Source organism: Tinamus guttatus, unplaced genomic scaffold (assembly GCF_059628265.1).
Source record: "Tinamus guttatus ecotype Peru unplaced genomic scaffold, ASM5962826v1 Tinamus_guttatus_pri_ptg000384l, whole genome shotgun sequence".
Classification (NCBI taxonomy): Eukaryota; Metazoa; Chordata; class Aves; order Tinamiformes; family Tinamidae; genus Tinamus; species Tinamus guttatus.
The window spans coordinates 3,088,522-3,232,700 of NW_028288918.1; the positions used below are offsets into that span (position 1 = coordinate 3,088,522).

The 144,179-nt window shown below is 40.1% G+C and overlaps 2 protein-coding genes across 3 annotated transcripts; one reads left to right on the forward strand and one right to left on the reverse strand.

Annotated features, from left to right (window-relative positions):
• Positions 1 to 3,921: 3,921 nt before the first annotated feature.
• Positions 3,922 to 50,300, forward strand: LOC104569722 (amine oxidase [flavin-containing] B). Its single transcript, XM_088530698.1, has 15 exons — positions 3,922 to 3,987; positions 21,687 to 21,781; positions 22,670 to 22,807; positions 34,025 to 34,129; positions 35,146 to 35,237; positions 37,821 to 37,962; positions 39,261 to 39,410; positions 40,048 to 40,207; positions 41,412 to 41,508; positions 42,142 to 42,195; positions 45,949 to 46,006; positions 46,942 to 47,039; positions 48,033 to 48,144; positions 49,611 to 49,673; positions 50,085 to 50,300. Exons 1-15 carry the CDS (start codon positions 3,942 to 3,944, stop codon positions 50,238 to 50,240), a joined length of 1,566 nt encoding a protein of 521 aa, XP_088386824.1. The 5' UTR covers positions 3,922 to 3,941; the 3' UTR covers positions 50,241 to 50,300.
• A 16,234-nt stretch (positions 50,301 to 66,534) lies between these two features.
• On the reverse strand, positions 66,535 to 103,736 carry LOC104569720 (amine oxidase [flavin-containing] A). Of its 2 annotated transcripts, XM_088530696.1 has the most exons (15): positions 103,612 to 103,736; positions 92,571 to 92,665; positions 91,069 to 91,206; positions 83,516 to 83,620; positions 82,307 to 82,398; positions 78,097 to 78,238; positions 76,159 to 76,308; positions 74,706 to 74,865; positions 73,303 to 73,399; positions 71,424 to 71,477; positions 70,777 to 70,834; positions 70,265 to 70,362; positions 68,744 to 68,855; positions 67,267 to 67,329; positions 66,535 to 66,775 (listed from the first exon to the last, which is right to left on the reverse strand). In XM_088530696.1, exons 1-15 carry the CDS (start codon positions 103,655 to 103,657, stop codon positions 66,620 to 66,622), a joined length of 1,566 nt encoding a protein of 521 aa, XP_088386822.1. In that variant the 5' UTR covers positions 103,658 to 103,736; the 3' UTR covers positions 66,535 to 66,619. The 2 variants fall into 2 exon arrangements, with proteins under 2 accessions (XP_088386822.1, XP_088386823.1); XM_088530697.1 differs by lacking the exon at positions 92,571 to 92,665 and having other exon boundaries at positions 103,612 to 103,632.
• Between the last annotated feature and the right edge of the window lie 40,443 nt (positions 103,737 to 144,179).

Below are 144,179 nucleotides of genomic sequence, written 5' to 3' on the forward strand. Positions count from 1 at the left end.
AAGTGGTGGATGGAAACGCTATGCTGGGACTTTGATAGTTGCTAAGCAGCAGGATCAACATGATATAAAAATGAAAGGTCATCTGTCACTATTCGCTAAAGAAACATTTGACGTGAGAGGCATGAACTGTATCTTCAGGAACTCTTCAGGCTAGGTTATCAGAAAAGGACAGGGGATTTATTTTTGTTAAAAGGATAAAAGTGTTTTAACTCCACATGTTCTCAGAGCAATGCCAGCACATATTACAGAAAGCAGAGTTTCTGTAGAGGTATGAGAGGGACTTTCACTCCTGCCATCTGTTTTCCATCTTTAGTCTTTGCTTATCAAGTTAAAGAAAACGAGCTCAGCCGTGGTAAATGAGGGTTGGAAGAAACAGATAGGCCTTACATAGCAAAGACTGTTGGTTTTCAGGACATAAGTCTTCTGGTCACTGCTTACAAAACTTTGTTTTGGAACAACGAAGTATAAAACTAATCCTGTCTCTGTCTCCGTCTCCAGAGGGAGATAATGATTTGGACTGCTCTCTACCACTCCAGTGCCTGCACTGCATAGTAGTCTCTTCGGTGGCTCTTTTTTGGCTACAGATAAATTAGAGAACCAGGAAACAGTTCATTCAGATTCGTTCCCCAGGCCAAGCAGTGAGGAAACCAGCAGTCCATCTTGCCAGGTAAGCTGCTGCTGTTGATGCATTTTTTTTTCATTTTTGTTGCTTTCTACCAGACTTTCACTTGTATATCTCCTTTATGTCTACTTCATGCACTGCTTTCCCTTCTTCTGCCGTTACCCTTTTCTAGGTGGATCACATGTGGACATGCCTGGTAGGACGCATCCACACATGACAGGAATGGGCACTGCCTGAGAACGAATGCAGAATTTCTTTCAGAAGTGGTAGGAACTCATGTCACAGACCGCACGTTAGCACCAGGCACTTTTGCCCAATGTGCACGCTGGCACCGACAGCAGACATCACCACAGACCTTACTGTGTATTTCTTTTAGAGGACAGTCTTGCAAAGATAAAAACAAATTGAGTATAAAGCATTAAATTCACTAAAGGTCTGAAAGCAGCCAGCCACAGTGCGTGCTCGTGGCTGATGGAAGGTGCAACCTTAGTGCTTACCTGCAGCATGTTTATTAGTTTCTCTTCACAGAGTTTTCCTCTATGCGACAGGGGTGCCCTAAGGCTATGTTCAGACTTGCCTGTGCTCCTGAGCGTGATTCTCTGACCTCCAAAAGCCTAAAACCAAAGAGGCTAAAAGCTGACTTTTAGAAAACACTGCTATATAAGCAGTAGGGCTAACAGTATGTGCAGTTTAAAATATTGCACTGTTTTTATCACCCATTGACTAGATAGCCATGAAATATCTCTTGGTCTTCAAAAATTTGGAGAATTTGGCCTTGACCAGCAACTTTCTACTAACTTCTCAGTATTTCCTCCAGTGATATCTACGCACTTTCTGTCCGAAAATAGTTATTTATGCCATCTCATTACTACAGTGTCTAGATGCCCAACAAAATTTGTGCAAACAATTTACTTTAAGTCTGAGATGAATTAAAATGAGGCACAGAATTGCTCTGTTTTCTCAGAAAGTTTGCTTTCCAATAAAATTGTGCATTCAAAGGTTAATGCACCAAAATCCAGGCAAGAGGCTCCTTTGTTTGTTTAATTAGTTAGAACCACAGGGGATGAGAGAAGCAATGGGAGCATAAAAAACAGGAGTAAAATCATAATATGATTGTTCTGAAAATCTTTATACCATCAAAGAGGCTTTACCAGGATTATGCATACCATTCTGCTCATACTTGTTAAATATAAATACATTTGGACTAAGACAGGTGAAGGAAAGAGCTATTAGCATCAGTGAATGGGACTCCTGGAATGTGAGGAAACTGCAGTGCCTGATTATTGTCAGCCTAGCAGTAGGAAAGCAAAAGGGAGAATGGGATGTCTAAGTCATCATAGTAAAAATGTATCGGAAGCAGAAGAAACTGAAGCAGAAAAGAAAAAAAATGAAGTTTTGAAATGGACTTACAGTGGGGTAGAGGGAAAAAACATTGAAAGCAGAGAAAAACCCTCTGAAGTCGCCTGCCTCTTTGGTATGCCTGCTCCCATTAAAAAAAAAAAAAGCCCTACACATGATCATGGAAGAATTATTATTCTGACAGTTAAGACATAATAATATATAAAACAAACTTAAATTTCACACTTCAGACCATGAGAACTCTGCTGAGCTAGATATTGCTCTTCCTCTAGTTTTTGAAAATTTAACCTTTCCTTCATGCCATACTTCACCCTATCCTGGAAACATGGGTTTAATTGTCTAGTTTTTCATTTTTTTTCTGAGGTTTTCATACTTAAGGCTGGAATTCATTTGTCAATTAAACACGTAGGATACAAGCAGAGCATCCAGCTAGGTGTAAAGGCTTGGAGAATCAATAAAAAATAAGACAGGGAATGTGTAGAGAGAACATCTCTGGGGAAAGAGAGAAAAAACAAAGATGCAGAAGGAAGTAAGGTGGGAGCATATGAAAAAATATATAAGGGAACATGGAACACTCGTTAGACAGTATTCTTGTAAGAGGAGGGATAGTTCATTCTGGGGTGTCAAAAAGCTACTGGAGCTTTGATCAATATGTCTTTGGTGGCGGGGAAGGGCTGAGCCATATGATCACATCTGTATTCCCTCAGTGAGTTTCCTCTACTCCTTCACGCCAGGCATTGATCGAAAGCTTTTAATGTGGAGACCTCTATTCCAGCTCACTGTTGAGTAAATTTAATGCCTTCCAATTTCACATGCAAAATCTCACAGACAACTAATTAAAGAGAATGCAACTTAAAACTCTCAACGTACCTCACAGGTTACGCCTAGGTAATCCAGCTCTGCAGAGCTGGATATCAAGGGGAATCATCTCACACAAACCTTTCTGAATTACGTACAAGTCTGTCTTCCCACTGCCTGCAACACTTGCCAGTTACTTCCTTCTTCTTCCCAGGTATGGCTCCAGGGGAATAATCTGGACCGAAAAAAAAAATGCCTTTGGCTTAAAGGAGTTTTGCCGATGGATCATTTCTGCTTCCAGCCAGACGAGGGTGGAAGATCAGGGTGCGACCGACTTGGCTGCTGGCGGTTTGCCATAGAGACACGTGTGTGAATAATGCGGTGGGCATATGGGGACCATCTCCAAAACCTCTTCTCCCAGGGTGTCACTCCCAGAACAAACCTGAGGAATAGGAAACCCCGCTCAGTCTGCAAGGGACCAGGAGCACAGTGGATGTGTATGGCTTCCACAAGGACCTAAGTTACATAGGAAAAACTGAGCTTGGCACAAGGCATATTTTATTCTGAGAAACTTCCAAGGAGGGCCCTAACTGGAAAGATAGCTTTTAATACTGCAGATCTTTGGGAGTCTGTAGCTCCAGGCTAAACAGTTGTAGCTTCCGCCTTGCACCATGGGTGAAGTCCTTGGCAGGTGAGAAGGCGGCCTCCAACATTCCCACAGCTTTTGGAGGATGACATGTTCAAACCTCCAAGTGCCCTGCTTTGGGCCCTATGCTCCTCTAAGCCAGGGGCTTGCACTTTACCCAAACCCTGTGACAGGTAGGAGAGAAGAAGCGTGTTTTTTCCCCTGTAGTAACAACATGTGTGGGTAGAGGGGTATGACATGGGTGCCATGTCTCCCGAGGAAAGCGACAGCTCCGCCACCCACCACGGGCAGCCGCTGCCGCCAACCCCCACCGCACCCCCACCTCCAAAATGGCGGCGCCAGCCCCCAGGGTGCCACCACCTGCGGCCGCAGGCCACGCCCCTAGGCGGGCCCCGCGCCCCCCTCCGCCAATGGGCGCCGCCGGGGGCGGGGCCTCCCGGCGCGGCGCTGTCCGCCCGTCGGGGCCGGAGCCGCCGCGGGAGGGAAGGAGGGAGGGCAGGAGGCAGCGGGAGCGCCATGGCCGAGAGATGCGACGTGGTCGTGGTCGGCGGCGGCATCTCAGGTGGGTCTGGCGAGGAGCGGCCGCCGGGAAGGTGCCGCGGGCGCGGAGCGGTGCCGGTGGCTCCCGCAGGTGCCTCGGGCGGGCGTGCGCCGAGCCCCGGTGGGGCAGCAGGGGTGCCGGAGACGCGTTTGCGTGGCTCGGGCTGAGTGTCACCGAGAGCACCGTGTTTTGCTTTATTTTATTTTTCCCCTTTTGGTTCTTCCACTCTGCAGTCCTGCATCCTTTGAGCAGGCAGCATCCCTGAGTACTTCCCGCGGGAAGCTTCAGGCTGACAAGGGCCGTAGGGTCTTATTTCTGCACCAGGTGCAGTAGCCTTGTGCCAAGGCCACAGGTTGCCAATGGCTGTAAACCCCTGGATGTGTCCTGTCTAGGGTGAGTTAGAGTACAAGGAAGTATAAAATGCAGGAAGTGAGACAGATAATTAATAAGTTTGTAGTTCCTCAGCCAGCACCATGGCTGGTTTCGCTGAAATCAGCTGCTGGCCTCGAAGCTTTGCACTGCATGGCAAACTACTGCTTTTGACTTAATCCTAGCTAAAACACTACAGTGCATGTCTAGAAAGTCCCTTATCTGTCTCTCATATATGTTGTTTTGATGCAGATGTCCCCATATATTTTATATATATATATATGGATATATATATTGTGTGTGTGACTTTGACACGCCAAATAGTTGGGTTTTGGCCTCTGGTACTTGGGAGTTATGCAGCATGAAAGCTCTTGTGATAAATGTTGTTCTAAGGAGTGCGTAATGAGTACGCACATGTCCTCAGAGACAGACCGTGCCTCTTGCCAAACTGCGTGCAAATAACTCAAAATGCATTACAAAACATGAGGTTGTGTTCATTTTTAATGTGCTTTTAGTTTCTGCTGCTTATTTATACATAACCCTAGATTTCTGTTTGAGCAGTGTGTTCAAGTGTGCGCAAGCAAGTTGGATGATATGCAGTGAACAGGATAATATGTTGGTTTTAGTGGCCTTTTCCAGTTCTTCTTAGGTGATTTAGAGAGGATGGTTTCCATAGACAGCTCCTTGGCAACATTTCCTAAGGATGGTTCCCTGATAGCAAACTGCTGAGTACATGCTATTAATTATGGAGTGTTTCAAGTATGTTAAGCTGCTAGTGAAAATTAACCGTTGCTGTTTTGTAAAACAGTTTATGCTGAACACAGTCTTATGGCTAATTTTTAACTTGCCCCTTGTTTCACAGTGAAAATCGATTACAGAAAATCAGTCAACAGTAATTTTCTAGTCCTGCTTCCTAAGTGAAGAAGCTCTCGGTATCATGTTTTTGTACAACAGCAGTGCTACAAGTTCCATCCGTTTGATTAGTTGGGAGTCAAAGGGTTGAGCGCAACGTCTTTTAATAAACTCTTGTTTTTCACTGTTGCTGTGGGAGTGTTTTCATGTCATGCCTGCACAGCCTCCATATGTTTTCCTCTGAAAGAGGGCTTACAACAGAGGCAGAAAAGCAGCACTACAGAGTATTCGGCAGGAGGCTTTCTTTGCTCTTTATTACCTGCAGACAGAAGTAAGTGGCAAGGGTAACCAGTTTTAAAGAACCAATTTTCTGTTTATTTTCTTTTACATCAGTTCATCTCCAAAGCACTCTGTTTTCATGGCTTGGTAACTTTACTCCTACCCTCACATAGAGGTTAGAAAAATAAGACATCAGTATTTTTTTTGGTGCATAAACTCCTCTCTTCAGGCATTTCTCTTTAGCTAATGTACATCACCTCTGATTCACCTTTGTCTTCTATCCTTACACTTATTTGTAAACCACTCGCCTTGAAGTCAGGTGATAAAACTGTGTTTCTGTGTCTTCTTGTTCTTATTGAGTGCTCTGTCAGCCACACCAGTCTGTTCTTCTGTGAGATCTGTTCACTGGAAAAATGAACATGAGTTTTAGTGTGGTCCTTGAAGACCAGCATTGTATTGCCCCAGCTTTGATGTTCCTTCCTTCAGAAAGTCACTGTTTCTGAGCTGCCCCAACAGTGGCTGAGTAGGATTTTAATGTTACTGCCTTCAGATGAGGAAGGCGTCAGTAGGCACACTGATGTAAAACAGCAGAATGCTCTCATGGTCTTCAAAGTTTACTTGAGTGAGTTCTTACAGGCATTGGCAAAGAAGCTGAACATGGCAGAAACAAGGAGTTGCTGTGCTGAAATGGAGATGGGAATAGGCATCTTGCAGAGATTAAATTTAGTTCTGTCTGCTGCTTGTCTAGGAGAATACAGCCATATGTTTGCAGTGCTCTAAACCCCTTTGTCAGTTCTTCTGTCCATCTTGTATCCTTTTTATTTAATTAATAGGATCTAAATTTTAGAGAGTAAAAAGTATGATAAAAGAGCAGTATGAAAGGGTTCTGAACCTGTATTAGTTACTGTTCTTCTTTGAAGGTGAAGACTATTCTACGCTAAGACATCTTTCATTGATTCATTTTAAGAGTCCCATGTTGCAGATTTGTTAAAAAGCAAAGAATAAAACTACAGAACTGGATAGTTCATGTGTTGGGTAATGAAAAGCTGCTCAAAGTTAATCTTCAGTGATTTCTTCCAAGTCTAAAAAACAGTCTGTGGCTCCTCATATGAGGATTTTGGGTCATCTTTTAATGTAGATAATAAAACAGTGAAAATATTTGCGAAAGAAGAGGATTTATTAAAAGGTAGATTCTCTGCTGTCTGGAGAGCTTCTGCGAAAGTCCTTAAAATTATTGTGAATTGTATAGATTAAAAAAAAAATCTTTTAGAAGAAAATTTCCCAAATTAAAAAGGCATATTTGAAAGCACTTAGCAACAGGCTGTATGTATAGTATGTCTGGTACTAAAGAACTTTTAGATCAGAATGCAAAATTGTTTTTCATAGAGTGAAAACTGCACAGAGATGGAAAAATAAAATATGAGAATGGTATGGAGTAAGTCACCAGACTTGCTTCTCTTCATTTATGAGATACCGGTGACAAGAATTTTCTGAAAATGCAATCATGGAATCTGTTCAGATCTTTCTTTTAAAAACTTCCTCTGCGTGTTCTCAAAACTGTTTTCCTGTCCCTGCTGTTGCCATGGAGACCTCTTTCCTTTATTTGTTTTAAAAGAGGCTATCAGATTTTAAGCTGATATATTGTCGGTGTCCTATTTAAGAAATTTTGCTTAAATTACTGGTGCACAGATTTTGTCATTAAATTCAGATTAGCTGATTTTTTTTCCTGAAAGAATTTTTTTTTGAGGAGTTAAATATTGTCTCAAGTACGCTTAGTGTTTTTCAGTGAACAAGTAACCTGACATGTTCCTGTAAGTTTAGAACCAAAAACAATTTTAAGGCAAAATTTTCCTACTGAAATGCTAGGTTTGTAAAATATTCACATATCTGTCCTAGTCTTATTGAGATACCAGTGTGCTTTACTTTTTTTGATTTTTTTTAATAAAGTTCTAATATGATGTATAATTACATTAGCTTGCTGTGAACCAATTACAATTTACTTTGTAGTTTTGGTTATTACTATCTGGAGATGTTCAATCTGTTTTAAAAGCCTGAAGCAGATGGCAGATTTTTTTTTTCCAAAGAGCGCTAGCTCATGTTGCAAGAGAAGTAAACATGAGTTGAATAATCCTCCCTGTTTACTTATCGGTCTCTTCTGTTTGCTACTTGGTAATTAGTGTTGTAATATTCCTCTTTTAAAAAGACACACTTTGCCAAATGGGACATTATTTTTGCAGAAAGGTTCCAATCTAGGAGTCCTATACACAGTACCCATTTGATAGAAGCACCAGCAAAAATGAAGTAACTATGGATGGATTGAACCCATTTGCAGGAGGACTGTGACCCCCTTGCAGCGTGATCGATGGTCACTTACTCTGGTATCTACCAAAGAGAATCCAGGACATTTCCAACATCATTTAATATAACAAAGCTCTGTGTTCACGTTTGCTTTTTTCTCTCTGTCTCAATCATCAGAGGGCTCTTCCTTTTGTATTCAGTTACTTTCATAGCAATTGCAAAGGCACCTTAAGTAATTAGATGAAACCTGCCATTTGACTTTTTTTTTTCTTTTTTAAATTGTTGTGAAGGCTTGTTTATTCATTAGGAAGTAGTAGTGTAGGGGGAAATCCTTTGTGTCAGTTCAGAAAAAATGTGAAAGCACCTTGAAAGGGGAAAAGAAGGCAAGCAGGCTTAGCAAATCTTTCTGCAGGGGATTCTTAGATAGCTATTGTGGCAATAACCTCTGGGGGGCTCGGATCTGTGTGTAGTTAATGTTAATGTCATGCACTGCAAAGTGCACAAGTGTTTCTTATCTGCCCTGTTGAATGACATGCTCAGGACAAATAAGCTTAGACACAAAAGAAGATGAAAGTTCTTTGTAAGGAAGTTCAGTGCATTGCTTACATGAGCCACCGTCTGCAACAATACTGTTAATTCAGTAGTTTGTCAGAGTCTGTCTTAGCACTAGACTAGGATGTAGTTGCACCAGAAATGGCAAGATGTCCTCATTTGCGTTAGTTTCTTAGTTCAAATCGAGTGTGGACCTTGGAGCGAATCTGCAGACTGAGCCTACTTACTGCTCTGTGTTCCCGGCTACTGATGGGATGCTCAGCTTAAAGGGCAAGGCAAGGCTGAGTCTGAAGAAAAGCCCCTTTTATGCACGTAGTATGGATGCTGGGTATTCTGCTCTGCAGATCTTCCCCTCTTGTTCTGTACTAACTGCTAGCAGAGACACTGCAGACTTGCTTGGGATACTTTTAGTTTTGTAGAGCACAGGTGGTAATGTGGAAGAGTAGCATTTGAATTTTGTGCTTGTCTACCACTACGTGCAGTACATTGCTTTACCATGCTGACCACACAGGTTTTTCCATCTCTAGCCTCTATGTTCTTTTCCCTCTTCTTGACTAGTTTCATTTTTTTTTTGGCAATCCATCATGTCGATGGATTGCCAAAAGGTCAAGTTCTTATGAATTCTGATTCACCTGTTTTTACTTCTTGGTTTCATTGAGGACAAAAAGTAATTTTATAGACACGCAATCCAGCATGTTTTCCTTCAAGTGAGTCTCAATCATTGCAGGGATAGAACTGCAGGTCAAGTTGTGGTCCCCACCATTCTAGAGGCTGTGAGGAGCCGCCCTAGGCTCCATGCAGGGTTTGTTCAGGCTGTCTAATGTGATCTCAGAACTTGGCAAGGCCCGAAAGGCAGCTGGTGAGTGGAGATGGTCTTACCAAAAGCTGGAGACCTGTGGCAGAAAGCCAAGCAGGCCTGTTTGCAAGGCCTGCTTAGATGTAGAGCCTGAGCAATGCAGGTTTGCCTCGCCCTGGTAGTTCAGAGGTAAACTTGCAGTGCTGCAGTATCATCAGCCAGCAGAGCTTATTCTGTGTTTACGTATCTTTCCCAGAATAATGACAACAAGTTAGGTCTTATGCATAGTTTCATCAAATGACAAGTTTTGTCTACTTCATAAGTTTTATATACACTTCATACCATTTTGTATCAACTTCATACTGCTTTGTATATAAACAACCTGGCTGATTTTTGGCGTGCACTTCCCACTAGCGCAGTTTGCTTCTGTGGAGTGAACCTGGCAGCAGCAGTTAGATAGTTCTGTTACATGAAGATAAAAAGCAATATAATTTCATTGCCCATTCACACAGCAAGAATAGTTTGCCTTTGTGCTGTGTCTCCTTTCTGTAGCAGCTGTTTCATAGAGTGCATTGATACAGTGGTGAAGTTTATTTTGGCTATAAAAGTTTACTAAGTGATGGCGTGTTGAGCTACAAACTCTTAGTCTTTAGTTTTACTTTACAAAGTATGCACTTGCAAAGCACTCAGTTATACTGGTTCTGAAATCATTCGTAATTTGGTTGGACTTCAATTCCTAAAAGAGATTTCATTCATCTCCTTATATGTTCAGTCATTTAATTTTTATTTAGCCATTTCTGAAGGTAACATGATTTTTCTTCTGAACTGATTCATGCTAGGTCAGATATTAAGGTTATTGCTACTGTATGAGGTGGTTTGCTAGAATGTAATCATTCATCTATTTAACTAGACTGATTAACATACACAGTTGTGTTTAGGGGTTATAGTTGTATAATCTGACATAATCCTTGTTAAGGGACATTTTTCACCAATTTCAATGATCAGCAGGAATGTAGCATTGTACCTTGGGATTTAAACCATAAGTGTCTATTTATTATTTTAAATGCCATTGTATTCTTTTTGGTCACAGAAATTATTATGTCAAAATTTAAAGCACTTTGTAGGGAATTTGCTCAGCAAATTGGAGCAGATTTAGTCAAGTCACGTATAAAGACATTTCATCAGTTCAACACTTGCAAAGATGGCCAAAGACTGAAACCTCATTCCTTCAGCAACATTTGGCAAATGTTTGTGGTGGGTCCACAAAGGCAGGACAGCCCTTTCTGCCCTGTCAGTTCAAACACCTTGCTTGATAGTCACGTCACCATGCAACCCCTTAAAAACTGTTTGCTCTGCAAGCCGTTATTGTGATCTGTGTATGGGGTCAGTGCTGTAAGGAAAGAGGAAATGAACAGCAGGCATCAGATCTCAGTTTTTCATATCTCGAGTTCTGAATAAGTTATCTCCAAAAGGGAAGCTGAAACCTGCCCATAGTTAAGTCACGATTGCTGAAGGAGCAGGAATAACATTGCTTATGTGTTTGCATAGCATAGGGAAAGGCCAAGGACAGAGTTGGGGAACAGAGTGCTGATCATCCCAGGAAGACAAGGTAGCCCAATCTAGAAAGTGTGGAATCTCCTGAGTTATTTTTATTAATTGAGGGATTTGGCAAAAGGCATCATGGAAGTGCTGACCTTTAACACTGGTGTTTCTAATTGTGTTATGCTAGAGAGAATACAAAAGGGAAATGATTTTAGGATTTTTATTATTTGTGGGTATTGTTGTAGGCAAGAACCAGGAATGCACAATGTAACACCTAGCCTAAATGTGAGATAAAAGCATTGCCATAGGAAATTTATCACTTAAATATTAGTTAGGTAATGAAACATATATGTATCAGGAACATATATAGGGTGTTGGCTAATAGGCACTGGGTTTGCTGAAGTCAAGAGTCCCTGGGTAAAAGGCTAGCAGTATGACTAATTTGCTTCTCTATTTGCCGAAGTTGCCCTTATTTTATATATACCTTATATGTACTATACTTTGAGGCCAATAATATGCTGTCTTTGATCTTGCTTGCCCTTCCCATCGAATCTCTGCTTTGTCCAGAACATGTGCGTGGCAGTAAACTGAAAAGTCTGTCTGGGGCTCATTAGAGTCTCTTGTCACCTTGGTGTTAAAATGAGTGCTTATAATGGTGACTACTGCTTCTTGTTTCAAGTGGTTAAACAATTCCGTGAAATTTTAATTAATTTGAAACCTGTCTGTCTTGTTTCTTTCTGACTATGCTACTCAACTTCATCCATCATGTTGTTTGGTTATTAATATGTAATTTAACTGGAAGCGAGACAAAAGAGATGCCTTTTTAACCTGCTGCCTCCCAGCCAACCAGTCTTTGTATATGAATTAGACCATCAAGATACAACCCTGAATGTAGTCTATTTGGCTGACAGCTCACAGCAACAGCTGATCAAACAGCCAGTTCACACTGTACGTCCTAATTACTGTGGAAGCTTCCATATAGACTTGTAGCTTGAGATCTGTGTTTGGAGTGCATTAAATATTAAAGGTACCTCTTTTGTTCCAATACAGATTCATTTTTATAAAGCTAACTTACTGAAAGGCTAAGTCAATGCCGTGTATCAATGCTAAATACTGAGCACAAATGAGGAAAGGAAAAGGCATATGTTTGCTTATTTTATACTTTAGATGATTCTTTTCTCTATGCTTTCTCCACCTTGTTTTTTACACATTGTACTGTAGATGTAAAACAGATGTAAAATAGGCTGTTTGGCTCATATACCATTTCATGTCTGCACTAGGAGATGAAAAGAATACAGTTATTTGAAAATCTTTTTATTCAGTGTTTATCTTCTGTGCTTTTCTGAATGGCTTCTATCCAGAGTCTAGATAGCTTTGGTATCCCAGCTCACTTGATTACTTATCTCGGCCAGGGAATAGTTCATCCTGAGTTGGCCTTTAAAAAAAGGAAGTGCCCTCTTGGAATATAAGCAAAGAGCTGCCTAGCATGTACAGTACGTATGCAGAGAATTAGCAGGGTTCATCCTCATTATTCTAGTTGTTCTAATAGTTAAAACACAAATATAGGTTTATAAAGCTTGCAAGGATCTGTGTTGTGTGTGTGTGTGTTTATAGTTATCTACACGTGTACATGTGTTGTTTAATAACACGATATTAGATTTACACAATTAGTAGATGGTATCACATAGTCACTGTTCACTGCTTGCTGGATATTTGGAAGTGACACCAAGACATGCTTTGTCATCATGCATAGCTCTCTGGTTAGATGACAACTGGGTGGAGAAAAAAAAAAAAACTTAGATGCAAATGGAAAAACATTAATTGAATAGCAGAAGAATGGGGGCATGGTTGTTCAGCTGGGAATTTTGCTAGCTTCCCTGAGAAGTGAGTCTCAGGTATATGCCTGTGAGTCACCAGTTACTGAGAAATCTGACATCAGGTGCTGTTCTTTGATGTCAAGACACAAGAGTGACAGTTTGTGTTTTGTAATTTCAAATCTTTTCTCTGATCATCTGTTTTGAGCATTTACCTTTGTCCTTAGGGGAGAGAAAACAAACCATCAAAAAGGCATTCTGTGCTTGAAAACATGCAAGAGTTAGCGAAGCAGACTAGCATTTCTCTTTTGAGACAACTCCTGCAGAGTTGTGTGAAATTCTCCCAGTTTAGCTTAGTCTTTTTTTCCACATGGCTCTGTTCAAAAGCAAAATTTCTCTTTCACAGGTGGTTTGTCTGACACTTTGTATGCTTTTGATCTCTTCAAAACAGTGGTGCCTAAAAGGATGCTTTTAGTGAACGACTCTCCTAGCACCTCAGCCTGACAGGGGCTGAGTTGGGCCTGTCTACGTAGTGCTAAGATATGTGCTGTAGGATATAGAATCATAGAATCATTATGGCTGGGAAAGACCTTCGAGATCATTGAGTGCAACCGTAAACCCTTCAACACTGGACCTGCTAAACCACGTCCCTCAGTGCCTCATCTGCACATTTCTTGAACACTGCCGGGGACGGTGACTCCACCACTTCCCTGGGCAGCCCGTTCCAGTGCTTCCCCACTCTTTCTGCGTACAAATCTTTCCTGATATCTAAACCTGAACTTCCTCTGGTGCAACTTGAAGCCATTTCCTCTTGTCCTATCCATAATTATTCTGGAGAAGAGACTGACTCCTGCCTCACTACAACCTCCTTTCAGGTAGTTGTAGAGAGCAATAAGATCTTCCCTGAGTCCTCTCTTCTCCAAACTAAATAACCCCAGCTCCTCATAAGGTCTGTAAATATGTTTATTTTAGGGATACCTCATCCTGCAGTTCTCTCTATCTGCTTATTTTGTCTGCTTGTTATGTTTGGAGGCAGCCTGGGCTGTTAACTAGCAGAGTGAGGCCAAAGGAGAGTTGAGACTGAGAGAGAAAACTACAGTATAGGTAGCCATAGCAGTAGGTTTCCTAGTAAATACGAAGAAAACAAACAAACAAACAAAACACCCAAGCAAACAAGCAACCCCCCCCCCACACACACACACACACACGAAACACAACTGTCTGTGCAGCATTTGGGCTTAAGAACTACTGCTTTTCTTGCTCAGAATTGTCTGGCTGTGGGTCACTTAGCGGGTGCTATGCTTGGAACACATTTAGAATGAAAGATTTTATGCTAGTTTTGGGAACTCTGTTTAGTAAGTGCTGCTCTTCTGTCAGAGAGAAAAGACCACAGTAAGTTGATGACCAGAACTAGAACTTATGCTTATGTAAAACCATATTAACTCACAGAGGCCTTCTTACTGACCTCTGTGGCCAGGTTACACAACTAGCTTAGGTAGAAAACCTCATTGCTTCAGGTAGACAATGAAATTTTAACAGCAATAAATGATAGTTGCTTGTGGAGTTTTTTGTCCTATCCTAGGCAGAAATGTTATGTCCTCTGTACAAATATTTTAAGTAAATGCACGTTTTAAACAGGAGGACTAATAATGTCTTTCTCTGTGCCTTGGGATTTATGAAACTGTTACTTTTTTCTTTCACATATTCTCAGGTTGTAGATGACAACTACAACTGCTGATGACTACTACAAATGCTGTTCATTTAAAATAGCGCTCATCACTGTACAGCGATGCAGCTTTGGAGAAGGCATTTACCCCCTTCTCTTGCAGCAGAAAAAAAGTTGATGTGGCCTGGCCCAATTGGAGCATGAGGAAGTTACATTTGCCTTAAAAAATATGGATTTAAGTGGAAGGGTAAGTTAATAAAAAGCATAGTGCAGATATTGCAGGGTCTGGTTATCCTTTTAGCCATCGCTCTTTGGAAGTGTTATTCTCTAGAAGTCCCAGAGTAGCCTGGATAGTGCAGATTTTTTTTTTTTTTTTTTTTTTGGAAGAAGACCAGGAAAGCACTGAAGCAGGATAAGTCATTCTTAGTTCTCTTTTGCGGCTTCACCAATTTTGCCATCCTATGCCACTGTCCTCTTTTGCAGTGCTCCCATTATAATTCTGAGCATGTCCCTTGAAGATAGTATTCTTTGCAAGAGCAAAGTCCCTTGACATTTCTACAATGCAAGGAAAAATCTCTGTTTTTTTTTTTTTTTTATAAAGTCTATATCACCTGACCTTGGTGAGATGCTGGGTCAGTATTGCTTTTGTTTTGTTTATAGTCTTTACCTGTAATGCCTGCAGACATTATTGTGTCAAACCATTCTTTCAATTAAATTTTAGCTGACTAATGGTGAGTGACAGACGTAAAGGTGACCAGAGCTGGGCTCAATCTCTCAAAGACAGAGCAGTAATCAGATTGTGTTCATTAAAGCAGCCAGCACAAACAAAAACAATGCTATTAAATACCAGTTTCTAGCACAGTAATGCAATAAAGCAACTATGGAAGATTTCAAAGAGAAAACCCAGTGGTTCAAAATAGGTGCTTAGGCTGCAGACAAGAACATATCTTTTCTGTCTGCCCTGCATCTCTTGTTTTACATCAGAATCACAGTGTTATGCAAACTATCTTACAGTAATAGCACTCAGCTTACAGGGTGTTTTTGTTACAAGTCTTAAAAGGAGATCAGAAAAGCATAAGGCAAAGGGCTTTTTATATGACTTTTTGTGTATCTAGGTCTAAGCAAGAGCAAACAGATTTTTTTTTTCCATTAACTGATTAATTTTTATAGATTGGGAACTTCACATGAAAGTGTTTTTCTTCCCCCCTTGCTTATCTGCCTCAACCCCTTTTTATTTCTTACAGTTACCTTCAATCAAATATTCAATTCTCCTGAACTGGTTATTCTTGAAAGTTCTTCTGTAGTGTTAAGAGCTGTGTTTTCTTTTACTGCATGCAGTAAATACGGAAATTTGGTCAAACTCATTCATTTGCCTTGCACATTTTGTATGTATTTTTGAGGACTGCGATGTCGGATATGACAGGTAATGATTACTGTATGATGACATCTAGTAGTGAGAGAAGTTGTGGTCCCATAGTGGTGGTGCCAACTTCTGTAACTTTGTGTATGTTTCGAGTTTTGTTGTTTTTCTTTCTTAACGTTTCACCTGCTTCAATTTTGTGATTTTTGTGAGGCTCTTATTGAGAAAAAAAAAAATCTGGCCCCTCTGGTCAAAGGAGACTTAGTCTCAAAACCAAGACGACCAATAAAAATCTTGAAGTTTCTAAAGTAACAGGTGGTCTGACTAATAGTTTTTTACTGATATTTGGAAATACTTGAGGTCCTTTACTTTAGTGCCCTTGAACTCAACCAATACCTAGGAGACATCATCAACTGTAACATTTTCCTGGTTTTGACCATTAATCTTGTAAAACATTCTGTTCTATCCCACAGTTTCCCCATTAGTCCTAGCACAGAGAACTATGCTTGTTCAGTAGACTGAGTTACTATGTCATTTCCAAAGTGCATTTTAAGACAAAGCCTCATTTTGAGCCCTATAGTAATTTTTTTTTGCTGCCATGAACCTCGTCTAAAATTCTCAGGCTCAAACTACCCATCTTTCTCTTTATTGCTTCTGGCTACTTTGCCAGCAGATCCCGTTAAAGGAGAAGCTGTTATCTGACATGTTTGCAGATAGCGTACATGTTTGCAGATAGTGTCTTAGACTTGGCTGAGGAGGTTGAGAGCAAGGAAGGAATCCTTAAGAAACGTAGCACAATGATGCTTTTTTAACATGCATTTTAGAGCAGCCTCTGCTTTCTCGGACATGTTTGATCTTTAAACAAGCTACCTGGAGGACTGATTGCAAAGCAGCTGATGCCCCTATGAAAAGGGTGGAAAAAGTTAGTGCTAAAATGTGTTTTGCCATGGGATATACTGGTAGCAGTGACCAAGCTAGCACAAAGCTGGTTCGAATATGACTGACTGTCCGTGTTGCAGAGACTCGAAAATGGAAATCAGCTGTATGTTCTTTGGAAGTTGGTAAGATTCATGGCGTTGATTTTTGATAGTAGAATTAGGTGGCTGAGTAAAGGAAATTGAGGTGAAACTGGTGTGGTTTGGCCCAGTAAGAAAATATTTGGGGCAGTGCTAAAGGCAGGAAAGGTTGACCGTTGGCCGAAAGAAAAGAGTCCAAGCAGTACCAATCTAGTTTATTTGACTGTCGTGGAAGAATATTTAAGCAGTAATTCTCTTAAAGAGTGGTTGGTTGTTTCTATTCTATGTGTACAGTCAATGCTTACATGCAGGGCCTGTGTCTGACACCCATTATGAATATTAAAATTCCCTCTGGCCAGTACCTTGTAAACATAGCTGTATTGCTAAAGAAAGAAAAGGAAAGTTAAGTGGAGAGGAAGAGAGAAAACAACAAAGGGCAGGAAAAAAAAGAAAGAAAGAGAAGGGAAATATCATTTAATTTCAGGGATCTGAGGAAATCCAGATGAGAGTCCTGTAGATGAGCATGCAAAATCAGCTTTTCAAATTTTCCAGGACAAATAAAGCACAAATATGATTTCAGCCTTTCTTCCCGCTCCACATACGATTTTACTTTTGACAGAGGAACTATTAAATTTATAAAATAAAATAAAAATATTACGGCAATTTTGGAAACTGGTGAATGTACTGCAGAGGCTTACAGGCCTTCCTGTTCTCTCTCCCCTCCCCACATACCTCATCATTTGGAGATGATTTTTTATAATTGCATATATGAACAAAAATAGATTTTCTGTCTGAGAAGTGAGGCAATCATCATGGGAGACATGGTAAAATAGTGAATGAAACAGAGAAAGTAGATTAGGAACTGCAGGAATGCATTAAAAATTGTTAGAATTGTACCTTCATCATCTGTTCCCTCCATGTTATCACCTTGTCTTTTGTATACTGCAAGGGGATCAGCTTTAGCTTGAGGAAGAAATAAAGTCCTGATAGACTTGCAGACTGCTGTAGCATATTGATTGTCTAGTCATCCAGAGTATGACAGAGATATGCCGTGAGTAATAATAGCTAGACAGAAGGAGAATTGACTATCATTTAGAAAATTATCAGATACACAGCTTTTCCAGTGACAATTTTGTGGAAATATTGTAGTTAAAAGGGCATTTCAAAACATTTTGTGACTCTGAATACAACCAGACTGGTGTTACAAAACTTGGATCTGTTTCTAAAAATGTTCTTAAAAACGTGTTTTTAAAAAGTCTGATGTGTTTGAGCCTAGGGCTTCCCATAAAACACTGGGGCCAAATGGAAATAAAAGTGGCTCTAATTCAAGGTTTGGATTCTGCCCTAAAGTGGAAGTTCAAGATCACCTCAGTTAAAAAAAAATAAGATAAAAAAATCTTAACTGTTCTCTTAACATAAGCAAGCTGAGGAGGTTGGAAGCATAATATAATGGTTTTATGTATATGCACAGACACACACACATGTACATATATAGCTGTACAATGGTTATAATGATTATGATGAAGAAATATCAAACAGGAAAAAATAGGTTTGAATTAAAGATAAAGGAAATAATAATTGTGATTATTACGTATGAGTAAGAGCTGTGTGAATGCAAGATGATGCTGTGTGAATGCAAGAGCTGTGTGAGCTGCATGATGGAGGAGCAATTCCCGTGTTCTGAGCCTGCACCGTAGGGTTCTCGGGGCGGCAATCTCCTCCCGGATCTCCAAGTGGTGGCGTTTGGACACCGGGTTGCTATAGCAACCCGGGAAGGCCTGCCTGGTTTGACGTCGCCGAAGCACCGCGGCGTTCCCAGGATGAGACTGCAAACAGGACCTGTCGTGCTTTCCTCTTTGTGGTTTTCATTAAGTGTCTACATACTGATCGTCTAAGAGAAAGCACAGGCAACCCTGCTGCCCCTTGAAGCGAACTGTCCCGCAGAGAAAACGAGACCAAATCGTTGTCCTCTCAGTGGTGGCAAAAACAGTCGAGCCTTATCTTTTAGTTCAAATTTGATTCTGTTTACATGTTTCAGAGTGTGGGGGGGAAGGTGTCCCTTTGACATATCTGTGAAAATGGAAGGAACAACAGCGCTAGTCACGTTTTTGGATGAGCTTGATGTTTGAGTGTGGCTGTTTGCCTTGTCTTTCTGCAGTGGAGACAAGTTAAAGGTTGGCCTTTTGTTAGTGATTTGTGAGAGAATCACAGGTAAGCTGGGGGCAGTGCTGAAACATATAAACTTTTGAAGAGTCCTTGGCTCCTCTGGATGAGATTACATATCAAGCATGATGGATTTTTCTCGATGCTGCTTTACAGGTTTTGTGTGCACTTAATTTTTAGGAATAAGAATGATCTGCATTCATACAGAGAAGCTGCTCTGGCTCTTGCTCAGAAATAAAATACAGTTTGGATGAGTTTCCTGAAGTAATCTTTCTTAACTTCTTAAGAGCAAACCTAAATCACACGCCCCAAAGTGTTCTGGTATTCATCTCCTTTTTAATATGTTTTTGTCACTGTTTGTGGCAGCCTATCTGTCTTTGTATCGCTTTGGCTCAATGCTTCCCTCCACGGTGTGCAGTCTTCTCAGTGTTATGATAGGAGCACTCCATGCACCCAGAGGTGGCTCAGGGGACAGTGTTCCCCACCTTTGTCTGCAGAATTTCTCCGGCAAAACTTTGGGGCAGAGCAAAGTTATAGCCTATAGGTGCACTATGAGCCTTTGAAAAGGAGTTGTGAGATGGTACTTGGTTTGGTAGCCCTGAGGACTTGTGCCACAGAGACAGATCCCTACCTTTGCAGAGATATAATCTGGTGGGAGATGAGCACAGGACAGGAAAATATCAGTAAATAGGAGAGGAGAGGGGCTCTGTCCCCATCCCCAGTACTGATCTTTCTGTATATACGTCAGAAAGACCAGAATGTTATCCATCTCTAACAGGCACATCTAAACATATAGAAGATGGCGCTTGTCCAGCAAATATTAATTTTAAGGAAATAATAGGGAGTTAAGGGGTAGATGGAATAGAAGGATGAAAGATGTATAAAGAAACAACAAGACAGTGTCTGGGCTTATCACTGTGCAAATTAGCTGTTTCCCCTGAATCTAAAAATCTATCCTTTTACAAGCTCCTCTGTTGAGCTTGTAGAAATACCCCTCATTTATTCCTAGCTGTACTGTAGCTGAAATGTTTATTCATCAGGTTTATATAAAGCAAGTCAAATCTCATATTCCTTAATCTATGGTGTTAACTGAATATTAACTGAGCAGTCAATATCTGTTAGCGTGATAAGCTAAAAGAAACCTGCCCTTAGATATTAGTCTCAAGCAACACTACATTTTTACTGAGTGAGGAGGGAAGGTTGGCTATATTCGCTTCTGGAACCAATCTCTTACTAGAAGTTGTTGGAAGTTCTGGCCCGTGTTTGCAAACCACTACTGTTTTCTGTGGTCTTTTCTTCCTCGGCATCATAAACTATTTGTGAGGGTAGTCAAGGCAACTGATCCAACCAGATCTTCTTGCAAAATAATTTCCTTTATAAGGAAGTATGGAAAGACCATATCAGCGTTGTTACTGTTTTTCTGTACTCAGAGATATTTATGTAGAAAAAAATAAACCCATGAAGCCAGAAGGAAAAGCATGATACTACAATATTTTAATAGAAATACCTAGTGCTTTTCTTCAGAAAAATCTCAGTGTCCTTTAGAAAGATAGGTCTGTACCATTGTGTCTTTTTACAGATGGGGAAACATGGAGCTCAAGTGGTAAAACTAGCACAATCAAGCAGGTTCACTGCAGTGCTGAGAACAGGACCTGGTTCTCCTTCCCAAGCCACTAGTTAATCCACTAAGATGTTCTGCGATGCCTTTAATAGTTATGAATAGTTATGAGCATTTTCTACCTATCTATAGTTGTCCTCTAGGGTTTCTATACAAAGGCTATGTTTTCCTATTTAATATTTTATTCAATCTTGCTGTGATAGCTTTGGCCATCTGTTTTCCTGCCAGCACATTTGCTGTGTCTTCTGTGGCTGCCTTCTCCTTGGAACAATCTTTGACTTTTACTTTCCCTCCTTGTCCTCAAAATCTACATATGCTAGGGTATTGAGAGGATTCTGACTGCCTTCTGATGGTTACAAGGCAGAGAGCCAGAAAGGATAGCTAAATATGATATGTGAGTGTGCGTGGTTTGTAGCTAGACATATGTTCAGTCTTACTCAACACTTCCAATCAATGCAAGCAGATGATCATCTATTCACAATATATCTTTTGTCATTCCACTGTAAACTTGTCCACATGTGGCTGAAAACAAGAACCTCAGATTATACAAGTCTCGGTTTACATATGCCTAAGGAAAAGGCAGAGGTGATCGAAAAATATTGAAAGTTTGTAGGCTATATTCTCTGAATGTTCTCATAGTTCCCTCCATTAGCAGACATGTGGCAGCTCAGCAGACTTACTACAGGGCCTAATTCTGGTATTTTCTCTGCAATTGTGAGGATTTATGATACCAGAACTAAAATGAGATGTGTATGAAGAAAATGGATGGGGAATTAAGCTTCTGAGGGAGTATATTTACCCGTGTTTTTACTTCTTGTTACCACTCAGGTGCACACAACCCGTGTTGTCTGAGTTGGATCATTTTTCCTTCAGGAAAGAAAACCTGCTGCCTGAGTTTGTAAGAGCTTTGCCAATGCACTCTAAAAGACCAAAAGTTGGAAAACAGATACCTGGAGCAAGTTTCAGGACAACTTGCAAAATTTAGAACTTTAATTTTGGCCCAATAAAACTTTACTGCCTCCTTTTTCTCTTGGGACTATAAAAGATGACATACTGAATTTAGAGAATGAAGAGCTGCCCTCCCCAGACTCTCTGTGTGGCTGGATAATGATCAACAGATGCCAGCTTATGCATCAGAAGAGTTGAGCATGAAATGCAAAAGGTTCTCGGCACATATAAAACTTGCCAACTAACTGTTTTAATATATGGCTTTATTTACATTTTGGAAGTTTTGGGGGCTTTTTATTTTTTTTTCTCATGTCTCCTCCGCAGATATTTTGTATGAAAAATTCAGGGTCTGGGCAGATATCTGGCTGAGCTTACATGCCAACTCACAAAGTCAATGGAGTGCCTGTACAGAAATATTATTCAATTAATTTTCTTTTTATCATTTAGGTCTTTCAGCAGCGAAACTGCTGACTGAGTCAGGTTTGAATGTGGTGCTACTGGAAGCCAGTGACAGAGTCGGAGGAAGAACTTTCACACTAAGGGTAATCACTACCAAATGTGTACATTTTATTTATATTTATATATATGTGTGTATGTACGTATGTATATACCCAGCCTTCTTGCAGGAATACCTACTTGAAAAAATTTCTAGAGCACTAGCACATGAGAAGTTTTCTTCACAGTACAAGTAGGGAAGTTTGGCATGATGATGGGGGAAGAAAATTTCCATGTCATCTACAGGTTCTGTAGTCGTTGGTCTTTTCCTCTGGGAAGAACATGATTAGTTTTAAAACTGTGTCCCAGGGAAGAGACACTGGAAAAGCCTCTATTTAAAAAATGCCCATAAGGTGAGTGGGCTGTCAAGCCCTCAAGCTGATTTATTACAAGCCTCGTAAGGCATGACATAGGATAAAGGTAGGGGGAAAGGTGGTTGGGGACTTCAATCGACTTGTCTGCCCTGACTCTTCTTCCTTTTGCTTTACTGTGACCCAGGAGGCCCTCTTCTATTTAGAAAGAGCATTAGAAAATCTCACTTGTACCACTTCCTTTAATATTCTGTTTTGAACCAGCCATTGGAAAGATCCCTCACTGAGGGAGCAAGAGCAAGATCTCTCTGGTTCTGTGTTTCTTTCTGTGCCTCTCAGGCTGTCCTCCAGTGTTTGTTAGTTGGGCTGCTGCTAAGTCACAGCCTCCAAGTGGCAGTGAGCTCTGTCAGAGATTGTTGGCAGTGGCTGCTTCAAAGCTCCAACAGAACAATGTGGGGTGGGAAGGGGGAGAGAAATCAGGACCAATATGCTCTGAGAGCATTTCACTTGAAGGATGCCTCTGGATTGCTCGTTTGATTCATGTGCTATTTGCAAAGGTCTAAATATTTTTTTTATCTTTTTTTTTCCTTTTTTCTTTTGTGTATGTTGTGTGTGATAAACTAGAATAAGCAAGTTAAATATGTGGACCTAGGCGGAGCCTATGTGGGACCAACACAAAATCGTCTTCTGCGGTTATCTAAGGAACTAGGAATAGAAACATATAAAGTGAATGAAGTTGAGCACCTGATACACCATGTCAAGGTAAGATACTGTCTCTTAAGCATGCTGCTGTAGACAGGATATACTGATCTCCTTCCTCATTGTTTTGCAGCAGTGTTACAGTGCAGTATGCCAATTTAATTAAGTATGTATCATCTGAATTTCTCAGAGAAGAATAAATGTGTTGGCAATGAAGAGCTCATCCAAATTAATCTATGCGCATGCATGCACATCTATGTGTATTTCTTGCAAATACATCCTGGTAATTGATGCTTTCGTTCAGCTTAAAGCTCGTACTTAAACTCTCAGAAAGCTTCAACACGTCTCAACCATACAGCCATTACTGTTCTATATGGCTCTCACATAACCTGCCTGAGATATCTGAAACCTTATTTCCTAGTCCTAGTAGCTGGCATATCTGGAATCAAGGTCAAGGTTTCTCAGGCTGGTCTTCCTGAACTGATAACAATTATTAGCCTGGCTGAAATAAACATGACAAGTTAAATTCATTTTGCATATGGACAATCTAACCTGTGTAGCAAAAAGCACTGCTACAGGAACTGCAGAGGACCCTGAGAATCAGTGTTCTTGTGCTTGTCCAGGTCTAGTCCTGGCTGTTCAGGACCTCAAACAGGAAAGCTGTGGCAGAGCTAATTTTCTCAGTCTGCATACTGTGCTTTACTCAAAAGAGCACACTTCCTCTCTTCCAACTGTAGAGCAACGCTGAACTCCTGTAGAAGACAAACCATCCATGTTAGCTCTGTGGAATTGAACGTGGGTATTCATTATATGTTTAGGAAAAGTTATTGTATGATTACTGGCAAAATGTATGTCAGATAGCAGTTGGTGTTTAATCAAAGTTTAAAGGAAATATTGGCAGATTTAAATAGTAACAGAGAAGTGGCATCCTGTCATATGTTTTCCAACATTTTTTTTCCCTATTAAACTATTATGGAAAAGTATGTTTCAAACAAGGTTGTTAGGAAGACTGTCAACAATTATTCCTACTTAATAGGACTGATAGGTATATCCCATCTGTTAAGTATGCCACTGGTGTTACCCATGAAGCCAAATTTTCTGCCTTTTCACACTGAGTCTTCTGAATCTCCTTGTTGAAAGTAAGAAGGTCATGCCATGATGGTGAGTTTTAGGGATGGACAGAATATTGACATGGCCAATCTTGATGACCAACTTTCAGGACAACCTTACTGACCTAGCATAAGAGATTGCAAAAAGCTGCATGGAAAGAAGCTTGGTATTGCCAAATGTACATCTGTCATCAGCAGCCATAACCAGCTGGCTGTTGTAAGAACTGCATTGTGGAGGAATACTGCTCATACTATGCTGACTGAAATGGTCTATTGTTTTCCAAACAGCTTTTAGACTGAGAACAGTGTGTGGCACAAAGTAGTTCAGATTCTTACCAAACATAATCTGCGTTTCCCTGGCCACAAATACTCTCTCTCATGAGTTTCCTGAGATAGGTCAGGTTGCTTAGAGCCTTAGCATCATCTATGGATTTCTTTTAGTCCTGGGCTGCGAATACTGAAGTGCGTCAAGACTCTCAGCCTTCCTCATGGCCCAGCACTGGCAGGACTTGCTGACATTCAGGGACATGCCCCTCTTCTCACCCCTTGCACACCTCTGCTGGCGCAGGAGGGCATACCATGGGTTTGTTTGTGTGTTGGTGGTGAAAAGGGTCTTGAATTGGGGAGCTAAGACTTTTCTTCCAGCTTGTGACCGGGGCAGCAGACTCTACAGGCAGACCCTACACCTGTCAAGGGAACCTATATAATTGAACGGTCCAGAATTGCACCCAAAAATTTGGATATGGAGGAAGCCACCCTTCTCCAGCGAAGCATTCAGGCAATCCAAGCTTTCGGGTGGGTGGGGGGAGAGTTGCCACTTTGACTAGTGCCTGCACCTCATGGGTTAAAAAGACCCAGAAGCAGCAGTGAGGAAGGCAGAGGACCTAGGCTCACTCCAGCACCCACATGCCTGGGTTAAGACCTACTGACAGAGCCTGGTAGTAGGCAGGTGGTGTCCTCACATATGCCAAGGGCATGGGTATATCTGGCAATTTGAAGCGGACAAGTTGGCTTTGTGTAAGTGTTGTCAAGAGTATGTGAGACTGGCACTCTGCCTTACACAGAATTATGGAAAAATCGAGTTTGGTGTCACTTGGTGGGGGCTAATCCAAACCAGGCTCAGAGCAGGGTGGACCTTGCAGTTAGGTCAAGTTGCTCAGGGCCATGTGCAGCCAAATGTTAAAACTCTCCAGAAACACTGATGATCTCTGTGGAGAGCCAAGGCAGGCTGAAGTGCCCCCAGGACATCTGTAAGTTAAATGCAGGCAGAGAGTTGCAGGATCAGGCTCCTGGTGTGGCTGCCTGTGAGCAGGCACCTGAAGAGAGGTATCCAGGGTTCTCTGGCAGAGTATTATCACAGTGTTACTTAAGAATAGCTAAGGAATTAGAAGATGAGCATTATACATCATATAGTAAACACACGTGCTGTTCTGTGGCCAAATCAGTGTAGTAATTGTTGGCCTTTTGCATGCCCTGTAGCTGTAAAACATTCCTAATGGGTCTTTCTCTCTCAGCCATATGGCTTGCCCGTGCTTTCCCTACCATATTTCACAAACACTGTAAGTGCCTTAGGCCTGACTAGACAACAGAAATGCTTGTCTGCTCCCTGAAATCTAAGCAGTACTCTCAAAACGTGAGTCACAGTTTGTAAGCCAGATTCCAAAATATACCAAGGTCTGTCTGCTCTGAGTGAATTTGAATTCACATGCTGACCTAACCTTTGTGACTCCAGCCAAATCTAATTAAATTCTGGGCTGCAAATTCTCTGTGAACCCGGAGAGGCAAGGGAACCTAAAGGTTTTAATTCTTCTCTCACTACGCTACCCGGCATCACAGTGTGTCTTGTAAAATCAACTGCTGTTTTTGCGTATACCCAAAGGCAAAATCAAGCCTTTCATAGTTAATTAAATTCATTTTAGAGGCTTTTTAATAGAAGTAATGTATGCAGGTTCTTTGTACTACAAAATGAAAAGAACACATTTTGTTGCTCTATGTGTGGGTTTCTGCTAATTAGGCTTTGCTGATTTGATTGGGTTCTGTGTTTTTTCCTCTTTAATCTTCTTTAATGCCAGGTTCTGTTGTGAGATTATTTTTGGTTTTGCTTATGTGGGGAGTGATATCTTCAGAGAAACTTGAAATTTTATTTCTTGCATTACAGTTTTGCTTTCCTTCCGCTTGCTAAACAGCCTTTTTCATGGTCTTTGAAAAGAGATTAGTATGTTCCTTTCATTTGTGTAAATGCTCATTCATCAACCTCAGTGAGGAAATTAGTATAGCTCTGCAAATAGTATTTGGTAGGCTAATTTCTGCCTGAACACCATCACTTTTGAATAGTGTAACTAAAAGTAGGTTCATAAATCCAGATTTAAGAAACAAAACCAGAAGCATCTGAGTTTTTAAAGTCTCCTTGCAGTGCTCCCATTGAACCAATGAACAGATGTTAAACACATACTAAAATCAGTTAACATTTTTAGCTACCTGAGAGGATTCAGGATCCTGATTTAGATAGATTTGCAAATTTTGACCTTTGGCTTTCGTTTCACTCACCAAAATGACATCTGTTGTCTTAGTAAATAAAAATATGTGTAGTATTTTTTGCAATTTTTGCAAAACTTGATTTCTTCATATGCAGTAGCCAGTGTCTACCTTTTTCCTAACTATGAGGCCAACTGAACTCTCTCTGATCCCATTTTCACTGATGGAGAGCTTGCAAAGAAAACCTGTCAGCACCACAGGACTCCACTGAAAGGCTGCATTAGGCCAGTGGAACTTGTTTCTCAAAACCCAGTGGCTAGTCTTTGTAGGTTCCCCACTGACATTGATGGTATGTTCTTTGTCACTAATATCCTTTTTTTTTTTTTTTTTTTCCACCAAATCTTTCTATGCACTAGTATCATGATCCTTCCTGGAGTTTCCCCAGATTATAGCATCACTGCCGTGAAGTTGTTATAACATTTATTCCTCTTAAGTCCTGTGTCATTTCACTGCAGATTGCCAGCAGTGCTAACAGCTAGCCAGGTAATTAGCAGTTTTGACAAAAAGTGAACTGCATCTGAAATTGCTTATGTGGTGATAATCAGCAAAAGTCCTGCTAGCTTCTTCCTTAGCACTGAAAGGCAGGCTGTGAAAAAAATCCATATGTACTTGGGGTCTTTCAAGTCAAAATGCCGAGTGAAACATGAAGCATCCTCTCCCTAGTCCCTAGATGTTTCCTTTTTGATAGCAATTTGCTGAATCCCCATTCCCACCGTTAGGCTCTTCATAAGAGGATGGAGTTTCCTTATACCCATATATCTGTCTGCAGCATTAACCAGGTGCGTCTGAATGAGTATGTCGTCTCTCCTTAACTTTGGTAAGGGGGCACAACCTGGCTGCTCTTGACAGTTCTAACATGAACCCAGTCTGCAGCACATCCCTAAAGATATTCTGCTGATAGATGGTGCAAATTTAGTCTTATATGCAAAATACTTTCAACTAAAACCACAAATCTGTACAAATATTGTAAGGCCACCTACTGATCTACAATAGATCTGTGGTAGTAATCCTCCTGGATGTCATTTGTTTTCAAGACTATTGTGTTTATTAAAATGCAGTTTGCCGTGGTCTTTTTCATATATAAGAATTGTGACTGCCTATTATAGTGCGATTTAATTAGAAGCAGGATAAGTGATTACTGCATCTAAAAGTATAGGATGTAGTCATGAATATTCTGTGGTTTCAGTGCTCTCAGGCTAAGCAATATGATTTAGTTAGGTCTTTGACCTGCTTTGCAATTCTAAGTCTATTATCTCTTGGCATAGTGTATAGCATAACAGCTTAAATGGATTTTGAATGACTAGATGGAATTGCTTTCATTTTTCTTTGTATATCTTAATTAGAGTGCATTCAGAGAAGAAAAGTATATGAGACTTAGTTGCCGTCAATGTTAAGTGAGGTGAAATGCCATCATGTCCCTTGTCTTTTCCCTTGTTAACAATCTCTAAGAAAGAACTTAGAGAACCAAACACAGCCCATCTGAATCTTTAAAAAACTGGTTGTTATCCAGTGTCATGCAAAGGAAGCCAAATAAATTTAAAGGCACTTAGTTTATAACAGGGACTTGATAGTTTCGTGTGTTATTACTATAATCCAGATCTATGTTGCTTCAACTCTTCCCTGGAGAGAAGGTGCAGGCATTCCTGTCATGAAACACGATGTCATTAGTCACCCTCACTGATGCCCTCAGAAGAGATCCTGAGGATTTGAATAGGCAGAGACAGAGGAAAAGCTCTTCCAGACTCCTACAAGAGATATTCTCCATGCTGTGAATGAACAGCAGTCACTGGCAGGAACACAGGGAAGGCTGGTCTGGTTCTCTCTCGTCTGACCTGCCCCGTAAATAAAGGGGCATCTTTCCTTCTCCATGCCAGCCAACTGGCAGTAGTTAAAACGGAGATTTGTAATTAGGTCTTTTTAATGGGGGAAAAAAAAAACCCATAATACTTGCATAACGACAGTCTAAAAGGGTAAAGATTATGTACACCCAATCTGCAAAGTGACAGCTGTCAAAAAAAGTCTCCCAAGATGTGTTATTGTTTCAGTAAAATTCGCAGGAAGTCTGGCAGCTGAGACCTGATGGCAGCATGAAGATGAAAGAAATAAGAAAAAGGAGCTGAAAAAAAGTATAAATTTCTTAATTAAAACTGAACAGAAAGAAGCTTCGCAGTCTTAGTCCATCCAGATCACAGGATCTGTTTCCTAGGAGATCAGGAAGAGGAGCTACGTAGCTACCTTTCCACATAGCTTATTTAATTCAGTCTGTTGGGAGAGAGGCTTCAATTGCATTTGATCGTAGGAAGTTGATTGAGGTTTACAGAAAAACAAAATGAGATAAATGTGCATTTCAAATGGGAACAGATGACTACAGGGTTTCATAGATGGCTGTAAAATCATCTATCAGGTATCATTTTTAGGCAGCAAATCTAGGAACATTAAATATCCAAGAAACAAAACTGGTGATCCCAAAAGTGTCTTCTACTTTAAATATATTTTTCTGGCTTATGCACCTGGTTGTGATCTGTGGACAGGGAGCTTATTTTGAAAGTTTCCTTCTCCTTCCCCATCCCATTTAGTTGCATCTTTATTTATATTAAGGTGGACTCCATAAATACTATATATATATATATATATTTAATACACTTTATGGGCAATGTATTCAGATGTTACCAACCACATATAGACCCAGAGTCAAACAGTATTTAGGACTGTGATCCCTTGAAATCTGTGTTGCTTAGAAATCTGAATACTTTTTGCAGAGCTATCTCTTAATGTCAGAAAACAATGCAAAAATCAGTTCTGGTAGAGAGGAGATTCTAAGCGCTAATTAACTCTTTTCCCACCTGATTGGTGCTATTAATTATGTTATTTTTAAATAAAAATCTCATGTACTGAAATTCCTTCAGTTTTACTTTCTCTCATAGGATATCCATCAGTATAGGAACTAACTAAACATAGGAGCTCCTGAACAATTTCTAATATAGGAGAAATTCTAGCTCAAGATGCCCTATCTTTTTTCTTCCCCCAGAGGAAATAAAATAATAATGCAACATACCCTTGCAACACTGTTAAAATTTTCTAAGTAGAACCACTGCTCTCTCTCAGCTGCTGTAGGTATTATTTGGGAAGGCTAATTGCCATGTCTTGCTGAGAATTATGATTACTTAAGAGGCTGACTCCCAAAGACACACATTTTTAGATGTTATTGGTAAGAAAACCAAAAGCAGCTCAGTTTTCTACAGTGTGCAGGTGAGAAACTGAATATTTGAGATAGGTACTGAATTACAGCCTGATGTGACTCTTTGCTATTTCTCTTTTTCCTCTTAGCTCACTTTGTGTCTTACTGCTTTTGTACTTTCAAGAGCAGCATTGTTAGGATTTTAAGTTTGAGAACAAGGGATGTGATATTCCTGTGCTCTGATTCAGCAGAGGGCACTACGTACCTGTAAACCTACATAATTATGCATTAACACGTAGCGTCTTGGTGAAATTAGAATCTGTTACTCAAAGGTTTAGACAATTCAGCTAAGGGAATATCTGTGCTCATTCAATGATGCAGAAAATTCATTACACTGCCCAGTTTCTTAGAATGAAAGCTGATTATATGCATAAGAGGCTTATACTATGCCCTAAAAAATATAGGGATCATTGGCACAGGCGGCTTCAATTCGCATGTTTAGGTGAGTATGAAGCTGTCTTATGCCTTTAAAATCTGATTTTCTTCTGAGGTCCTCATGTGAAGTGAGGTACTAATTACTTTTCCTGAAGGAACCAAACTGTCTTCCCAAGCTCTGGGGCTGGTACTCAGTTGACTGTTGTTTTATTGCCATGCTGTATATTTTTCTCCCCTCTTTCTTATGTCATCAACTTGACCTGAGACAGAGCTGATGTATGTATGAGATCTATTTCTATACCGCTTGTTGTACAGGTCTAGTGTAGCTAAACCAAACATAGTTTGGCATGACATCTTCAAAACGTGTGAATGATTAAACAAATATTGAGGATTGAAATATTCCTGACATTTTACACTGCATTCCTCTTTTCCCTGTTTGTTTATTTCTCTTTCAGGTTACATGAATTTGCTTCCTGTAGTTTCAGCTACTTCAGTATGGTTTGTCCCCTACTGCAAGCAGCCAGAGCCTTGTACAGTAGCAGGTTGAACTCTAGCTGTTGACGCTGGTGTTATGTTTCATGAATCGGTTTCCAAGATCTGCATATGCCCAGTATGAAATACCACTGAGCCTCGAAAAAACCCCAGCAAAGGCAAAAAGTACTTCTAAATGTTCTAGTACTGGTATTAAAAATACTAGGTCAAATGATCAGAGGGGTCATTATTATTGCAGTTTATATAATGCTGATTTAGATGTAAATTTTTGGAAAAGTAAACACTTTGTGTATCTTGGTGCGTATTTTTTCATCCGCAACTTTTATTTTTCTTTAGAAATTATACAGGGCCAACAAGTATGCAGAATACTATTTCTAGCAGTATGATAGAAAGAAGCAACTTTTATCTAAATATCAAAAAAGTTGTATTTGCAAAAGTATAAATTCTTCAAATGTAGGTAGAGCTGAGATGTTTCAGTGTTTTGGAAGCCACCTGGTGCTATGCGTGGTCTTTCTTTGGTGATGCTGTTTTTGTTTCTGGGTAGATCCTAGTCTTGCAGTCTTTCTTTCAGACAGAATTCTGATGTTGTCTCGTGGAGTGTTGTCTGTGTTGGAAATAAGGCTCAGGCCTTGGGTAATATCTCAGAAGCTCTTGAATGTAGCTCACACAAGAGACTGTCTCCCACTTTTATGATTGCATTTGTTTATCCAGTTTGGGATTTGTTCTTGTGCTTTATGAGACTTATTGCCCTAGATTTCACCAGAAGAGACATACACAGGTTTCCTATTTCAGCAGTTCAAAAGCAGTGAAACAGAAGAATACTAAAATAAAAATATGATTTATGTGTCTCTTAGCTGTGCACTCATAAAAAAACACCACAGGGAATTCATAAGACTTGAATTAACTCTGAGGGAATAACTCAGATAGGATTGCCTCTGGCAGAGTAGGACGCTTGAAACAAAATCAATAGTTGAAATAAACCATTTTGATGTTGGCCTGGTTTTCCTGAGCACAGCGGTATACGTGCATCTAAACCTGGAAAGTTAGATATCTAAAAACAAACTGTTTTGCTTTTTTTGTCATGTCTACACAGCTTTTGCACTAGTGAAGGGTAGCTCCAGTATTCAAAACAAGTCTGCCTTGCTGCCATAGAAGTTACTTTTGGAGTGCTAATATGGTCCAGAAGGCTACGAAGTAATTTCTGAAGTGGTTAAGATGTTAATTGTTGGGGCAGGGCATTATTCAGTCTGTGAATATTAGGCTCATTTTTCATAGCCCTTTGGCAGTAGAGCATCAAGGACTGTCCCGGTTCAAATGACTTTCATATGAAGGGGTTCCCTAATAATATAAAAATATCCATCTTAGGATTTTGTGTGTGGTATTAGGTGATAACAAGAAATCCAAAACACTGCGTTCTGTATCTAAAGGGATGTGTTTCTCCCATCTTAATGTCTTTTTAAATAGTCAAGCACAAGGGCATCAAAAATGCATCTTCATGTTGAATGAAAAACAACTTTTTCCTGACATATTCTGAAGTATTTCATGTTTTCATGTGCTGTAATGTCCAGTTCTTAGACTGGAACTGTAAGCTGTTCAGCTTAGGTGCCTCTGGTTCATGAAGTCACTGGAGACCTACTCTGACTATCATTCACAAAAAAAAAAAAAAAAAAAAAAAATTGAAGACGTTCTAAAATTGACATATTGGCGTGTTACTACTAATAAGCTATCCTCAAAAGCGCTGCAGAGTGAAGCTGTTGTTTTGCAGGTGCTTCACGAGTTCACGTACCAAACAACGAATTCCTTTCCTTCTGCACTTAGTTTTCTTCCTAACTTCAACTACAAATATATTGCTTACAAGAATTTCATTAGGCTCCCATGCCCTTACAGAGATCAGGGAGAACATGTTTCTTCTTCACTTGCCTGTTGTTTTGTTTTGTAAACTGATTTCTGATTTGCTGTTGCTCTTGCTATTAGGCTTGTTTTTTTGCCATTACTGCTTTCTAAGCAACCTTTTCTCTTTGAATTAGATTTCCTCAAATGTTATTAGCTGATATTTTCCAAGGTTGTATCTCATTTTGTTATTTCCTGGCCATGTTTCTAATCTCTGAAGATCCCTTTGTACTGTTTTACTGTCTCTTCTGGTGCTTGCAATGCCTGCAGATTTGACTGATGTGTGCTCTGTCCCTTCTTTCACATTATTAATAAAGAAGCTAAATCAAACTAAGACAGACACTTCTTCATGTAAGTGGTTTTAAGATACTTCTCAACAAGACACAGTGTTGTCTTTTGTTACCCAGTTCTTAATATTTAATCACATTATTGTGCTTCCATTGGAGCCAGTGGGAGTAAATATTTTTTTAGTGACTGGTCTGTGGGGCACTGTATCAAATATCTGTTCAAACTTAGTGCTTCTACCAGCTGACATTGATGCTGATGCAGTGCCCACTTAAATGCATGATTCAATATAAGTTTGGAAACAAATCAACTTTGGCACACAACATGCCTTTATTGTTCTTCTATTTTTTGGAGTCCAGAATGCACTGTGGGGTATATAGTGCTAATGATCATTTGCTTGTTGTTTTTTAAAGCTCTTAGGCTGACTGACATCCATATATCAGTCAGGGAAGTGCTCTGTATACAAAATACCATTTACACATCACCAGTTGTCTTCCATCCCTAAGCTTGGCTTTCTTGAACTCATAGTAATGACTGTGCCAGTGCATGTGTGTGTATGTATTATTATATTTTATATATGTGTACATATATATGTATACACACACATATATATAAAATCTATTAAATACATGATTATGTAATTCAGGCATTCATTCTGGCCTTACTATCACTTTCTGTAATACATGACCAAAAGGTATGATTGCTGAATGGGAGGAAAGAGTAATTGTTTGTAAATGCTGCATTTTCTACAGGGCTGTGGGTTTTTAGGTTAACTAAAAGCACTCTCTCTGTTTCAGATTTGTGAACTATGATTTTGTGTGTAAGAAGGTCCGTTGCAGCTGCTTTGCTCTGATTTTGAGAGGAGAAACAGTATCATGGAATGCAGTAACAGTTTAACCTTTTCATGAACATTTAGGGGAAAAAATAAGTAACATGTTAAAGTAACATGTTTCTCTTTTCAGTAACAAATATCCAGTTTTTCATCTCCGTTGAACATACCCTGTTCACTCTTATTTCTTGGTCTGGTGTTAGTGACTCAACTGTCGGATAGTAGTTTTCTTGCCTGAAAGAGTCCAGTCTAAGCTTTTTGGTGTTTTGCTTTAAAAGTACAAATCAATATCACCTTTTTTTTTTTTTCATGCAATTGACGCAATTCAACAGTCTATTACACTTATACCTTAAATTGTGCACAATGCCACATAGTCTGTTAGAACCCATCAGGTATATTGATAAAATTTTGTATTCTTTCTCTACTGAGTATTTAACCATTTGGTTCAGCTTTATGCATATAGAAGCCATGATTGTGATTGTATTCTAATTTTTATGAGTCTTTTTGTTTGTTTTTCCATCTGGTAGGGTAAATCTTACCCTTTTAAAGGTCCGTTCCCACCTATGTGGAATCCTTTGGCCTATCTGGACTACAACAACCTGTGGAGGACCATGGACGAAATGGGAAAGGAGGTATGGCATGAGGACTTGCAGCTGAGCATCTCTGCTCAGCACTGTCTGCAGGAGGGATTGGTGGGTGTGGCAGAGTGCTAAGGAGATGGGAATGCAGGTAAGGAAGCCTGCTCCACCTTGGATGTGGCTGCAGTGGGAGAGAGCAAGGTTGTGGGTAGGTTCTGGTATTCACTAATGATTAGAGCAAATTCAGAAGAGGTCTCCTCGCCGGCTTGCTCTAGAGGCTGCATCACTGGGTCTGCTGTTGTGCCTTCATTTTTCCAGACAGATGAACTTTAGGATTAACGTGTGTGATTTTAGCACTTTCTTTGGCAAGTGCTAAGTAACAATTCGGGGTTCCTGGGTAGAAGGTCATTTCAGGGGTTTTGTAGATTTGCAGCATATGCCTAGCTCCGCTCTCAAATTTAACTCAGTCATTTTAGTTCACGTATTACATTGATTGAGCCACAAGATTTTGAAAAGAGGTCTCTGGTGCTCATGCAGACAAACAGGAGAAGTACAGAATAACCCTTAGCTACTCCACGGCACTGCACAATGCCTTCCTAGGCAAATTTCTTGACTCTAAAAGCGTTCTCCATTAAGTTCACTGTATTTCTTGTCAGGAATGTACAAGCCGAATTACTTCATAAAGATGAAATTGAGTCTGTGATGGAACAACTATTGTGGATAGAACAGAAGATTTTTGGAACAAAAACTTTGGCAATTTTATTGGAAATTGACCAAAAGTCAGTTTGCATTTGCATTATTATATTTCTTTTATTCAGCTTCAAATGTTGTCTGTCTCCTTTATTTGGCTATGCTTTTGCTCTCAACCCAAAGGGATAAGTGTATTTTTTTTAAAAAAATATATGTGTATATGGAAGAATGAATATTGGAAGCCTCCACATGTGTTATTCAGAGAAATAACCAATGTAACAATCCCAGTTTCCTCATTTTAAGCTGAAATCCACCAGTTGACTGTTATTTGTTTTTATACCGCTCATACATTTCCTGAACGTTATATTTTGTCTCCTTAGATTCCCAGTGAAGCTCCATGGAAGGCTCCACATGCAGAAGAATGGGACAAAATGACTATGCAAGATTTCATAGATAAAACTTGCTGGACAAAGTATGAAGTTCTTTGATAAGATATAACAGATTATATTTGTATACCTTGGAGCTCAGCTTCAAGTGCTCGGAAACAGATATAAACTACCACTGGAGTAGAGGTTTTTTTTTTTTTTTTTTTTTTTTTAAAGGAAGAGAAAATCATTTAATAATGAACCACAAGATTTATCAGCATAAATGAGGATATTAGTGCATAGCAGGTTCCACTCTATTTCTGTTGCTTTTTAGAATAAAGTGAAGATAAAGGAAAGTGTACAGTTAGGATGGGAGAGTGTAGATTCTGAAGTCACAGGTTCCACCATCTGTTAGGTATCCTTTCCTTTGCTTGTTAACCATTAAAAGAAACATACTTTGATTGCAGTAGATTTGTGAATCAAACTTCAGGTGAAACAACCTAGAAGTATTTTATGCTGGGCCAGCTGTTTTTGCAAAAGTGCAATGTTGTAAGAGTAACATCCATCTTAGGATGGCACTAAGATCACCATAACACCCACCTTCCTACATTTTAACTGCTGCAATAAATATCGCACAGAAAAACTGAAAATCCTTTCTATATGCATCAAGGTATTTTTTTCTTTCTGTTCACTTTATTTATCAAGGTATTTTTTTCTGTTCACTTTAGTCACTGACTTGGTAAAGAACTGTACGAGGTAGAAAATTGCCACACACTGGTGGTTATTTAATACCTCAGAGCAAACATGAGTACAGTCATATTTTTTTCAAACTCCGTGATGGAATAAGATTTGACATTTTACCTGAAAGTTAATGTAACTGTCAGCCTTCCTTAATTCCAAGATTCTTTTCAGATTTTATATGTGCATCTCAACTTGATCTGCCTGGTTTGTTTGAGATTTGGGCAACGTGCTGTAAAGACTTCCCACCCCGTAAAGTAGTGTTCCAGAAGGGTAATCTTCTACCCTTTCCACTCATCAAAATACTAGACGTATTTGCTTTCGGCTAGAGAACAGCCTGTGTGCTCTTGATGGAAATCAACTGCCATTTCTAGATAAAATACCAGGGGAAATTGGGAAACTGAAATGCTGAAAAGCACTGGGGCAAAATGGCAAAAATGATGAGAATTTGACTATTCTTTGATAGCTTATGCCTGAGAAATGTTTGTAAGTACACATACTAATTCTCCCATTAGACAAAAAGTTTTCTGGATCTGATCATATTTTGCAGCATGTGTTCATGCAGACAAAAAATGATAAATGTGTTCTCCATTATTTCTGCCTGACAAGAATGAAGCCAAAGTGCATTCGTATTTCAGAAAACAGGCCAAAAGTCAAGCTTCCTCAGGGGCAGCTTGGATCTTAGCTTTTTATTGCAACTAGAATTCACATTTTCATCAAGAGCAGATGTTATTTTCTCTGTAGAGATTCAGCTCAGAAAGTTGAAAATCACGTAGTCCGGAGATGTAAGAAATGTAGGAAGAAATGATTGAGAGTGATTTCTCTACTGGCTTTAGTGGTTATTGATTGCCTGGTGATTGGTCAAATATCTATAAAGGTTCAGTCACTGTCAATCACAATACAGTTAAGCTGAGCATCTGCTGCTCCTGTTCTCCTTATCGTTAAAGTCCTCCTCATAGTCCTCCTCATCCAGAGGAAGTGCTTACTTTTAATAGGAAGAACGTTTGTTTCAGTCTTTATTAACACCTTTTCACTGCACCCTGAAAATCTTGGTCAACTGTATACAATATTTTATACAAACTGCCATTTTGCCTGTTCCTAAAATGAAAGCATCAACTGCAGGACACAAAAGGCAAGAATCCTTCCACAGGCCGCTTTTCCATTTCTGTGTTCTTGACCACTGGGTCCGAGACCACCATGTAAAGATTCAGCAACTAAAAGTAGCCTTTTCCTTTTTTGATGGACTTACGTGTGAATTTCTATGTACTGCTTCCTGTCTTAAGGCCTTCCTTCTTTTCTGTTTTCCTCCTTTTCTGCTTCATGATTACATTTCTTTCCTTGGTGTGTTTCTCCTACCTACCAGCCTTGGTGTGTGCCCTCGCTTAATGCAGCAGAAGAGAAGGAAGTGAGAGGGTGCTGATTTTGAATAATTAGTTTAGATTTTAAGCCTATCTTTTAGATGACTGATGTGGGATAATCTATATGCTGTGTGCTTGGGTGAGGGAATGGCATTTGGCAAGCACGGAATGAACAAGGTGAAACCTGGGACCATGTGAGGAGATGGCTGTTCTGGAGTCCAAGGACGATGTGAGAGCCTGTTGCCTTTAATCTTGAGTCTAGCATGACAGAAAACCGTCATTTGCTATCAGTAACAGAAAGTGCAATAAACTTTTGATGGCTCTTATGTCTTCTGCAGTGCTGATTTTTCTGGCTAATTTATATGTCCAGCATTATACAGCACTATTAATATTTTTTTTGGATGGGATTCCCTAAAAATGTTACATAAAAACAATTGATGTTACTCCCTGTTTCAAATGAAATAAAAAAAATCTTTTGCCTTCAACTTCAATGGAAGAAAAAAATTGTTAAAGATGGTCTTTTCCCTGATAGTGATCAAGATTGATGTCTTCTTTTAGCTTTTATATTAGCTGATTTTCTTGTCTTTGGTGCAGGGCTGCCAAGAATTTTGCAACTCTATTTGTGAATGTAGATGTCACTTCTGAACCCCACGAGGTCTCTGCCCTTTGGTTTTTGTGGTACGTGAAGCAGTGCGGGGGGACAACCAGGATATTCTCCACTACCAACGGAGGGCAGGTACTGTTGACCATCACCTTTTGTGGCTTTTGTGAGGCCATGTTTGCACTTGGTTCTTCTGCTTTCTTGTTTGAATTGAAAGCACAGAGACTTCCATGATTTTGACTCAGTAGCAGCCTGAGAACCATTGACTTGCACACTAATAAGGATCTTGCAGCATTGACGTAGAAGTCTGTTCCTGTGTTGAAGGCTTTGGCTGAGGGACCAGTAGATTCTTATTAGTTCCTGACTCTGACTTTCTCTTGCACGCAGGTTAGAATAACTACTTTATTTATCCGCTTGAAAAAAAGAAAATATTGGTTATACTGCTTTCTGTCATGAGGCTGATGAAAGGCTTGCTGCTTTAGAAGCAGTTAATGGGGGCGATTATGCTAACTGCAGGAGAGTGCAGAAAGCTCCAAACTAATATTGCAAATACAGCCCAGAGCTGGATTAGGAAAGACACAAGCTTCCAAGGATCAAAGCTGTTAAGATTTTTGAATCAGTCAGAAGAAAATGGCCACCATTATTTATCTCTGATATTGCTATAAAATGTTTGAAGACTGGTAAATTTGTCCTGATTCTGCATTTCAATAAAGTAAAGGATCAGCTGATGAACTTCTATTGTAGAAGTGTAAATTATACATAACTGAGTATATTAGGAATAATTATGTATTTAGAAATGTAAATTATAGAAATATAAATGCATAAAAATAAAAACACATAAATATATTAGAATATATTAGAATATATTGAAATAAATTAATATATAACTTACTATGAATAATTTAAATATAAATACAGGGTATAAGAATTTCTTTGAATCCTGCTGTATGTTAGAGGTTATTTGAGTTTAAGTTAGATTAGATGTCACTGGGTAGGTTTTTGCTGTGAACTAATTCACTTCTTAATTCAGTTATTTCTCATGAGAGTCAAGGTTCCTATTTCAGATGCACAGGCCTTTACAGGGATAAAGTAACACTCTAAAACATTTAGAATGTTAAGTTCTGCTAACAAGTGTTGCTGATGCACACAAGTCTGTGGAATCCATTTGGAGATCACATGAGAATGGATCTTCTCATGAGATTACTTAGAGACTTAAATTTTGGCTGGTGGTCGCACAAAGGAAGTGCAGAAGTTCACTGAAGGAAAAGTAGTGCGGATACATTTTCCAAGGGAAACTGCCAAACTTCCCCTGAAAGTTTGATAACAGAAAAATGGGATTGCTTTGAAACCTGAGAAAAATGTTTGTCCTGATGCAGATTTTATATGCAGTGATATGCTGATTCTACTTTGAGTTCTCCTTTTCTGTGTTTCAGGAAAGGAAATTTGTTGGAGGTTCTGGCCAAATTAGTGAGAAAATAATGGAGCGATTGGGAGACCGAGTAAAGCTAAGAAAACCAGTGATTCGTATTGACCAGTCAGGAGAAAATGTCATCGTGGAAACCTTAGATCATGACTTATATGAGGTAATGAAACCCTTTACATAAAAGCAAATGCTGTGCTGAGATGCTTGGAAAACTTTAATTTTTCCCTTTTGATTTCTCGGAAATCTTGTAACAAAATGTAAAGGAGATTAAGGCAGCTATGATAAAATGAATATCACATTGTTGTAACTAACACTAAGGGCAGAGCTTTAAAATAGTGTCTGAAAAGCATGGGATAATAAAGTACATGTTCAAAAATTTTCTTCAATAGCATCTCTCCTTTGTGTTCAGTTAGCTTTATAAAGGAAGAACAGTTGTAAGATAAAAATAAAAATGTATCTTACTGGTGATTTTTCTATGAAAAGCATTTCAGGCACTTGCTTTCCAAGTTGTAACAGAGGAGTCCAGACAGAAAGGAGACTAATGGATTCTTGTAACCCAGAAAATCTTCCCACTGGACATTTTTCAAGTGCTGGGTAAATAACAGTTGCCTGTCATCGGAACAGATGATTGTTTATATAATGCCTGTTTGTTGTGTGAGCAGTCTGGATTTTATGAAGGGCCAAAATTGCTTCAGAAGATACACCCCTTCACAGATGTCTGCCAAGATCCTTAAGAGTAATACACTCACCACTTCTTTGTCGTATCTGTATTTGGCTTACTGTGATTTCTTTTCCAGAGCAAATATGTGATCAGTGCCATTCCCCCAGCTCTTGGTTTGAAGATCCATTTCAACCCATCTTTGCCTCCGATGAGAAATCAGTTGATCAACCGAATCCCCATGGGCTCAGTCATCAAGTGCATTGTGTACTACAAGGAAACTTTCTGGAGGAAAAAAGGTATTGAGTTTTAACAGAAACTCAATAACAGGAGTCTCAGAGTCTCTCTACCCCTACTATCCTTTAACAGGATAGAGAGAGGGGAAGAGTACATAGTAACAGAGCACACTCTATTTTTAAGGGATGCCAGACCTTAAAATGAGATTTCATTCATTTATATGCCATTCTTGCCTTTCCTTGATCAGGAAACTTGAGAGTCTGTGTGGAAAAAGCGGGTGTGTGGAGAGAAAAAAAAACAGGCATAATGGGAGAGGACAAGACGGGCTTATGTCTGGTCCCTGTTATTTTGGTTGTTTTTTGTTGTCCTCTCCTGTTCTTTCAGTGTCAGCTGGGTATGAGGTGAGGCTCTCCCACTTATACAGGGAGTAAGGTAAAGGTACAAATGAGGTGTGATGGACAGAAGTTTTGTTCTGTCAGTTAGCAGTCTGCAACAAGTCTGCCTTCTGGATACCTTGGGCAGGATTCATTTAGGGTGTTTTCATATAGATATTTCCATCTGGATGTGCAGTCCTGGGTTCCGTTTATATGCTGAATGCTTTCACCTTCCTCTAATCTTGTTTGGAACTTACCTGAATCCAGGAAGACATTAACCATATCTCTTCGCTGGTTAAAGTAAAAGTTCAAGGCCCTGTTATTGACATCTGCATTTGTCTACAAACATCGTTTGCACTTTGTCTGTATGATATTATAGCATCCTCTTTAGTGAGTAAATGATTCTAAGATTTCTGTATCTTGGCATGTTTTGGCCTTTAAGTTTTGAGATGGATTGGAGAAAAGGTAACTCCCACTCCCTGATAAAATTCATAGTTTGCACATTGTGCTTTCAAGAACAATTGTTCTTCTTTGAAGAACATATATTTAGAGCAATGTATAAATATTTTCCCGGGAACACTGCACTTGTAAATCAGTGGACCTGTACAGTCATCTTTCTTTGTCACTTGGTGGAGATGGCTTTGATTCTTTTTTCTTTCTCTTTTTCTGCCTTTTCATACATCTCCATGTTATAATCACAAAATCAGAGAACCATATAGCTTGGGAGGGGCCCCTTAGGTGTCTGGACCAACCTACTGCTCAATGTAGGTCCATTTAGATCAAGTTGTTTATGGCTTTTTCCAAATGAGTTCTGAATATTTCAGACTCTCCAGAGTCTGTTCCTGTGTTTGAATACCTGGTTCCTAACTTCTTTCTTCCACACAATCACCAGATTATTGTGGTACTATGATCATCGAAGATGAGGATGCTGCAATTGGCCTGACACTTGATGATACTAAGCCTGATGGCAGCTTTCCTGCTATAATAGGGTAAGAGACAAAGAAAGTGTCTGAGTAAGATCTCTTTATAGATTCAACAATTTAAATGAAAGACCTGCTCCTTTGAAAGGAAAAACTTTCGCAAAATACACAGTTAAAAGGTTGATATGCTATATGTATGGCGAATATGTTTGTCTTTTTTGCTTCAAAAAAGTTCTCCTTACAATTTATTTTATAAATTTCAAAGTATTTCTCTTCCCTCAAACTTCTGGTTCCTTAAATTAAAATGTGTCTACTAGAATTATTTATTTCTTATTTTATTTTATTTCCAAACAGCCAGGGAATAAGTTCTATCTTCAAAAACTGTTTCATTCCAAGCTTCTCTTCTCAGTGTTATATGTCCGCATGCACTTAATTTAGAGCATCAGAAAACAGCCCATAAAAATCTGCTAAACCAGACTGCAGACTTGTTTCCTATGTGGTGAGTTCTGCAAGCAAGGACCAATGTGAGAGCATAGCACATACACACAGTGGCAAAATGAGTGTTTTGGATAGTGACTCAAAAGCTAGTAACAGTGCTAGGTAATTGGAATTATAAGACATGGAATCATAAGACATTTTAAATAATATAGGTAATAACATAATAAAAGTTAATTGTTTGTTTGTGGTCTTCCTTTCTTGTAGCTTTATTCTGGCTCGAAAGTGTAGAAGATTGACGTACCTCACAAAAGAAGAAAGGTAAAGGTGATTAGGCAAACACTGAAGGCTTGCATAGAGTCTAAGCTTCTGTTTTAAATGATTTGAGCAGGAAAACAAAAATCCCTGTGTCCAAGGAAGTTGTCTGTAACTTTGTGACGATACACAGGAATGCCGCTTTAAGAAAGAAGCTCCCTTGTTTGTTCTAGTAAGAATTACATGGAGTTGTCTTCTACACTGGCAGCAATCATTGCATCTAGTCCCTGCACTTTGGAACTTCCCTGGACCAGGTTTTCAATTTCCAACAGGGTTGATGGCTGCTAAGGTCACTTTTTATAGAAAGGGTCTGGTGTCAGCCTCATTACCACACTGCTGCCCCTCTGGTCGGTCTCCTGCAGGTGCACTGAGCACTTTGAAAGCCTGCCAGGGGGGACAAGCTTGCACACTGCCTTGATTTTGCTAATCATCCTAAGTCAGGCCCCTAGAGGTCTTTTCTGACTTTGCAGCCTTGATTGTAGGTGCACGAAAGAGATCATAACATCCTGGAGGGGTCAAAAAGCTGTCACCACCTCAGTTGCAGAAAAAAACAGTCTTCAACCACAGATGAAGTTTTATTCTACTGACTTGTTAAAACACATTCATGCAGACACTACTGCTCTTTCCTTTATTATTAACATAAGATTGGGAGTAATGAGTTTTGGCCTCTCGTAGATCAGATTCACATCATCTGATCAAATTAAAAGCTGTAAGTGGAGAGTGAAAATATGATATCCATATTTTAACATGGATTAAATACATTTTTATTTAAAACATGTCACAAGGAATTCTGAGTGTCCAACTAAACATTTTTATAGTGATAGCTAGCCTAGGTGGAAAAGTTTTTTGTCATCTCAGAATTAGCTTTGCAGGTAGCCCTGCAGTCTGTGGATAATGGGCCTAAATGGGTCTGTTAATATCCCAGTATCTTGAAATGGGAGAGATTCCAGAGAAAACCAGAGCACTCTGATCCACAGAGTTCCTTCAATGTTGGCAGAAATGGATAAAGCAGCCTCTCTTTCAGCATTTAGACTTTGTCAGTCGCTTCCTGGGAGGGTCTCCAAAAAACACAGAAGGTATCCTGAAATCTTGTGCATCCAACATCTCAAGCCAGCATAAAGACCAAATGGCATCTCTGTGCCAACATACAAAATGTATCTGGGCATCAGCGGGATTTAAGAACAACTTCTGTTTCTGTGAAATGAAGGGATGCCATACCTATTTTTAAGGCACCGTGGAAGACAAGCTGCTTTTATGTGGGTGTTGAAAACATCAGCATGATTATCTGACTCTGCTGTTGCTTATAGTTAGTTTTAAAGTGAAGGATTTTGAACGCTCATTTTTTTGAGGCATAAACCTTAGACTGTGAAAATCTTTTTTGGTAAGGAATGTTATAAATTATACTTGGGTTGATGCCTGATAGATGTACCCCAGTCTAGGGGCTGGAGGTGCTGCTCTGAATCCTGTGTTCCTTGTCCCAGCCTGCTAAGCTAGGAGTGTGCTGGATTAAACTACAGTTCCTTCCCTGTACACAAGTATGAGTGTCCTTCCAGGGGAAACTGGGGTCCAGGAAAAGGAGGAGCGTGAACCTGAATGTTATCCCTGTGTATACGCAGGATGCATCCAGTTTATGTGGCTTAGATAAGGGCGATGATGTTTGCAGGGCGGAATCTCTTCTGACTGCAACCAATGGGATCCTGGGGTGCATTAAGAAGAGCATCTCCGGCAGATCGAGGGAGGTGATCCTGCCCCTCTACTCAGTCCTGGTGAGGCCACATCTGGAGTATTGTGTCCAGTTCTGGGCTCCACAGTACAAGAGGGATGTGGAGCTGCTGGAGAGAGTCCAGCGCAGGGCTACGAGGATGATCAGGGGCCTGGAACATCTGCCCTATGAGGAGAGGCTGAGGGAGCTGGGCCTGTTCAGCCTGGAGAAGAGAAGGCTGAGAGGGGATCTGATCAGTGTCTATAAGTACCTCAAGGGAGGCAGTGAGGAGGATGGTGCTGGTCTCTTTTCAGTGGTGGCCACTGATAGGACTAGAGGAAATGGCCACAAACTGAAGCACCAGAAGTTCCACAGGAACTTAAGGAAAAATTTCTTAACAGTGAGGGTGACAGAGCACTGGAACAGGCTGCCCAGAGAGGTTGTGGAGTCTCCTTCTCTGGAGATCTTCAAAACCCGCTTGGACGCAGTCCTGTGCCACGTGCTCTAGGTGACCCTGCGTGTGCAGGGGTGTTGGACTAGATGACCTCTAGAGGTCCCTTCCAACCCTAAGCATTCTATGATTCAATGATTCTAGTGTCAGCCTGTAGAGGAGCAGGGTGGAACAGCTCTCTGGCGAAATGTTGGGCTCTCCCTTTATCACGTTATCAACAAAGGGTGCAGTCTTCAACAGTTCTTGTGTATGAGGAGTGAGATCTAGAGTTTGTGGCAGCTATTACAAATCATTGTCCAGAACAACAGCTACAAGAGGAGATGGAAACTATTTTGCAACCTGACTCAGACTTAAGGGAGTGAAACCCACCTCTGCCTTCTGTCTGGTATTCCCAGGGCAGAAACCAATGAGTAATTGGAGTGCTTAGATAAGGCACAGTTGTGCAATGGAGGTGGCAGCTGCATGCACTCTTGTGCCATTCCTGAGGCTCTTTAGAGGTCATGTGCAACTCACACCTGCAGAAAGGGCAGGGTGCAGGCAGATGTCAAGGGATGCTCCCGCCCTCCTCATGGGGCTAAGAGGAGCAGAAGTATTGCAAGGTGATGCTCATCTTCCCATGAGCTCCATGGTGTGACCATCCTGCCAGAAAGCCCAAGGTGGTGCCGTTTGTGAGGGGCAGCAGGGCATTTTGCTGGAAAGCGCTGTTGAAATTGCTCCATTTGGTTCAGACACCATGGGAGTGCTGGCAATCCGCAGGGCACAGAGGCTACTGCTTAGAGGGAGGACCTTTGGGTATGGCTGAGCTCCTGCAGAGGTGTGCTGCCTCATACTAGAGCATATGGTTCCCTGGTATATTTATGTAGCTCTAAGTGTAGCCTATACAACTACAAAGTTGTGACTGATGTATTTCTGCTGTGCCTTGTGCCCTGCATAACCACCTGTGCAGCACAGGATGTCCTTCCAAAAATAAATCAAATTAAAGTCTTTCTGGGGTTGTGTTTGCATGTTTGCTTTTCATAATTGTTAACTGTTGTTTCGTCTTCATCTTGGTCTGTTTGAGAAGTAGTGCAGTGCAGCTAACAGTAAACAGAAAGACCCAACAGCCTGGAGGAACAAACTTAATTGCATTCAGAGTTCGATACACAGTAAAGTATGTTCTTGGATCTGTAGTCTCATACACTAAAGCAGGATGAGATTTTATAGATATATACAGTAGCGATTCTCTGTGAGCCTCAGGCTGTCAATACCTGTGTCTTTGTAGGAACAAATCGTAATTTAGGCTATCTTTCAAGAGAAAAAGTACAAAGCTTCACTTCTTTTTTGTTTCCTAACAGCCTAGAAGACCTTTGGGTAAGAGTGTAGGCAGCTAAAGGTGTGTTGAGGGGATGGCTTGCATAACTAGCACTTCTACAACACAAGATTTTATTGTATAATAGAGTTGTTTCTAAAGTGATCTGTTCCAGAGCAATTAGGACAGATACTGAAGGACTTGGAACCTCAAGCTTAAGCAGATATTAATACTTGTTCTCTCAAAATGAGAGCATATTAGCAACATTTTGTTTCCTCTTTCCTTCCAGTGAAATCTTTGTTGCTTCTCTTCTTTCAGGAAGAAGCAGCTGTGTGAGCTCTATGCAAGGGTTCTGGGATCAGAGGACGCTTTACATGTAAGAACAAAATGTTAACCACAGTGTCTCTTGCCAGGCTTGTTGAAATGGGGAATGGCAGAGTGGAAGACACTTGTGTTCTGGCACAGGGCTCCCTAGCATTTTGGAAAGGTACCTGCTGCTGGGATGCTTGTGGTTTTCTGTAGAGGAGCACAGAGGATGTTGTGGCAAATCTCATGTTATATTTGACAGTGAGAACCATCTTATGAAGCAATTAAAAACACAGACTTGGTATTCCAGCTTCAGTGCTGAGGGTGACATTTGCAGTGGTTACTACTACGCCGTAAAATCTCAGTTGTCTTCAGATGCAACAGGCTTGTCGTTCCCTACCAGTCTGTGTGCAGCAAGAGAAGTTTCTTCTCTTGCTAATTGCTGAGATCCATTGCTGCACGTTTTTCTTTTTGTCTTCACTTGTCTTCCCTGTAGTGGTAAATAATTGACAGGATTTGTGGGTTGTCACACTTGATTTATGTTATCAATGTCCATTATCCTTTAAGGGCAATTTAAAGTGAGTTAAATGTTGTAGGTGTGAGTTTTACTGCTATATTTAAAATGACCTATGTAAGTGCCATACTTTGCATTTTTAAACAATATGTGTTTATATCCAGTGTGTATATTATGAGTATTACAACTGTTTACATGAGAGGTTAACTTCATTTTACATGGTTCAAAGCATAAACTTATGTGACAGATTGAGGATTTTTTTCCTACAGTCTTCATATTAACTTGTTTACAAAAAAGTAGCTAGCTGTGTCTAAAATTAAGATTTATTATGTCTGATCCGTGCTGCATTAAGAAACTTGTTAAGTGTTGATCTTGTCAGGCATAGTCACACAACAAATCGTAAGTTATTCTTCACTACTGTCTACTCAGTTCTTTTGTTAGTTTCCTTAGGATTTTGTTCTGTGTTTGAGTGAATTAATCTCTTTTGACAGCCAGTGCATTATGAAGAGAAGAACTGGTGTGAAGAGCAGTATTCTGGAGGGTGCTACACAGCATACTTCCCACCAGGCGTAATGACTCAGTATGGAAGGTACAATGTCTAATAATGGTGGACTTCAGCGTAGTAAGATAAGACCAAGTTAATAAACAACCTCAGAAAGAGTCATAAATCTTATGTCGTTCTACTGGCATTATGCTTTTAGAATCACCGGGTTTTTTTTTTTTTTAAATAGATATAATAACTTATCAATTGTCTCCACTGCGCTTTATGATGGATGAGAGCAGTAACATTGGGGTTATTTTTCCACTTCTGTTATTCTGTGAATGCAACCAACTGGATTCTTGAAAGGGAGTTTTTGTAACCTATTTGCAAAACAGGCTTTTGGTATTTGAGATCAGTGTTACCATTTCCAGCACATCTTTAATTGGTCTTTAGTAAATCCTGATAGAGAGCTAAGTCCTGACAGTTATGAATTAGTCCTGAACTAAGTCCATTGACAGTTATCTGGACTCTCTGGACTGTTCCTTCTAGCAGATAAAGTTTACTTCGTTAGTCGGTGTGCCATTGTCTAAAGGACCTCTCGGGCATATGTTTTTCATGAAAATTGGATTTACCAAGAAGAAAAAAGCTTTACTGATCAGGTTGTCTTAATACTTTTTAATGTAGTGCTACAGACCTCCTTGGAGTTTAAGTCCACAATTAGTCCACAATTTAGAAAGAACTGAGAGCAGTAAAGCAGCTGTAATAAAGAACATACAGATGCCTTACTTCTTAAGGTAATTCTTATGATACTAGTTGTTGCAACTTGTGTCAAAAATACACCACGGTACAAGACAATGAAGAGTAAAAGAGAAAACAACCCCATTTTTTTTTCTCGTTACTTAGATATCATGGGACTGTACTTTAGGATGCTGTACTGTGGAGCCTAGGATGCCCGTGACGATTGGCATTGATCTTTGGGATGCTTGCTAAAATAAGTTACTATCTTTAAGTGCTCATTATTATTTGAAACACTCTTATTCTGGGGATTTTAGTCATCCTTCTTGACGTGGATTGTGTGACTTCTTGCTTGTCTCTCTCCAGGATTCTTCGGCAGCCCTTTGACAGGGTCTATTTTGCTGGCACGGAGACAGCTACTGAATGGAGCGGATACATGGAGGGGGCTGTACAAGCTGGAGAGAGAGCAGCCAGAGAGGTACCGGCCAAAACAAAAGGCACTGTCAAGTATCCTGTGTAAACTGGCTAGAGGCCAAGTGGGGACTGAGTGTTTCCAGCTTTTGGCGTTCTAAAATCTTGATGCAAATACCTGAAAAGGCAATAGGCTTCTAAAAGGATTAAGGTTTCGCATTTAGGTTTGGAATATTTAGGCTGTGCTCTGGCTTTTTTGTCAAAGTCTTCTCCGTTTCCTGGAATCACGTCCTTTTTTGTTCTTTAATGGGAAGATTCTCACCTAGCCATTTTTTTGCCCCAGAAATCAGTATATTTTATTAGTCATACGGAGAGGTCATGGCAGTTAGCTTTATTCGTAACAGCTCCGTTCTGCTGATATGGAGACCAAGCAAGTTCCTTCCTTAAATGTTTCTGAGCATTACCATTGGGTTATTGTCTTTGTATATATAGTTCTTACACAAAAACTTAAATATCTTGCTTGATAGGACTAGAAAGGCTAGTTCCTCAAATACATTTTGTAAATGTTTCTGGAGCAGCAAGAGAAATCTCTTAGGTCTGCTGTGCAAGCCTAAGCAGAGCATTTGGCAAATGAGCTTGACTGGTAGAAAAAAAGTGTTGTTTTCCTTTTTGCTCATTTATTTCTGAGAGTTAATAGTCTAATGTAGGGATGCTTCTCACTGTTTTTAGATAGAAGACTTAACAACATTTCTGAATCTTGTCTAAAATAAAAGCTCATCTTAAAAGAATGAAAACCTACTTAAATCTACAAGGAACTGAAATATGAAAGAAAAAAAATCCCAACAGTGTCATATTCATTTTATTTCACCTAAAAATCGTCTTTAAAAATTAACTTCATTAAAATACATCATTTAAAAGAATTCATCATTATTATCGTTTCAGATAATATTTATTTTCCTCTTCATCTCCAAGATCTTTAATGCTAAAGTAGTTACTTTCACATTGTGAAGGTTTTATTTTTAATATACTTTTTATCTGGCTGAAAATGAGGTTCTGTCATCCCTCACAGGCTCCTGTTCCTCTTCCTACACCACGGTAAAATTTGCAGAACAAATGACTCCTGGCTTCACATATACGCTGCCCATTCAATAGCTATGTGATACACACCTCTCTCTTCTAGTTTTACACTTTTGTTTAAGTGTACTTTTAGACATTCTCATATTACTTCTTTATCCCATTTCTGACATCTAATATTCACTGAATAATTTATCATGGAGAGGGTTTTCTTTTTTATTTCTTTCTTTTTTTTTGGCACTTTCCTCTAAGAGGGGAGTTTTTGCTTTCCTTGACAAGTAACTTACTAAGTATCAGGTCTCCCCAGAAATGACTTGTGCAAAGATCGAGTTTTCTTTAAAATTCAAACACAGATTTATTTGTCTAGTTGTCTTAATGAAGACAGTAACATTGTAAACAAAAATCGGAACCCAAACCTTTTCTGCTTTACGGGAATGAATGAAGTGTTATTTATTTCAGATACTGTTTGCTATGGGGAAAATCCCAGACAGTGAAATTTGGAAGCCAGAGCCTGAATCAACGGTAAGTCTTTCTGTAGTTTAAATGGATTGTTTTTTCTTTAATGCTGCTGGTGGGATAAAATTCTGTTAGCTTGTTTTCAGTTAGGTTCTCTAAACCAAAACCACCGTAATCTTTCCCTTTCCCACCAAAACTACCCCTTCTCAAACAGAAGCATGAAGGAAGCCCAGAGAGGGCACGCATCTACTGAATCACTAACAGGGAATCAAAAAGAATTGTACTTTTTAACCAGTCTGTGAATGTTATTCATATGCCTCTTCCTCATCCTTCTAAATGAAAAGAAAATTTTGAGGCCTTGTGCTTTTTGATAATATGAACTGTTTCGACCCTTTTATTCTTTTTTTTCTTTTTTTTTTTTTCTGCTGCACGATATTTACATTTATGTTACCTTAGTAATGGATTCCCTCCCTCCAGGATGTGCCAGCTCTGCCCATCACTACAACCTTTTGGGAGAGGAACTTGCCATCTATACCGGGACTGATAAAGCTGATTGGATTTTCCACTTTCTTCACCTCTTTGGCAGCCGCGGGGCTATTTGCCTACAAAAAAGGACTTCTGGTTCGAAACTGAAAAAAAGGTGCCAAACAAAGCCTCACACTTTGTGTTTTCTTTTTTTAGAGGGTTTTTTTTTTTTTTTTCTGGCGTGTACTTCCGTATCTCCAGAATGAGTTCGTGGCTGGAGAAGAGGAGAAAAGAGTAGAGAGAAGATGCTAGAAGGGAGGTATAAGTAAAGGGGATCTAGACTGAAAAAGAACCCCTTGAACCCAGGTGTACTTCTAACTTCTTTTGGTTGTTGGATTTCTAGGAAACCCTGTCAAGCATTATCATCTTGCGGTTTTTAATCCATATCTCAGAACAGAAGTGACAAAATACCTCAATAAAGCCTGTTCTGTTGTGATTTCCAGCCGTTTTTACACTTGCATCAGAAAAGACCCTGGTATTAATAGTCTTCATAGCCATGTCCATATCTAGCTATAAACAAAGCATTTCTGCCCATTGTCTCTGTTTGAGAAAAGGAGTGATGGATTAGTTCATGCAAGTTACTGGTGGAGATCTTTCAATTTTTTTTACCCAAAATATCTGAAACCCAGGCAGCACTTAAAGAACAGGTGAGGATACCTTTTGAAATGTTGATCTAAATTTATCCATCTGAAGCCTGCAAGTATGCCCATAGTTTATTAGCATCTCCAGTGGCATAGTTGTCCCACAATGAGTTAAAGAAAATGTCTTTACTGTCTTTGACAATGGGGTTGAATTTCAGGCTCCCCAGCTGCGCTCATGCTGCCTGCAAGGGCAGAGCTCAAGTGTCCCTGTGTCAGATCTGATCTTCCCTGCCTAGGGAACTGACAGGCTCCAGGCTGCAGCCAGTGGGTAAAGCAATAGGGCTGGTCAGGGTGACGGGCTCACGTGTGAACTGGGAGCCTTGTGCTAATATGAGGCTGCACATGCAGCTTTTGGAACATTTTTTACCATGTCCAGTGCCTCCATGGCTCTACAGTTTTACCTCCTTAAGTTGCTGAAAGATATCAGGAAAATAAATTAACCTCTGCTTACCCCAGGAAGCTGTAACGTAGGCCATAAAATCTCCTTTGCATCATTTTCTTATCTCTTTCTTTCATTTACTTAGCTATAGACTTTGAACACCTTGAGGCAGGTACCCTTGCCTGGCAGGGCACAATGGGCTTGAAAATGTATCTTTAGCGTGATAAGTAGTAACTTTATCTATGTCTCAACACTTGCTTAGTGCTGAACACAGCTTAATTCAGCACCTTGATTCAGAACTTCCATCTTTCCTACCAACAAGATCGATGTGATTAGTACTTCCAGCTCAGCCTGCTGGGCAGTGTTGTGCTGACTGTGCACCTTTGGTAGCCTGTCAAGGGTATAAATGACTGGGAGTCAAACAGAACCATGGGTAGGATAGTCATCTACAGCTGCTTTTGCCCTCCCGGGTTTGGTGTCTTTCAAACAGCATAAAACAAACAAAAAATCTCCCCCAAACTTAGGTGCCTGGCTGCAAGCATCACTGAAACGTTTTTCTAGATCATTCTGCTGTTTTATACCTGCAAGGCATGACAGGAAGTCACAGGTATAACCGAGGGCAGAGTTGGTCGAGTGCACGTAGAGTTTGAGAAGATTTGCAAAGCTGGAATTTTCCTGAGCCTGTCTGCTGCACTTTTTGTCTTCAGCCGGTCATGATTTATATATAAAGAAATTACACTGAGCGGTTATAACAAACAAACAAAAATATTAATATAACAATATATTCAGTGGCTGGGTTGAACAGATGGTAGAGGAATTGTATCATCACTCTCATGCAGACTTTTGGGGCTAGTGTCTGATCTCCTTGTTCAGGCTGAGTAGCACTTTACTCTCCAAATGGTCCCATGGAAATCTGCTGAAGTACTTATAAAACTAGTATTTGTGGGCAGTGCATCAGGTTGTAGCCCTTAGATTTCATTCTTTTAAACTTGATGTGCCAATTAAAAATCTTTCCGTAGCAGCAGTTTGGGTTTTATCACAACAGAGTATCCTCGTAACAGCCTTTTAAAATGCATCAGGGAACTTTTCAGACATAAAGATCCTTAAGTGAGAAGAAGGGTGCGTAGAGCCTTTTTCATTATATCACACAGATCAGTAATTCGACTACCCTAAGATACATCTGAAGTGCTTGTGCGTGATCTTTCTCTGTGATTTATGTCTCGAAAGAACTGAGAACACAAACCTGAATGGGAACTGTACAAGCTCAGAGCTATTGCATTTTAGGTAATTCTCAGGACAAAAATAGACATAAGAACCTAAATTTGGGAAGAGTTTAGACTTTTAGTCTAATATTTGTAGATTTTAGGCAGTGAATACATACTTATGTAGTACATATGCACGTATAAAGACCTGCAGCGTTTGCAGGATGACTTCCCTTCCAAAACTACTTGAATTTCAACTCCCACTTCTGCAGGTTTGGAAAGGGGAGCAAACCCTTGAGACTGATAAAGACAGGTTGCTTTTATTCATGTCTGAAATGTATCTGTCTTTGTATCTTTTGCTCCTGAATCTGGAAGAGGTTTTTTTTTTGTTTTTTTCGAGTTCAACAAGAAAATGCTCTGTGCCAAAGGAGAAAACTAAGGAAAAAACAAATTTAACACAAATAGCTGACTCATAAGCAGAGCTTTTCATTATTTTTTTCAAAGATTTTAGCTTTTTTTGCAGACTCCCTAAGCATTAGGAATTCTCTACGGCAGTGTCTCATTAGGATTATGCTGTGGAGTCTATGACCACTGTGATTAAAAGCAAGTGTTTGTTCTTGTTTTCTCGATGTCTTTCAAATAAAAGGAAAATAAGACACTTTTTGTATGTGTATGCCAGTGTTCTGAGAGAACTGATGAATGTAGGTGGATAATTCAAAATACTCTCCTGTGGGTAAAGGAAATTGTTAGCACTGATTTACTTTTAAAAATAATTTAATAGTGAACCTTCAAAGAGCTAAATTTGATCAGATTTAACAGGTATTCAGCAGTGCCCTATTCATAAATGACTAACATGTTTGATGAGAAATCGACTGTCATGAAAAAATCCATCTGTTTTCCAACTTCAAAAAATGCATTATAGAAACAACCATGGAAATAATCTTATTTTTCTGTTATTAATTGATTGCGTAATCATGTATATTTCTAAAGATCTTAGTTTGCTATAAAAAGTGTTTCACTTGCTTGTACACTGTTCCAATAGCAATTATATATTGCAGAAAATGTCAGGTCTTATTGTGAAAATCTGTGTTAACCAAAGTACTTGAGAGCTACTTGTGCAAACTACTCAAAAATAACAAGGGAGGAAGCATTGGGTAGGTCAGCCCAACGTACTCATGTTGTTCCTTAAATCGCACTTTTTTTCTCAATGCAGATATTGATTCCAAATAGCACATTCACTGTCAGTAAGACACATGAATTACACTTAAATTTACATGCAAGTGTTGTCCATAATCGGATCAGAAGGCAAGAGGCTTTTATTGAATAATCTTGCTGCTTCTTCAGTAAGACTATGATGTTACTTAGGTAAGCTTTACCTAAGTACAAAAAGTCTTAATATCTGGAAGTTTTTTTGTTTGTTTGAGATACGAAAGAAAGTTATATTTGAGGAGGAAGGAATTTAATGTCCTACCAGGCTGCTTTGGTACAAAAGGGAGTCGGAATTAAATGACAACACAACTACCAGGATTTTCAGTCAAGAACCAAACGCACTTAAAATGCAGATTGCAAGTGCCCACAAATACACTTTCAAACAGACTAACATTCCATTTTGTATCTCTGCTTTAAGACCACCTTGGTTTCACAGTCTGTAGTCTGTTCTTCAATAGAGATAAAAACAAGATGGCCAAAGTGGTCTTGCTTTCAGAGGATCTCTACAATTGAATCATTTATGTGCTGTCATAGATTGCAGCTTCTAGTGTGTGTCCCGTGTACAAGTACCGGTCCGTGTAAAGTGGTGCCTGCCTCTGTGCTTTGGAAAAAGAAATGTGACTTCACTTGGCAAGAATATATATGCTGTGTGCGTGATTAATTTGTGCCTTTTATAACTGTAGCTTTTTCTCAAGTGCCTCTGTGGTGACTGTCTCCCTTGTTTTTCTTCATAAGTTCCCTTTTCAAGGCTCTGCAGATATTTTTATCTGACAGCTGTGAACCTTTTTTTAACCTTAATTAGAATCAATAAATATTGTCATGTCATAATATTGTTTGAGACTTTTCTTCTGTGAATGTAAAACCTCCTTTTTGATTTGGTTGTGATAGTGAGTATTATTTAGTAACACAACATCTCACATTTCTTACTGACACCTGGTGAAAATGTTGAGCTTTTCTCCCTAAACAAACACAGCTCTGTAAAGAAAAAAAAAAGTATACTCAGCAATAATTCTTTTTAACATATAGATGACCAATTGTCTTAACTGTAGGAAATTATTATTATTAACAGTAGTAGTAGTAGGCTTAGAGTATGTGAACATGTGGAAGAAACATTCCTTGTACAGTGTAAACATATGACACCCGAAAGGAAAGAGACAGTATCATCGACCCATTTTCATCCAGCAGCTCTGTGTCAGTGCTAGAAATATAATCCACCCCTTTCTAGTCCCAGTGCAGCGTCTCATTTCACAGAACATGCATGGAGGAGGACAGCTGGGTTTTTTTTGTCTAGTTGCTGGAATCAAGGGTGCTACATGGCAGTAATTGAAAAACATATGTGACCTTGGGAAGGGATGTGTTTCGCACAAGCACAGGTTCTGAATACCAGAAACACCCTAACCATCCATATAAAAAAATGGATCAAAACCATACAGTACACTTTCTATAAACTCAACTTGCACTATTATTTACAAGTTATAAAGGAATATAAATACTATGAAGTGAATATCCTCAGCTAATCCTTTTAGGCTCTGTATGTCCTCTAGGAAACGTGTCCTAGGCAGCAATGCATTTTGAAGGCCTTCAGAACAGCTAACAACAGGTAATACCTCTTAAATGTTACTGTGCTGTGTCAAATTTAAACTAGTTTTTAACCTTTTGCTCAGATATACTCTGTTTCATCCCAGAGGAGATGATTCTCTTTTTACAAAGCTTTCAGAGTACATGTCAAAGAGACTAAGTCAGTTGGGACAGCACATCATTATTCCCAGCAGTCTAGTTCAGATTTGGACACCTTAATGCAGCAAAAATATGTTTTGTATGAAATCTACATTAATGATATGATTCTAAATACTAATGATGTGATTTCCTGAGAAGACAATTAAAAATCCCACTCAGGTGTTTAGAATAGGATAGAGCAGCTATATGTTTGTAAATTGTTCTACTAAATCATCCAAAAACCTACTTTTAGCCTGAGAATTGAGGATCACCTTTCCTCTCAGGTTGTATTATTATACCAATCTACTCTTCTGAAGTAAATCGTGAGCTAAGTTGAAGAACTAAGTTAAGTTTTTGTTCTGGCTCAAGACGGGATTTATTCCCTTCCGACCTGTAGCATTGCCTCAGGAAAAAAAGAAAAAAAGAAAAAAAAAGAAAAAAAAAAAAAAGAAAAAAAAGCCCAAGAAAGATGGGCAAAACTGGTTTCAGAATTTAGTAAAATAGAACAAAATAAAAACAATGCACGCAAATACAGACCTGTGGTGCAGTTCAATATCTATAGAAAACCAGAGTAGGCTTTCTATTTCACTTAGACCACTGCATTAAGGCCCATTTTTTGCCACTTCCCTCGAGTTGCTTACAGGAATGGATTTTTGAGTTTTTTGTGTCCCTGGTTCTCTTTGATTCAGTAAGTGAGAAGAGAGGTTCTTGCTTGGTAGTTCAGCTCATCTAAGACAGGAGGAGTCTCTTGGACATCTCTTTCTCTCTCTCTCTCAGCATTGGAGGATACCTAAACTGACTGTGTTTCTGACTTTAGCCTCTCAGTTACATGCTTCAAATATATGGAATGAACTCAGTTTTGGAGAGCTTTCTAATATGCATGTTCCTCCTGTTCTGCAAAGACAGCGTTGTTATAGCTAGATATTTTCAAAGAACATGTGGTAACTGGACACGCAGAGAGAAATTCAGGAGCCTAAACACAGTTGTCTTGTGTGCCTTTTAGAGATCTGAGGGTACCTTGCCAAGCCTCCAGCTGCTGCTTCAGCAGGTTGCAAGTGTTCCTTAGGCTATGGTCATGTGTCATAAACCAGCCCATGCAGATGGCACAGATAAAGCTTTCAAACAAAATTAGACAGCTTCCACCTCTTATCAAACACTGATGGCAGGTTCTTATATACTTCGTTGGAATGTTAATCTTTGAAGAAATACAAAGGGATGGTGTGAACTTTATTTGGTGCAAGCAAATGCATTGCATGTTAACATGCTGTTACATACCTAATATGCTAATGCATAGCTATTCTTTATGCAGACCAGTCACACAATCATTTTGATTTTCATTGGAGAGAAAAATAAAGGCATTATATCCTATTTAGTAAGAATTTACAAGTTTGCTAGTAGAGCTGGTAGTAGCCGAGTGCTGAATTCTGCTGTAATAACAATACATCACAGTAAGATAGTTTCTAAGTTGATTTAATTTGAATGACTGGTGTGATCAGTAGCAACAAGCTAGGCTAGGAAATGCCTAGTTTGTTAATAGCCAAGCTTATTAATAAAATAGCTAAAGGATGAATTTTAAGTAGCTGCAATTAGGTGTATAAGACTTATTTAAAGGTCTAGTCTGTTGGGTCTTTGCCTGATACAACATTAGCTCATATTTTTTCTGTTCTTCATGGACTTGCTGAAAAGAGGCAAATTCTTTTTGCTGAAAGTTTACTTTAAATTTTTATGTCCATTGCAGGCCCGAGACAGTCTGTCTCACCTGTTTTTAAAGTGCTGTGAAAGATATTTCACCTTTAGAAATGAAGGATTACTAGCTTTTACTGAGGTATGATTTTTGCTATGCATACAAGGAATTCTCCTTTAGTAATTTTTAATCACTCCTTGGTGCAATGACCCTAACAAAGTAATCAATATCTCCAGGTTCTGTAGACTCCTCCCTTCAGCTTGGTGGTAAAAAAGACTCATCCAAATCCGTTCGTCTGATCTAGAGCGGAATGGAAGTGAGCAAATAAAGACCATTCTTATCTGGCCCAGGACATAATGTCACTGAATACAAATAGTAAATCTGTGGGTTCTTGTCAGTGCACTTTCCATAGCAGAGCACAGGCTTGCTGAAGATGCAGTTAAAATAGTCCTACCCAGCAGGACCACCATCAGCTTTGGCTGACTGGGTATGTCAGATAGCTGGGTATGTTCCTGCACTGCGGCCTAATGACATTTGTCACAGCACTCCACTATGCCCTAATGCATAGAAGGGAAGGAAAGGAGAGAAGGAAACCTATTAATAATGCACTGAGGCATCCTTGACAGCTCTCAGGCTGCTCATCCGCAATTTGCATATGCTCAAAGTTGTAAGAAAACACTTTGCACAGCAGTAGTGCATTTAGAAGAAATTACATTATAATTTCAGATGCAGAAACTACCATTCAAGATCTGAGGCAGCGAGATGTCCCATCAGGTTGTGCAGTCATTAGCAAACAATTGAAACGTATGCTTGTACTTAATGAAAATCAAGAGGCAATGTTAAACCAGCCTGCGCATGCCAGTTCAGCCCACAACGGAAGGAAAATATTAAACTAAATAAGAAAGCATCTCATTTCCCAATCATTTCTTCATCAGCTGGAGCTTGGCCAGTTAGAGAGCTTTTTTTAAAGGCGGAGTATTTATTTGAGCCAACACCCCTTTCTATATCTATCTTTGTAAAGCAGAAAGAGGAACTCCCCTTTGCAGGGGAAGGTAGGGCTCGTGTGCCTTCAGGGCTGCACTCGCCCTTCTGTTGCAGCAACTTGCCAAACAGCAAGGAAGACTTAAACTGCCCCTTGGAGAAACTCTCGTGGAGGCGGCACAGAGGTGGTACAAAAAACGTTTCACTGCTCTGATTAATGTCAGCATGTGGTGAATGCTTGCACAAGCATTCGCCATGCACAGAGAGCACAGGGCTAGAGACTGCTTCTCTCTGCATTCTCCAGCAAGACATAAAGGAGCTTGGAGACAGGTGAAAAAGAGGGCTTAAAATCAGTAACTTGTATCCTTTTCCTTTACTGTGTTTCTACCCCAGGACTAGGTATTTTGGGTGCCCATCATGAATTGTAAGAACTACTGCAGAAATACACATGGAGACCTTTCTGAAAAGCAAAATATTAAGCTTTGGCCATGTTTTTCTTTCTGAAGTGATTAAACAATGATATTATGTAGCCAGAAGATGGCACCATTTATTTCAGTGTTCAACACTGCTATGTTGTGCTTCAGTGCAGAAGGGTGGCTGCTTGCCGTGCTGTGTCACAGGAAACCCGTGTCTTAAATAGTAGTCTGCCTTAAAGGGGGACTCTGTTTTTCATACTTCAGCTGGAAACTCTGGACTTAACCAATGGTTTGATTAAAATGATAGTGTTTAGGCTATCCGAGAAGTTTTGATATGGAGGTCTGACCACGGAAGTCCAAACAGCAACACAAGTGATAATTACAGAATCAGAGAAACACAGAGTTGAAAGTGAACTCTGGACACTGTCTAATCCAAATCCCTGTGCAAGCAAGGTCACCTGGAGCATGTGGCCCTGGATCTTGTCCTGACAGCTTTTGAATATCTTCACAACCTCTCTGGGTGACCTGTTCCCATGCTCTGTCACCTTCACAGTAAAGATGTTTTTTTCCCTTATGTTCAGACAGAGCTTCCTATGTTTCAGTTTGTGCCCACTGCTTCTTCTCCTACCACTGCAAAGAGTCAGGTTGCAGCCTCAGATACTTATACACTTGATAAGATTTCCCCCTCAGTTTTCTCTTCTCCAGGCTGAACAGTTCCAGCTCTCACAGCCTTTGCTATATGAGAAATGCTCCAGTGCCTTTATCATCTTAGTAGCCCTCCACTGGACTTGCTCTAGGAGCTTCACATCTTTTTTATCGGGGAGACCAAACCGGGACACAGTATTCCAGATGTGCCCTCACCAGTGCTGAGTAGAGCTGGAAAAAAATCACCTCCTTTGATCTGATGACAATGCTCTTCCTAATGCAGCACAGATACCACTGGCTTTCTTGGCCACAATTGCTGGCTCATGGTCAGCTCATTGTCCAAGAGGAATGAATTCCAGTTCCTCTGCAGAGCTGCTTCCCAGTAAGTGAGCTCCCAGCTTGCACAGGCACATAGGTAGACCTGATTCAGGCTGCCCAGATTCCTCCCTAGGTGCAGGACTTTCACATCCCTCTGCTGGACTTCATGAGGTTCTCTTCTATGAATCTCTCCAGTCTCTCCAGATCCCTCTGACTGAAAGCCCTGTGGTGGCTCAGGCGCTCCTCACCATTTTGTATCATCTGCAAACTTGCTGGGAGTGCACTCTGTCATTTCATCCATGTCATTGATGAATATATTGAGCAGCAGTGCACCCAGTATTGACCCCCAGGGGACACCACTAGTGCTTGGCCTCCAATTATACTTTGCACCGCTGGTTACAATCATATGAGCTCTGTCATTCAGCCAGTTCTTAATCCACGGCACTGTCCACTCAATCAGCCTGCACTTCCTAAGGTTGCCTATGAGGATGTTATAGGATGTTAGAGTGTCAAAAGCCTTGCTGAAGTCAAGGATAGACAGCATTTACTGTTCTCCCCTCAGCTACCCAGGCAGTCATTCCATCACAGAAAGCTATGGTTGGAAAGCAGATGATTGATTAAGCATGATTTCCTTCTCGTGAATTTGTGCTGACTGCTCCTGATCACCTTCTTATCCTTCATGTACATGGAGATAGCATGAAGGATGAGCTGCTCCATTACCTTTTCAGAGCTGGGAATGAGACTGACTGGCCTCTAGTTAAATCTTTTTCTTCATTTTCAATACCATCTTGAATGGAAACTATCTTGTTGCACTGCAAGTAGCAGTGGTGCTCACAGTTATATTTCAGAAAGATGAAGAATAACAGGGTGAAGGTATACACAACAAAGAACATCTGTAGTATGTTGATAAAGTCATAGGCAGCATAGGAACATGGTCAGAGAATGCAGGGCTGCAATGAGGAAGACCAAGGCCCATCTGGAATTAGAGTTAGCGAGAGATGTTGGGGCAACAGGAAGGGCTTCTACAAATACATCAGCAGCAAGAGGAAGAATGTTAGTCTGCTGCTGAATGGGAAGGGTGCCTTGGTGACAGAGGCTGCAGAGAAGGCAGAGTTACTAAATGCCGCCTTTGCCTCCGTCTTTACTGCTAAGGCCAGTCCCCATGTACTGAAGCCAGAGACAAGAGAGAGAACCAGGAGAGAGGAGGACTTTCCGCTGGTCAAGGAGGACTGAATTAGGAATTATTTAGACAAACTGGATGCCTGTAAATCTACGGGCCCAGATGGGGTGCTGAGTGCTGAGGGAACTGGCAGGATTATTGCTCAACCGCTCTCCAACATCTTTGAGAGGTCATGGAGGGCAGGGGAGGTGCCTGAGGACTGGAAGAAACCAACATCACTCCAGTCTTCAAAAAAGGCAAGAGGGAGGAGCCAGGAAACTACAGGCCAGTCAGCCTCACCTCCGTCTCTGGAAAAGTGATGGAGCAGCTCATCCTAGAGACCATCTCTAGGTATGTCAAGGAAAATAAGGTTATCAGGAGTAGTCAGCATGGATTCACCAAGGGGAAGTCACGTCTGATGAACCTGACTGATAGCCTTCTATGATGAGGTGACCAGCTGGATGGATGATGGGAGAGCTGTGGATGTAGTCTACCTTGACTTCAGCAAGGCTTTTGGCACAGTCTCCCATAGGACCCTCATAGGAAAGCTTAGGAAGTGTGGGTTAGGTGAGTGGACAGTGAGGTGAGTTGAGAACTGGCTGGATGGCAGAGCCCAGAGGGTGGTGATAAATGGGGCCAAGTCTGGTTGGAGGCCTGTGGCCAGTGGTGTCCTGCAAGGATCAGTACCAGGCCCAGTGCTCTTCAACTTGTTAATCAATGACTTGGACGAGGGCACAGAGCTCACCCTCAGCAAGTTTGAAGATGGCACCAAACTGTGAGGAGTGACCAACACTCCTGAGGGCTGTGCTGCCATTCAGAGATCTAGACAGGATGGAGAGTTGGGCAGGGAGGAACTTTGGAGGTTCAACAAGGACAAGTGCTGGGTCCTGCCTCTGGGAAGCAATAACCCCAGGCACCAGCACAGATTAGGGGTTGACCTGCTGAAAAGCAGCTACGCAGAGAGGGATTTGGGAGCCCTGGTTGACAACAAGTGAACCATGAGTCAGCAATGTGCCCTCGTGGCCAATAAGGCCAATGGGATCCTGGCCTGCATCAGCAGGAGCGTTGCCAGCAGATCGAGGGAGGGGATCCTGCCCCTCTACTCAGCTTTGGTGAGGCTGCACCTGGAGTATTGGGTGCAGTTCTGGGCTCCCCAGGACAAGAGGGACATGGACCTTCTAGAGAGGGTCCAGCATAGAGCCACAAAGATGATTAAGGGACTGGAGCATCTTTCATATGAGGAAAGACTAAGCGAGCTGGGCCTGTTTAGTCTGGAGAAAAAAAAAACTGAGAGGAGGTTTGATCAACATGTTCAAGTACCTCAGGGGTGAGTGTAGGGAGGATGGGGCCAGGCTCTTCTCCGTGATGGCCGGTGGCAGGACAAAGGGTAACGGGCACAAATTGAAACACAGGAAGTTCCATCTGCATGTGAGGAAGAACTTCTTTCCTGTGAGGGTGACAGAGCCCTGGAACAGGCTGCCCAGAGAGGCTGTGGAGTCTCCTTCTCCAGAGATCTTCCAAACCCACCTGGATGCCACCCTGTGCCACGTGCTCTAGGTGTCCCTGCTGGAGCAGGGGGGTTGGACTGGATGATCTCTAGAGGTCCCTTCCAACCTCAACCATTCTGTGATTCTGTGATAAAATTACACCTCTGTCTAATCCTTTAATGACTATAGGGTAAGGAAAAAAAAAATCACATTTCCTGGAATACCTGGAAGAGGGCACAAGAGTGTCTCTAAGACACTGCTGGCCTTCTTGGGGTCTTCTCAGAGGGCAGTGCCACTTTGCTAAAGTTACTCTTTCCTTTTATAGGTAACACCTTTCTACTAAGGAAAGCTTTTCTTTTCCGGCTCTTCCGATGTACTATTCTGCTTCTGTGACATAAAATGAAGACAAACACACACACACACAAAGTAAGAAAAAATGAGAGAACAGAAACTCAGAAGCCAAGTGCTACCAATGAAGAGCAGAACAGTGAATGCAACTTCAGCCTAAAACACTGATTGCCAAATGCTGGAGCTCAGTGCATAAAAAAAAAAAAAAAAAAGGTTACAGTTCACTAACAAAGAGCATTTAATTTCCCCATCTGGATTTTAACCAAAATGAAATTTGTTTTCTTTTATGCGGAAAGCAACTGTTATGGGGAATATTTTTAAAGCAAAATTGGTTGTTCATGAAGGAAAAACAACACAAGATCAGGAAAAAAAGAGTTTTCACAGAACAGGGCTCTCTAGATTTGTCCATTTGAGGGGGATTTCTTGCTGCTAGTTTTCTAGTATGAACACTGAGTTGTTTTGTGTAGAAAGAATACAAAACATTCTCTAGGTGGTTCATGACATGATTTCTGACTAGAGGAAGGTAGTTACTGGTAGGCAGCAGAATCTGGTTAGTGAGATGGGGGAACTGACTGGTGGGAAACCTGTATCTTATGACCCTAGCAGGCCATGTAACACCAGACAAATGCCTCTAGGTGGTATTTTTATTCAAATACCTAATTCTACTTTCTGCCTAAGGTTGGGAGTATGTTTGACCCTGGGAGAAGCACTCAGAGCAAAAACAAAATTTAAACACAGAGTGGCCTGAACAGCAACTATAAAGAGGTGAGGCACAGACTACAGCAAGTGATTTCATGGAGTAGATTTTGAGGTTGGCTCTGCTACCTTGTATCACCTGATGGGGACTTGGTTGTCCCCCTTCAGCAAGGAGCAGGAATGGATGGAGCTGTCGTCTCTTGCCCGGCTTGCACCAGTATGATTTGAGATGGTCTGAAAAGTGATCGGTAACTCATAAACAAGTCCCGGTGAGCCTGACACTGAGGTCCCTTTTGCCTTCTTCCCTCTCTATTCCCAGAGAAAATATAAATTCTTGGGCTCCCAAAGATGTGAAAAGGTTAAATAAGTGAGGTGCCTTGAGGAGCTGGAGCACAGCAGGCGTGACACCTGTAAGTAAAAATGGCAACTGAAGAAAAGGATTAGGGTTGTCTGCAGTGCTTCTCCTCCATTTGCCTTTTTTTCTGTCTCAGCTAACCCACTGTGCTGCTTATTTCACTGTGAGTCAGTCTGGAGAGAATTTTTTTTTCCCCCTCTCTCTTTTGCATCTGTTGCTCCCACAGCCACTGCTTGCTCTGGTCTTTGCTTTATTTACAAACAGCAAATAGAAGCCTTTTCCAGCTGACTCCCTCCCTTTCCCCATAGCTGCAAATGAAATCCAGCACCCACCGCAGTGCTGAGGGGTTTCATAAGGGCCGTCCCTCTCTTGCTCATGCCCATCACCTTCACCAGGGTGGCCTCTGAGCGCTGCCTCCACGGCAGGGGCAACAAGAAAACATCCCCGCTCCAGAGAGGAGCTCAAAGGCTCTCCCACCTCCCACCACTGACCCGGGAGAGGACTCTGCTTAACTCCCAGTGGAAAGACACGCTCCAGCCTCTCCTCTTTTACAGTGGTTCACCTGGGGAGTTGTCAGTGGTGATAAAGCCAGTCCTGTTCTATTTCAAAACTGGTTTAAGAAAGCCGGCTGGCTGTTTAATATTTAAGCTAAATGTTTAATGATTAAACAGGAAAATTGCTCTGATTGTCAAAGGACCACTAAAGCAGAGTGGAAATGGGTCTATAATCTCTGACAGGCACAAACACTGCCCTTTTTCTGTAGCAGCATGGTGCCCAGGAGCTACAGGAGTTTCAGAAAAGCCAATTTCAATCAGCCTCTTTCATTTCATTTGCCAGTTGCCATTCCCGCAGCAAAGAGATGGGCTTTTTCCTTGTGAAGTGTGGAACATTGTGCCTGGCTTTGTTAAACAGTCTGAGACTAATTCAATTGAATTACACTTGCACTTCAAAACGCAAACAAATTGCAATATAAATGTGCATGGATAAGTGACAAGAAAGGCTGGATAGCGTCAGCCACAGAGGCACTCTGATTTATCTGGATTCCCTCTTGCATGTGCACAGAAGCTCTTTTTTTTTTTCTTCTGTGAAGTAGAAGTCAAATTTCAAATTAAAACATAAATGAATGGTTTCAACTGCTATAAATACACATAAGCATGAATGTTTTCGAACAGATAGGGGTAGTGTTTTCAGACAATGAAATATTCCTTAAATGTGTACACAATGTTACACAAATGTGTAACAACAATAACACTCCCCAAAAAGGTTGCTAATGTAGTTTCTAAAAGGACCTGTCAAAAATTCCTTTGATGTAAGTTCTCTTTAAATAAGTATTTAATACCATAGCTTAGTGTATTCAAAATCCAGCGTTGTTGCTTCCTTATGAGACTTTTATGAGATTTTATCCTTTCCAGCACAGGTAATTTGAAATGCCTGTTCAAGTTCAAGATGACAAAGTTTAATCTAAAAATGTAGACAGTCTTTCTATTACTAACTTACTGGCTCTCCCTCAACAGGGAAACTGGTAGTCGCTGGCTGAACCTTACCCAGAACATTTGCTAATGATGAAACGGTTAGTGCAGGAGGCACGTACCACTATTAAAACCCTTTTTCTTTTTCCCCCCCACACTGAGCTTAAGACTGACACCATGACCTTGCTCAGCTCTGAAAGGGGTCTGACAACAAGTAGCCATCTGAAGTATTCCTTTGCTTTGGAAATAGCTCCCAGGGTTGAGGCCATCAGCACCAATGCTGAGATTGGCCTACACTAAATTACAGTGACTACAAAGCTTTTCTACTAAAAGTTGAGAGGACACATGAGTGTGTTAGACAAGGAGGTCAGGAAGGAAGTCATGTCGCAGGCGAGGCAGGTATTTCCATGGGCTTGTAAATACTGATTACACAAAGTAAAGTGAGGGTTTTGGCTATACATATACATATAGCTACTGCTATACATAATATGCTTCAACATTTAACACAAGTCTGGAAAAAAAACCCATCAGCAAACTTGCAAAAAAAAAAAAAGGCACAAGTGAAAGAATATGAAGAAAAGTTTATTGAATAGATCCTCTTATTAAGGTTTCAAGACTATTTAAAGGCACATTTAACTGATATTGAATGACAATTGAGTTAATGGACACATGATTCCATACAATGCTTATATTCATGGCAAGAAACCCTGCATAATGATGGTACATTTTGAAACATGAACTTAGGTTAACACTAAAGTGATTACTTTAAGTGTGCCATACTCGTAACAAGAGCGGAACAGGAAGATGCATCCAATTACTGTAATTTACAAGGCAGTAATTCAAGCCCCAAATATATTTCCACTTGTAGGAAGACAGTACAGATTATGAGTAAAATGAGGGACAGCAAATTAATAGGGAGCCAGGAAACTGATGGCATCCTGAAAATAACAGCTAGCATCTGCTGTAAGTCAGAGGGGCTCTAATTTTACTACTTAATTTTACCCCACTTTAATAGCAAATGTCCAGGCTGGACTGAATCCTCTTGGGTCAGGAAATAACCAAGAGCCACTTTGTTGAAATGTTGCAAAGCATAAGACTCACTCAAATACAGACATTTCACAAAAGATAAGTGCAGTTCTTTGTTCAGTAGCAGGTAGAATAAAGCCCACTCACGTTTCTTCTCTTGCTGTTTAGTCATCTAATTCATGCTAATTATCTCCATTCAACTCATCATTATGTTTCACATTGTGATGTTTAATAATTAAGCAAATGCATTTGAAAATTAATTTCTATGTCTGATTGACATGTTTTTCTCTGCTGTGCAGCAGGGGTATTACAGGATTAACCTCAAATATTCTGAGTCACTAACTGAGGTGAGTATGTAAAGGTATTTATTAACTTGTGTGATAAAAAAAATCACACAAGCTGCAATGAATGCATTATCCAAGGCCTTTTAGTCTTTTGAAGAAAACTCTGATCTGCATTTTCCCTTGTCTATATTAAGAATCTATCATTGATAATATCATGTTCAATCAAAAAAAAAAAAAGAAAGGAGAAGGCAAATTTGAAAAAAAAGTGCTCCCCTCCAAGTTGATCTGTTGCGTTTTGCTGGTAGCAATTGCAGTAGATTTAATGCATTAATTATGGTAATAAAAAGAAAATCACCATGAGAACAACTTTTGCCTATTCCAGTTGTCCATGTCATTTCTCCCCCAAAATAACACTCATCTGGTAAAAGGGAAGAACAGGGATATACAGCTTCAAGTGGGTAGTCAGAGCACCCTAGTTTCGAATTAATAGTCCCTTTTTGTAGGCAAACAGCCCTGCAGCAGCCACTGAGCTGAAAAAAGCAGTAGATCCAATCAGACAGAGCAGTCCTGGTGCAGATGGCAAGTTTCTTTCCCAAAAAGTAGTAGTAAACGGTAGGGCTGGGACATCCTGGAAGAGAGGTCAGTTCTCATTAGCACAAGGACACCCTCTCACTGTGTGAAGCAAGAGCGCAAGTGTCTCCCTCTATATTACACTGTTCACAAGATCTAACTGATCACCAGATAAGGTGGGGGGAAGGTTACGAAATGTGTAATTTCTGCTGTGCCACAAGGTCACACTCAAGAGAAGGTAGAGTCACTAACTGAAACTACCCATGATTGGTTATAAAGTTGAATATATTAGACTTAAAACAATAGCCTAGGCAGAACTAGACTAATTCCCTGCATTTTTCCAGTCTTCCAGGCTACAAGATTATTCTGCCTGTATCTGGTCATCCATCTCTTAGGCAGGGGTAACAATATTCCCTGGAGGAACTGAACAAGTGAATGCCATCAATGTGTGAGCCAATTAAGAAGTTGCAGTAGACATTTGGATAGGGATTGAATCTTGACCAGGGAGTTCAACTATTGCTCTGATGTCAATGCGAAAGTAAAATTTACCTTTGACTCCGGCTCAGGCATCCAAATTTCATTCTTTGAGATCTTCCCCATGTTGTATAATATCTAAAATAAAAATTATCACATGCGGAAAAAATAAAAACACATTAGAAAAAAAAAACACACTGGAAAAACAGAGCAAATCAGAACAAGTGACACTGAGTAAAAACATAACTATGATTAACTGAAAGTATGCTGAACTACTAAACATACAGATTTCTGTATTCCTATCAACAAAGGAGGAGAAGGAGGCAGCTATGACAGTTTGTGTGAAAATACAGTAGCAGATCATCAAAGATCATGGGCCTAACCACTGCTTTAAGGAGAAAAGGACAGCTCCAGTGTCACTCCAGTGTCATTACCTGCTGGTAAAAAGTAGGGCTTCACACAGAAATTCACATGAACTGCTGATTTTCTAGATGATTATTTTAAACTACTTCTTAGTAGAAGTAAAAATGCTTTTTCATGTGTCAGGCTGAGAGATTCTAAGGTGAGGTTACTGCCATGCTCTCATGTGGCAAATTTTACTAGCAGTGGTACTGTCTGAACCAAAACTAAGAAGAGAACAGAAGAGAAACACCAAAGGTTAGGATTATGAAGTTCTCTCTTGGCTGTTTGACTAGTACAAAGTTCAGCAAGGATTTTTTTGACAATAAACTGATTGTAATGATTGTAGAGAGCCAGATTAATGTCTCCAGAAGAGACAGATAAGAATGTTTATAACTAGTACTCGTGGGCATGGAGAAAAGAGAAATCGGGTAATTCGAAACAGAACAAGTAATCATGCTTGTAAGGGGGATAAGACATTCTGGCGAATGGAAGCAAAGGGCTGATTTTCAGTTAAATAACAACTCCGTGACTCTTCCATACAGAAGCTGTAACTATAATGTATATCCTTTAATGCTTTTTTTCCCTCCCTCTAGACTGTTGTAAAGGGATTTTACTGTGACTGGGAATCTAGCCCAATGTATGTCATTCTGAGGAGATTTAGACATCATCAGAGTTGCCCGTTATTCCTGGCTATTCTTTTGTAAAAGGATAGAAACAAAAAGGATAGACAGAAAGTAAGAACAATGCTCAGATTTCCACACTGCTGCACAGAAAACAATGGCGAGCATTTGTAATTACTTAAATTACTTTTAAACATACTGTGATTAATTTGACAGATGTTGTGAATGTCTAAGGGCATTATCAAGTTAAAGGGCTTCTTCCATAGGCAGCAAGTGCACTGTGTGAACTTCATTTTAAATCTCTAGTGCAGCAGTACAATGTTCTGATACTTGTGATATTTTGGGCTTCACTTTAATAAACAATAAACTAAATTAAGTTTGTGGGTTTTTTTTTTTTTTTTTGGCTTGTTTGTTTGAAAAAGCGCTTTGGTTCACATTCTTTTCTGGGATTCTTCTGGGAGCCTACAAGCTGCACTCAGACCTCTAGAGCATTTTAATAGAGATGATCAAAGCAAATCAAAGGTCTGTACCTCTCTAGCTGCTCTCTCTCCTGCCTGTACTGCCCCTTCCATGTATCCGCTCCACTGGGTGGCTGTCTCTGTGCCAGCAAAGTAGATCCTGTCAATGGGCTGGCGAATGATCCTTCAAAACAAATGGAGAATGTCAGGTGACAAGCAATAGGAAGAGAATGATCCTTCTAAAAGCAATGCATTGGCGTGATAGTGATCCTAACTTAATTGTCCTGCAATTCCTGCAAACCTGTGCTGGGAAGCAAAGCACAATATGCCATCTCCACAGGATAACCCACTCGCTTTTATACACAAAACTCTAGCATTAGATCTGAGAGAGAGAAAATCCAAGGCACAAATCAGTGCACCCAGCTCTCATGCAAAGTAGTATGAGCCTCATTTTAGTGTTGGGATAAGCCTCCAGAAATGCCGTCTAGCTGATAGATTCATGTCCTCTGCACAGCAACTTTGCTGTTATTCTGCTATTACAATGGGAAGCGAACAACATTTTTGCAGTGACAGGTCACTAACACCATCTTCTATTCAGAAATTCAACTTGTCTGGCTGCTCACCAAGGGGTACAGCTGCTGAACGGCTCTGTGTCCAGAACGGAGTTTGCTTTCTCCCATTAAGACTCTATCAGTTGTACACAGCTGTACAGGCATCCCAGTCAACTCAGCCATTGCTAAAGAGCCTCCTTTCCCACAGAAGGACATCTCTGCTCTCATGGCTCTCATCTAACCCCAGATGAGGGTTTTCTTATCTGCCTGACAGCAGCTTCTGCAGGTCACAGGCTTCATCCATCACTTCCCAAGCACTCAGACAGATAGAGTGTGGGAAGACTCCTCCTCAACTGCAACCCTGGCACAGACTCAGGGGCAGTCAGTTTGAGTTTGTGATACATGATTTGTCTAATTGCTGGTTGTGGATATGTGATTCGTCTGCTTGTTCCCAATAGGTTCTGAAATTGTTCTCTTCCCCAGCTTTTGAGTGATATGTCTAGTATTAATCTGCATTATCTAACACGTTCCCTTAGGAATACAGCAGTTCTGCATGGGATAGCCATGTGAGGCTTTGGGAGGAGAGAATAAGTTTTCATACAACAGTTTTATGTATTCCCCTGGTAATATGAAAGAATGGGCTTTCCAGACAATGATGCTGCACCTGCGAAGCCAGTGGAGATCCTTTTGCTGTCTAACATGTATGCCCTCAAGGCTTTAGAGTGCAATAAGAGATCTACTGTAAATACTGCACAGCAGCAAATACCATAAGCAATCTAGGAGAGAAAAATTTCATATTTCAGGCACTTCCCCTTGGGACTGTGCTTAATTTCCAAAAAAAAAAAAAAAAAAAAAAAGAGAGAGAGAGAGAAACTGTGCTCTTACTAAAACCAACAGCAAGATCCTTAGTTTGGGGCTTAGGAAAATGGAAAAGGGGTCTGGAGTTCTCCCAGTTGGTACACATCCTGTAAACTTATTGCATAGAGAATTGTAATAAGAGCTAAGAAATGTAAACTAAAGAGGAAAGCATTCTCTGTTTTACCTTCCGTAAGAGTACATTATGCCTGGTGGGAAGTAGGTTGTGTAACAACCTCCCGAATATTGTTCCAAGTTCCAGTTCTTTTCTTCATAATGCACTGGCTGAAAGTATTAGCAGAAAAACAGAAAATAAAAAGCTAATAAAAGCTTCCCTTGGAACAGGGAAAATTAGAGTAAGGATACTTATTAAAGGACTATCATCTCATCTGGTTAATGCTATCTATCAAGGCAAAACAAATCTTTGCATGTTTATAGGAGCATGTTTATAGGAGCATTGCCTTTTCATGGGGAAATAACAGGACAAAATAAACCATTAAGCCTTTGCTTTTCTTGTACAGAGCGAGGCTGCTAGCTTTTCTCTTCCTGCAATTCCCTCCCCTTGGGAACAGAGATTGCAAGGTACAGCCTCCAATTTTAGGTACCTATTTTGGGCACTGGAAATTTTGTCTTCATACTACCAGAACAAAACACAACATTACTGTACAGCACAGGTGAAAACAGGCATTCATTTCTCACATGTAAAGCTTCTTCCATTCCTATTGCCTTGGCATATGCCTCACAGATTTTCTTCTTCCTGTGTGAAGATAAAAGTAAAACCAAGAACAAACAAGGTGAAAAAGAAATCTCATCTATTGCTCTTATCTTAAAAAAAAAAACACATGTATTGCAATATGCTGGAAAGTAAGTTGGATTTTGTTTGTTTTTTAATGATTTAAGGTTATTATCTTAATCTATGTTTTTAAAAGCTGATGACTAAATGTGACATCCCAAATTGACCTTGGAAATGTGAAATGAAGGTCAATGCTGACAATGGCTCCAAAAATAAATCTTGTATAGCTATCTTAGGATAAAGAGTCATTTCATTCTCTTGTTCATCGTTGGAAGATCAGAAGAGAACAGATATAAAACACTGAAAGCCCTACAGATTTCCTATAACTGAAAACAGAATGGGAGCTGGAGAGTATTACATACATTCCTAAACAGAACTCGACGTGTAACAAAATTGCATTTAGAAATTACTGTTCATTCATTTCACAGATTAATGTTGAAACCATACTGTAGCGAGCATGGAAGTTTAAATTCTATCACACAGTCTGAATGCAAAGGACCCCAAGCCATGTATGTGAGTGCTCCCTCCATCTGTGAGGGATGTGAACTCTTACCTTTCTTCCTTACTGAGATGTGCCAGTTTAACAGCCTTTCTGGTAAGGATGAAACTGAAGAGAAAAACACAGCGCATAAACATCACATAGTCCCAAAGCCCCAGTTGACTTGCAAGCTCTTTCTTGGAATTACTCTGAGAAGAGGTGGGCACACCATGTGCTGGCATACCAGTACATGGCCAGCTTGACTTTTTTTTGTCATATTTCATAATTTAAATTTACATTTCACATGCATGAAAAGGACTATATGAATCACAGTTCATGGAGTTCACAACTGAACTACACGTCCCTTTGCAGCTATCGTCTTTCAACCATTTTGTACCAAGACTTTGAGGCAATCACAGCCTCAGATACATCTCTCCTTCCACATTCCCACAGAGATTGATGGCCTCACCCCAGGCCATCCTACCGCTGCCCAAGTAGTCTCTGTACACAAATGTCACTGCAATTCAGGTGAGTAGAACAGACACTGCAGAACAAGGTCTGCACTGTAATAATGGCAAAGGGAGATGTTGGGGGCACCTTGCAGAGCTGACTTGAAGGAAGAGCATTTGTCTGCAAGGAGCATGCACTGAGGGCCACCTGGCAGTGAACACCTGTGAAAGACACAGCTCCCTCATGGGCTTTCAAGGCTGCCAGAACTCACCTCATTCTGCTGTCACTGGAACAAGCTCTACATCCTCATTGACTCAGGAGAGCAAAGGTGAACTTAAATTAGGTAGCCAATGAACTATCCTGTGCTGCCTCACTGTTTATATCTAGGCCTTTTCCAAAAGACCAAGGAGAGAGCGCAGGCTCCTGGAGCACCAAATTTTCTTGAAATCTCACAAGCAGCTGGCCATACCACTGTCCATAACATATTTTTTTCTGTGTTAATAAGCAATGGGGAGCCTGCAGATCTAACAGGCATTACACAGGGTCATAGATCAGTCTTCTAAGAAATGGGATTAATATTTATTTAGGTTGAAGGAAACAGATCTGGAAATTAGTTCATTTCACCTCAGTGGAGCTATCCATAAGATCAATGGGTATGAATTCCTTTGCCCTTTTAGGAAGCTGTATTTGCCCACAAGAAGAAAGCAAGAAATTTCACTGCCATTTATAGAGTTGGAGAAGGCTTGTTGATCTCAATTTATGAAATTTCTTAAGCTTCAAATATGAACAGAAACATGCAAAATACAGTAGAAGTGGCAGGCTGTCTTTGTCAGACGCTTCAAGTGCAAATGCTTGACAATTGTATTGGCCTTTTTGGCAGATTCACCTTAGATTAAAGTTGAAATATTCATAAATATTGTTTGTTCATATTAATTTCACCTCATTTTTGAAGCTGAAGTGCTATTACATATATTTTGTAGAAGACCAGAAGTCTTCTACTTGGCAGTTTCTTAAGAATCCTTCTTTTTTTTTTTTTTTTTTTCTTCCCACTGACAAGCTGACATTCTTTGTTTCTCTTCAGGTCAATGGGGAAAACAAGGAAACAAGGACTTGAACAACTACATTTTCATTTAGGTGTAGACCCAAAATAGAACGCCCAAGCTAGCCAGAACATAGGCTCACAAAACTAAGAAAGGGATTTATTTCTAAATCTATTCCCCAGCAAAAGAGTAGCTGAGTGCTTAAAATGAACTACAGCTCAATTTAATAATTCTTTCCCAATAATCTTTTTATACTGGCTACTTGTGGCAGAAACTTCACATTAATCTATAGGAACTAGAAAGACACAGGGGGCATTTTACAAGTGCTCTCCTCAATGTATGAGGATGCTATGGGAGCAGCACCATCCACAAGATTTGACCATTTCCCCTCTTCTTCCTCCTCCATCTTTTATACACAAAGAGACACACATCTGTAAGATGTGCACAGAATAGAAGCTCCTAACCCCATAATGGCAGGGAAAGACCCATCAGGTTTAGTGTCATCTAGGGTTATTCCAATTGGAGATTCTTCATCTTCAATGAAAAGGCCACCACAATAACCTATCGGGAGAAAACAAAGTGATTGTCAGACAGACTTGGTGATGATCATTGTCACCTATTATGAGCAGAGAAAAATATCAATAGGATATGAGAAAGCTAATTCCTTTCTCACTGGTTATATGCACTTTTATTAAAAAAAAAAAGTTCCTGTAACAGTGCCTCACCCTCACTCTTCCCTCAGACTCTACAATTTTTTTGCACACAGGCATTATATTGGCATTTAAATGTGACTTTTATGGCTTAGCAAGGAATTTATGTGACTTATTGCAATTCCATTTGGCTTTCTATTATTGGGTGCAAGAAACATTAAAAATAAATTAATCTAGCAAGAACTGTGACAACTTCTTTCCATGAGAAGCTTGGTCTAAACAACAAAAGCAACAGCAAAACCCAGTGTAATTACCTCTGGTCACTGCTGGCTCAGATTTAAACTTGGTATTGATTTTGAAGAGGATAAGACTAACAAAAATGGTGTTCAGTAACAATAATGCACCAGAAACACAGGCCGTCTAATTTAGCATCAGATGCCACTTACATGCTCCAGCTGAACATGTAAAAAAAAACCCTCTATGCATAACTATGTATTAGCCTTCTCATTTTTTATCTAATTCCAGTCAGAGACTGGTTTATGCCCTGCAATACTCAGATTCGTAGTCTTTCTAGTAAAAACAAACCTTTGTTACCCAAGGTAGCTATCAATATGACATAGGAAGGGGAAACTAACCTGTTCCAACAAATACCTCTGGAAATAGTAACTTATTTTTTGATCATTCCTTAACAGTTAGGGCCAATGTGATGTTGCAGTATATGGGAAAAAATATCTCCAGTTAAGCAAAAAGCTAACCTACTTTTTCCAGTCCTCTGAGATATCGAGTCTGTAGATCAGAGGATTAGAAACAGTGAAAGGTCTTTCTTATACTTTAGGCACTCCTTGCGTTCTGCTATAAATTCTCCTTGGCTGCCCTAACTCTATTCCTGGCAGGGCAAAGTGCCTTGCTCCTTCAGGGTCACTGTTCTGTGCGTTACAGGTAATTTAGTAGCCTTCTGCAATGCACACTTCCCCAGCTAGCATCTCTTAGATTCAGGATCCCACCTGAGTCTGGGCTCTGCTTTGCAAAAAGGGAGAATATTCAAGCTTAGAAAAAGAGCTCTTTTCTGAGGAGCTTTATCTTTAATTTTTTTCTGTGTGTTTAATTTTGCGTGTTTGCATATTTAAGCCTGCTTGGTCTTATTCTTTGATGGACAACAGAGCTTTAAAATCATTTTAGCAGCAAGTCCTCTCAAGTCCTTCAATCTCCCCACATACCCTTCCTCTCCCAGAAGGCTTCTCTGTAGTACATCATGCATTTTATGACAGACCCCATAGGCAGACGCTGAATTAACTGATTTCTCTTTGGTGGCAGTTCTGGTTTGTAATGAATCTTCGTTGTCAGGATAGGGGGGATAGCACTGATCACATACTTGCACTGAAATGTAAAACACAAACACACAAGGTGCTACCTCTCACTCAGGTTGCCCACCATGTCATATTTGAAACACTCTCTTGCTGGTTGTTGATAACTTTCCAACAGGTGGGGGTTTTCATACACAGATGCCAAAAGAAAACACCATTTTAGAAAAGGAAGACAAGACAAAAATATGTTGTTTTGTGATAATTCTTGATAGCTTTTGGACACAATAGTAACAGAGGTGAAATTTGTCTGGAGATAGGTTGGGGAAATGAGAAAAGAAACATATCTTAACACAGAGACAAAAGTGCATTTTAATATCACCAGGAAGATATGACTCACTTCCGTCCAAATATTAAGCTGTTAAAAAAACAAAATTATGTTTGTGGGAAACAACTTCAATTGTGATGGCTAATACCTATGATGATTCTAGCTTTCTTAAGGGACCTATGGGATGCATAAAGAACGTGACTGGAATGACAAAGGATGCTGTGCTTCAGAGATCAAGGTGTCAATGTACCTCTAGACACATCAGTGCTTTCAGCTGTTGTCACGCTGGTGGGGTCAGGCACAGCAGCAGAGCAGGAAGTCTCTCTGCTAAGTTTGCTGCTGCTCAGCAATATGGAAGGGGAAACTTCCTGACAAAAATCCTTGGGATGGGCAGAGTCTAGTCCCATATGGCATCCTTAAATTGGGTTCTCTTTCAAACAACCTTTTCCCTTTCTGCCATCTTTCTCAAAATGTCTTCCAAAGGCGGCCGTCAGTGAACAGAGGTTCTTACAGACCCGACACGCTTGTCCTGCACAAACCTGACACTCCTCCGCGGCAGGCTCTGTCTCGCATACTGAAAGGAAGTGCCGTCCTGCACATAACGTGCAATCCTGTACTGAAAGCTTATTTCACAATGTAGCTCCATGAAAGAGGCTGAACTTTTGCCTCTCCTAACTTGTGACAACTAGACCTTGCAATCTTACTAATACCATTTGAATGGTGTCTTTCTTTTCTGCAGACTGCAATCTTGCATAAGAACAGGAACAGTATTTTTCCGTATTTGAAGTGGCCTTGATGAGGAACTAAAATGTAAGATTACATAATCACAGAAACAGCTAAGACAGAAAGGACAGACTAATGACAGAAACCAATTAGGAAAACACTGAGATGCAAATCTATAAAGCAGACTTCACAGGCTGTCAGGATACTTTGAGAAATAGACACACACAAATGGGCACTCCTGATTACATCTGGCTAACAGCTTCAGCAGATGTATTCCCCCATTAAATGCATACTCTACTTTTATTTTGATCAAATTACCTCATATATCTCATGGTTTAGAGTCTCCACAATGACATTATCACCTGTCTGATCAATACCGACCACAGGACTCTCCAGTTTGACTCTGCCTTTGAGGCGTTCCTTTATCTTCTCCGATATCTGACCAGAACCCCCAATAAACTTCCTCTCCTACAAACAAATAGAAAAACAAACAAACAAAAGTCAGTGGCATTAATCGCAATTAACTTGAGCAGAATTCCTGCTCTTAAGCATTTCCAGGCTAAATCTGCAAGTTCTACAGATGCACTAAGTTGCCTAGAATTTCAAAAGAGACAAGTCACAAGTCCCAGCAAAGATTGTTATCCAAATTACTTTTGCAATGGCTTGTTTAATTTGCTGGTTTGAAGACTTACAGACTCAAGAAGACAGAACAACAACAAAAAAAAATCTCATGCAGATATTTTGGCTAGCATAAACAAATCACTTTATAAAACAGAAGTTTTGACTGTTTTCCCTATTTCTGTGCTCCCAAAATACGCATATGTGACAAAAATATCAGTTTGCTTCTGTACAGCTAGGCCTGCAAATGCCCAGAAGCAAGACAGATTTTTAACTGAATCTAGCCACAAATGCAGCAAGCAATAAGCTTTATCTGTCCCTAGAAAGTCACAAAGATATTGTTGTCTGGAAAAAGTACATTTGATGACATATATTTCTTTGTGATGTCTGGGCAGAAGTCTCATGGAAGCACTAATCCTTTTTCATCTATCAGCTACCAGCATTATACTAGGCAGCTCAGTTCCACATACAAGATTTTGGTATGGCAGGGAAGAAAACAGGCAGGAAACAACAAAACCTAGTGTTAAAGGACTGAAACAGCTGCCTGAAAATGTGGTACAAGTCTTGTCATCACTGGTAAGTCATGAATGCTTATCAGGTTCCTCAACTTTTTTTTTCTTTATTTTTTTCTTTTAATCAGGGTGATAAGAGAAGGAAGGAGAGTAGAAACAATGATGGCTTGTCAGATCCAGGCACAATGCAAAGGAACTCTTCCACCCTTGTCAGTCTAGCCTTCTGCTTTCTTCCTGTTCAGTTATCAACATTTTGGGATTCATTTTCTTTCCAGTCTCAGCTGTAAGGTCCAGCACCTGCTGGCACTGGGTGGAAAGTGGGGCTGGGAGGCCCCTGAAGAAGGTGGCTCTCGGGTCTCACTCTCATCCCCGTGCAGCATTACCTGTACTTCTGTCCTTCCTACCACTTGCTTGTCCATCCTCACCCTAAAGGATTCTGTGGGCAGCCAGGTGCCTGCCATGGCCAAGCTCATTAAACGTCCTACCTTGTGAGCTGTCTCAAGAAGCAAGGGCCTTTTGCTGCCTGCTTCCAACTGCCATCACTAAAGGTCACCACAAAAGGAGGCAATACCACAAAGGCAAATACTCGAAAATCAAACATTTTTCTGGTGGGCTCTGAAATCAGATGATGCCAGGCATCATAGCAAACCTAAAAACACTGCTTTTTCATGCTCTGGAGCTTGCTGTTCTGTTTAAAGAAAACGTCACAATTAAGTTTTTAAGCTGCTGCTTATTACATTATTATTTCAGTTTGAATTATGCTTGCTTTGTACTTCTAAACACAGTCAGACATGGTAAGTAACCCATAGAAAACAAAATGGAATACACTGGAAAAACAAAAAGCAACAAAACAGAGGCAGAATAACTGTGCTAAAGGAAATGTAGAAAAAAAAAGTAGAAAAAAAGGAATTAATTAAAACGTCCCAACTTACTCCAAAGCTTAGCTAATAAAATCCCTCATTGTGCAGTGTTCGCCAAGAGGGCTGTTCATCCCCATGGAACATAGATGTGTCTGGTGTCACAAAAAACTTAGTGCTTTGTTTTCCTTTCCTTAGTTGCAGGTACAACAACACTCCACTTGCTACTTACAGTTTCAAGAGAGGAAGAATATTTGACTTTTTTGTACCTGGCCCCCATTGGACACAGAGAATATCCTGGATGTGCCTCCACATTGTCTCACATACCACAAGAACCAGAGAGCAGAGACTTCATGAGGCTCAGATGTGACATTGACATTCACAAATAAGGTGGCATATTCTTTAGCAGCTCTGCATGAAGCACAGGGACAGAAATGATTAGCGAGTAAATGTAACTTTCTGATTACTTTCATTAATTTTTCTTTATTATTTTTGAAAAGGGATGCTATTCCATAGTTAGGAAAGTAGAAATGATTTTCAGCTGTCTTATCTTTTTGGTCTGAAGCTGGATCATTTCAGTGAGTTTGTATCAGCAGCCTCTCTCTTTGCTAAAGCATTTACCCCATTCCACTGATTTTACCTCAGTTATTTCCCTAAATAGTTTTCCAGCTGCTATTATTTTCATCAAAACAAATATTTTTCTCAACAGGAGAATACATTTGGTAACCAGCTAAGGAAACTCTCTGCTTTTCTCTTCCATGGCAAGCTCACCAGAAACATGATTTCCAAGTGTTGACTGGTCCCAAGGGACTCAGCTAGAGACGTTTCCAAAGACATTCCTAGTCTCCCATCTAACACTGCTGCACAACACTGTTGTAAAGCCAAAAATCAGATGTGGTCAGCAACCAATGGAAACCAAATTGGCAGTCATTGCCTTAATCATTTACACTATAGATTACTAAAAAAAAAAAAAAAAAGATCATTTAGCTAAGATAGTCAAAGGTCTTTGAGATAAAGTTTAATAAAACAAAATGAATTTATAATAATCTGCTAAAGGAAGCAACTTTGCAAGTTATCTGAGCTGAAATATGTAACCTATAAACTTTTATAACCTTCTTTCCTTGGGCATGAAGTACAAGGGCCCACTAGCAAGAATACAAAGATATTTTGCATGCAAGAACCCTGTCTAACAAGCCTGAAAGCATGGAGACATTAAATAATGGTAGCAAGGCCTCCGGAATGTAATGAGACTGTCCAGGATCAGCAGGCTTTCATTCATGACACGTGACAAATGCACTTTTATAATCTTGATCCTGGTTATACTGAAAACAGAGGGAAAGAGCCATTGTCCTTCTATTAACAGAAGTTAACTGGAACTGAATGGCAACTCAAAAGTTCAAATTTCTTCTTAGAGAATTACAGCTTTTAACTATGTTTAGGAAAGCTTGGTTTAGCTTGCAGATATCAAACGCCTTTCTGAAAAGGTTTTGAATGTGTCTCAGTACAACATGTCCATCAAACCTGGAGTGCCACAAAACAACGAGCAGTAGAAGCAGTCTTGCAGAGCAGCTTGTTACAACACAGATCACTATAAACGCAGTTCTGCTTGTAATTCACTGTCTTACTCACTAAGGGCAACAGTAAAAACTAGAAGAGGAAGAGTCAGCACACTTGCAACAGAAAGGGTAGTTCAAAGTGACTGTGTTTGTAGAGAAATGGCTCTTAAAATTCATTGCAAAGAAAACTGCAGTGCAACAGTGCGCAGGAGAAAACCCAGATGGATGTACCTTGTATCACACAGGTCTGGAGCAGGATTCAAACCAGTGTAATTTCAGATGGAAATTTTGGTCAGGAAGTTTCAGGTGCAGCGCTAAACCACAGACAGAATGAAAGGCAAACAAAACACAGCCGAACAAATAAAAGATGCTGTATGTAAGGAAGGGTGGTATTTAGAATAGCACAGGGGACCGGCACAGAAAGAGGGAATAAAAGTGTTAGTATGAGCACACTTCTGTTTGCCTTATAATGAAAATATATTGGAAAAGGAAAAAAAAAAATTCCAGTTGTTGGCACTCAATATTCCACACTGTAGGCATTAAAAAAAATAAATAAAAAACACTCCCTCCTCAAAAAACATCCCCCCAAAAAACAGTGTGGTCCTTTATGGAAAATAAAAAAAAACACTGAGCGTTTTCTGTTGCTCACAAAAAAGGATGAACTATTAGATGATGTAAAGGCCAAGAGTAACTTTGGTTGCAGCAACCACATGACTGTGATTTAACATCATGAGAGGAACAAGCAAGACGAACAGCAGAAAAATGTCTCTGGACTTCCAAAGAGCAGCCTTTACCTTTCTCAGGAACCTGCTTGGCAGACTCCCATAAGAAACTACCCTGGAGGACAAAGGGGCTCAGGAGAGCAGGCTCCTCTTTGAGGACAGCCTCCTCAGAGCACAAGAACAGTCTGCTGGAAGGTGAAGACAGCCGAGCAAGCACGGCAGCAGACCAGCATGGGTGAATGTGGGCCCCTGACTGAATTCAAGCACAAGAACATACACAGAAAGCAGAAGCAGGGCCAGACACCGCTCATGTATGTGGGAGTGCAGTCGGGAAAGCCCATGGACTGGCAGCTGAAACTATCCAGGGAGGCAAAAGGCAACAACAGAGGTTGCCTCCGCAGCCTTCACTGCCTTGTTTCACCTGAACCATTTCAGAAACCCAGCAGCCATTACTGCTGAAATTAGAGGCAGCACTGGAACATTTATGGAGTTTTCAGAGCCAAAGGCTGCTCACTTGGGTCCCGTGCTGCCCCTACTAATTGAATGACCACAGGAAAATACCTGTGCTTTGACACAGTGTACTGCTCTCTGATCTGTTGGCTTCATTTTCCTGATCCATGATAAACACAACATAGGTTGATGAGTAAAAGCAGTCACATATTAAAATCACATATATATTGCATAGCCAAGAGTCAAGGCACATCATTCCTCAACTCTCCCCCTCAGTTCTTTCTGCCTTCATTTCTGTGTCTGCGAGTGATCTTTATTCATATACATAGTTTTAGAAAGGCACCAAGAAAGGCACGTTCTCACACTGAGTTAACTGAAATTCAGTGAGATGAGTAGCAGCTGTCACTCTCACAGGGATCTGCATGCTCATACAAACTAAACTTGAGGCTTCCCAAGCATCTTTAATCACACCTACTAACTGCACACTAGGCAGTGTGCACTAGCTTCTTATCCTCCACAGGTCTCCACCCAGTTCTTAATAATGGTCCATTACAACAACCAGTCTCATCTCAAATATCTTCTACTCCCTCACTGTCTGAATACATATGCTGTCTCCCACTTTAAATTATGGGCTTTTTTGTGAAAGAGACAATATATTTCTCTTGTATTTATATAGCATCTAACACTGTGGGGTTCTGGTCTGTGAGGGAAGACACAAAGGCACTAAGATTGGAAAAAAGGCACTAAGATTAGAAAAACAATAGATGATAATAAAGCTCAGCCAACGCAAGTCACAAACAACTACTCTTTTATCCTTTGTGGATAACACTGCCTCAAATACTTAAAAATGTTTGAAAAGACTTGGCTGACATAGCTGCTCTGTATTTAAAATTGTTTTATACTACCACTCTGCTCATTTATATCTCATCTCTTCCAACAGCTCCCTGCAGACTTTATGCTGAAATGATCATGCCACTGAAGACCACAGTAATTTTTCCACTCCTTCCAAGATTTCAGGTCACACTGTGAGAGCCCTCAGTCATTCTGCAATGACTTTCAACAAACATCTAGTAATTTTTATTCATCTTTGAATCTTCCATATTTTTTTGGTTTCCTTTTTCCACCACTTTCAAAAGCTATTGTTTTACTTTGTCCATAGCACTGAATAAAAAGGAATAATTGCTTACCTTGCACTCCATGGGATACCAGGTGTTGGGGTAGTGTAATATGGCACTTATGACACCACAAAACTGTTAATATATTCTGTGTATCATAGAATGCTTAAGGTTGGAAGGGACCTCTAGAGGTCATCTAGTCCAACCCCCCTGCACACGCAGGGTCACCTAGAGCACGTGGCACAGGACACTGTCCAAGCGGGTTTTGAAGATCTCCAGAGAAGGAGACTCCACACATTGCCTCTGTTTCTCTTCCTACATTACACACAGCCTTGCCTTAATTAATTAATACTTTGTGAAGTATTGTGAAGAATGAATTACATTTCATCAACTTTAAGTATTTCTAACTTTTCAGGCTTGTTCTGCTTTTTGGAGTCTCTAGGTATTTGGTGGCCCTCCTGCCAACTGATGCTTAGCCCATGAGAGAGTTGATCACAGATTTGACCACACCCCATCTGAAGTCAGTGGGAATGTGAACAGACTCTCAGTAAGTTTTATGTAGCTGTGTCCTAGAATTTGCTAGGAGACCTATATCATTCTAAGGCCAGATTTCAAAGTGAATAAAGAGTTTAGTACTTGGTCCAGCATGTCTTATTTATTAGCTGTGCCATGGTGATTTTGTCCCATTCTTCAGCATGTGGAGCATCCCATGGTGCTTCAGGAGGAATCTACAGAGACAAAATATTAAAGAAATTACTTAGTACTTTATCATCAACTACCTGGTCATAGATAATTTGCAGTACACTAGGGACTGATTTGTTGGCCCCGATTTGCTATTGTCCTTGGCGTATAGTTGTAAACCTGGACTAAGTCCACTAAATGAAATAGTACCTATTCACAACTCTGGGCCATGTGGTCTGATTTATCTGACCAATGAACTACACTGGTAACTGGAATTTATGTTAGGACTCACTTCCATCTAGAAGTGAGGTATCTATTCAAATCTAGTGTCTTGGTTTCTTTTACAAGCTGGGGAAAAAAATTCTCTCTCCAGTCATAGATTCATGGAGCAAAAATTGCTGGATAATATTCAGAGATTTTTAGACATTTAAAGACTTAATAGTAATCCATTGCATGCAGGTACCATGACGCATGAAGACAGCAAAGTATACTTGATCTCTTTCAAAATACATATTTTTTGAGAAAAAATAGGCATAGTATGCACAAATCTGATTCTGCAAAAGCACATACACCTGACCAACTTACTTTACTGAAATACAGTTACTTATGCTTGTAGGTTATGGTAAGGTAGGACCCTCATTTGCAAGCAACATTATAGGCCACGTGATAGACATTTCAAGAATAACATGACTCTCTGGGGCTTTTTGTATACAGGAAGCTTTCCTTGAATTCTCAAAGCATTTACTATTTGAGAACTTTAGAAATAATATTACTCTGAAGCCAAACTGGAGCTCAGCTCAAGTAATTATAAAAAAGAATTATCATTGCCCTAATTCATAGGGGGCAATAGAGGGACTGAGAAAAAAAAATCTTCTCATGCCCCAGCTTCTGGAATGTTTCTGCCAGGCATGAGGCACTGTACAGGCACGAGGCACTGTACAGGCACTTAAGTTCAACATCAGTTTTTTAGATCTTTTATATCCAGATCTTTTTTTACTCTCACTAATAGTTTTTGGGTAACATAGACCTCTTTTCTGATGGGTGTTTCTACACCTTTATACTAAAGAAACAACAACAAAAAATCCTGCCAGATCCCTCTCCAGAGTTTACTCATGATGTCACCAGTACTGTGAGAAACAGGTGCAGTTTATATACACAGCTTACCTCTTTCCCCATTTTATCCATGGTTCTCCAGAAGTTATTGTAATCTAGATAAACTAAAGGATTCCATGTTGGAGGAGAAATACCCATGAATTTGCGTGACTTTCCCTAAAATACACATAAGAATATAAATAAATGAAACGCAACAGAGTATATCTACATGATTCCAGAATATACAGTTTCCAGACTCATCACACAGTCACTATCTGTACCAAAAGATCTAAAATTCATTTTAAGCAATTTTTTAATATACATATAAATAAGCAAGAGAATATATGAAGCTAAGCATGAGGGGAAAAAAGACAGTGGGCTGATATTAAAAAGGACAATAATTCTTTTTTCCTTGTCCTGGCGGTGGACATCGGTACAACCAAGCAGGCTATACAAACCTTTACAATCCAATAGCACCTCAGCTATAAAAAGTAAACATCTTTACAATGTCTTGAAAAAAAAATAAAATAAAAATCTCAAAATAAAAAAGTCTTTTTTTTTCCAAAAGGACTTTTTTTCTTGGCTGCAGAAAAAAAAAATTCTGTACACTTGCAAAAATCTAATCAGCACTTACAACATATATTGCAGAGCTGCAACAGAAATAAAGACTGTTTCAGATAATCCTGTGATAGAATGATATGTGAAGCAATCTAACAACAGCTGGTTCTTTGCGATAATTTTAATCTGAAAGAGTGATAACTAATCTGAAAGAAGAGTGGACAAACAGACAACATTTTCTCTTACTAAATTGCTTTGAACTTTCTTCCATGTAAATCAATGGCAAATCTCTCATCACAACTCTTCAGTGTTTGCTGTTCTGGGTGTGACCAAAGTATTATATGTGAGGTCATGTGGCAGGATGCAGTGAACGTGTTGAATCGTGGCAGGTATAAACTGCGGAGCCAGGCTGCATGCAATACACTGTGCAGCACTACATATATCATACCACCCATCGCACTTGGCAAAAAAGAGTCATAGCCCAGGAAAGAGACTGTAGTATTGCAAGTGCATGAGATATGGATTTAGGGATAGGCGTATATGACGCAGGTGCCAGCAGTGCCATTCCCACACTGAATTTATCAATATTCCCCTCTGATTAGCATGCATGCACGTGCAAATAAATATTTCAGATATTCTGTTGAATATGTTTCTGCAGAGATCAGAAGAAAAAAAATAAAAGGTCTAAGATAAACTTGAAGAGTATATTGAACTTTCAGATTTGACAAAAGCAATAAAACATGCAAGTCCCAAATTCTGGGCAACTTTTGCCATCCCTATAGCAGGTACAATGGAGGAAAGAAAAGGCACTTGGAAGAGCATACTAGTAGAGAATTCTCCATATGGCAAACATCATGCAGTTCCTCTCCTGGATGCGGTCATCCCTAATTCCAGAGGACAGTTGGAGGCCCAGGTCCATGCTGGCTTCTCCCTCTCACCATTTTCATAAGGGTAGCAGCAAACTACTCTTGCATTTAGTCTAGTCTACAATCTGTGCTACGGAATCAAACAAAACATAAGATCTTGCTCTGAGTATTCAATTCAGCTTGAGAACCAAGGGATTGGAAGGGTTTTGTTTTTGCTTTTGGAATCTTCTTTTCAAGAAATCACTGGTCACTAGGTTGATTCTGGAATTGGTTGGTTACCTCTGGATTTTTGGATATGTAATCTTAATCTTTTGTACTTTATCTCTTTATTTCAATTTATCTCTTCCCATTTTCTTTTTGTTTTAGAAATTATCTTGGAGGAGACTATGTATGTTTGGGGTGAAGGGGGAAGGGTTGCTCCACCCTTCTCCAGGTGCATTTTCATGTGCAAAACACACTTCTGTGTGGCAACAGAATGGGAAAATCCCTATTGGAAGCACTAAAATATTGCTAATAGTTTTCTTCTTATTGTATAACTGTTTTGCAAAATGATCATCCCATACAGCTACTACCAAACTTTTTACTTCTGTCACAAATGCAGGTGTTTTCAATGTGCCTATTTTGATGTGCTTTAAAATTAATAACCCTGCCTTTATGCAGAGATGAGGTGCAATATTGTTGGGCCACCTAAAACAGGAAAAAGTAAGCTATTACTGAAGTTTTGTGATGCCAATATTGCAAGGACAAAGATAAAAGACAAATCATCAGTTCAAGAGCAGCACTGAAAACTTCCTGAAGATTTTTACTGCTCATTCAGACCTTTTTTTCACATAGCTAGCTAATATAGTAACAGCACTTGCATTGCAAGTGTGTAACTTGTACACAGCTCTCACACCCTTGGCTGACTTTACTCAAGAAAAATGATTGCTTGTTCAAAAAAATAAAGAGTAACTTCTTTTAAGGTGATTTTAAAAAGCTGTTCCCGTTTCCTATCCACCTTGGTTTCAGACAAACATACTCCTTTTATTGAATAGCCTGAAAAAAGTGCCTCTCAGTAACTCCACTACAGGGTATGTGCCTTCCCGACTCCCAGTCTTGACTCTAATGTGTTAAGCAGCAATAGGTTCAGGATCCAAATAATTCAGGTTGCTGCAGACCGAGTGATGGGTGAGGCAGGGAGAACCTGCCCACTATCTGGCTAGTTAACATTTTACTTCAAGTTTTCCATCACTATACTAGCTTTCGAGTTTTACAAACCATGACCATAGACTCTTCTGAGGACGGATGAATAAATTTTATGGTATCAGCAGTTGGTATGATATGTGTCACTTTGGAGATTAATTCATCTGCTATTTTAAAATGAATATATATACTTCTATTATTGATCTGAAAATACTATTATCCCCATATCCTCAGTTAATGGTACAGCCTAGGAGACCAATGGGAACACATATTTCATTCTTTCAGATCTGTGAAAAAACAAGAGATAGTAGAGTTCATAGTTGGATTACTTGCTGGTCTCTAAGGTTAAAAACAAACAAATAAACAAATAAAACTTTAGTAAGATTGGACATAATGGCAGAAAAAGCTGGAATAAAACACAACAAAGCCACAAAGCTCTGAAAAGATCGAGGGAGACCGAGGCTGATCGTAGAGAGTCTGAAATGGTTCACATATGTTCTAGCCGCTCTTTGCACAAGGGGTTCCAGGTGATCAGAGGAAAGCTCAATTCTTAGAAATTCCAAAAGAAGTTCCTAGTATCCATCAGAAAGAGAAAGATTTAAGTTGTCTCGGCCACATCGATTTTTTCACCATTCTACACAAACATATCCACGGCAGGGGATAAATCCAGGCCAAATGACTTGGGGATAGTTACGTTATTCATTTCGTTTTAATACTGCCTTCCCATTAAGTAGAGGAGCTCAGACTGCCTGTTTCACATAGAAGCTCCCTGCAGCAGGCGAGATCTTGCAATAGCCCATTTTTAAACAAGTTTATAGTGCTCTGGCTGGACTATTTTGAGAACTGCTGTTTTCTTAACTGAAAGGCAAATAATCTACTGGCTTTGTTCCCATGCTAACATAAGGCTGCTGGACTGACCCACAGAGTTTATCTAACTTTTTCATTTCCTAGTGTGTTGGACGCTATTCTGTAGACCATCGATTTGAATCCTGCTGCCTGCCAGGATTAATTGCTCCACACTGATCCAAAGGAAACAACAACCTTAAGCACTGTAGCTCAGAGGTGAGGAAGAATGCCTCTAAGGTCTGGCCTTTGCAAGGTCCACCTTCTCCCCACACAGGGCTACGCTCTGGAGTGTAGATGCAGCTACAGGAATCGAGTCTCATCTACCTCAACTAAGGTAGATGTGGCACCACCCTGAGTTTCAAGGTGGGCAAGAGGAATAGATATCCCAAATCTGATAGAGGCAAAACTGGCTCCTGTCCATCAGGAAGCAGAGGAGGAGCTGTCATTGACCGTGAGTGCAGGGACGGCTTCTGCCCTTGATCCTTGCACAGCACACACAGCCAGCACAGCAGCTCCTCAGCGTGTGAGCCCTCCTGTGCCCTTCCCTTCCCCTCACTGATTACCTCCAGTGAGTAACCTTGCAAGCCCTGTAGTGCTTTTGTCTTTCGGCAATTCTTGTGCCCGAACTACAGATTCACAGCAATTTGCACAGACTTAATCACAGATTTACCTGCTGCACGTTAATCTCTTAATCTCAAAACTAGGTGAAGGAAAGACTCTTCTGTCAATATGGAAGTAAAAGCAGAGCGCAGTGTGACCTTCAAGGAACTCCATAAAATTAAAAGGCTATCCTAACCTTCTGGAAAGGGGAACTCCAGCACCGCTGACTCTTCTCACTCCTAAAACATGCTTTCTGAACAACAGGACAGCAGACATAACACAAGCTGTCTGCAAAGAAAGTGTAGCAGCTTGTAACAGAAGCTACAGGTTGAAGCTTCATATTTGGAATGACAGGATATGGAGAAATTTCTGATTCTTAAAAAAAGGAAGTCCACATGTTACCATGCTAGCTAATGGGAAAGAGTGAAAAAAATACAAAACGATGAACACTAGCATACACACAAAGTTTTCCAAATAAACTGTGACTACAAAGGAAATCTGCCTACACAAAGCAACACAATTTTTGAAGCATACAGTATGTAATAAATTCCACACACACATGGGAAAAAATCCTTTCTGAGCAGCAGTTCATTGAAAACACTCAGGGGATTTGCACTTTCCCTTGGCTGCTTCCCCTTCTTTAATAAATGATTTCCTCACTTCCATCTAATTTGGTCCTAGCTGTATCTTGGAAGCCTTCAGAAAGAAGAGCAAAACTAAATTTATATTAATATGATAAACAAGAGATCAATGTACGGTTACGTATGGTTATGTATGGTTAAATAACTGTCACACAAAATTGAAAGCTGTCTTTCACTGCTCCTCAGAAAATGCTGGCTCTTGTCTCTGAGAAAAACGCTGCTGGATTGCAAGCTGCAGGATACATCCTTGGGAACAGGGCCTCCTCTCCCACCCTGGCTACATGATCTTCGACAGCCATTAACCGAGGGAAATAGCAGATGAGATGCAAGAAGAGAAGTTTTTGGCAATACTTTTCAAACCTGAAAGACAGCACCTGGCCCACAGCTGACAGTTTGTTAGTCCAACACATCAGTCTCCCAGATGAATATTTAAGCTCTGGATCCTTTTTCTGTTATCTAGGAAATACTACCGCTATTTGGGCTCCAGAAGTATCTTTAATGAATATAAAAGATGTCTCTCCTCTCTCTACAGACAACACAAATCCCTGCTGGACAGCTCATCATTGAAGCATGCAAACAGTAAGTAGGAGGTAAAATGTAGAAGTCACAAGATCACTGAGCTCCCACCATCACCTTAGCCCAAAACAGTTTGTTTTCAACAGGTCTTATGCAGAAATGGGACATAAGAAAATTCAGCAGCAAGAGGTCCTTAAAACACTGTGACTACACAAGCTCTCAAGGAAGAAGACAGGAGAAAAACCTCAGAGGGGAAGAAAGAGAGCCGCTGGAGGAAGAGTACTATCATTATTTATTTAGTGTTTAAGCCTGTCCACACTTGGAGACCTTAATGTCCCATTTGCTGTCAGTCTGTTTCAATAACTAAGCCTCTCTTCGAGGCCGTGATTAGCATGTAATTCTGCCTCTTGCTTAGGAACATACTTCCACTTCGAAGAACACCAAAAAAAAAAATGATATGGTCGTAAGGAAGGACATGAATAATGTAATATGTGACCAAAAAAACCCACAAAACCTGCATATTTAGTGTCAAAATGGATTAAGGAATCAAATTCATGTAACCCATTAAAGTCTTTTATTTAAAATACAAATGATAAGTGCCTTTTAAGAAGCTAAGAGATTTATGTCTGAGGTTAAATTAAATTAAGTCTGTTAAACTAAGCAGACTGGGCCAAACATTCAGGGGGTACAAATCAGACCAGTTCCCTTGCTGTAGGACTACACTTATTTTACTCCAGGCGGTGCAATTTATTTTTAAGTACTGTGTCTATGAAATTATTTAAAATATGACTATTTTGTGAACACAGCATGAAACCAGCCAATATGGAGAAGTTAGAGTACCAGGTTCTAAAGCCTCCCAGCATGAATGCATTGCTCTAATTCTAGGAGGAATCTAAAGTAAGTAATAAAAATAACACCAGTTAAGTAACCACAATATAGCCTTTCCTGCTGCCTATCAAGCACATCAACACTGACCCTTGCAGATTTTGAGCCCTGTTCAGACGAAGAATGCTAAGTACCAAAACTAAAGGGTATAAAGGGTATAGTCTTCTGAAAGCACAAAAGTTACTTTTTAAAACAGAAATTCTTTAAGCAGATTAAAAAAAAAAAAAAAAAAAAAAAGATGTTTAGAGGAAGACCTGAAAATAAAGGTGGTGGGCTAAAGAACTAATACATGGGTCAGAAAATTGCTCTGCAGATAGGCTTCATTTCAGTTCACTTTCATACTAGTTACTTACTCAAAAATAGCTATCTAAAACTCCCTCTGCCCCACATCTCACACATACAGCTTAGAATCCTTGTTTCTCATCATTAACTATAGAGAGAATCTAAATGAGTGTCAGATTAGATGTCCAGCTTCCACACATCCAGTTTTAAGTGAGATGAATTCTGTTCTAAGGGATTGGGAGGGATTTTAATAGGCTTGAAAGAAAGCAAGTTATATCACTGGGAAAAGTACATTATACTTTTGCCCTGTAAGATTATGTTGTCTAACAATGTATTATCTAGTGGTATCATATCCTTGGATGTAAATGATATTTTAAATGGCATGTCTTGCGCTAAGCAAGGGTTTGTATTTCAGAACTAGAATTGCCCTAAGTTTCAGGAAAAAACTCCATTACTCTTGACCAACTTCCATTTTTTTCTGTGGGGTAGCCTGGGTGGGGAAAAGGAGGGGCAGCATGGAGGAATTAAGAGTCTTTTAGATTACTGTTTGCTCAGTGATAAGACTGACTTCCTGAGCGCAAATTGGCACTTGCACAAAAGCAGGAAGCTTAGACAATTGATCATCCATCACACTGGAAGGTAAGGGCTTTTCGTGAAGGTGGCCAAGAAAGGGAAAATATGAAGTCGTAAGTGCTACTATTTTACTGAGATATGGACAGTGCTACAATGTAAAGTACTGCCAAAGAGGTAAATCTTTGAGGTTGCTTTCTTCTAGCTACTTGGATTGGAAAGGCATCATGTTCTGTTTTTCCTTCTTAGTTAATAACAAAGTCATAACAAAGATGCAACAGAGGAATGCAAAACAAACACAAGAACACATCTGTGCAATTAAACACAAATGATTCCCATGCTTCTGAGCAGCATTTTGAAGGATAGGAAAGCAGGAACTGAAGGAACCCTAAGAACTCAGTACAGGATATGATTAAAAAAAAATCAGGTGCCAAATGTGGCCCCAGTTTTTAACTGCCATCAGGTTGACTTGTGTACTCTTTATGAAAGAAAACAAGAATTACTGGTCCAACTGCTGATAAGTCAGAACATAAAAATAATACTTCAAACAGATGCATACTATTTAGATGATTACTAAAAGTGAAGTTTAAATAGAACCCTTCTAATGACTACCAGTAATTTCCAAAGTTCAGTGTTACTTTTAGATACCTGACATGAACATGAAAAATGTAGTACCTACCCTCCTATAATGGATGGCATAGCCTGCTACATTTACTTTGTATGTCTCGACACCCAGCTCTTTTGCCAGTCGAAGAATCCGGTTTTGGGTAGGTCCTACATATGATCCACCAAGATCTACATAATTAACTTTCTCATTCTGTCAAAAGAAAGAAAACAAGAATCAGAAGCTTTGTGAGAAACCTTTCAATATAAATATCAAGAATTAAAATGAATTATTCCATACTGTGTATCACTGCAACTACATGCATAGGAGACAAGGCACACTGGCTTACTTAAGAGTAAGCAATTTTGATCCCTGTAATGACAGAGACACTGAGACCATATTGTCTTCACTCCATCATACAGTTTAACTCTTGTTTAAGCTTCACTACAAAAAATTAGCTTTTTATTCACACACAGAACATGAAGAAATATCCAGCTAAATCCATCCTTTTGTTAAAAGTTTGACCCCACTTTTTCAGAATTCATGTCACCACCGCGTGGACCAGCAGCGCACACTCTTGGGAACACAGCAAAAAAATTCACAGGCACACACTCTTATGAGCAGGCTGACGTCCCAGGACTGTAATTCTTTTTAACATTGTTTATAGCGAGCATTTTAGGCTAGGCATTTTCAGTGTCACAGAGAGAGGTTGTTTATGTTTCATGTTTCACGTACAATGGGTTCTGCTAAAACTCCACTGTTTATCTCCAGTTCCTAAGCAATGGCCTCTGACAAAAATTTAACTCTCCCCTATGTTCAGAGTGGGAAACAGAGATAATGCACATACTGCATTACCCTGCAGCTCTGGTGTTTCATTGGGATTTTGCTTTTCCTTTAAACGGTGAACAAATTGCAGTCCGTTTTTAGAAGCAGGAATGTTATTTCAGATAATTTTAAGCTGTGCTAAAATACATGTCTGAGCTATAAAGATGTTTGATCATACCCAGGCTTTTCCTGTAAGGTTTCTAGCTATCAGGTCTGTTACAGTATACAGTGTGGGATGGGAATGAGGGGCTATATGCTTTCAGATTCAGGGATTCAGATTCCCTCTGTTAATATTATAGGACCAGCAGATCCTGCTGAGTACAAAGAGTATGGATTAAGTGGGCAGTTCTGTTGCCTTAGTGCAGGTGTATAACAACATTTTGGACAACCTAAGTTATCCAAGACTTCTATGCAGGGTTGGCAAATCCGACACAGCACTCACAGAAGACCTGCAGTTTCCTGGAAAGGCAGCTGGAGGCCAGGCAGTCTATCCTGGCACCTGGATCCTGTCTGACATCTCTCAGGATGACTTCCAGACCAGTTTTACAGTGTCTCTTGCTGGAAGGCACACTGGCATATAATTAAATGGAGCCCGTCCAAACAGAGCGCTATTATTTCATAGAAATGACGAGAACTTGAGACATCTGTGTTCTTCAGGAACTCTACTCCCCCTCTGCCCACTCTCTGACCATGCCAACCACAACATAGCAGACCAGTATGATAGAGGTTTAGGCATCTCATGAAGCACTTACCCTAATAGTGAATGTCCTTCCTCCAACTCTGTCCCGGGCCTCAAGGACCACCACATTAAGTCCAGATTCAGACAGCAATTTGGCTGCTGACAAGCCTGCCAGAAAACAGAAAGACAGTCCTTTAAAGTAAGGGCCATATTCAATCACCTACATGGTCAAAGAATCTTTGAGAAAAACAACTAGGTTTGAACAAAAAGTCTATGGACAGAGGATTCAATACTGCTTTCAAAAATCCTGAGAGAAGTCTGGAAGTTTCTTACCACAGAAATCATGTGGCTGCTGCTTAGCTGCATTTTATAAACATCGGCATAATTAACATTCCACAGATGGAAGCTTCCTCCTCTAGGTTAGCATTTCAACTATGAAGGGACATGCATCTTACTCTTAATGTGTGCAGTTCATAGAAAGGCAGAACCAAACCCTCTGGGACCAGCAGTGCTCAAGCGCTAGAAACAATAATATACTGAACAGGAATATTTCAGCAAGGTCTGCTTCCAACTGCTTCTCTCATTTATGAGCTCTCCACTATTCCTATTTATTGTCTTCATTCACATGCAGAAGGAAAGTCTGCTTTACTGTCAAGACTAATTTTAAGCAATGCAGCTTGACAATGACATTCAAACAGACTGCATGTAGAAACTTTATAAAAGGAATTACCATCTCAGTAAAAATTATCTAATTACGGGACTGTGTGATAGAGGTACTAGCGACAACTAAAAATTCAATAAGACAGCAGTCTTCTTTACTTTTGATAAATGTGAACTGAAATTATAAAAAGCAATCATGAGTTTGTGAAATCAGATTATCCCATTGTCCTGCAGGGAAATTTGGCTCTGAAGCATTGTTTATTTGGAATTGTTTCCCCTCCCTAAGTATACAAAGAGGGTAATTCTTTTATAAGAAAGTTCACTATAGACACATTTCCTCTGAAAAAATACATGACTTGTTCACGTGCTACCTTATCTGCATAAATATCTTTGTACAACCAAGCATAAGCAGATAATTCTTTTATGAGAAAGCTTATTATAGACGTATTTCTTCTAAAAAAAAAAATGCATAGTGTGTTCACGTGCTAGCCAATGGAACATGAAGCAAAGAAAAATCTGGCCTAGATACTAAAAGAAGATTTTATGCAAGCCCTTTAACTCCACCATTACCTATATTGCGTATTTGCTCCTAGAAAGGTCTGACACCCTTATCTGTCATTTCATGCTGCATGTAATGACTGTTTAGAAAGAATAGCTGTCACACTGCATTGGGTTGGAAGTTAATGTTGGTTTACAGCTTGATTTTATGAGGCATCCAAATAAACAAGGACAACGAAAGGATGGAGAACATGAGTTCTCTAACCTGGTTGAATGTTGAATGTCTAGTACAACCTGCTGCTGCACTACTTTGCCCTCCAGCCTTAGGGATTTTAAGTTTCCTTGTTGTCCACCCAAGTGTTGCTGAAGACACAGTTCTGACCAAAGGTATCTGAGCTCCAGAGACTGAGAAAGGCCAAAAGCTGCACTAGGACAGACACAGCTTATTAGCAATTGGCAGAGGGCCCAACTGACACATAAAAATCCTACCACTTTCTAACTTCAGATTTACAAATCTTGGGGGCCAAAGAGACAGTGTAAGCAGAGGTGGTTATGATTTTAACCTCTCTGACACTGTAAATGCTTAAAGTTGAAGATTATGTCCAGAAGGTTGAATTAAAAAATATCCGCATTAATTTGAAAAATACAGAGGGGAAAAAAAAAGCTCAATCCAAGACAAACACAATTTTATTTTCCTAGGAGAAAAAAAAACACCTAAAGACAAGAGAGGAGTCAGGGAAGAACATGTAGGACTCAAACCAAATACATTGCTTGAAGTTTTTATTTGTATATTTAAAGACTAATTACAATCTTCTTGCAAAATAAAGGAGTACCAATAGGGCATGCACAGTATCTGTATTTGTATGTGTCTATCAATTGAACCCCACTCCTTACCTCCATTCTAATTTGGACTGAAGTGCACTATGCACAAGCTTTTTACACGTGTACCTTAAGCAACCCCACAGGCCACAAAGCCTCTCTGCTTTTGATACATGGGTAACATTATCCTCAAAATGCACTGCATATTTTCCCTTTATCTTCTCCATAGCTTGAATTTCTCAAGAGCATTGTCCTTGTCCTTCATTCTCTGCACAATGAACATCTGAGATTGATGCACCTATGTGCAACTGAGGAGCTGTGAAGCAAGGGCATGTCCTCTCATCCTCCAAAGGCCTTTTGCAACGCAGGCAGTGCTGTGCAGCTGTGTCAGGCCCTCAGTTGCGCGTGTGCTCCAGACCCAGCCGTCGGACACTGCCGGAGACCAGGCAGACCAGCTGAAGTCCAGCTGGGCACTGCAACCTCTCTGGCCACAGCCAGGGCTTGAGTAAGCTATTTTGCAGCTCTTTTACATATGCCTATATTACTGCAGCACTGCCATGCCTAGCACTGGAAGTGGTACTTGTGCTGGGTGGAAATGCTGTGGGGATGAGCACGTGCCGGGGCCTTTCTACGACTGCAGCAGTCACTGCCTCACACGATGCATGTGGTGATGCGTCACCACCCTCCCATCCTGAGCTTGGCTCCTCAAAGTGGACACTAGCTTTGTGTCTTCTTGCCTCCTCCACCTCCTCCAAGGCAAGCCTAGAGATCAAGCTGCAAGCCACCCCAAGGCATAGCCATGCTCCTTCTATCTCACTCTGATCCTACAAAGTAGGAGCCTGTCAAACCCATACCTCATTTTAAGTACCTGGCTGGAGAAGCCCTTTTGTTTTTAATATCGGAAAAAACACAGCAAGATGACTTCTACTTCCTCTACAAAGGTTTCTATAGTAATCTCGTACTGAGTTTTCCCTGAAGATGCCATACAAGAAAGCGCTATTCCGATCAATTTTGCAGGGCTGCTAGGAACTCAGAGTTGCTGTTGTCACACATCATACTGCTGCTGCCTTCATTTCAGAGAACTGTCATAATCCTACCATGCAAAGTGATTTCAAGTTTGTCAAAATACTAGGCATAAAAAAAAATCTAAGATGAATTTAGGCCAATCTACAGACCACTAAACAGACACCACGGTTAAAACAGACAAATGCCGAATAAAGGTGAATTTTCTATGTAGTCAGAAGGAAATAAAACAAAATACGTTTTTAGCTCACAGGACAGGGAGGCTCATCCTTTCAGATAGGACTTAAAGGACCTGAACTTGTTTGCCGATACACACAATATGGGAAGCATTTTGTTATTTCATAGGAAAACATTTGCAAAATAATAGCAAACTGCCTCAATAGTGGGGTTGATTCAGGGCACATAAATAAAGTGTTGTAATATAAACTGTGGGAGTAAAAAGAAAAAAAAAAAGTAAAGAAAGAAAAAGAGAGAGTTACTTTATTGAAAAAATCATAGTACAGTACAAAATAATACTACATTCTGCTGTAAACATCTTTTCATCTGTACTCTATAAATCCAGTAAAAATAGATTTACTGATACTCAGAAACAATAATCACTGGCAACTTATTTAGAGATAACACTTCTTATGATGTATGCTGAGCATATCCAAAACATGCAAGGGCAGGAGCCACACAGGGTAAAAAAGGACAGTGAAGGGAAGTGGTAGCAGTCTGATACCACAAAAATATCACAGCACAAGGCAAAGCATGTTTCTGCCCATCACAATACCAGATCCAGAAGTGCTCAACTTCACACCATTTCTTTCAGCTTTTTGAGATCAGTTGGGCAAGTAACTATATATTTTAATTGACAATTAGCCCACATGCTCTCTGGAGGAACAGGAGGCACAAGCGACCTGCTTTGTCAAATACACTCTGAGAAGTGCAGTCTCGTCTCATCAGTCTATCTTATCGGCAATGAGCGAAGCTCCCTTGCTGGAAACTCCTGTGCTCTTCCATTTGGATTAGTAGCAGTCGGCGTGCCCATGAGATTACACTGCCCCAGAGACTTGCAAAAATGAAAAGCGCTAGCGAATTCAAATGAGGCATTTCAGTGGTTGGACTAGATGATCTCTAGAGGTCCCTTCCAACCTCAACCGCTCTGTGACTCTGTGATCTTTCAGAGATGTCTAACCGTTCAAATGGGGTCTGCTACATATCCGCTGTGTGCAACACACCAGAGCAAAGGCATGGAAAATTCACTGTTCCTGTTGCAAAGGTAAGTGCCTCCTGATTTTCTAGGTGCATCATTTCCTTACTTGTTAGCTTGTTTGGACAAACAGCATTTACCTTGTGTGCATCTAGTAATAAAGTTTACCAAAACCAACTAATTACGATATTACTTCCCAAAATCCTTGTTAAAAAACCCTACTGTACATGGAGAGAGATAATTACCTTACATGAAAGGTTACTATGCCATTATCGTAGTGTTCTAACAGGGCTTAACTGAAAAATATAAGGAAAAAAATCTTTATATAAGTCTTTACATTTTTCCGATATCGAGGAGCATATTTTAAACACTTTTCCTTTCATTAATAGACGACAGCAAAGTAAGACAGCTTTAACACGTGCTCATTAAAGTTCCAGTGCAACAGCATGCTAGCGCTGTGATTATTTTTACTGTTTCGCTGATGGGTAACCTAATTGTTTCCAAATACAATTGAGTAATTAAGTCTGGCAATGGTCACCTCTGAGCAATGAGAGCTGATTCTATAAGAAGCATCTTTGCCAAGTAAAATGAACCTGCCAACATGAAATGGAAAACATTTCTACTATGACCTTAGGGTAAAATTTCCCTTCCTCATTTCCTTCTTCTTCTCCCCACACTACTGTCATTAGAGTTCTCTTGCACATCATGATGTTTAAATAAATCCTAAAATAACAGGCTAAAAATGCACTCTTGCATAGATTAACCCCAGAGAAATCAGCAATGGACAGCAATATACATAAGATCACTTTCAAAATGAACAAAATAACTTATTAATTCAATTACAATCCATTAAATTTTGCAGAAAGACTGACCAACAAACAAACAAACAGCAAGACTGACTTGTGGAACATGACCACAAGTCCACATTCATTTCTTGTTTCAATCTAATACCATAATATCACTAATATTTTGCTTGTTAAAAATCAGTATTTTATTTTTCCTTAAGTTCTTTTATAATCCTTGTTCAAGTCTAGTCAATACTAGAGATGAGAGTGCATTTAATTTGTCACTTTCAGATTTTTATATATATGCCAGTGCTTTTATTCCCCTCCTCAAAAATAATCTAGTTGATTCATCTAAGATTTCAGACAAAAGAGAATATATATTTCTACCACAGAGCACAATGTTTAACAGAGAACAAGCCATTCTAATCAGTTTAAATGGTGCTATTGTTTCAACAACTAGAACAGATGAAAACCTTGTTCTTAAGTGTACAAAGACAGTGTCTCATGGCAAATATTAATAGAAACTCAATGGATTGGAAAAAGGAATTGTATTCCTAGGATAAGTCCACCCTTACACATACATTCACTGCAATTTTCAAGTTCAAAGTGCACAGAAAAAAAAAGTAAACAGGTAAAAAATAGAGCAAGCATTAAAAATGGAGCACCTGCCTTACCTTTACATACAAATTGGACAGTATGCAGCATAAATTCCTGTCTGTTAAATGGTGCTTTTCAGCACCGTTTTTCAGTAACGTTTTTCATGTGAAAAAATGTTACGACAAAATTATGATTAATATCATTTCCACAGTATCACAGAAGTCAGAACTAAGATTCCACCAAAAGATTTAATATCTGTCCCCTGCATGCTTTCATTATGCTAGAGTATTTAGGATTAAGTCCTAACTACTGAGTATTCTGCTAATGGCTATAAATAATGCTCTGAAGATTTCAGACATACCTAGCTAACAGGAATACTTGTTTCTAAGTAAATCTGAAGCATGGTGCAAAGTCTAGCTCTCAAGGACAAACTGTAGATTTACAGTGCTTTATTAGGCACTCTGCATTTGTTCAGTAATGAGTCATGCACTTTTTTATGTACTGTTTTTGTCAGACAAAACCAGCACGTTTTTCATTCTGTAACAGGAGCAGCTGTAACTCCTCAAGTTACAACTCAGGTTGGACAACATTTATAAATGATGCATTTACCATAGAAAAGTCCATGAAGAAGAAAATGATGAAAGATGAAGAAAATAATAATGTTTCTGTATGTGCCTACATAACATGCATTGCAATTATATTTTTACCTAACCGTATATCTAGCACAGAGCACAACACAAAGGAGTGTCTTAAATAAAAACAGTGTCACATGTGATAAAATTGTATATCTTTAGCAGCAAAACTTTAGAACATGTAATGACTGAATAGGATAAAAATGCTTGCAAAAAAGGAGGTATACAGAAACTGATATTTCTGCTTATTTGTAGGTATTTTCCACAATACTTTTTATATGAGTTCAACTGTTCTGACCCTGCAGTGCATTTTTCACATGATCATAGTCAGCTTACTAACGGTACATGGAAAACTGACAGCTCTGTGAAACAGTTCTGTTTATTCCTGCATTTGAAACTGGTACCAAAGATGATGATATTATAACTGATTTTCATCATTCCTACTGGATCCAGCAAGAAAATGATGGGGTACTCAGCAGCCAAAATTCGGCACGCAATGATTATAAAAGCAGAAGCCAAGTCACACTTTAGGAACCAGTGACTACATTCCTACAAGTCAAACTCTGAGTAGATATAGAAGTCACACACGCACACACAAAAGACTACAGGAAATTACTCCAAATTTATACAGGTGTGATGTCTTCTGCCAGTAACCATGTATTTGACAGTTTAGCTAACACTACCACCCACCATCAGGTTGGCATGCTGTCAGAACAAACTGAGCAGCGTGCAACATAAGCTGCACGGCTGTTAGAGCAAGCAAGGAAAACCGACATTTCCTCGTTAGCCAGGACTTCGCACGGAGACCGCAGCCAACGCGTGGGCCGCTCAAGCCGTGACGCTGCTGATCAAAGCATGTACTAAGAGTTACCAAGGCACCGGCGCTCTTTCACAGGCAGAAAAGAGACTCTCTAATGGCATTTTGTTGTCTTTCAATATAAAGACTAATTGGTACATTTTTATGTCCCCATTTCTCCTACAATTTGTGGCCCTTGCACTTCTACATGGTTGTAATAGAAAATACTGCTGTTTCCTGCGTATGGCTAGCAAATCTAAGTGTCCCTTTTGTGTAACCATGGGATCTCTCTGCTTCTAGCTAAGAACAAATGTTTTTTAACCTGGAGTTAAAAATTATCCATGTCAAAGAATGATAATCTTCAGCGCGAGTTTCAATTATGGCCACATTTCCATTTTGCTTTGTTCTTGTAACACAATGTGCTCAAAATTCTTCCAAAACATATTTTAGTACAAGTTCTTTTTGTCTCACATACTTGTGGCTATATTTATCCAAATCTAATGAATATTTGTTTTGCATCACGTAGCAAACGATTCTTAATTCTGCATGTGCTCTTTTGATAAATTAAGTTTTCAGTGCCCAAAACTCATGCTTAAGTTGAGGCTGGGATTAATATTTCTAAAAGTTTCCACTGAAGCAGTTGGGTTTTTTTGCTTATATTTCTTCTTCTTTTTTTTTTTTTTTTTCTTTTCCTCATATTTTAATGCTTTAGCCTGATTTTGGGAGGTGTCTTTTTCAACTTGATTTCTTTTTTTCTTGAGAAATCTTGGCTAAAATTGCAATTACTAATACAAATAGTATTTGCAATCCTCTAGGACACAAACATTTTCTTTTTTCAACATTGAAAAGAGACTTCACTCCTTCCTCCCCCACTTTCTTCTACTTTGAAAGTTCTAGCACTGACTGAAAACTTGGCAAGAAGGTAGCCTTTGAGTCAACATAATGCGTTTTGTTATGCATGTGAAAATATGACCCAATAACGTTAGTTAGAAAGCTCCCGAGGAATTACAGATCATACATAAGCCAATTTCTAGATATTAAAAGCTAAAATGTACGCGAGTTCTTCCAAAACTTTCAGAGCACTTAATGTTGCCCAACTGTTAATGTGCAGTGTCCCAAAGCGTGTCTGTAAAAGTCTAATCTCCTTATAGCTTCTCTCACATTTCAAGGCAACTGGGTATATATATTCCATCCTACAGCTTTGGAGCCAAAACATGACTTTGCTTTAATTGTGGCCTTAGCTTGGGGAGCAGGTAATGGAATGTGGATTGGGACTCTGAATCAGGATAAGTATGACTTGCTGCATAAAATGGACAACTTGTGGAAATGATCAGTAGTCCACACAGAAATTAACAAACTATTAGTTAATTTAAGGTCTTAAGTGGCAGAGATCTGTCTGCTGGAACATCAAGATACATTCCTGAAGATCAGACACACATCCATAATGTGTCACTTGTCAGTTTTCTGCGTTCAACAGAGAATTACATAGCCTAAACAGAGAAGACCTTGTAGATGAGGGATGGGAACTAGATTCAAGAGGTATACAAATGGACTTCCCCCAGGTAAGGGAAAAGTTGTTACATAACATTTTATTTAATATGATGGAGACTAAAATGTTATAATTATCATTACCTACAGGAGAGATACTATCAAATAAGCATGATAAACACATGATCTTAAGGCTATTCCTGGCCACCGTGCACGTTATTAACATGTATATGCACCAATAAATAGGAATTTAGCCCCAGTTTGGCAGCTCCCTCTCCCTAGGGATCCAAATGTACTTGCTCGTGCAGTCTGGACAGTTTGAACATGATTTCCTAGAACATATCAGAAAACAAACAAACAAACAAACAAACATAAAAGATGTACTGGCTATCAGAACCTACTAGTTCCCCTGCTGTGAAATACTCTTTGCAGAAGCTCTCTTGATCCCTAGATTTTGTGTCCCTGTGAAAGACCTGATGTCAGCACATGTGCAGGCAGACACCAATAGCGTGTATGAGAAGTGTACACTGGTTGTTTCAGAACTTGGTTCTGAAGATCATTCTTCATTTTCAATGAAAAAAATAGATATCTTCAGAGAAGCCAGCCAGGATTGCAGTTTCATTTTGCTAGGCATTGTACAAACATTTTTAAAAGCTGTAATCTCACTACTGGGGAAGCTCACACTTACTTAAGGCAGCAAGCAACTTGCCTTATATACATTGTGTTTTTCTAGTAAAGAACACCTCAAGTTTATCCCAACATTTCATATGCTTTCTTACAAGTACCAGACAAGGATTGTTTAAGACAGTAGGAGGACAGAAGCTAATAATCTCAGCAGTTTGAGAAAGCTCCAAGTACCTTGGAAGAAATAAGGAGTAGCAAGTCAAGATTTGCACCAGGGTTTTCGGGTGGTGAAACCTTGCCCATACTGGGGCAAATTTTACTATTTAACCTCATTGGGACCAAATATCTAAAACCAGAGTTTTATTTATATATTGAAGATCGGAAAGCATCACTGTCTAGCCTTCTCTAACAGCTAGTACATTGGTACAAACCAGCAGTGACAGAGAAGCTGTAAGAAAAGCAAAAGAAAACAAAAGGTGATAGGAATTAGGGTGCACAGTTAAAGGTGGTAGGGTATACTAACAATGGATTAGTCATGAAATAAGGCATTTTTGTTCATTTCCTAAGACCACTTTCTTAAAATGATGTTTATTCAAATTCATAAAAGGTAAACACGAGTGTCAATGCAACAGGTTTTGATTTCTGTGCAACTGGTATGATCCAAGTGGCAAGAAAAAAATGTACTCAAAGACTCCTGTGACACATTTATTTGACTGACAAGTTTTCAAGGACTGTAACACCTTGAAGTTTCCTGCTTGGATCCATTTCAGAATCTAGAGTAGGCTCTAGTCCAAGGAATAAGTGTTCTGAAGTAACCTGCTGGTGCTTGTATTGGTGGGCCAGGTTAGAATATATTCAATGCATTTTCCAAAACGCTACCGTAGGTTAGAAAACCAGAAGAGCAGGCCACGCTTCAGGGAAGAAGAGCTTCTCAGATCTTAATAACCGTATTAAGCACAGAGCACCATCAGCTGCACACAGCATGGTCTGTAATTCCCTTAAGGGGCTGTATGGATTACAGGAACCTTAAAGATGAAGAGCAAATTACTTGTGTTACCAGGAAAACACTCAGGCATCTGGAGAAACAAAAAGGCAAGCCAAAACCAGGTCTAAACTGTTCCTTTTCTGCTGGAGGATACTACGGATCAATTTGTTTACAAAAACAACTGTAATTATTTAAGTGATAATTTGTAATATTGCAATTATGTAACTGATGCAGCTTTCAAGTAAACAGCAGGCTGTTTTGTGCATTAATGTACTGCAGATTAAAGAAAGGAAAGCCTCTGATCGCTTCTCGGTTCTAATCAAGACCGTCACCGTTCCCAAAGTAGCAGCAGGAATGCTTGGAGTGGTACTAAAGCAATTCCATCGTGTAGCTTGACTTTTCCGGACTGTTAATGAAGTTGAGACTCTCTGAAAACTGAAACCTGGCCTGAGCTGCTATCAGAGCGTTTTTCAGATGGCTAACGCAAAAAGAGATTTTCTTCAACATAGTAACATTCGTACCTCAGGGACCATCAAAAAAATGGCTTTTTTTTATTTCCAAGTAAAGGGATAGGGAACCAACAAGGCACGCAATACTGCTAAAAGTGGATCTGAGACGTATTTCAGGAAGTTCTGGGTAAACCATGGAGCCTCCAGCACAAGTGGGGAACTTGGCTGCCTCCTGAGTACAGCTCCTCTCCAAGTAACCAAATCCAAGCTGCACCTTCCTGCAGGCTCCATCAGAAGAGCACAACCACCACGAGTGCAGGAGCCCCCTCGGAAAGCACCGCTCAGAACTCAGAATGGCCTCAGCTGCGGTGCAGGCTCCCGCACCTGCGGGCACTGCCAAGTCCCAGGACCCTGCTCCGAGCGCCAAGCAGCGCGATAAGCAGCGAACCCGCCCTGACCGCCCGGCCCGAGTCTCGCCCCGTTCCGCAGCGCACCTGAAGCCCCGGGGGGAGCCCCGCAACTGCAGCTGAGGACGGCGGGGCCAGAGCCGTCCCCGCCGGACCCACCTGAGATGCCGCCGCCGACCACGACCACGTCGCATCTCTCGGCCATGGCGCTCCCGCTGCCTCCTGCCCTCCCTCCTTCCCTCCCGCGGCGGCTCCGGCCCCGGCGCGGCCCCGACGGGCGGACAGCGCCGCGCCGGGAGGCCCCGCCCCGGGGCGGGCCCCGCGCCTTCTCGGCCAATGGGCGACGCCGGTGGGCGGGGCGCCGCCTCTTCGCCCCGCCCACTCCCCCGCGATGGGCGGGGCCGGGCCGTGGGCGGGGAGCGTGGGCAGAGAGCGGGCCCCGAGGAGCCGCGAGAGCAGCGAGCGGCCGTAGCGACCCTCAAGCTATTTGCGTTTATTTGGTGGCCTGGGGACAGGAGGGCGCCTCTGGCGTCACTCCGATATGCTACAGCGGCATAGGAGTCTTATGTCTCACCTAGATGCCCTCAGTCTGTTAGCAGGGAGTCAAGCACTAGCCTTTATGCAAAAGTAGACTTCCCAAGACGGTATCTGATATAATAGCTGGCTGCCAAAATCACTTTCTTTCTTTCTTTTTTTTTTTTTTTTTGTGCCTCTGTTATGGCTGCTGCTTGGCAATTCGTGATGCATGCAGTTTGGGGGCATTTTACATCCCATATATATATACACAAACATATATATTATTTCCAGCAGTGCAAATATCACCTCTGCGAAGCTAAGTAGAAAGAAAAATACAAAGTACGTCCGTACCATTCCAAGTAAGCATAAAAGACCTTTACTATTCATACAGCTGTAGGAAATCCTAATGCCACTTCATGTTAAATGTTGATATAAATTCTGAGAGCTGGCTAGTTCTGCAGTAGCATTTCAAATCTGTATATGACCAGAAAAAAAAAAAAATGAGAATGCAATACTATGCACCCAGTGTGCTTGGAAATGCTTTGGGTTTCTTACACTGGGAAAAAAAAAAAAAAAAAGGCTTTTGGTTTCTGCTAATTGCGTCAAATGAGCAATGCGTCAAAAGCAGTGACTCAAGACAGAAACACCTAGGAAATCAATAAGCTGCAGAAGGAGCAACAATATGAGAAACAGAATGATGGATATTCTTCCAAAATTTAAACAAACAAACAAAAAACATAAGTATTTGAAAAAAGTTAAGTAGATCTATAGTGCTAAATGCATGCACTCCCTGTAGACACACAGGTGCTGTAATAGAAGATGAGCAATACTCCTACCTCTCCAAGAAAGACTGTCTACCAAGAGAAACACATATTACCGAGATTACTGGTGCAATCTGTCTATCACCAAAAGCACATATTGCTGAAGAGTGCATGCTAAGCTAAAGTGGGAAAAAAAGGACACAGTCCAAGAGTGGATACACCAGAGAGCTGTGCTGCCATTCAGCAGAACACTGAGAGGATGGAGAGATGGGCAGAGGGAAATCTCATGAAGTTCAACTTTTGTTGTCCCTAAGGTCCTGCACCTAGGGAGGAAAAGCCCCGTGTACCTGAACAGTCTGGGATTGACCTGCTGGAAAGTAACTCTGCAGAGAAAGATCTGGGAGTTCCGGTGGACAACAAGCTGACCATGAGCCATGAGAACCATGAGAAGATAATAAAGGGACTGGAACATTTCTCATATTAGGAAAGGCTGAAAGAGCTGGAACTGTTCAGCATGGTAAAGAGAAGACTGAGGGGAGATCTTATCACTGTGTGTAAGTACCTAAAGGGAAGGTGTAAGAAGGCTGGGGACCCACCTCTTCTCAATGCTGTCCAGCTACAGGAGAAGAGGCAACTGCCACGAATTGAAACACGGGAAGCGCCAGCTGAACATAATGAAAAAACAGCAATATTGAAAAGCTGTTGGGACATGATCCTGGACAACATGCTATAAGTGACCTTGCTTGACCAGGGGATTTGTACTAGATGATGTCCAAAGTTCACTTTCTAATTCAACCATTCTGTGATTCTGTGATTGTGAGAGTGACAAATATTCTGCAATGGAAAATACAAAGAATCAACAGCCACTTTTGCTCAGCAGAGGAAGATTTTGCTTCTTGGGGGGTGATAAAATTACCCGTTCTCACAGCTACACTAATTGCATGTAGCATCACATGGCATGTAGCAAATGAAAGCTTCAAGTATTTCCCTTTCAATGCAGAGGCCAAATTTGGAGGAAAACAATACATCCAGTTTAATAACAATTGGAAATTTCTGTGTGTCTAGACAGCCTGGTATACATCAACTCATCAAAAATTGTCTAGGGCTAAATGGAGTGGAAATGATCACACTAAAGACCAAGACATCCCTGAGGTTTTACCTAAACTACCATTAGCAATAAGATGACAACTACGTATAAAATACGCTTCATGGATGCCTCAGCCTTTCAAATAAATATTGCAGGGACTACCAGTGACTGTCTCAGTCATTGACAATCTCCAGGTGCCATCCGAAGTACTGTTTAACTGCTAAGAACGTCACCTGTGTTTCAGACAAATAAAGGACTCTGAAACAACTCATGCAAGTCTGTGGTTATTTAGGATTTGAAAAATACCAGCCGATCCTGAAGCCCTGCTGGAGAACAAAGTGGGAGATGATCAAATAGATCTTGACAATCTGCTAGTTGGGTTCATCAGAGTTTGCTCTGGACTTGCTGAAAAAGCAAGCAGAAGGGGAAGAAGCATGTGCTGTATGATTCTGTAAGCAATCCCTCTCCTTGATCACATTTTAAAATGTGTGTAGTCATCCACAGAATAAAATGGATTGCAACCTCCTTAACATTATTGCAAAAAGACAGGAAGTTGTTTGGAAAGAAGTTAATTGTTGCTCAGAATAGACAGCTGAATATTAAGTGCTCACCAGTGGGCCTTATTCCTTACATACCATAAAACAAACAAACAAAGAAGCCAAAACAAAACCAACAATAACAACAACAAAAACACAAGGAAGGTAACTCTGGAGGGTCAGTATAGAAAGGCACCTTTGCTGAAACCATTCCTTAGCAATTTGTCTGGGAGATTGATGTCTCTTTCAATGAGTGAGTATTAATAATTTGCAGAACTTGCAGAATATTGCACTGGACTGAACTTGCACTGGAGCATTCTGAACAAGTCTGTCACTCAAGATTACAGCTTTATTAGCAATGAAAAAAGTTCTCTGGCAGCACTAGAAACAAACTAAGCTGCATCAGTTTCTCGATCAAAGAACATAAAGAAAAAATCCAAATTGCCATCATCGTTTTTTTTTAATACTGTGTGCCTTTGACCTTCACTTTTACCAATGACTGATGTGAAGAAGTCAAACTTCTCAAGTCATGTCATCAGTAGTCAGAGTTCCATATTATTTTGCTGCATCTCAGACAATGAGCAAAATCAGTCATAATCCCTGAGGAAGACACATGCAGTTTTTTAGTCTGGCCTGATTTCATTATTACTGTATCTTATTCATGCATCTGTATCTTGTTAATGCATCCCAAAACGGTATCAATTACTTGGACAAAACCCACTGGCATTATAATAAAATGGTTTTGTCAAGAATAAAAATATTATTTGTTGTACACTTAGGTACACAGTATAATTTTTTAGTTTACTGTTCATTTGGTTTACTTACATTCACACACATTTTCGTTCTAGCAACTGTGTGGCTAGTACTCTGGCTTATATAAAGCCAAAATATGAAAAAAACTCTTCCAATATCAGACTCATCACTTCAATTGAAAGTCTATTTGCTGAGCAACAACAAGCACAGTTGTAACTTCAAAATGCAGCTGTTGGTGATTTTTATTTTACTAGAATGCATATTCTCAGCTTTTGAAAGCCATTTTCTTAGTTAGATGTCTATTTAAAACGACAAGAAAGCAAACATCAGTCTGATATTGTAAAATAGTCTTCATTGGTATGAAAAATGTTTTTGTATACAAAGATTGCTATGACGTGTTTACTCATCACTATTCATTTTAGTGGCATGTTTTCAATAACTCTTGGCTAGCTCTATTTCAGACACTATGCCAAGTTTTAATCAATGAATAAGCATCTTGGAGCAATTTATTGGTCGCCGTGGTTGTTAGCATTTGATTAGTTCGTTTTACCTTATAATTGTAACCAATAGTCTTTTGAAAAATAAACACACAATCATTAAGAACTCAGTGCTTACCCTCTTCTTGTCTAGACCTTCCTACTCTTTTAATTACCATGCACCCAAACAGACCTTTTAACAGGGTATTTGTCCCAACTGCGAGATCAGAAACACGTGGTAGTGGCAGAGGGATGTGGAAGAGGATATGGTATTATTGGGAGCCAGGACCTTTGGCAAACATCAGTCGCTGGCAGAGTTTCTGTTCTTCAGTAGTGGAGCCACACTAGATCTACCCACTTGCTTTCGTTCTCCAGAACTTCTCCAGAGATTTTAGTCTCCTTTGCAGTGCTAAGCACTGAATGGATCACTTGTGTGGCTGCACTCCGTCTGAGAGCATGGAAGCTTTCAATGGGGAAAAGAAAAAATAAATTACTGGATATAAGGTGTCTTCTTAAACTCACAATGTCAAGGTTAACGATTTTCACCTTAATGTCCCTAATTAAACTTACTGGAATATATTTAAAACATTCATCCAGTGTTTCAAAGTGAGTTTCCAGATCACGGATGGGAACAACAAAATCCAAGCTAAGACATATGTCTATAAGTGGAACACCATCAGCTATATGCAATTAAGATTGCCGTTCCCTCAAAAAATCCTGCTGCATACACACTGACTACCTCTGCCACCAGAATATATTTTGACTTCAGAAAAAAAAAAAGTGGATTTCAGTTAAATTTTTAAAGAATTTTCAGCCACAAAAAAGTTACAGAAATGTTTTTTTCTTGGATAGAATATCATCAATAATGTCATTTTGTAAAACGATTTCAACTCTCTGTTTTATTTTATAGCTGTGCAATCTACCTAGCCATGTGAGATTCCAAAATTAAACACAATAGTGTAGAAAGGAGAGTTACCTTATTAAAAATTTTAAAAGTAATTTCCCTCAATGACGGCCCATTTTCTATAAAATTACTGATATTGTAACAGTATTGAAATCACATCTTCATGTAAGATTAAAAATTTTCAGATATTTTTAATTGAGATGTTTCTTGAACACACAAACACTGTACTAGGAATACTGGCTAGGCTTAATAAGTGAGTGAAATTAAGCCACAATCTAGATAAGGCAGAAGAACTCAAATATTTCCAGGCAGCTATCCAGAAAATAAATGGTGATTCTATGTGGGTGTAGAGAAAGTTAGGAAAATTTGCTTCATAGTATTAAAATACATGTAAACAGTACTTCTAAAAGTAATAGATGAAGTGCGAAAAGCTATTTTTTTCCCTAAAGATCTACCCTTCTCCTACACGCAGCCTTTCTGAAAGAAAACAATTATTTTTAGTTATCTTTATCACTAAATATAAAGAAATGGTGATAGAGAGGCTATAGCGAGGATATACCGAAAGGGCTTTAGGTACAGATTAAATACCCCTAGCTGTTTTGTCTGAATTTTAATGAGCAAGAGGTTACTAGGTACCACATATGGGATTTTATTCCATGAAAAAAAAGAGCAAAATCTAGGAAAATATGCAGTAAAAGAAGTTCTAAAATCATGCTCAATGGGAACTACCAAAAGAAGATGTGTGGTGGCAAGAGAGCTATCTTGGGTGGACTTTCTGGTCTGGCAACAAATAGGAATCCTTATGCCAGCACTGGCCTGAAAACATTGTTGTGGTTAGAGTTAGACTGAAAGGGAGAGCACAGAGGCGCCATTGGAATGCATGTGGAAAGTCGATGACAAAGGAAACGATGTGGTGTCAAGAGAGTTCTGTTGGAAGGAATTCCTGCTCTGGAAAACAAATGGACTCTTCTTGCCAGCGCTACACTGAAAAAACTTTTCACAGCTAAGGTTAGGGTTAAGAGCTGTTCCAGAAGGACTTTCTGGTCTTTCAATCCTCACTATAACCGTAAATGTGAAAATCTTTTTCACGCCTGTCATGAATAACCAAATCAGAAAGTCCTCAAAAGGGATCTCTCCTGATACCATGCTGATTCCCTCGGCAGACCATTTCTAAATGCACTCTTAACAGTGCCTCAATGCTCTCTTTTTCTCTCAAACCTAACCCTAACCCTAATTGTTTAAAATTTTATTCATGGCTAGCACAAACAGCCCCACTTGTGGCCATGAACAGAAGGTCCTCCCAGCACATCATTCCTGGCACTGCTTCACTTCCTTTTCCAAACCTTGTCCACATGCATTTCATCAGTGTCTCTACAATCTGTTCTTCCCTCAACCCAAACCCCAAGTGTAATTGTGAAAACATTTTTCAGGTCCACCCTGTCACGAAGAGTCCCACTTCTGGCCCCAATAGGAAAGTCCTCCCAAGCACAGCTCTCCTGGCACCGCTCCACTTCCTTTGCCAGCCCCTTTCTGCATGCACTCCAGTGGTGTTCCATACTCCCTCTTTCTCTTTGCCTTAACTCTAACCCTAATCGTGAAATCCTTTTTCAGGCAGGGCTGGCAAGAAGTGTACCACTTGTAGCCCAACCATATTGTCTCCAAAACACAGTTCTCCTGGAACTATTTTACTTCCTTTGCCAACACTTTTCCACACACACTTAAACAGCACCTCTACATTCTCTTTCTCTCAAGCCTACCCCTAACCTGAACTCTGAAAACTTTTTTCCAAGACAGAGCTGGCACAAACTGCCTTGTCTGTGGCTCTGACCAGAAAGTCTTCCCAGCAGAGTTCCCTGACACTGTTCCACTTCCTTTACCCTGGCTTTGTGCTGCTTCCTTTGCCATTTGCATTCCACACTCTCTTCAGAGGTGCCTCTACATTCTGTCTTTCTCTCAGTCCAAACCATAACCCTAGCCTTGACTATGAAAAGCTCTTTCAGGATGGGGCTGGCAAGAAGAGCCCCATTTATGACCCTTACAAGGGAGTCATAAAAACACAGTTCTCCTGGCACCGTACCACTTCCATTGTCAACCCTGTTCCACATGGACCTCAATGGGATCTCTAAGTTCTGGCATTCTCTCAACCTTAACACTAACCCTAATTCTGAAAATGTTTTTGAGTGTGGGTGTAGCAAGAAAAGCCCCACTTAAGGCCTTGACCAGGAAGTCCTCCCAAGGACAGCTGTTCTGGCATGGCTGTGCTTTCTTTTCCAGCTCCTTCCTGCATGCACGCCAAAAGTGCCTTAACGCTCTCTCTCTCAACTCTAACCTTAAAGGTGAATATATGTTTTTAGGCCAGCAGTGCCAGTAAGAGTCCCGACCGGGTTGCCCATCAGCAAGAGCTCAAAACACAACTCTTCTGGCACCGCACTACTATATTTGCCAGACCCTTTCTGCACAGACATAAACAGAGTCTCTGCGATCTCATTCTCTCAATCCTATCCTTAACGCTAAAAGCAAAAACATATTTTTAGGCCAGGGTGGCCACTGAGAGCTGCAACTGTGGCCCTAAACAGAAATTCCTCAAAACGCAGTTCTCCTGGAGCTGCATTATAATATTTGCCAGCTTGTTTCTGAAAATACATAAACAGTGCCTCTACGATCTCTCATTCTCTCAACCCAACGCTAAAACTGAATACAGTTTTTTAGGCCAGGGTTGCCACCAAGAGCTGTAATTGTGTTCCCAGTGAGAAAGTCCTCAAAACACAACTCTCCTGGGGCCGCACTTCTGTATTTGCCAGCACCTTTCTGCATGCTCAAAAACAGTCTCTCCAGTCTCTCATTCTCTCAACCCTAACTGTCAACCTAAAAGTGAAAAGAATTCTTTAGGCCGGAGTTAACACTAAGAGCCCTATGTATGGCCCCAGTGAGAAAGTCCTTGAAACAGAGCTCTCCTGGCACTGTACTGTTTACTTGTCTCTTTTTGCAGACACTTAAACACTGTCTCTATGATATCTCATTTTCTTAACTGTGTCTCTAGTTGTGAATATGTTTTTCAGGCTGGTGCTGTGAAGTAGAGCCAACATTTTAGCCCCAGTCACAATGTCCTCAAAATACAGCTCTTCCGGCCCTGTGCTGGTATTTTTGACAGCCCCTTCCTGCACACACTTTAATAGTACCTCTAAGATCTCTCATTCTCTTAACAGTAACTCTAAACCTAATTGTCAAACTGGACTTATAGGAAGAGCCGCTAGTGTGGCTCCAAACTCCAAATCCTCAAAACGCATCTCTCCTGGCATTGTGCAGGTTCCTTTGCCAATTCATTTGCCAGTTCCTTCCCACATGCACTTCAACAGTCCCTCTCTAATCTGGGTTTCTCTCAACCCTAATCCTAAATATGCATAATATTTATGCATATTGTTTTCAGCTGTGTTTTTCTGACCTCTTCTGGCAGAAAGCTCCTGACCTACAGTCCTGACCAGAAAGGCCTTCCAGGACTACTCTTTTGGCACCACATTGCTTCGTTTGTCTGCCCCTTTCCACACACACACCCCAATGGTGCCTCTATGCTCTGTATTTCTCTCAACTCTAAAGGTGAAATATTTTTTTAACAGGGTTTGGCAGCCCCTATATTGTCCCTGAGCAGAAAATCCTCGAAACAAAGGTCTCCCGGCCCCGTACAATTTCCTGTGTAGCCCATTTTGGCACATAATTTAACAGTGCCTCTACAATCCTTTTTCTCTCAACCCTAATCCTATCCATAACCCTAGTTGTACAGAGGTTGTGGATATGTGGCATGCCACAAAAAAACCCTGAGCCTTCAAGTGTTGCTTTCTTTGCTTCTGTTGTTCCAAAACTGCAGTGTTTCCTGAACTGCAATTATGTTTTTCCTGAACCTAATCATTTATATAAAAATGTACGGAAAATCAAGAACAACATCTGGAGACAAGACGTTCTATAACAATTAAAAATATGGATCTTCTTTTGCAATAATCTACAGTACTTGTGGTACTAACGCTCAACTCTTTCAATGCTTTCCTTTCTTTCCAGACCTCATCACAGGCTGAATGGCATAAAGATATTTATATAATATTTATGATTGCTTTATGTAAAATCTACATAATGCACTGTGTTGGTATTATAAGATAGTACTATAAAAAAGATGCTACTTTCCAGAAAAAGACAGAATTGGCAAAGCAAAGAGCAAGTTATCTCCGAGTGATCACAGCACAAGCAGGCTGTGCTGACTGCTTTCTGACTGCTGACTATGTAGCTGGGTCTTCTCTCCTGGTCCCTTATTGACTTCTTGGAAAATGCTAATGGGAGAATTTGCTGGGTCTCCCTCCAGGTCTAACAAGGAGCAATGGCAGTGCCGAAGGCCAAGAAATAATATCTCCTATGGCCATATCAGGATGCGGAGTTGAGATAAAAGACATGCAAATGCTTTCTCTCCATCTCATGTTACTTGCCTTCCACACCAGCCTGCAACCTGTTTCTTGAAGCTTGGTAAGTAGTCACTTCACATCCAGAATTTCCTACACCTACATGAGGGCGGACATGCAAAGTAGATGTACATTTGATACTCTTGGAGAAGTAAAATACCTCTTATTTTTCAGATTTGTCTGAGTTCTTTTTAAAAGTAGTAAAGTGAAAAAAAATGCACTCCAGGGAAGACTTTTTTTTTTTTGGTCACAATTTTAGAAACACACCAAAAATATGGCAGTAAAGATCCTCCTGTGATGCTGTAACACCTTGGCTTCTCTGGAAGTTCAAGGACATTGGTTTGCAACTTTTCTTAGATTGCCTCTTCTTGCCCTGTCCTCTTGCTTTGTCAGGCAGCATCTTTTAGCGTCTTTTCTTTCTCACTGTTTCTTTTAGACTTTTCTCTCCCTGCTTTTTCAGGATTGGACAGCATCTTCTGGATTTACAAGAACCATGGCTGTAAAGATTCTCAGGCAGATTCCCTGCCATTCTCAGGGTGAGGGGTCTAAGACAATGTGGAAAAGCAATGCTTTAAACACATTTCCCATCCACAGAGCTTCTCTGACCCTAACTTGCTGTTATACTGCAGTTGCCTTCAAGCTTATGTAGACTTTTTACTGTTCTTGGTGGTCACACACCAGCTTAGAAGATGTAAGTCTTGAACAGCCTCAGCAACTACCCCTTCCTGACATGCCCCTTTGTTTTCCCAAAGGCCACCCACAAACACACTGTGGGTGACTTGTTCAGTATCAATTTTGTGTTTCTTCCATCTTCCCATCTGCTCTTCAGATACCTTTTGTCAGACTGATTTGGGAGACTTTTTGTTTTTGTGTTTGTTAGTTTTTCTCTTCATAAACAGAATCAGGAACAGACTATGCCATTCCCACTGCTGCTGAACAGACCTGTATTCATTTACAGTCGGGGTGAAATACTGCTCCCTGTGGATAAAAAAGGCACTGTCCATATCAGAAGGCAACTGGTAGGATGACTTGAAGACTCTGTCTGCATGCTGAGTGAGAAAGCAATGCAGAATAAAGAGGTTAAAACTTCAGCAAGTCGCTTGTGTGAATTACTGAGCTGTTGAGCAGACTGTCTGGTTTTTGTGCTTCTGCCTACTATCTGACTGGAAAAAAAATGAGACGTTTTCTTTCCTAATGGGTCATTTCTAAGCCGTGAAAGGCATATTCTTCCATAGGAGCACAAGGCACTTTGGATGACATAAAGAAAGAGGCTTTATAATGAAACTTTTAAAGAACCAGTCACTCTTGCTGGTATAATACCCTTGGCTACCTGAAGTCTTTTATTTCAAGTTTTCGTGAGGAAAAGTGTAGTTCCCCGAAAGCTTTAGAAATATCTTTGGTACCTTTCCTAATGCTTGGCTGCCTGCCAGAAAATTAAAACTCCAGAGTAGCACTTGATCTTAGGCAACACCGATGATTTTTAAACTGAAATTAATATTTTTAGTATTAACAGACATGTTCGTAAACATTTTTTCTTTGCTTCTTTTTTAAAACATTATAGCATTAGTGGGTTCAGACTTCCCCAAATCAGATTAAAAAAAGAAACACAAAATGTCTTCAGCCTTCTCAAAAGATGCAATAATTTCTGAAGGCACAAATTCTTTGGAAATCTTTATCTCTTGAAAAATCCAATGATCCTTTGTCTGTTGGGAAGTCTCTGGGAACCTGCGTTGGGAGAGTGCTACTGAATAAGCCACTTTAGAGCTACCAAAAGCCACTTGGGCAGCTTTCCTTGGTCCTATTCCCACTTACACTGTGGCCTGCAGCACCCTGAAGTAGAATATTCACTCAAAAGTCGGGCCCGGACTGACTGCAATATCTTTGGCTCAGCCCCACTCTATCATCTTAATTGAATGTTTCAATCCTGTAGATAAAAATGTTGAGAAAAAGAGAAACATATCAGGATGACAAGGCAGGATGATCTGTGTTAGATGCAGTCTTCATCAATGGGTGTGATGATTGAACAGCAATGCTGTCATTAATGCAGGCTCAGGTTTTTGTGCATGATGTCTTCTGCTCAATGCTTCTGGTTTGTGCCTGCTCATGAACCATTCCCCATCTGTCTTGTCAGAATTAAACTCTGAGATAACTTGTTCGGCAAGCTATGCAGATAGTGAACTGATGGTTTTCATGAAGAATGCCTTATGTTCCACGTGCTGTATGATAATTGATGCTAATAAATTGCTAAACTAAACAGGTTTGAAATCCATGAGTTGATCAATATCTACTGTTAATTCATCAGCGAGTAGCACTTATATTCTGAAGCTTCATTACACATTAAATTACTTTGAGAACATGTGTGAAAACTGGACTGGATCTGGGTGACACTGCCTGGGTCTGGCTATAGTGAGTCGACACTGACTGGAACCAGATGAGATGGTCCTGAATCTGCAGGCTCTTGGCAGAGCAAAAATGTATTACTAACTTCCACTGCAATCACTCTATAAACACCCCCAGTGTTAGAAACTAATCTTCTGAAGAAGCTCTCTCAGGATTACACTTTTAAAAAGAAGAACCAAGTGTATTGCTCTTTTTTATCAGACTGATAAATTAATTGTGGAGTTTCTATTGCTTTACATTTTTTTTTCTCACTTCCAAAAATTGCTCTGTTTCGGTGAGGTATGCCCTACTTAGGCAAGCCAAGGCTTGAGATATCAGCAAAACTGCTAACAATCAAGATTCCTTGTTTTATAGGTTCAGTGAAACCCCAACCTCAACAATGAACCATACCAACAGCAATAACTGGTGAGGTGCTTTATTTTGGACAGATAAACACTGGTATATTTATAACAGATGTTCTTTTCTCTAAGGGCATTGACTGGAGGTTGGTCAGCCTTGTTTGGTGACCAGTGTGTACTGGAAGGAGGTGTGGAGGCAGAAATTAATGGGGGTTAAATTTTAAGGGGGGAGTGGAATAGGCCCTAGAAAGAATAATGCTTGTGAACTTTTTTAGATATTGTTTATGAGATTTTTTTTTTCCTGATGGAATTAGTAAATTAGTGTCTGACAGAAAGGCTTGGCTTCTTTAACCAAGAGCATATGATATGTAGAGGTTTGTGGGTTGACATAGAGGAAAAGGGAGCCCAGCCAAGAAAAGTCAGGGGCCTAGAGAGCTACTGACAGAATCCTTCCCTAAAATAAAACAAAACAAGATCATTTAGTGCCTCTTCAGACCCTTACAGCATTCTGGTAAAGAGGCATAAAGAGATTTGTAAAACAAATGGCTGGCCTTGGGGCAGTTCATTATGATGTGAGGAAGCTGGAGATAGGCGCTGACCTCAAGCTTTCTTTTGTCTTTTAAAAGTGGTTGACCAGTGAATACTCTACCAGAAGATATTGGTATAAGCTGTTGACAGAAGATGCTTTCTTGAGGTGGCAGGTTTCCAATAATGAACAGAACACTCAAGCAGGGTGAATACAGATGCACTGTTTCTTCTGCATTTGCCAGTTTCTTGCAAATCTGTCCTGTGTTGCCAGAGATTAATTCTGTAGAGGGAATCAGTTCTTCCTCTCAGAGAGGCAGAATGCTATGCTCTCTTTATGGACTTATGTGCTTTTCTGTCATCTAAAATCAAGATAGAAAGCAAGAGACAGACTGGTGTCAGTGTTTCTGTACTTTCCAAGAGGAAAGATGTGCAGGCACAGCTGTAGAGGCGGCAACAGCCACCGTTCTGAAGCAAACAAGCAAAAGATTGTGACAGGACTTGTGAAAGGAGCACTTGGTTGTCCTCTGGACTGAGGTAGATGATAGGTTGTAGGAAATAGACTGAGAGCACCAGAGAGTAAAATGGGAAACCAGGAACTGTCCTGGAAACTCCAGGAGAGTTTCCTCCTGAGTTTCCTCTTGATTACAGCCCACACTAGTCTATTTAGGAGCAAGCAGAGGGAAAACAGGAATAAGAACATTAGAAGACCTACAGCTGGCTATACTAAAAAGGAACTGAAATATTTATGTTTGGACCTCGCAGCATCAACACAGACAACATCAAAGAACTCTGCATGGAAACTGGGACTGTGTTAGACGCTAAGATTTGATTCAAGGGCTGCATAAAGGTAGCATGGTGTGGGAGATGGAGTACTTTGGGGGACTGCAGTTCAGCTACAATGAGATCAGAGCAATTCACACAGAAGTCCTGAGATCGCTGATGAGGAAAGTCACTGAAAAAATCTGGCTTTGAAGTTGGACTTGATGATCTTGAAGGTCTTTTCCAACCACAATGATTGGAAGAGAATTCTGTGATTCTCTGGCAGTGTGTTGCACCTAGGTGAAAAGGGCTCTGGGCCCCTGAAACCTGTTTTGATCAGGAAAGTACTTGTTTTGTATTTGTTCTGGTATTTAACTAATGAAACGTATGCAGGGGCCTGAATTGTGTTACTAGTGTCCTCCGAGTTGGGGAAGGAGAATAAGATTTCATGTCTCCCTTACACAGGGCAGACAAGGACTACTGTCCTCTAGGAACTTGTTACAGATGTTGCATAGGTCCAAGGCGGTATCTGCCCAGATATGTTTAGCAAAGCTTTCTCAAGGTAAGTTTTTTAGGGAATCTTAAAGATTGCTTGCGGGTAGATACGTCCCACTCAGCAATTCAGCTGGATAAAATGATAAACTTAAAATGAACTAAAGTATGGTACATATACTTATTTTTAACAACGACCACAAGTCTCCCTTATTGTTATCCCTGCATCTGAAAGCTCGTCAGGGGTCTTGTGATTGGTGTCTCTTAGGGTTTCCTGGCAATGGATTCAAATGGTACAATGGGCACAGATCAGAGGATCAGGTTGTCAGAAAATCAAACTCTTTTTTCACAAGTGGGACATGATGAGCCTTTCATGTCGCTACAGTGATAGCACACAGAATCCACAGAAACAATACACCATTGAGCACAAAATCAGTCTTGTTAACTATGAATTTTGTTGTTTCAGACCACTGTCTAAGAATTTATGTTCAAAGTTTATTACTAAACTGGAAAATGCATACAAATACCTAAAAAGGAATCACAGAATGGTTGAGCTCAGAAGGGACCTCTAGAGAACACCTAGTTCAACCTCTCTGCTCAAGCAGGGACACCTAGAGCACGTGGCACAGGGTGGCATCCAGGTGGTTTTGGAAGCTCTCCGGAGAAGGAGACTCCACAGCCTCTCCAAGCAGCCTATTCCAGGGCTCTGTCACCCTCACAGGAAAGACATTCTTCCTCACATGGAGGTGTAACTTCCTGTGTTTCAACTTGCACCCGTTACCCCTTGTCCTATCACTAGCCACCATGGAGAAGAGCCTGGTCCCATCCTCCCTACACTCACAGGTATTTGTACGTATTAATCAGATCTCCTCTCAGCCTTCTTTTCTCCAGACTAAACAGGCCGAGCTCGCTTAGTCTTTCCTCATACGATAGATGCTCCAGTCCCTTCATCATCTTTGTCGCTCTACGCTGGACTCTCTCTAGAAGCTCCACATCCCCCTTGTACTGGGGAGCCCAGAACTGCACCCAATACCCCAGGTGCAGCCTCAGCAGAGCTGAGCAGAGCGGCAGGATCCCCTCCCTCGACCTGCTGGCAACGCTCCTCCTGCTGCAGCCGGGATCCCATTGGCCTTCTTGGCCACCAGGGCACATTGCTGACTCATGGTTAACTTGTTGTCAACCAGGACTCCCAAAAAGAAGTTTAACGATCAGATAAAATTTCTCTCTTGCTTTATGTTTCCACATAAAGTGCAGGTCCTGGCACTGAGTTTATGAAATAAAACTGGGAAAAATAGCCATGTGCTGAAGCACATGAACTCTGTCTAGTTGCAAATTACAGCAAAATGTCATTTTCAAGGTTAGAAGACAGTTACAGGTGTCTGTTAACCTATAAATGAACTGTTACATGTATTCAGAGGAACTGGAAGGACTGAATCAGGAAAGTGCCACTAGTGGAGGGGGCCTTAACTTTGATTTTCCTTCACTGAAATCAACAGAATCATGCATGAGCTGAAAGTGTTTCTCTGCACTGAGCCCATAAAAGGAATCATGATGTGTCAATGTCTACTTTATTGTATCAAATAGCAGCAGAAGAGGAAAGCGATCATGAAGGCCAAAGAAATTGCAGAGAGTAAGTAGAATGCAAAGGTTTATGTAAAAATGATTAGTAGCCTTTTCCTCCCCTCAAATCACCCAGAAAATATAAATAACCATCATATGTCTTTGCTATCTTTTTCTTCCCGATAACAGTAAAATGTGCTATGAATGAGAATATGCAGCAATAATTAAATTCACAGTAGGCTGGAAAGCAGGAGCTTTCTAACCACCCACAGCAATAGAGCTGCAGAGGAAATTCTGGTTTGCTGGACACAATTTGGTGGTACACAGAAAACTGGTGAGTACCCCTATGCTTGTAAATGAGGTCATTAATTATTTCATGATGAGATATCCAAGACATTTTTTTCCATTTGTGATCCAGAATCTTTCCTCTTTCCCATGGTTTGGATTGCTTTCACTAAAGTGAATGTAACGCTTCAGCAGAACGAATGAACACAAATATTCTTTGTAGCATTTGTTGTACTAGGTAAAATAACACTGTGATTCTTCTCAACCTGGTGAAAAACTGAAAATGCTGATGTTTTTGAAGATCCTGGATTTTGATAAGCAATATTCAGGAATGAAATAAAGTCTTTCAGAGAAACTACACCATGCAAAGAGAAATCTAAATGCATAAGACTGACTACTCATTTATTTATGCAAATACACTATTTATAGCCATACTGGTGATCTGCCAGCTAGTTGTGGTTGATTATATGATAATTAGATAGAACATTTCAATGAGAGTGTCAGCTTGGCTCGTTCAGACCTCTGTTTGGCCATCTATCTAACAGTGAAGACACAAAAATAAATTATTATTGTGTATACTGAGCAATAAATTCTCTGAAAACAGCAAAGTGAACGAGTTGGTGCTTGTGGAGGATTTCCAGCACTGGAAAGTTAGAGTTTTTTTGCACTAGAGGTATTTCTGTGATCCCTTCTTACTATTTGTGTCCAGGCCAAATTTACCCTTGGGAAAAAATAATGCAGTGTAAAATGCCTACAGATCCCCCTAGTGTCATGACCATGCCTGTCAGGATTTTTGTACTAACATTTGCTTACTATCATATTTTCCATATCATAGCACCTAAGGCTAGCGACTTTGGCACGTTATTTCCCCTCAGTGCCCAAAGGGCCATCAAGCTTCAAGGTGCAGCCAAACAGGTGCACTAGAAGTCAGAGTTGGCAAGAAAGGTGCTGTTGCACCAGGGAGATCATGAATATTATTGGAAAAAAAAATGGAATTTGCTCTCGAGGTGAAGTTTCAAGAGCTCCTTCATGTAGTTGTCACAGAAATATTAATTTAATGGGAAAAGAAGTGCTGCTTATTTGCCAAGTTTTCCTTGGTCCCCTGCAGCCTGTAGGGTGACTAGAGCGCAAGCACAGGCCTCTCTGAAGCTGGATGGCAACTTTCCTTGTTGCCATAGCTCTGATGTCTGCTGCCAGCTGCAGAACAAATTCCTACACAGTAACAACTCTCAGTCAAAACTCTCATGAGTGACTTAGGAGGGGTGCTGTGGGTCCTGAAAGCATTTTGAACCATCCATTGTCACTAGGATTCAGCTGGTGTGAGAGGAGAGGGCAGCCAGTGAAAGCATCTGCTATTGAATACACTGGCTGGTAGTCAACAACAACCCATTAGGATATACCTTGAACAAACAGCACATATGGAGCCATTAGAAGAGACCCATTGTAAAGGGGTGCTGTAAATCTTCTTACCCCAATGCTAGCAGTGGGCCAGCCAAGTTCTGATGTATGACCTATGGGCAGGGGGAGTCCTCAGAGGCTCCCACCCTTCCATCTGCTCCAGAGCCCCTCTGTTGATTTCAGCAACTTTAAAGCAAAGACAGCAGGGAGTGAGTGAGCAGACAACCAGATCCTCTCTCTTCCCTTGGTTTTCAAGAGTATCCTCTGCAAATTTAAAAGATGATATGTACTGGGAGCAGAGTGGGTGCAGTAGGGGAATGTACATTGAAAACTGGTAGTTTCAGGATTGCTGATTTAGCCCAGATATTGTGAACACTTAACTGGCCACTGCTAGGGAAGGAGTTATGGACCAAATTACTGCAAACAGAGGCTTTTCATGTTACACAACCGTCTGGCAATGCTCATTGTGCAATCTCTGCTTTGCTCTCACAGACAGACATAAGACAAGCAGAACCTGCTCAGAAACAGAGCAGACACAGAAATGGGCAGTGTTGACAGTTGTTTGAATATGTACATCCAATGAATATACAGATAATAACTAAATGAAATTTGCATTTAGTCTAGACTCTCAGATAATAGGGATGAATCACTTTTACCTAGGCTAATCAGGAAAATGTAAATTTTCCTTTCTAGTGAAGGCTCATCTCTTTTGGTCTCAGAGAGCAACAGGATGCATCTAGGCCTGAGGCAGGTGGCATATTTGCTTCTGGAGACACTGCAGGCTGTGATTTGTAAACTTTTGTCACAGCAGTTTTCACAGCTCCTGTCCCATGCTAGTTGAGCTCCTCTTGCTCTATTCCTCACAAGCAAGAAGAGCAGAGAGGTAGAACATGTTTTTTCTGGTAAGAAGCCAATGCGCCAGCTCAGATTTTTAATGGTATCGGGACACCCAGGCAGAGGCCCACAAATGGACATGTCAACACAAAAGTCAACGCAGGTCAACATACAGAAAAAGCCTTGGTCAAGGAACAAGGAAGGCATACAATTTGCCTTTGTTACGTTTTCCAAATCAGGCCACACTCTTGTGCTTCACTACCAAAGGCAGATTTTTTTTTTTAATCAACAAAACTACCAAAAAAAAGTATGCAATTTGGTCTGCAGGGCAGCTTTTGCAGGGCTACTGGTGTCCAAAAAAAAAAAAAGCAAATCTATTCTCCTGGGGAAGCACTTACACATGCTGCTTTCTTCTGCCAGCTGCCTGGGATCTGCAGACAGTGCATGGAGAGTGTTAGATTTCAAGGGAGAGCATTTTCCTTTTTAAGGCAGAGTTCTAATTAAATGTTACAACACCTCTTCAATTGGTTCACGTGCACTACTTGCCTCTGACAGAAGCTTTTTTTTGGTGGCAGCAATTGTGATGAAAAGTGTATCATCTCATCAGTGGGAGACACATACAAATATACCAGTAAAAATATAAATTAATGAACAGAAAAAGAAAGAAAAGAAAAAAAAAAAAAAGGTGCTTCTGCTAATTCTGCATGCACTAGCTGCACATCTTATATTTGGAAAGGTATTTGCCCAGGGCCTGTGGGCTATCCCCGGTTTGGGTGTTTTGGTTTTTTTTTTTTTTTTTGTTTGTTTGTTTGTTTTTGAGCATTTTTTGAGCGGCCGCGGGCCCCTGGCGGGGCAGCCCGCGAGAGGGCAGCATGGGCTAAGGAACCCGCTCCGCGCCCGGGGGCTCCGCGCCGCTCCGCGCCCGGGGGCTGCGCTGGGCCGCGTCCCCATCGCGGAGCCCGCGGCTGCGGTGCGTGCGCGCTCCTGGCTCGCGCGGGGACCCCGCTGTTTGCAGGAGCCTCTGCATGCAGGGGTGGTTTGAAACGTTCTCTGCCTTTGCGGAGGACGCCGAGTACTTCCCAACACCATCACCGTCATCATCGCCAAAAAAAAAAAAAAAAAAAAAAAAAAAAAAAAGGCGGTAGAGGAGAGGTAGAGGAATAAAAAAAAGAGGGTGGAGGAATAATTCCGCGGCTGAAATGCCCAATCTCCTTGCAACAAATATGGAGGTCTCTAGAGGTCTGTAAAGTCACAGTCATTTACATAAGAGAGGTCTATATAGTCCCAAAAGCGTAGCGTTAAGAGGAGAGGTTTTTAACACGTATTATATTGCGAGCATTCGTGCTCCCATGGCAACCTCGGCTGCTTTTTGCAGAGACCCACTGGATGGTGTTTTACGAGGGTGTTTTATTCCACTGCTGTGATGTGGAAGGTCCCGTGACAGACGCTGTTTTGCATGTACCAATTCTTTAGTTTACAGCAGGGTTTGCTTACAGCTGGTCATCCCCAGCAGGCATGTTATATTAATTTCATCCAGAATTTCATCCAGCTGCATCATGAGCTAATTGCAAATTCAAACATGCAAAATTAGTCATAAAATGTAAGAAAGGCAAATAATGATTCCTTTGTACACTTTTCACTTAGGAATCCCCACTGCTGGGCTTCACTTGTTTAACATCTTTTTTTTTTTTTTTTTTTTTTCTGTGACAAGGAAACAAAAAAGGAACCATGCCCATTTCATCATTCCTTGAGGAAAGAAAATAAGAAAATGGTAACCAGTTGCCTTTGCATAGATTTTTTCCTTTAACGGTTCTGCCTTCACAAGGAAAGATGCACAGTCTTAGCTAATTCCAGTTAAAAGTACTTTTTTAAGAAAAAGCAATTCATATTTTTATCCTGATTTAGAAGGGCAAGCTAAAGACAAAATCCCACAGATGTTTTTCATCCACTCTGACTCTTCTGTATAATAGGAATTTTCTGTGATTTGGCTAAGACGAAGATCACACTACTTTAGGGTCTGATTTTTAAATAGCAGGAGAATCACTCCCACTCTTTTCTATTAAGCTTTTCTATTGGTGCAAGATCTCTTGCAAAAGGATTGTCTGGCTGTATGTTGTGAGCATGACAGAGAAAATTTCTTTTTCTTTCTTTTTTTTTCCCTCTTCTCTTTTTTTCCCCTCACCATCACTATGTCAACTTTACTGTTCCCATTATTTATTGAATTTCTAGAACATTTCTTGGAAATGCAAAACACCAATTCAGAGGAATGTAATTTATTTCTTTGTTACTTTAATTTCTAAAACTCATAAGTTCTAAAATTCATAATTTTTTTCTTTCATTTTTGTTCTAGCTTTATTCCTACCCAAATGAAGTATAAGAAAAAAAGCTTGACTTTCTAGTTTAGATACTGAATTGTGTGGCCCTACTGCAAATAATGACTTGTCCTTCTGTAGTGCCCCTTTGTATGTACACACACACACATGCAAGCAGGTGCATGTACACGCACACTCCAGTTCATTTTAAATGGTTTGCTTTGAATGTTTTCAGAGGTAAACGGTATGCTGGCTTAAGTACTAAGCTTTGTAGGTTTTTGTTTCTATTGAGAATGAATGATATGTTTGTCAAAAATCCAAATGGGTCAATGCCAGGGGCAACTTTGAATCATAAAGAAAACTTCCAAAAGATAGAAGAATATCCATAGGAATAGATTAAATAATTAATTAATTAATTTTACTGTAGTTTCCATTTTTTGTTCTGAACCATGTGAGATTTACTACATCAGTCTTCTGATGTTCTCCGTGAGCTCTGTGTCCAGTATTTGCACATGTTGTTAGAGAAGGTTTTCTGTTGCAAATCCTGGACCTCTCCTCGTGCAACATGAGGCCATTTCCATTTCCTCTTGTCCTATTTTCGGAAGTTTTCTGGAGAAGAGATTGACCCTGCCTCACTACAATCTCCTTTCGGGTAGCTGTAGAGAGAGATAAGGTCTCCCCTGAGTATCCTCTTCTCCAGATTCTAGGAGAATCTTCTCCAGGAGAATGCCAGGGAGCTTCTCCCAGCTCCCTCAGCTGCTCCTCATAACATCTGTGCTCCAGCCACTTTGCCAGCTTCATTACCCTTCTTCAGACAGGCTCTGGCGCTTCAGTGTCTTCTGTTAGTGAGTTCCTGGTAAGTAGAGAAGAAAAATACACTGCTTTTCCAAATTCTATAAATAATTATTTAAAATACTATATTACTTTCCAGTTTGCAGGAGAATGTTCTAGCATGTGGCTTTGTGATCAAAGGTCAATCAGTTTTTTGACAGAGATTTATGGCTTTGATATGTTTTAATTTAAAATGTTAATATTTGTTCTCTTGAAACAAATTTCATTCTGATGCTAGGGTTTCAGACTGTGATTGATTTGAAGGATATGTTGCTATTACTATGCTTTGTTATTCTGGATACTCACTGGAGGCACATATATGGTAGCAGCACCTGCCTGCCTTATCATAGTCTTTCATTAGGTTATCGAGGTATTCATGATGAAAAGAATCCAACAAGGAGAGCAACATGCATGCAGGACTCAGCATGAAAGAATTTTCTATAAGGATAAAAAGAGGAAAATTGCTCTTCTATTATTATTACAATTTCCACATCCCCAGTCATCTTATATTTCTGAAATAACTATAAACAAGGTAAAAGCCTAGATGAATTCTTGGGAAGTTCTGTGGAGCTGAGGATCAGCCATGCTCATTTTTGATATGAGGATGAGAAAAGTAGATGATTGACCCAGCTGATAAAAATATATACGCAATGCAAATTTTCTCAGAGTTATAGTAACTCATCTGAATTATGACATGTAATACAGAGCAGAAAAGAGGGAACATTTTTTGACACCTTACTCAATATACTTAAGCTGAATGGTTGAAATAACTATATAATTGACTTCATCTGAAACTTTTCTTAATGGAGATGAAAAAAGATAGAATTCCTTCTGCCTGGACTTCAGGTTCCAGTGATGTAATTTATATAAATCCCATGTGTTCTGACCTTGGTCTCTTGGACTGACTCCAATATTAAAGCAAACCCTCATTGCAAAATATATGGATGGAGAAAGCTTCCATTCATCTACTGTTAAAAAAAAAAAATGGTTGTTTTGGATACAGTCCTACTGCCTGTTAGGGGTTTACAGAAATTGGAAAGTCCTTGCCCAAGCCAGCAAAGCATGTAAGCACATGGTTAATAATAAACAACGTAATAGTCCCGGGGACTCCAATCAAATTTAGCTATGTGCTTACAAGCTCTGCTGAGCTGGAACCAGATTGCATTAGCTTGCTTTAACCTTGATACAGATCAAAAAGACTATCTTGGAAACACCTGCTTAGAGAACTAATGATGATAGAGCAATAGAGAGGGCCGTAATCGTTTGACAGGCAGCTGCTGGGGTTGTTCTCTCTGATGCAGAGGCCAGTGTGCTACTTCAGATTTCAGCAGCCCTAGAGGTTAGTTCTGGTGCTATACAGTGATTCAGAGAAATGAGGCCAAACTGATCAGCAATTTAAGCCTGTATAATTCTGTTGACTTTGATGAGGATATTTCTGCATACAAAAAGATTCAGGAGCTGGGGCATAAAAGGATCTGTCAGCACATTATAGTCTTTTTGTGAGAGACATGCTGGGCCAAATATAGTCAATGGAGTGGCACCTGTTTCTGATGTGGGTGGATTCAGTCCTGTTTTATCACTTGGGCTTAGCTTACATTAACAAGCAGTGTTACCATAGAATCATAGAGTCATTAAGGTCGGAAGGGACCTTTGGAGATCATCTAGTCCAACCCCCCTGCACACGCAGGGTCACCTAGAGCACGTGGCACAGGGCCGTGTCCAAGTGAGTTTTGAAGATCTCCAGAGAAGGAGACTCCACAAGGAGACCTTGGCAACCTGTTCCAGTGCTCTGTCACCCTCATTGTTAAGAAATTTTTCCTTAAGTTCCTGTGGAACTTTTGGTGCCTCGGTTTCCGGCCATTACCTCTAGTTTTGTCAGTGGCCACCACTGAAAAGAGGCCAGCACCATCCTCTGCACTCCCCCCCTTGAGGTACTTATATACACTGATCAGGTCCCCTCTCAGCCTTCTCTTCTCCAGGCTGAACAGGTCCAGCTCCCTCAGCCTCTCCTCATAGGGCAGATGTTCCAGGCCCCTGATCATCCTTGTGGCCCTGCACTGGACTCTCTCCAGCAGCTCCACATCCCTCTTGTACTGTGGAGCCCACAACTGGACACAATACTCCAGATGCAGCCTCACCAGGGCTGAGTAGAGGGGCAGGATCACCTCCCTCGACCTGCTGGAGATGCTCTTCTTAATGCACCCCAGGATCCCATTGGCCTTCTTGGCCACGAGGGCACACTGCTGCCTCATGATCAACTTATCATCCACCATGACACCCAGGTCCCTCTCTGCAGAGCTGCTCTCCAGAAGGTCGGTCCCCAGCCTGTACTGCTGTCTGGGGTTATTCCTACCCAGGTGCAGGACCTTGCACTTGGCCTTGTTGAACTTTGTGAGGTTTCTCATCGCCTGGTTGTCCAGTCTGTCCAGGTCCCTCTGGAGGCCAGAAAGTCCTCTAGGGTATCTGCTACTTCTCCTACTGATATCGCCAGGATGTGAAACAATCTTCTTGTGTGCACCTGATTCAAACCAAAGCTCTCCACTTAAAGAATAATTATCTCTGAACATTTACTCTTCTGTTCTGAAGCACTCTCAGGCTCAACATAAGTTGCTGCAATCTCTGTAGCATGAGTTACTATTTTAGATTTATTAAGGCTTGTAAGAAGGGTTCTGGTATGTGACTGACAGACAGTCACATCCTGCAAAGACCATCTCCATCGCTTACAGAGGGACTTTATAAGGGTGATCAGAGCCAGGCAACAGCTGACACTGTCTCTTTTGTGGTGCCTGACCGCCTGCAAGGTCAGGCTAGCAGAGCCCTGAAGAGCCCAGGGAACTCTCTGCTGAAGAGCTGTCAGCTTCCAGGTGCCTGGAAGGGTGGCAGTTGGGCTATTCCTCCAGATGACCCACTTGCTCCTGAAACTCTTTCTGATACCATAGCAAGACCTACTGCAGGGTCTGTCCACTAGCACTGTGCCACTGTGGCACATCTCCTCTTTGAGGAACAGCAGAAGCCTTTGAAAAGCAATCTTAGTGCAATGTATAGGTTTGTGCTTTTCACAATTGCCACAAATACTAGCAACACTGAATAGATGGTTGTTTAGTTTACCCTTAACACCCTGGTAGAATTTGAATATAATGTAAATCTTGGAGGTAGAGAAAAAGAATGATCTATAAAGACAATACAGTAACCCCTCTTGCTTTACATAGTCCAGTGAATAGATTCCCAGTTGCAATAAATTAGCTCATCTGCCCCAAAATTGCCAGAATAGCACCAGCTGACAACAGGTAACAGCACATCTTAAATCAGAAGAACTAGTGGTTTAATATAGATTAGTATAGATGGTTTAAAGAAACCATTAGTGGTTTAATATAGATTAAATAGCAATTGTAAAGTAAAAATTTTCTCTTTAAATTTTGTGTGTCACTTCAAAATGTCATCTGAAAGCCACACAGACCAGGAAGGATAGAATTCTTAGTATATTTATTATTTTTGCTCAGAAAGGAAAAGAGTGAGGAATGAAGTCGGTCAGACATTTGGATTGGCATAGCTTTGGTGCAGTTTCACTATTTTGCTGCTCATATTGTAAAGGCGCCAGGTACACAACAACCTCTTCTTCAGTAAAAATAAATGTATTTTAAAAGATCAGTGTTGCTTACTACTTGTTGCTTTGGCTGCTGGTGCTCACAGCCTACTATTTTTTACAGTCCACATCATCTAGGTCTGCCTCGGTACTGGCCCATTTTATTTCTGTTGGCATATTGGGAAAATAAAATGTAAAATCAAAAGGGCTTGCATACCCTTCTTCGTATGAACATTTTTTAACATAAAGGCACCAGATGCCTTGGCAAGTCATCAGTAATTTTCACCTCAACTTTCCTGGTTTCCTGGTTAACTTTTAACATTGGTTAACTCACAATATATATATATTTTTTAACTTGAAAATGTATGTCATTTTTGAATGCTTTGTATGAAAGAGTACCTGCAGCAATCATTAATGCACAACTGTCATTTATGTCATCTCCTACACTGATGAGTGTTCCAAGTCAATCAGCATAAGTCCATGGAATTAGTTGTGATACGACTTACTTTCCTGAAAGCAGAATTTAACTGAAAGCAAACATATTTAGTAAAGGCAAAAAGTCTTACATCTTCCCGTGAAATTATAACTGATATATGTAACACCCTCTTGGTAGCAAGACCGCTGTGAAAAACTACAGATTTATGTGATAATTTGAAGTACCTTTGGTCACTTCATTTTTACTGTATTTTAGGACTAAACGTAGCATTTCAACTCCATAAGAAAAAAATCTTCTCTCCATTTCCCATCTAGGCAGATATGTTCTACTATAATTACACCGCCACCAGACTTGGCACTGCTAGCAGTCTGCAAAAATCAGGCTTAAGATCCTGAATCTTACAAGTCCTCTACCTTAACAAAACTAATGCATTTCTGTGAAAAAGACAATGATGTCAATTACAGGTTTTTCTAAAATGAAATAGTTATTATTTTTTTTCCGTTTAAAGTCATAGACCTAAGAAAATGTGTCAGTAGCAATGATGAGACAGAAATGCAGAATACATGTAATTTTATTTCTTTTTACAAATACCTCTAAATTTGAGGCATGATAAAGGTCTTTTAGGGCCCACATGAGACAAACTGTATAATCCACCTGGACATAGTTAGTTTAGTTTTCCAGCCTGGGCAGCCATTTTGAACTTGGAACTGTTAAAACCTTGTCTTCATGGTCTCTAAGAATTCCTCACTCTCTACTTTATTTTTTGATTTAATCATAAATGCCAGGGAACTGGCATAAAATATTGTCTGTTTCATAGAAAAGCATTATAATGAATCAGCCCGTGTGGTAGGATTAAAAAAAAAAAAAAAAAAAGATTTTATAGAATGAATTCAGGTTCTTTGTTTATATTTTGATGGCATGCCTGGAAATCTATGGCCAGAAGATAGGGGGTGATTGACTAATTTGAAATATATCTGAGCAATATCTGGTCCAAGTCCTGGCTTGAAGCAACCTATTTCATCTGCAATCATTTGGTGAAGCTGTTCAGTTCTGTTCTTACAGTGCCTTACTTTTTACTTGCCAATGCTATTTTCCATGACCTGCATTCCATCTTGCCTTTCTCTTTTCTCGGTTGCTATTTTTTATTTTATTTTATTTTATTTTATTTTATTTTATTTTATTTTATTTTATTTTATTTTATTTTATTTTATTTTATTTTATTTTATTTTCCTACATGCTCATCCTAATTCCTATTGTTTTATTGCCTAACTGTTGCTCTTCTAGTCTTTTGAGTTTCTCCTCACAGACTCTGCTTCTATGCACATTGGCTCTTCTGGTTTTGACAAAAAGCAGTGCATCGTATTGTTCGAGGCCTCATAATCAGCTGCTCCATTTCTGATTTCTTATTCTGGTAGCCACCTGGACTGCTTTGACAGCATCATTGCCTTAACCAGCTACACAGCTGTGCCAGTGTACAGCCTACAACTTCTCTAACTCGTGCTTTTTGTTAGATACCTAGGCATTTGCTGTCAAATTTACTGTCCTTTCTACTCTGCTCTCTTTCACTGCATTCTTCCTCTTTGAATATGTCCATCTCTCCCTTTGATGAGTTCACCTCCCTCAGTCACCCCCCAAAAAAAGTATGCTGTCATTGCAGACCTAATATAACTTCTTCAGGCAGTGTTCCCCTGCCTTTCACTGTGGAATGGAGTGGCTTTTGTAGCTTTACATGTACAAACTATGTCCTTGAAATACTGCAAGAAGAAGCTTGACACCAAAACTGTACTTTCCATAGGGAGATACAGACAGTCAGATGGATAGCTCCATACATGTAATTGCATTTTTAATGTAGACTAGAGACTTTCCTTTCAGCAAAGAAAACAAAGGAAACTTTTCAAAATTGTATTTCTACAGTTTGTATAAGCACAATTCTTTACACTGCAGTGGGATATTACTTTTGTCTTTTTTGAATGCTCAAGTTTTGTATTGAATGACTTGGAGCACTCAGCAATAAAATGCTTCTCCTTAAATGTTAAAGAGCTTAGGCTTAAACTTATACCTTTGTCACCTTAAGTAGGAACCTTGACCCAACCCTGGCCATTTTTGGAGGGTAGAATTCATCTTACATCACACTATCCAGTGCAGTCCACCTATACATGCATAACCCCCATTTCAATAAGAATGTTGATCCATTTAGCAGGTGCTTGATGAAAATTAACCTACTCTGCAGATAACTGTTTAAGTGAGTGCTCTCAGAATTTCTCTGAGTGCCTTCAGATCCGAGAGTTTTAAAGGTTCAGTTATAAAGACAAATAGAAAAATACTGCTATATAAATCACAGGTAGACTGTATTACTACTATATAGATACAGACAAACATACATTCCATGTTTCCTTTATTTTTAAACCAAGCACCTCACTGGTTATAGTATCCTGGTAATTATTTGTAAATCAAGGTACACTAGACTTAATCTTTAAATTCAGTTCTTGCTACGAAGTCTTCCTTATAGTTGGGCTACCTTTAGAGGTGCAACAAGTGAAGATGACTTCACTTCCTTGCTCTTAACTTGTTCAGGGAAGAAATGGCATTGTCTGCCTACAGAGTGCACTCTTCTTACCATCTCATGGTTGTTCCTATGATATGCTGCTAAATGAAAAATAGGCAAATTTCTAGTTATTATAACAAGTTGCAGATTCAGGCAATGAAAAATGAGTAGATCCCAGGCAGTCATGTTCTTTTTATTTTCCCTAGCCAAATAGATGCTATGTGTTCCATGTGAGGTTTAACTTTCAGCAGCCATTTATCAAGCAATTTACCATGTCTATTTGATAAATCAAATGGAATGAGAAAAAGAGGTTTTGAATCTTGAGGATCATTTTGACTTGTGGTGTTCCTGAGATAACTCTAGTTACTAACAATTTTTGAAGGCATTACTGATTTCGCACTAAACAGAAATATTGTCCTTGGAACATGATTCTAGGGCATTTTGGGTACTTCAACAATAGAACTTAGTTTTGAAGTTATTTTCTAAAATATAAGCCTTTCTGTGGTGTCAGGAATAGAATGGATATAGTCCTGCAGAAAACAAAGGGTACTGGATCTTGCCATCAGAAATACCTTCTGTCACAAATGCCATTATGATATATTACTTTAAAGTAAACCTTGCATTAGGAAAACCAAAGTTCTGAATACTCCCCTTAGTTCAGCAAATAGATCTTCATCCTGAAGAGCTAGTATGAGCACCCCACAGTGGGAAAGGGATAAGGTTCATTCCACACCAAAGTACTTTACTGAGTATGGGGCATAAGGAGAGAAAAATATTATTGACCACATGCAGGCACATGAGTGTTGTGACATTTCGTACAGTTGTCCTCATTCTGCCCAGTCTCTCTACATGTCTCTGTGCAGGTCCTTATCTTCCCTTGCTGCGAAATAACATCCCTCCTGCTTAAACCTCAATAAGCAGAGTTTAGCCCCTGTATACTGCATCTCCTTTGGGCACACTAAGAGCAAGCACCAGCCAATTATTGAGAGCAAAGTGGGTCAGCCAACTCATATTTACTGGTTCAATTCCTTAAAAACTTATGACCTATGTGATTTCCTGTTAAATATTTTTTGCAGCATGATTTTTTTTACAACGTGATATTTTTAACATTATTGACATTTCTTCAAATACTCTTCATAACTACCAGCTCTGCTTGCCATGATTAATGCAGCCAATCCAAACATGTCAAAAATATTTATGCTATAGCATATTATCATATATGCTAAACACATACATTATATACAGCCAAGAAGTCCGAATGTTCTCACAGTAACATCAAGGCTCATTTGCAGCACACAGGGTGCACAAGCCCCTAAATCAGCTGACATTGATCCCGATTCCTCATGTAACCCTCACAAACAGAATATGATCCTTTCCTACTTCGGCATTCACACAACTGGGAATCACATTTCCTAGGGGTCACACTTTGGGAAAGCTATCTGCTGAGATTTTCTTGCATGTCTGCTCTTATAAATCTTGCAAATACTGCTTTGCTAATCAGTATGAAAACGATACTATTAAAAGTGCCTTTGTGGAGAGAGAAAAAAAGGAACAACAGATTTACTGGCAACAACAAGTGCTTTTATGTCTCTAGTCATAAGGTACAGTTTAGTACATGACCAGTAGCAGAATCCATACATCATGTAAATACAAGTAAAACAAATGTCTTAACATTCTACATAAGGTTATGTTTAAATGTTTCTCATATTAAATTGATAATTTTATCTCAATCCCTGGTCTATAACACTTGAGTTCTGTTTTACTACTTAAGCTTCTTGCATTCTATGAGAAGACATGAAATACTGTAAAAACACCAGAATCATTGGTGTTTCATTTTGTCCTTTTTGTGAGTGGTACAGTACTATGCTTTCCTATACCATGCCGAATGCAACTAAATACTGCTACAAGGGCAGCATACTGGGCAGAAACAGACCTACAATCATTGCTGAACAGAAGGGGTTCTGTTGAGGATGGCTAAGCATTTATAAGCATTTGTTTTTTTAACTTGTTTAAAAAAACCTCTCTCCTCCTTTGTTCTCCTTAGTCTTTAAACCACAGATTATTGAGTTAAGAACTTGATTAAAACATTACTTTTTCCTCCCACAGTATTTTAAAATTGCCCATTAATAAATCCTCAGAAGAAAATACCAACTGGAAATTTTGAGTAGTTTGGATCTATCAAAAAAGTCAGAACTATAAGGAAAAAAAAATATTTATCACTAAAGTGTAACTGAGGATATCATATTTGCACTTCATAGTCTTTCATCTTTGGAGGCGAAGGAAAAATGCCCATTTCATGACTGCACACAATGTCTATGGCATTCTAATCTAAAACAACCAAAATTCTGTAGCAAGTCAAAAAGTCTGCTACTCTCAATATTTCATCTTTAGTGTAGAACATAGACAGCTTGGAGTACCAATATGAAATGTTTCAGTGCAAAGTAGGGACGTGGCATGATCCGAAAATACGGAACTCAAGTTGTTCAGAGACAGTAGCAAATGACCAGCAAACCAGAATTCAATCACCGTGATTTGTCAGGTGCTGTGGAACAAGGAAGGTCAAATACTTAAGGTGCTGGAATAGAAATGGTACAAATGAAGGTACAATTTTTTAAAAAAATAGGCAAAGGAGATGAGGGCAGGACAAGAGGAAAGCTAAATAAAGTTTTTAGAGTAATTCTTCCTCACACAGAATAAAGACCAAAAATGTAAATTTGCTTTCAATATAAGGAAGGCTCAGGTCTACCAGTCATATGATATATTCCCCTGCACTGCCCCAGATCCACTGCTAAACAGGTGGATTATTAAAATATAGCACCACTTCAAGAAAAAAAAATCATTAAAAAACCCCTATTAGTTACAATATAGGAACTGTACCGACCTTCAGAATTGCACAAAGAGGAGATATCGTTTCTTTCAAAACAATGCATCAAATGATATTTTGTTGCCCCAAAAAAAAAAAAAAGACCTTTTCTGGAGATCTTCAAAACCCATCTGGATGTGACCCTGTGCCACATGCTCTAGGTGTCTCTGTTTGAGCAGAGAGGTTGAAATAGATGATCTCTAGAGGCCCCTTCCAACCACAACCATTCTGTGATTTTGTGATTCTGTGCAAGGAGGGAGGTGAAATGGAAGCTTGAATATGAGGGACATTTGGCTGTCTTCATATATATGTCCCTTTGTCTGGCTGCATCTTTTGCTTTTCCATTTTCTTAATTAGGCTTTACAAAACAAATTCTTTCCCTTCACACTCTCTCCCCTGAAAACCTTCTATTATAGGCAGTGACAGTCCCTTCCTGTCAGAATCTGCCAAAAGACGTGTGACTCAGACTACCAGTGTTTTAGTCATCCAGACTGAACTGGTCATACGACATGGTCTCACTAAGAGATGCCATGAAAATAAGACATTTTGTTTGTGAACAAACAATCCTTCCCACCTGTAAAATTTACAGGGGTCACCTCTCAGTTTTCCAAAATACAAGACAAATGCACAGGTGCTGCCAACCTTGGGTCTGCTTTCTCCATCTGCTTTGAGCAAAGGGGATGTTGTAAGGGAGAAGCAGGACTGTGGGCATACCTATTGGGGTAGGCTGGCTTCTAGCTGTTTCTCCTCTCAGCTAGGGTCTGCCATGAAAAGATAACTGAAATGGCGAGAAATGCCAGGTATTTTTGCTGACATGGTGAAGGGGCTCACAGCTAATGCTGCCGTTATCAGAGAGAAAGGCTGAGAACTGAAATGGCAGAGCGCAGCTGGACATTGGAACTGGGGAGCCTGACAAGGGAAAGAAGAGTGAGCTCCTTTGGAGATCTATTTGAAAAAAAAATGCAGAGAATCTGTATGTCTAACTGTCTTCTCACAGCTCCAGAACTAAAGCTCTTCTGTCCCCTCTTAGTTCATTCCACTAGCAAATTGATTTCCAACTACTCAGTGAGGCCTGCCAAATCATAACAAGCCCACTGAGAGACAGGACGGACTGTATGTCTCATGTTCACTTAGGGATTGTCAAATGAGAAGGTTGCTAGGCCAATCAAGAAGCATTTTTGGTCTTCTTTTTGCATGAGAAAAATAGTCTGTCAAATCAGCCTAATTATAGGGGTATTATTTCTGCCAAGATAATTAACATTCTCACAGTGTTAGTATGTACTGTGAGAGTTCGTTTGGAGATGAAGCTGGGCCTGGAAGACCTGTGTCCAGGAGTGTTATTTTTTAAAATATGCTTTATAATCAGATAATTATAATAGTTTTGAATGACTCTTTTGAATGTATTTTAAAAGGTTTGTCTATCCGTAACCTAGCCTATGCCATCCAAACCTGGGCTTCTGCCCCTTAGGGCATAGTAATTTGGGTCAGCCACTGTTTTTTAGATCCTTATGTAAAGATTACAAGCCATGATTAAGTGACAACATGTAAGTACATAACATTCAGCTTAGTGCCGGGTAAAATGTAAACAAGGGGCAAGTAGCCCTCTGTCCCCTTGCCCCCAGCTCAATGTTGGATGTAAACTGTTAATTAAAGGCATATCTGCATAGTCATGTACTGGGTGGAGACAGCATGGCCTGCAAGTACTATTCAATACTGAAGCTAGTGCATTGCTCCCTCACCAACAGGCATAGTAGCTAAGGATCAAGATCCTGGGAACACAAAAATGTAGCTTCAAGAGTGAGGCTGTGGTCAGAAGAGCTGGCATCTGGGAGAATGTGCCGAATCTGTGCGGGCTGAAGTAAGAGTGCTTGTGCTTGTCAAGTGCATGACCCATGGCTCTGATTCCGTTTGGTGCCTCTGCCACTAATGACATTATTATAGTGGTATTGTCCTGTTTGTTCAGCGTCTTGCCATAATATGAAAGTACAAAACCACTTGACTCATCCACATTCTGCCCCGAACTTCTGTCTTGGCATTTTCCCAAATGTGTTCTTAAAAAAAGAACAGAGCAAAATATAGCACCTTTGCAGCTTAACCACCGCTCCTCTTCTGCATTTCTAAATGAAGCGTTCTAATGCAAAACCCTAGAAAGACCACATTAGGTTCTTGCCTTCCAGCCTACATGTAACTGCAAGTTGGAAACAATATCAATCCAAATTAAAGGGGGAGCCAAAAAGTTCCTTTGAAGGCCGGAAGAGCATTTATAAGTCAGAATTAATCCATCAGAGACAACTACCAAAAGATAAACCCAGGCATCTTATTCCCATTCTAAATAAGAAAAAGAAGATGAAATTAATCTGTGTTTATCATCTTCTGGTATTAGTTCTGGCAGGGTAACCTGCTGTTATGTAATTGGACTAATGGTTATGTTTTATTAACAGCATTAAATCAGTGTTGTCTAGTATACTTTCCTTTTATTTCACAACGTTATCTTGTCTGCCCTGAAGAAAAGAATTGTTTCCTAGAAGTGCATTCTTCCATATCACACAGAAATCAGGTGATAGGCATTGACACAAGCCCATTCAAGGCTCAGCTCTGATGGTTTTAATGGTGAGGAAAAAACACAGATTATTGTTTTTAAGTTGAGCAGTGTAGCTAGCAATGGCTGCAAGTGCTCCCTGACAGCATAGGTAGTCCAAATCCACTGTAATGCTTGTTAATCTTGCAGAGAAGACATAGTTTTAACTAAGAAAAAAAAAATTGTTTGATCTGCTTTGTCACTGAGTGTCTCAAAGCAAATGAAGATTTTGTATATTGGCTTGCTTGAAAGTAAAGGATTATAAGAGAAAAGTGCTCCTTATGTTGTACCTCTGCTGCTGTGATGAGACTGCAATTTTCAAGGCTGCAATTTATACAGACTACATTATTAAAAGAGATGCTACATCAGAAAAGAGCACTGTATGCTCTCAGAGGCATTGGAAGACAAGCCGGAGGCAAGCAAATAAATAGCAAAAGGGAGAGAAAAGAAAAACAAACGCAAATCTATGAAATGTTACCCTCTTGGTTTGTTATTTGCCGTTTGACAGATCACCTCTCTAAACATGGGTATTTTTTTCTGGAGCAATGATGGGTGAAGAGAAATCTTCAGTTCCTGCTGACATTACCTTTGCTTTCCAGCTGCAATCGTCTCTGCTACCAAGGCATTTTTTTCCATGCTCCCTGGATCTAAGTGGAGTTCTGTTTTTTTTAAAGATCCCAAATATTTACATGTACTTCCTTGACAGGGGATGCCATAAAATGATGGGAGATGTTGTTGCAGCCCAAGGTAAAAAAAAAAAAAAAAAAAGCAATTGTTTGTAGAAACAAGGGAGTGTAAAAATAATTAAAACAGCTACACAAACTATAAATAAAACACGCAGCGGAAAGAAAGATCTTTTCTGGCTTGAAAGGATTGGAAAGTAGGGCCCTCACAGACCCAAAACACTGGGAAAAAGGTAGAGAGGATTAAGATACCATTTGCCCTTATGAACCTGATACCTTCAGACCGTATCTAAAAATTGTGGAGGGATAGTAGCACCACTAGAACATCCAAAACCTTGAAGAAGAGGAAGAAATATCAGAGTGGACTATTGTTCTGCCACATCCCCCTTGATATATTCAGCTGCATGGCAAAACAGCTATGGTGACTGCAAAAGCTTTGTGAGATTGAGTAGCGCTCATTCCCTGAGAAATTCAGTGCAGACGATTGCAGGATTTAAGCTGGGCCATATCCCTGGTTTACAGATGCTGTTTTCATGGGCTTTTTACAAATCAGCCTCAGCGTGTTCATGACCATTTACAAATGTAAATGTGTATTACAAATACTGCCATTCACTACTGAATGCATTTCCAGAAAAAAGAGAACTTCAATATCCTAAATATTAATTTATCATGGATCAGTCACTGAAATGTGATCATTATGGTTCGGCAATATTTCCCTGAATCACCCTTACAAATAAAGCCAGTAGTTGTCTGCTGGTTTACTCGTTGTAATGTTTTTCATCCTTAACAAGGAACACCAAGCACCAGTCAATAACTCGTTATGCTGAGCAGTGTAGCAGTTACTATTGTGCTCCTCCAGTTTGGCTAGCAATGGTGCACATAAGACCCAAAAAAGTGCAGCTGCATCAATGATTTATATATAATACATATAGTATAGCTTTATACGTACTATATATATATATATATATAATATAGCTTTATATAAAAATGATAGTGTACTATGAAGCATTTTTTTCTGATGATTATAGTAATGATAAAGAGTGAAACTATGGTCATACCAAACATAATGCCATTTATAACAGCCTTGACCTTTTTTTTTTTTAATGTCACTTACTTTGATTAAAGGTTCTTCAATGGAATTGCTTCCAGAATATTTATTCTCTGAAATTAGCTAATATTAATATAACCTAAAAATGCCTCTCTTGTGAAGCTGATTTTAGCTCAAAAGCCTTAGCTTAGGGCAACCCAATGAGATGAGTGTCTCTCTTTCTTGTACTGATAATCCGTAGAATTTTAGCACATAAATCTCATATGCTTGCAGAATCAGTGTCTATCTGTCTATATCTATGGAGCTTCATCGCTGTCAGGACTCAAAATCGAAGATTAGAGGACCAGGAAAATAGCAGACCCAATGCTGAGGACAAAAAGACCAGCGATTCTTCATATTCTTTGTCTGATACCCAGAACGGTTCATCTTCCCTTCCTAGTCACTGGCTAGGGCTTGCTGTGGACCTGAAATTGTAGTGTTTGCCTTCATTAAACAATATTTCTTCTTATGACTTGCACTTTCAGAAGGTGATAAATTCCACATAAAATTGCTTTCAGATGCCAAAGTAGACTGAGCATGATCTGTGTTTATTTCACATTAGTGCAATGATAAACTAAATATAAATGAACTCATTTATATGTGATATAAATATATATATTATTGTGTCTAAATCCTTAATTATGCATTTTCTTTCCACTAGAGAAGATACATTTTCTCCATACATGCATACTCTTCATAATTATGTTGTTTTTTAGAGATGTTATTTCCTATAGCAGGATATTCCTGCTTTAAAGTAATATCTCCTTTCCTCCCTCCCTTCTTCCCCATCCCTTCTGCTTCTCCTCGCTTCTCTTCTTTTCCCTTTTCCCTTTTCCCTTTTCCCTTTTCCCTTTCCCCTTCTTCTCCTTCTCCTTCTCTTTCTCATTTCTTTCCATTGAAGGCAATGAATGGTTTTGGTCAGGTGTTTAAAGCTTCCTGAGGAAATCTACAGAACTGTTGTGAAGGTTGTGTTGAATCAGTAACCAATTTAGGGAATTATTGTTGTCAGCCTTGTGTGTCCTTGTGTACAATTGCATTCCATGAGCTTGGTGCTCTCTGCGTACCACCCGCAGGCTGAAGCCACCGGCTCCCCTCATGGCATTGCTCTCAAGGGGAACAGGGTAAGGAGGGAAAGACCTCACAGCACTAAATAACAACAGTCTTGTATTTATTTATTAATTTAGAGCTGAAAATGGCCTACAAAAACAGATTCAAATCAGTTTATGTTTCTTTCTGCATCATCATCCATGTGGTATGTTGCAGATTCTTCTTCTCAGAGCACCAATTCCCATTTTTATGCTGTGCAAATTTTCATGAATTTGCTTTTTGCCAGCAAAGAAGGAAAGGAAGACTACTATTCCTATTACTGTTCCCAGACATCTTAAATCAGCAGAGTTCAGATTAGAAAAGTTAGCCGATATCATATAGTAAGGACGTTCATTAAGGAATATTCTGGGGAAGAAAAGCTTGTATCTATATTTGATGAAAAGTTGAAACACTCACAATATTCCTGTGATCTGCTGCTCATTTTGAATGGAAACTGAACTTAAAACAGGTTCATCTGAGGTTTATGATAAATACTTCATAGGTATTTGTGCATAACACCAGAACTGGAAGGCAGCGAGGGATGGCAGTAGTTAAATGGTAAGTCCACAAAGAGAATCAGGACAGTGGGTATGGAAGAAGGGTCTCATGATGTTTTTGAATTAGAAATAAGATACCACTGAGAATGTGAAAATTATTTTTTTAATCTACAGTACATCAGTCATCAGCTATTATCTCTAAATAAATGAGCTGATGATTAATTGTAGGAATATTTAATGTAGCTGAAGTAAAATGACAAATATTCCTGTTTATGATATTGCTAGAACAAAAAGATTTTACATATAGTATACATATATATATAAACATGTTTTATACATATGCATATAAAAATATACATATAAACATATATTTTGTTATTTGTTTGAAAATGTTGCTGAACTATCTACTCCAAATTTAGCCTGCAAATAAGTCAATGCAATATCAAATGGGAACAGGTAATATGCAACACAGAACCCAGTCCTCATTTTGACAGCAAATACATTAGAAAGTCTATTTGCTGTACTAGTTACTGTCTAGGACATGGAGGGGGCCTCAAATGCTATTAAGTACTCAGATATTACAAAACAAAAGAGTATTATAGTTTTTTTTTTTTTTTTTTCTAAAACTTATACAATCATGTGACACAACAGAACCCAAACTGTAATGCTGAATGCTTCAGAGTTTACAATTGTTTTTTTCAGTTATGCATGCAATATGAATGCGTATTTCTTTTTCAGATTATATAGTTAATGATACTCAGTACGCCTGTAAATAGGCTTGTCTGTTTGGAAAGGCAGGGCATGTGTGAAACACAAATGGATAACCAACAGGCTCAGAGTCCTGGAAATAATACCTCCTGACAGCAAAATGCCACCAGATAGAGCACTGCTTTAACTAGGGAAAGTCAGTCAGACTTCCTTCTGCAGCATAATAAGCCTTGACTGCACTATCATAGGAGAGAATTTTCATTGTTTCATCAGCTCCAGTGAAAGCTTGAGAAAAGTACTTTCCACAGTCTCATTTCTCCCATGTCTTAAGGTTATGTCATAACTCGGCTGTATCAGATATGCCTCTTCTCAGATATACAGGCTGAGCAAAACTCAAACATCTATTGGCTTTAATTAGCCTGGAAATTAAATCTTGAGCTGATGGAAAGCCTAACGATGAACCACAAAACCCAATGAAAACTTCATTTCAAGTTTTTACATATCATATAAATATCATGAAAAAAAGCATAGTGTTTTTTTTCTTTTAATGTTACAGAAGCTTCTAAAAAAAGGTGGCTGGCTTAGGAAGAGACTTGTAGACATATAATAAAGACATTATGGTTGCATATTTTACTAGTCTATATAAGCACAAACTGTCACATGGTCCTCTTGCAAGACTGCCTTTCCAGTGTTGACTTGGCTCTGACAAACACTATGTTTGAGATTGTAGATGTTTTAGATACTGAAAGGTTAAAAAATAAAAGCCAAAAGCAATCAAAAGATAAAATGAAGTGAGAAATGGAAAGAGAGCAGCTACTTAGTGAGCGAGACTTTACCCATATGGCTTCACTCAATAACACTTTTAAGACCTTTGCTCTGGAGGATTGCATGAGATTTCTCACTGAATTTGTTCTCTCTGAAACTCCAATGTATTGTAGAGTACTGAACTGCCTCTTGAGCAGAATAGGTAGATACCGGGATATGCTTTCTCTCTCTCCCCCTCTCTCTTTTTTTAATTTTTCTTATTCTTACTCTTTTCTTCTTTTTTCTTTCTGTTGCCTGCTGGCAATTATATGCTGTTTCCAAACAGGCTTTTAAAGCCATGATATCACTGGGGAGTCATTGGTAGAACAGCCTCAGAAGTGTTGCTGACCTGATTGCAAAGTATCACATTAACAAAACAGGATTTTTTCCCCTCTTGCTCAGCCAAACAGCAGGGTTTCTACTCTATCACTCTGTGTGTGGGGGAGGGAAATCTAGACACTGCTACATTTCTCACTGGCCTGAACAGAGAAAGTTTCCATATGTTTTTTTCTAATGTGTGTGTACGCATTACAGACCAGATTCTTAAATCAGTTGCTTTGAATTTTTAATAGTGAAGAAGGGTTTAGAATTAGGCTGTCTCCGTCACAGACAAAAATGGCTTTTAGCTTACTGACATCTAATTTTCCCTTTGGGTTTCATGCCAACATTTTTGATGTGCACATCAGCCTAGATAGAGGAGATTATTACAGCCAAGTTAACACAAATCACAAATCTAGTGAGGCTTGAAAGCATTATTGTGGTCTCTCTTCTTTTTTTCCATCCTTCATTTTGTGTAAATATTATTGTAGAGTGTATTCATGGTCTGTTTTATTTAACTGCAATTTCAGATGCCTGAGATTCACATACCATCAATACATTCACATGTAGTTATACTAAACATAAAACGAGAACTGTTCATTCTTAATGGATATAGGTTTAATTACCTTTAATCCATTAGAATTAAGCACTGCCACATGATAGGCAATGAGTTTCTTAGTGATTATGACATGTTTGGAATGATGCTAAGAAGCTACACTGTAGATGCCATAGGATTTCTAACAACTAGAAAAACTCAGCCATCCCCCACAAGTGCACTGAATGTCATAGCTCCTTGAGATAATGAAATATAACTCAGGTCAATGATTGGGAAGAACGGGCATTTCAGGTCTTGGGAATAATATCACTAATGCTTGCAGTTTGCACCAGATTAGAATTCCAGAACCTCCTCAAAGCACTTTCTGTTATGGCCTGGCGGAGATCTGAACTGGTAAAGAAAGAAGAGTATGCAGATCAGATCAGGTCAGGTCACACCTCACTCGTGGCAGAACAGAAAATGCTACACCAATAATCAGGAGTATGAAGAGCAGCTGCTAATCTCCTGTCTGTACAACATATCTCTAGTTGAGGGAGAGGGAGAGCCCCACAAAAGAAAATGAAATGGTTCTCAACTGAATGGATGGTGGAATCTGCACTTGAAAGCAGCCTGTCTTCTACTGCTTTTGGTGTCACAGCAGAGGTGCCTAGAAGCATTTCCAAGGAACTACGCAATGTCCCTAGCCCCAAAACTGAGCTGAAGGGTCACAGAGTAGACCTATAGGCAGTAGATCGAAAGTGGTAGTTGTCTAATGCCATGTAAAGTAGCTGATGGCATTGGGGGAACTTCTGCATCAACTGCCTCTCCTTGAGGAACCACTCCGGAACCACTAACACACTGAGCGCATATACCAGATGCTGGAAGTGCTGCTTTGGGAACCAAGGAAGGACAGGAAAGGATTAGAGAAGGATGGCCATTGAAGTTTGAAGGAGACTGGAAAGAGAAGGACAGAAAAGAAAGTAGCTTCTGCTAGGAACAGAGGAGAAGCAGACAGGTAAGTGTAGAAAGAAACTCAGTGAATAAAGGTGTATGAGGATAGGAATTTGGAGATGACATCCAGTGAAGACACTGAGGAAAAAATAAACTCTGGTAAAACCAGAGTGTTGAAAGAAGTTGCTGCTTGTAGAGCATCGAGAAATCATGAAGGAGATAATTGCATAGGTAAGATACGACCTGTGCTTCAAAATTTCTTTTTCCTAGGGAAAAGGACACTAGAAACTGCCTGAGCGGGAAGAGTGTATTTGATTTGATTTGAAAAACATAGGGATAATGAAGCTGGATGTCTAAGAGGTGTCACTCTGGATGGAGATGTGAGGAAACCTTGTTTTCAAGCACATGGAACATGGAAAGCACATAAAAAACTGACACAGATCTTGAAAATGGAATGGATTTGGAGGAACTGATTTTCAGTGTGTAGTGTGTAAATGGAAAACCATAGGACAGGGAGACATTAAAAGAAAACATGGTTTCAGAGAAGTAAAAACATTTTCTGTAGGGAGAGCAAAAAGGTTGTGGGATATGACAGGAAGTGATTTAGTCATGCAAGTAGCTACCATAATTGGTCAGGTTGAAACTTCATAGACAGCAGTTTGTGGCATGGCGGCCCCACTTCTAACTGGAGTATCACACGTGAAAAACCTTGTGAACCCCTAATTCAAAAGATAGACTTCAAATGGGCACTTGGGGGCAGTGGTTGCTTGGCTGTAAGGCAGGAGCAATACCCGATTGTTAATCTAGAACTGCTCGAATGTAACCATAAACAAATAACCAT

What these genes read in the sequence shown, in the direction of transcription:
- LOC104569722 (XM_088530698.1), top strand. Translation starts at nt 3,942, where the DNA reads ATGGCCGAGAGATGCGACGTGGTCGTGGTCGGCGGCGGCATCTCAG. An exon ending in TGGACGAAATGGGAAAGGAG is followed by an intron (nt 34,130 to 35,145) that starts GTATGGCATGAG and finishes TTGTCTCCTTAG; the next exon opens with ATTCCCAGTGAAGCTCCATG. An exon ending in GAGAGAGAGCAGCCAGAGAG is followed by an intron (nt 48,145 to 49,610) that starts GTACCGGCCAAA and finishes TATTTATTTCAG; the next exon opens with ATACTGTTTGCTATGGGGAA.
- LOC104569720 (XM_088530696.1), bottom strand. Translation starts at nt 103,657, where the DNA reads ATGGCCGAGAGATGCGACGTGGTCGTGGTCGGCGGCGGCATCTCAG. An exon ending in GAAGGACATTCACTATTAGG is followed by an intron (nt 91,207 to 92,570) that starts GTAAGTGCTTCA and finishes TTCTTTTGACAG; the next exon opens with AATGAGAAAGTTAATTATGT. An exon ending in CATCTCAGTAAGGAAGAAAG is followed by an intron (nt 70,835 to 71,423) that starts GTAAGAGTTCAC and finishes ATCTTCACACAG; the next exon opens with GAAGAAGAAAATCTGTGAGG.